The 144179-nt window shown below is 40.9% G+C and overlaps 4 protein-coding genes and 1 non-coding gene across 8 annotated transcripts; 4 read left to right on the top strand and 1 right to left on the bottom strand.

Moving 5' to 3' along the window:
• Positions 1-12420: 12420 nt before the first annotated feature.
• Positions 12421-66037, top strand: MRPL48 (mitochondrial ribosomal protein L48). The gene is made up of 9 exons (XM_057749407.1): positions 12421-12582; positions 12632-12781; positions 21778-21830; positions 22836-22873; positions 37818-37906; positions 53231-53400; positions 63513-63615; positions 65103-65192; positions 65737-66037. The coding sequence occupies exons 1-9, from the start codon at positions 12421-12423 to the stop codon at positions 65809-65811; spliced, it is 930 nt and encodes a 309-aa protein (XP_057605390.1). The 3' UTR covers positions 65812-66037.
• Positions 52376-52448, top strand: TRNAE-CUC (transfer RNA glutamic acid (anticodon CUC)). Its single transcript has one exon. It is a non-coding gene; the product is annotated as a tRNA-Glu (tRNA).
• Positions 66038-71860: 5823 nt separating the features above from the next.
• Positions 71861-75932, bottom strand: LOC130860393 (cytochrome c oxidase assembly factor 4 homolog, mitochondrial). Of its 2 annotated transcripts, XM_057748539.1 has the most exons (3): positions 75790-75921; positions 75088-75144; positions 71861-73550 (listed from the first exon to the last, which is right to left on the bottom strand). In XM_057748539.1, exons 2-3 carry the CDS (start codon positions 75109-75111, stop codon positions 73284-73286), a joined length of 291 nt encoding a protein of 96 aa, XP_057604522.1. In that variant the 5' UTR covers positions 75112-75144; positions 75790-75921; the 3' UTR covers positions 71861-73283. The 2 variants fall into 2 exon arrangements, with proteins under 2 accessions (XP_057604522.1, XP_057604523.1); XM_057748540.1 differs by lacking the exon at positions 75088-75144 and having other exon boundaries at positions 71911-73550; positions 75790-75932.
• A 67-nt stretch (positions 75933-75999) lies between these two features.
• PAAF1 (proteasomal ATPase associated factor 1) lies at positions 76000-118807 on the top strand. Of its 3 annotated transcripts, XM_057748536.1 has the most exons (12): positions 76000-76107; positions 77511-77551; positions 80619-80722; positions 84320-84409; positions 90561-90659; positions 91284-91434; positions 97643-97837; positions 104385-104476; positions 106144-106259; positions 107803-107885; positions 116874-116956; positions 118350-118807. In XM_057748536.1, exons 1-12 carry the CDS (start codon positions 76061-76063, stop codon positions 118425-118427), a joined length of 1179 nt encoding a protein of 392 aa, XP_057604519.1. In that variant the 5' UTR covers positions 76000-76060; the 3' UTR covers positions 118428-118807. The 3 variants fall into 3 exon arrangements, with proteins under 3 accessions (XP_057604519.1, XP_057604520.1, XP_057604521.1); XM_057748538.1 differs by lacking the exons at positions 76000-76107; positions 77511-77551 and adding an exon at positions 87499-87573 and having other exon boundaries at positions 80694-80722; XM_057748537.1 differs by lacking the exons at positions 107803-107885; positions 116874-116956; positions 118350-118807 and adding an exon at positions 106391-106542.
• Positions 118808-129021: 10214 nt separating this feature from the next.
• Positions 129022-142199, top strand: DNAJB13 (DnaJ heat shock protein family (Hsp40) member B13). The gene is made up of 8 exons (XM_057749581.1): positions 129022-129122; positions 133830-133933; positions 134987-135148; positions 137930-138087; positions 139076-139189; positions 140271-140384; positions 141355-141431; positions 142046-142199. Exons 1-8 carry the CDS (start codon positions 129055-129057, stop codon positions 142197-142199), a joined length of 951 nt encoding a protein of 316 aa, XP_057605564.1. The 5' UTR covers positions 129022-129054.
• Positions 142200-144179: the final 1980 nt, after the last annotated feature.

Raw genomic sequence — 144179 nt, forward strand, 5'->3', positions numbered from 1 at the left:
TTTCAGAACAGTCCACATTATGACTGTTGTGCCAATGGTAATTATTAATAGTATCCCTTTAGGCTTTCAAAGCTGTCCCAGTTTTAACAATAAATTATATGGTCACCCTATCTCTAAAGATCTGATTTTAAGTGGTTCTGAGATCCTAACCGTGTGTGTAGCATTAGGACCTTGGAAAGGTTTTGTGATGACATCACCTCTGGAAAACTAAAACCCACCGGCCTCCAGGGAACCGGAGGCATTGCAGGAGACATCTGCACTTCACACGAACGCCCCGCTACCAACTGGCAAACCGCCCTTTCCTTTGGGTCCTGATAACTCGAGACTAAACAAAAACACTGAGAGGATAAAAGCGGAGGCCAAAGACCTAACATCCCCCGCCAAACCCGTATGCGTCCCGCCACACTCAGTATGGCTGCTCCTGTCTGCAGTGGGGGAGGGACGCACCATCTCCCGCACGCCCTAGGGGCGGGCCCTAGGTGCCAAATGAGCTTCAGCGGACCAATGGGGAGAGGCAAGGGGCGGGAACTCGCCAGGGGCTTGGGCCAGAAGGCCGCGGGGGCCGCTTGGGCGAGGCGGGCCTTGCTGGCGTGTTGCCGCTGCGGCTTTCTTTCCAGTTTTTGCGGCTGGATTTTGCCCTGTAGGGTGCCACCGTCAGCACTTCCGGTTTGAACTCAAACTGAGCTGATCAGTCCACACCCTATCCAGTGCTTGTCCCTCCCCTTCAAAGCCAGCTCTTGTCAATGCTCAGCTGGCCCCTCCCTCGCTTTTAAGATGACTCATCGCTATATCCCAACAATAGATTGGCAGCGCCAGGTGTGGCCTAACACGTTTGTACTTAAAACATTTTTTTCCTGATAGTAAACATATATGCATAGTTTAGGAAATTGGGAAAAACAATGAAAAGAAAAATGACGTTGTCCCACCCAGCAGAAATAATCATGACTGACTTTTGTCATTTTTTTTTTTTCTGTGTATCCATTTTAACACAATTTGGGTAATGCTGTATAAAGTCATGTATTGTTTGCTACAAAGTAAGTATTTTACTTCGTCATTTTAATTGAATACATAGAATAAAGTATCCCATGGATGAATGTGTCATAATTTTTGTGTTTCCGCAATGGGCAATTAAACACTTGGAACTTTAAGTGAATAGCAGATTGGAGGTGGGGCAGGTAGAGAAGGAGAGACAGCTAAGAACTGGCTAGTCCACAACTTGATCTTCCCTTTGTAAAGTTGTTCCACAAAAATTGAAAGATTTTAACTTTGGTGTACCGCAAAAGCTGGTACAAGAGTGTAAAGCAATTATGTTCCAATAAAGAGCTAAAAAAAAAAAGAAAAAGAATTACAAGATTTTAGAGCCTTTAGAGTCTTTACAGTCTTAGTATTCTAGAGTGTTACAATCTTGAGAAGCTCAGAATGATATCTCAGGGTGGTAAGGATCTCTGAAGAAACAAATCCAAGTTTTCGCCAAATGTAGGAGTATCTTATTATCAGAGACGTCTCAAAAGTTGGATCCTTTACATTAAGGTGTCACCTCTTACTACATGTACTCAGTCTTTCTCTGTGTTAAAATGGCTCTAACGACTTCACAGCCTGGTCAAGAAATATGTTAGGGCTTCCAGCTCCAACTTCTTCCTACCTAGGAGCTTACCTAGGTATCTAAATGTCTTGCACTACAGTTTCTAATTAGGCAGATAAGGAGGATAGAGAAAGGGGAGTTTTCCATGATTTTATTCACTTATTTATTTACTTGACAGGAGAGAAATAAGTTCTGATCTCGTTTGTTCCCTTCCATGGGACTTTCCATGGGAGTGGAGGGACTGACTGCTCAGGGGCCCTGTAATAATGATAAATTGGCCTGAATGTGGGTCTCCAAGTAAAAATTGTCAAATGAGATAATGTTGAGAGGTAGACGTTCGATGAAAAGAGCACTGGGCTAGGAGACTTTCTAGCTGTCTATTGCTGAGCAAGTCACTTCGATCCTCCAAGTCTTAATTTCCTCATCTTGTGATAAGGATTTAAGTCCTTGCTTTATAAGATTGTAGTGAAGAATGATTGAGAAAATGTCTGTGAAGGTGTTTTAGAAAAAAGAAGGCACTGTGTTGCTGTTATTATAAGATGGCATAAACATTTTTTAAAGAAAGTTTTGAAACTTTTGAAGAATCTTAATCCGAAAAAATTGGGGGAGAAGATACGGCAAAGGTCAAGTGGCATAGTAACTCTCCTAAGGCCTATATGGCTTTGAATGAGAGGGAGTCCTTCATGAGGTCAGTAACCACTTCTTATTTCATAACAGCATTATCAACAAAAGGTGACTTCTGTTTTACTTGGAGGACTTTGCCTCTTTGATTTGGAAGGAACAGAGTTACCTCAAGTGATTTAGAGTGGAGATTTGTTGAGCATTTCATGGTAAGGATATACTTGCTGGAGGACCCTGAAATGCTAAGCAGCCCAGTTTCAGGGAGAGTTGGAGTTCAGGAAGAGAGAGTGGTTCTAGATTCAAGAAGGGACTGGGGACCACAATAGAGTTGGAAGGTCTGGCTTCCTCTTAGCCAGACTTGAAGAATAATCTGTTCACTTGGATTGAGCTTTAGTTTCCTTACGTATAAAATGGAAAGAACAACAAACTGCCTATGTATGGCAGAATAGTGGAATCCAAGACCATTAGAGATGGAAGGCCCTCAGGAATTGTATATACATATAATGGATTAAAAGGGAGCTGTTCTAATTAAAGAAGGCAGGAATTTTGGAGGGTAGCCCTATCTCCTTGGCCTTTCCCTTGATCATAGAGCTCCCAGTGTATCCTTATTGCACAGTTTTGGATATTGAGGTTTAGAGAGAAGTGACTTGCTCCAGGTCACATAATGTTAGCTCTGGGACTTGAAAACAAGTTTCTTGAGCCCCAGTGTGATTTTCTTTCCCTGAGTATAAGCTGCTTCCTAAAACATGATAAGAGTATATATGAAACGCTGACATTGACAGGAATAAAAATATGAAGACTCCAAAGGATAAATGGATAACCAGCAATTCACAAAGGAAATAAAATTGTATAACAAAGCACGGGGAAAGATTCAGTCATACTAACAACAAAAAATGAAAATGAAAACTATGCAATTTATACTGTATCAAATTTGAAACGATTTTTGATATGAAATTTTTTACCTAACAAAATTTGGAAAGTTTTCAAATATATTAATATTCAATGCTTCTAGAGGTGTGGTAAAACAGGAAATACACAGGAAAAAAGTGATAGCAATTTGACAAAATATATCAAAAGCCTCAAAATGAATCTATCTAGAAGTAATTCTGTTTCTTATGATAGCTATAATAAGGAAGTAATTTTAACATGAAAATTTAGTATAATCTATAATATTAAAAGCAGACAATTTAGGATCCAATGATACATCTTCGTAATAGAATATTATGCAGTTACAATATGATATTTGCAATGAGTTTTTTAATAAACTAGGATATAGTTTATGTCATAATATACTGGAAACAAAAGTACCTCTAAAATTGAATGCCGACTATATTAAAATTATTTTTAAAACACATGGATAAAAGAGAAACGTAATGAAATATTAACATACTGTCTGTCTTTGGGTAGTGTTAATTTTGTTTATTTGTTCTTAATTTTCTAGCTTCTCCAAATGTTTTGCAGTAAGTATGCCCTCCCCTGCCTTTTTTAAGAAAAGGTTCTCAGAGACTCAAAGAGGAGTAGCATATCATGAGAACCATTTTGATTAAAAAACTTGGGGCCAAAGATATTAGTATTCTTAAGCAGGCCCAGTGTTTGTCCACAAATATTTTCTGGTGCCTCCGATATGTACAGGCAATAAAGATGCTGAGAGAAACACAATGCTGAATCAGACAGGGATTCTAAAATCAAAGAGCATGATCTGGTGGTCAGATAAACCCATCTGTAAATAACTATAATACAAATGGTAAATTCAAAAAGGAAAACAGGAAAATAGGTTGAACAGAGTTATCAGTGTAGTAGAAGCAACAGGTACGTAAATAGGAGTGGATGGAATGGTAAATTGGAGATAGATTGTGAGAGCTATGAGTTCCAAGGAAAGGAGTGTGCCGTTAATTTGGAGGGCTGTAAGTAGCTATTGGAGGTTTTGGTTTGCTTTTTAATGTTTTTTAAATCATGGTCTCCGTGATATGTACTTCAGGAAGGTAGCTGTTGGAAATAAACTGGAATGGGGATGAGACTGAAAGCTGTAAATCAATTAGAAGCCAGCACAGTAGTTCAGGTGAGAGACAGTGAAAGTGGATCTTGAGAGGAGGATGTGGAGGTAAAGAGAAGGAGGCATTCAAATAAAGTCAGAGACAGGATAATTGGAGATGAAGGTTAGAAGTCCCTATCTCAGTAGGTCAAGGAAGTATTCCTATCTTCTGAGGAATTTGTTTCAAAATCAGCCTCTACATCATGATTTTGTAAAATCTGCATTCGTGTCTCCTATCCCAAGCTGCCAGGGAGAAGAATTACACTAAAAGCTACGAGTAGGTTGCTAGAGTGAAATTACAGTTTTTCTGTTTCTGTTTCTATTTTTCAGTACACATGTGATATCTGGGGCTTGGGCAGCAGCAATGCAAAGGATTCTTCCTAGTCCATAAGAAGAGTTTTTCTTATGTTAAGTAATGGTGTAAATTAAAAAGGTGGCTGAGTGCAGGCCAACCTTAAAGGGATGGGAAGGAGGGGGAGAGGATGCCTCTCAGGTATCCAAGTACCTCAGTATACCCGCGCTGCAGAAGCTTTGTGCTGCAGGTACTCTCCCAGCATTCCTGTGCTGGAGTCTGGGCTTCTAGAAAGATTCTCAACTGAGTTGCACATCTAGCTGCTTGGTGAGAGGTTGTTGGCACCCTCTGCCTCTCTTCTTATGGGCTTCTAAGATCTCACTAACCACTTGAGCTTCCCTCTTGCAGCCTCTTTCATCATTCTTTCTCTCTCTCTGTGGTTAGGTAATCCCCACTCATGGGCCCAGCCCTGAGCAAGCAGAAAACTCCTGGTAAAGTACAGGCTGGGGAGCCAGCACCATTTATTTCTGGCTTTTTTTAGGTAGCAAGCTCTCTTCTTCCTCTGGCCTTTTATCTTTTTTTTTTTCCTTTTAAGTATGATTTTCTTTGTACCAAAACCATACCAAAAAATAGAAGCAGAAGAGTCCTACTTGAAGCTAAAATAGTTTTCAATTGGAGGTAGCTTAATGCATATATTTTCACTTAAGCCAAAAATTAGAGCTATTTGACACCCTTGGGAAACTTTTTATAATAGGTACCACAGAATTATTACTTTAAAGGAAGTTTAACCTGAGATCAAACATATTCTTCTAAAGGGCCTCCCTTTGTTCTCTCTTGTTCCCTAAAGCTTTCTCTGATGTGGTTGTGCTGGGGACTGGAACAGATATTTTAAAAACCCTTTAAAGACAACTGGCTTGTAAAAATAAAGCCAGAAAGGCGAAAGTGTCTCCATACATGGGGGGAGGGGGTGGGTGCAAGATCTGGAAAAAAAAATCTAAAATCCATAATTACATCCAGGAACCTTTAAATATTCACTCATTCATTATTTCATTCAACACTTTAGGAGCCTCATTGTGTTCTACGAACTGTGGCAAATGCTGGGGATACAAAGAAAAATGAAAAATATTCCTTTAAGAATGTGCTACACAGGACTAAGTATAAGATTAAGTGGACAAATATTGGGAGACATCTGTCTTGAAGGGAAGGAGAAATTTACATTCTTATCAGGGAAAAGACTGACTTAGTTGTTAGTTCCTTAGTTAAGCTGCTTGTGGCCCAAATTCATGTGTGTTGTATAAATGCCAATTCACCAAGTGTTGGTGAGAGATTTAGGGTTAGCAATGGAAGGATCTCAGAGCTTCTAGCTTGCTTTTGCTGTTGTAGACCATAAGAAGGGACTTCCAGAGCTAAAAATCTATTGTCATTACCCTGTTTTTGTCATATACAACGTGTTTAAGCCTAGGCAAGCCACTTATCTTCTTCCCTTAGTTTTGTCATCTACAAAGTGAGAAAACATACCTATCACCCTATCTTTGATAAAATTGCATAATGTGCATGTAGATAGTTTGAAAAGTATAAAACAATAAACTCAGTAACATCTGTGTTAGTCTTTGAGGTGGAAAAAAAAGAATACGCCTTTAAAAACGCTAACAATTGGGACTTCCCTGGTGGTTCATTGGCTAAAACTCTGTGCTCCCAGTGCAGGGGGCCCGGGTTCGATCCCAGGTCAGGGAACTAGATCCCACATGCCACAACTAAGAGTTTGCATGCTGAAACTGAAGATCCTGCACTCATCAATGAAGATCTTGCGTGTGGCAACTAAGACTCAGTGTAGCCAAATAAATGAATTTTTTTTTTAAATGCCCACAAAATGCCCACAATCTAGTGGGAAAGATATACAAGTGAACAAATAGTTACAATAAGCTGTGCTGAAGACATGAAAAATAGGCCAGAGAAGTATAGTGGAGGGACTATTCTCCTCCTGTGAAATGCCTGCAAGAGGCTAAACAGGAAATGTAACTTTCTATTTGCACATTAAAAGAGGAGCAGGAGTTTTCCAGGTGGACCAGTAAAGAAAGGTCATTTCAGCAGAGGAAACTGCAGGTATAAAGGGAGGTGTGAGAGAGTATATCATGACTGAAGAATTATAGGACTTTATTTGACTAGGGGGTAATATTTGTGTTGAAAAGGGTGGCAAATGAGGCTAGATAGGTAGTCAAGTTCTAGAGAGAGAAGGACTTGGCATGTTGTATTCAGGAGTTTGGACTTAATCCTATAGGCTACTCTAGGGAGCTACTAGCCATATGTTGCTATGTATATTTTAATTTAAATTAATTAAAATTAAATTAAAAGACAATTCCTAGGTTGCACGAGTCACATTTTAAGTGCTCAATTGCCACAGGTGGTTGGTAGCTATCATATTGGACAGAGCAGATAATAGAACATTTACATATCTGCAGAAAGTTCTGTTGGACAACACTGCTATAGGCAGTGTGTGGGGAGCATTAAACATTCTTGGGCAGGAAAGAGACATGGTCATATTTGTGTTTAGAAATACCACTCTAATGGCAGCATTATGAATGGCTTGGAGGAGAGGGAAAGAGAGATTTGTCAAATTATTTTAAATTAAAAAAATTTTATTTTATTTTATTTTTATTTATTCTTTTGGCTGTGTTGGGTCTTTATTGCTGCACACGGGCTTTCTCTAGTTCCAGCAAGTAGGGGCTACTCTTTGTTTTTGTGTGAGGGCTTCTCACTGCGGTGGCTTCTCTTGTTGTGGAGCACTGGCTCTAGGCATGCAGGCTTCCGTAGTTGCAGCACACGGGCTCAGTAGTTACGGCACATGGGCTTAGTTGCTCCATGGCATGTGGGCTTTTCCCAGACCAGTGATCAAACCTGTGTCCCTTGCATTGGCAGGTGGATTCTTAACTACTGCGCCACCAGAGAAGTCCCTCAAATCATTTTAAAAGTGATGTGATCATAAATTACTATTTGGTTACCCCTTCTTTAGCCCTATTGTCTTAGCTGCCTCCCCCACAGTATTCCCTCATCATGAAGGCAAAACTATACAGAATTTAGGCTTAAAGAATTTACTTCAGGGCTTCCCCAGTTCGAGCCCTGGTCCGGGAAGATCCCACATGCCACGGAGCAGCTAAGCCTGTGTGCCATAACTACTGAGCTTGCGCTCTAGAGCCCATGAGCCACAACCACTGAGCCCATGTACCACAACTACTGAAGCCCAGGTGCCTAGAGCCCATGCTCTGCAATAAGAGAAGCCACCACAATGAGAAGCCTGTGCACCACAACTAAGAGTAGCCCCCGCTCATCACAACTAGAGAAAGCGCGTGCGCAGCAACAAAGACCCAATGCAACCAAATAAATAAATAAATAAAATAAAAAGAATTTACTTCAGGCAGTCTTTCCAGGTGGCATTCAAATGTTCCACCCCTTTTCTTCTATTTCTCCCACTGGGGAGATCACAACAGATTTGTTGAGCCTCAGTCTATTTCCTACTCTAGGCTGATGGCCCAAGGGGCTTCTAGAAAATAAAGGAAGGGGCAGAAGCAGATCATATGCCTGGGAGAATGCGAAACTGGCTTATTTGCCACCTATTTGTGGACGGATACTCAGTACCTAGCCTAGGTTATAACTCAAAACGTCCCTTACTGCCCACATCTAATTAGTCACCGTTCCTGCCCATTATACCTCCTTAACATCTCTTATATTGATTCCTCTCCATCTCTATCAAGGCCTTAATTTCGACCTTCCTTCTTCTCTCTTATATTACTCTCTTAGGGAGCTTCCAGGTTGATGAACACCTGAAGATTTGGGAATAGTATGCTCAGAGAAAGTATGGAAGCTCCTCGTCATTTCCCCATACTTTGCCCCATGCATCTCGTCCATCTGGATGTTCATCTAAGGCCTTTATCATATCCTTTTATAATAAACTGGGAATCCAGTTTAAAAAATTCCTCTCTTCATATTCTGGCTGGACTCCCTGGCTCCATTCTCTCCTCCACTATTCCACTCCTCACCGGCTCCTGACTGGTCAAATCCTCCCCAAACCTTTGGCCTAGAATTTAATGATGTGACTCTATTCTGTCCCTGTAGTCTTTTTTCTCACCATTTCCCCCTATATCTACATTTCAGCCAAACTTGAAGTTCCCCAGACATTCACCACTCCCTCTTTTTCAAAACCACATAGTGAGCAAACGTCTAGGCAGGATTGGATTCTCCCATCCTTATGTCTCTACTATGCCGCTTGTGAAAGTGTAGACAAGAAATGCCATTGTATGGAGGACATTATGTTTTAGATTAAGTTTTAAGGTACTTTCTTTAGCTTTTAAATTCTTTCCAAGTGTTCTAAAATAAATTATAGTCTGAACCCCCCCCCAAAAAAATATGCCATTGTAGAGATGGGTTAGAGCAGGTGTCCCCAACCCCGGGCTGTGGACAGGAGGTGAGCACTGTTGAGCAAGGGAAGCGTCATCTGCCACTCCCCATCGCTTCCCATCTCTCACATTACCACCTGAACCACTCCCCCCATCATTGCTCACATTACTGCCTGAACCATCCCCTCCATTGCTCACATTACCGCCTGAACCCCCACCGCCACTGTCCGTGGAAAAATTGTCTTCCACAAAACCAGTCCCTGGTGCTGGTTGGGGACCACCGAGTTAGAGGTAGGAGAAAAAAAGAGAAGAAGAGGAAGCTTTCAATCAGCTCACCAGATGCATATTACCATGGGTCAAGCCCTGGACTAGATACTGGAGATTCAAAGACAAGTCTATAGAAGGATGAAGCAAGAAGGTAGGAGCCTTAGTACCTGGAAAGTGGCCTGTGTTGAGGCGTGTCTTGGTATCCCCGAGGGAGTTTTAGTTTTTAGAGGCTGGAGGCAAAATAAGTCAGAGAAGCTACAGAATAATGGATATGTAAGGATATCTGATCATATCTGTATGAAAGTGTCCTTCTGGAAAGTTCAGTACGCTCATATTCCTTTATAACTCATGACATCATCAACAAAGCTTGGTAACAATAATATAGATTCCAATACATTAATGGATCTTGCTAAGGTGTCTTTACATCCATATATGCTAATTTCACCACTAGACAAGGAAACAACTCTCTGGCTTAGCCAACCTGCCCTTTTGGAAACCTGTAGTTGCAGTCCTATGGAGCAGAAGGAGCACAGGTGCTGAAATCAGCCATCTCATCATTTACAGTATACCTTATGTTAGCTAGGTAACTTCTTTGTGCCTCTGTTCCTCATCTATGAAATGAATGTATGAATTCCAGCTTCACATGGTTCTGGGGAGAATAACCTGAAAAGATCTGATCTGGCACACTAAGAACTTGAAGGAGCTTTCTTTTTTCCTATTTAAAATTTTAATATATTCCACTTCTAAAATCCCAACAGCTTTTAAATACTCATGCAGGCAATAACCAGTCACTGTGGTGGAGGTATGACTTGTCTGCTATTTCTGTGCCATTGCTATTTTGTGCTGTTGCCATCTCTGTGTTGCTCCAATACTTTACACACAATTTTTCTATATCATCTGCCATACTATGTATTAATTATTTGTTACTTTCTCTTTCCCATGTTTGATTGTGAGTTCCTCAAGGACCAAAATTCCATCTGAATAATTCATTCCAGCGTCTGGCGCAAGATGTGTAGATATGACTTCTAACCTCGATTTAAAAGCTGATTGACCCTAAGTGAATTTTCTGACATTCAACTGCCTCCTAATAATTGATAATAACTATTTTTTATTTGAGTGGCTGCTATGTGCGATGCATTATGCTCAGTGCATTCTTTAACTGTGAATTTGTCTCTTTAGATGGTCTCTTAGCAACTGTTCTCCACAGGGGTTAAGGGCTACCTTTGGAGGACGTAGATTTACCTACATGGCCCTTAGCAGCTTCTTGGAATTTCATCAGAGAAAGGATTGATAAAGCAATAGGATAAGGTATCTTGGCAGGGTTTCTGACAACAAAGCAAACTCCTGGTTACTGAAGACCTATTCATATTTACCAGTTTTTACAACTTTTCTTTGCTAAAAACAAAAATAATAACAAAAACAGTAGCAGCAGCAATAATAACAGCAACAATAAAAATAACTGCATATTTGTTATTTCACTTGATGTTGACTTTGTAACCCTGCACTCCCTTCATACAGAATTCATGTATGTCTCTATGAAATTGGAATTCCTCATTGCTTTATAATTGTCTGTTTACAACTTGGCCTCCTTACGAAACTCTATGAGCCACTTAAAAATTTATATATATTTAAGGTGTAAAATATGGTTTAATATACATATACCTTGTGAAATGATTACAACGGTCAAGCTAGTTATATAACATTTCCTCACATAATTAGCTTTTTTTGTGATGAGAGCACCTGAAATCTACTCGCTCATATTTCCAGTATTCAAAATGCTGTTATTAACTATAGTCATCATGCAATACATTAGATTTTTAGATTTATTCATCTTACATAACTGGAACTTTGTACCCTTTTACTAATGTCTCCTCATCTCTCCCCTTCATCCCTACTGCCCCAACCCCTGGTAACCACGATTCCGTACTCTGCTTCTATGAGTTGACTATTTTACATTCCACGTAGGTGAGATCATGGAATATTTGTCTTTCTGTGCCTGGCTTGTTTCATTTAGCATAATGTCCTCCATGTTGTCACAAATGATAGGATTTCCTTGTTTTTAAATGCTGTTGTAATATTCCATTACACATATACTGTTTATACTGTTTTTGGTAATGGCTGTACCAATTTACTTTCCCACCAGCAGTGTGCAAGTGTTCCCTTTTCTCCACATCCTCGCCAACACCTGTTATCTTTTGTCTTTTTGATAATGGCCATTCTAACAGGTATGAGATGATACCTCAGGGTGGTTATGATTTGCATTTCCCTGATGATTAGTGATGTTGAGCATCTTTTCATATACTTATTGACCATTTGTATATCTTCTTCTGAAGAAATGTCTCTTCAGATGTTTTGCCAAATTTTAAATCAGGTAATGTTTTTTTGGTATCAAGTTGAGTTCCTTATATATTTTAGATTTTAACTCCTTATCAGATGCATGATTTGCAAACGTTTTCTCCCATTCCATAGGTTGTCTCTTCACTTTGTCGATTGTTTCCTTTGCTGCACAGAAAAACTTTCAGTTTGATGCAGTCCTCTATGAGCCACTTAAGGGCAGGGACCATGTACATATTCATCTCTGTTTTCCCAAGGTTCAAAGGATTGGCACAAAGGCATGCTAAGTAAATGGTTGATGTGCGTAAAATAAGTAAATGAGTGTGTGCTGTGACATTACTATCTCATGTGGGAAGGGGTATGTCAGAGGGAAAACACTTTCTATAAATTAGTTTGAAACTCAGCTCTGTCGCAGTTGGTTGGCCCTAGACAAGTCTATTAACCTCCTGCAATATCCTTACATGTAAAATCCAGTGATAATATCTCGCTAACAGGCTTGTTATGAGGAGTAAATCGATGCTCTAAGCATAATGCACTGTACATAGTGGTCACTCAATAAAAAATAGTTATTATCAATTATTATGAGGCAACTGAATGTCAGAAAGTCTCACTTAAGATCATTCAGCTTTGGGAGGGTGGGGGGGACTCGAGGGGGGGGCGTCAAGGAAGGGAGGGAATATGGGGATATGTGTATAAAAACAGTTGATTGAACCTGGTGTACCCCCAAAAAAATAAAAAAAATAAAAATAAAAGATCATTCAGCTTTTAAACCGAGGTTAGAAGTCACATCTCCACGTCCTGTGCTAGACGCTGGAATGAATCAATCAGGCAGGATTTCAGTCCTTGAGGAACTCGCAATCAAACAAGGGAAAGAGAAAGTAACAAATAATTAATACATAGTATGGTAGATGAAACAGCAGAATTGAGTGTAAAGTATTGGGGCAACACAGAGATGGCAGTTAAATCTGCCCGGAGAAATCGCAGTGAAGGTGACATGAGCTGTAGCGAGGACGGAGTCAGGGGGATTTCTACACACTCAGTCTCAGAAGCTGCCGGAACCAAGGTGCTGAGGGAGTTGAGTGAGTCTCGGCCGGATATTGTTAACGGACCAGATCGAGGCCGTTCCGTCAGTGTTTTCAGACGCGGCAAAGGTAGAGCGAAGGGGGGCGTGGCGCCCAGGTTTCGCGGGTGCTTGGAACGATCTTCAGCTGGCACAATTACAGGCCTCAAAACAGCAAAGGATGAACCGAGTTCTTGGAAAGGTAACGTAGGTTCCACGCACGCTGGGCGCGGGGCAGATGGTTAAGAGAGCAGAGCTGAAGGTAGCGGCAGGCCTATCACGCTGCTGTAGACATCCGGGTGAGAGACTAGGGCGAGAACGAGGCTCTTCCCGGCAGCACGTGCGGCGCCGTGTGAAAGGGTTGCTCTCCCTGCTTTGCTCCCCAGGCGTTAACCCGCGCGCCACGCCCCTCCTGCGTTCTACCTTTGCCGGGCATTGGCCGGGAAACAGGAGCCATGCAATGGGAATCACACCAGAATAGTTCCCGATAATGTATGACCTTGAGCAGGTCATTTTATTTTTGCTTTATGTCATCAACTTCCAGATTTTTTTTCTAAGAATACCGTTTTGAGTCGCCGAACACATTGGGATGTGCGGCTACTTGGCGACAAGGGAAGGGTAATAATAAAAAAACGTTTTTACCTACAAAATCTTAGTTACCTGACTGCAGTAAAAACGTGTGAGCCACCAGAAAACATTCCTTGACTTTTCGTTGTCCTCCTAAGAGATTTAACAGATTTCAGTTGTGCTTTGTAAGTTGTATCATGCTGCTTAGAATGACATTTTGGGTTTTTTTTTAGCAATCTATATTATTTTATTTGAGGCATTAATTTGGAGGCTATACCTCCATGATAACATAGATCAGCATGGTCATTGCTGCTCATGGATCCACTAGTCGTTACTTTGGGGCAGCCGAAGTATGTCTCTAGGTTTGTTTCCTTAAGCTTCCAAACCTCACTTCATCCTTAATGAAGTAACCCTCTGTTGTTCATTGTAGCCAAATTGTGAGAATTTGACTCAATCTGGTGAAAGGATAATAGAAAAAAAACCAAAGTTTCAAAATTTACTTGTTGAAGATGGTCAGATTGGTGGCTCCATGCTCCTGCTCTAAGAGCCTTGATTCTGAGGAATGCTGAAAGGGAGGGATCACTGTTCAAGAAATACTATTTTTGGCCATTCTGTATTCCTGAGGGAGCCCATGGAAATCTGTCGTAGGCTATTGCCTAGAGATACAAAGGCATATAGGGCCCCTCTGGGTCTGATGCCACTGTTCCCTTCTAGACTCCTTTGTTACTGACTTCACTTCTATTCTGCCCTATTGCTTTGGCCAGGTAGTCTCTTTATTTGCCAAATGCTGAATTCCTAATCTTTAATCTTGTGGAGCTTTCTCAATTGGAGTGCTCTCACCTTTTTCATCACCTGTCCAAATGCTCCATTGTTTAAGGCTCAGCTCAAGTCTCATCTTTTCCTTAAAACCTTTCAGACCATTCCAGCCAAAGTGCTTGTTTATTTTTTGAGCTCTTTGCTGGTATTATCTTTTGGCACCTAATCATATGCAGTCTTGTGATCATCCTTGTCTCAGCTTGTCTGGAAGTGTTAGGTAATACTTTACATTTATAAGGAAAACACATGGGACTTGCATCAGACCTGTGTTCTATCTCGTGCTAGCTGTGTGACCTTAGGCAGGTTATTTAATCTTTCTGTGCTTCAGGTTCTTATCTGTAAAATGCAGATGATGGTGCCCATCATATGGAATTGTTGTAAAAATTATAGAAGATATTTTAAGTATGAGTATTTTCTAAGTATGAAGGACTATACAAATAGGAATATTATTCTGCAGTTAATAAACTGCTTTCATTTCCATAATTTGGTTTGATTTTCACGATATGAGATAATCCTGGCAGACACAACAGATAAGGAGATGGAAGCTACTGGTACAGGGTCTGATACGTAATAAGTTCTCAAATACTTTACTGAGTGCTGCAATGAATAAATGCCTTGCTTATAGGTCAACAGTCTCTTTTGCGGTAGTACTGAGACTGGAGCCTAGATTTTCTACCGCTCCTAAAACTTCACTGCCTTTCCTCTTCTGAGTATTTTACATCTCCCTAATTTGATAATAATCTTGGTTTCTCTCATCTGTGAAATGAGGAATGAAAACCTTCCTTGACTTTCCTAGTTGTCAGTCCTTCCCTTCTTTGTGACTTACGCAGCCCATTACATTGATCTCTCATTTCAGTGTAATAAATAATTTGCACATCAACTTTCCTCATTAGAAAGATTGAGGGTAGGCAACTGTATTTTCTTCATGTCTGTATATACCCAGCCTACAGTGTACCTGACCTGATAAATATTGAATGAATAAGTGAATGAACAAATGTTGACAGTATGTGGTCAGTACATAGTAGAGCTGGGGCTAGAACTTCAAACTCTTAGCTCAGTGCTTGGGACTGAGCTAAGAAATCATCTCACATTTTAGATGAGTGAGCTGAGCTTTACTGGAATAAAACTGGGTGGGATCACATACCTCTTTAGGTCAACAGAAGTAGTAGAGCAGGGCTGATCCAATTAAAATACTAATGCTGATAGCTGTCAGACTTCAGAAAACATTGTTTGATCATGATGGCAGGATGGTGCCTGTGGAAGTCAACATGCACAGAGAATGTGTAGTGATTTACCTGCTGAGTTACTTTGCACAGAAAATAGATGGTTCTGGAGTGTCAAGCTCAGGTCTGGATGTCACTCCTCCTGAGAGTACCATTCTTTTCAGGGATTACCATACCCTTGAACCACAAAGATATGATTAGGGGAGGGGTGGTGATCACAAAAAATATGCCAGCCTTACCAGCCCAGAACGGGCAGCCTTGGGGACTGATCTCATAGTAAGATGTTTTCAAATGAAAACACTGAAGGCTAACATGGAGCAGAATTCATATGAACAAATAGCAGTGAGGGTTGAAAAAAATGACAAATCAACAGACATGAATTAAGAGGACATAAGAAGATATGAAACAGAAGGACAGAAATTTCAGAGGGCCTGAAAGGCCAGGGAGTCCAAAAGCCCAGCAAAATGGTCAAGAAGTTGGCTATTTCCTGCTCAGTACTAGATTGTAAATTCTGGAGGACAGGGACAGTTCTCTATTTTGTTAATGATTTTATCTTCAGCACTTGTCACTCACATAGTAAAGTACATATTGTTTAATAAATGAGGAACTGAACAATCACCACCTGTTATCATCACTGCTCCCAGTTTGGCCATTAACAATGTGCCTTGAACTTGCGAAATCCTTTTCATATAATATCTAATTTAATCATATTGACAACTCTATGAGTTGTTTTATAACCTCTTTAGAGATAAGGAAGTGAAGTTTGGAGAGATTTACTAATTCAATCAGCAAGTACTTATTGAGCACTTGTTATGTGCCAGAGAGTATGCTAGATGCTGGAATGTAGTAGTTTCCTGTCTTCATGGAGCTTATATTTCCAGCAAAATAGACTAATTAAACATATAACTACCTTTTGCTGTATACCTGAAACTAACATAATATTGTAAGTCAACTAAACTTCAATTAAAAAAAAGGTATAATTATTTAACTAATTGTGACAGATGCCTCAAAAAAAGATTCTTTGTGCTATGTGTGTGTATAACAGCAGAATTCAAGTAAGTCTGAAAATTTCTTGGCGGTGTTACATGACTAAGACTTAAAGAATGATAGAGTTTGGACTAGGAGAGCATGTGCGCAGGCCCTGAAATGAGGAAACGTTTGGAGTTCTAGAGGGCCCCGAGGAAATTGGAAGGGAGAGAAGCAAGGGGACTTGTATCAAGGGAGAGTGTGAAGAGAAGTGTGGGGATGAAAGTTGCAGAGATGGTAGGGGATTGGGTTTACATTTCAGTGACCACAGGTGTTTTGAAATGTTTTAGTCCTGGAGGAAGGTAGGGGTTGGGCTTAACAGAGCTCAACTGAGGCCTAGAAGTGCCTGCCAGCAGTTATGGTGTGAGGCCAGATATTCCTTTCTTCCTCCTTCCCTCCCTCCTTTCCTTCCTTCCTCTCAATCTCTCCCTCCCTCCCTTCCTCCCTCCTTCCCTCTCTCTCTTTCTTTCTTTTAAAAATTGAGATATAATTCACATACCATGATATTCACCCTTTTAAACTGGATAATTTAGCAGGTTTTAGTATATTCACAAAGTTGTTCAGCCATCACCACTAATTCCAGAACATTTTCATCACTCTAAAAAGAAACATTGTACTCATAAGCATTTACTCCTCAATTCCCACCTCTGCACACCCCCGGTAACCACTAATCTACTTTATGTCTCTATGCATTTGTGTGTTCTGGTTATTTCATATAAATGGAATGATACAGCATGTGAGGCCAAGTATTTCTTAAGTGACTTGCCAGAGGTCATACAGCTAGTAACATGGAGGAACTGATATTCAAACGCAGGTCTGTGTGAATCTATAACCTGTGAACCTGTGCTCCTAACTGCTATAAAGACTCAGTACAAAGACAGGCTTTGATAGTCACCATATTAAACATATTCAGAAGAGAATGGCCAAAGGAAAAACTACAAACAAAAGCAATTTCGAAAGAACTTAGGAAAAAGTGAGTTCAGACATCACTTATTAGCTATGTGCATCAGACATATTAATCCACCTTTCTGAGCTTTGGTTTTCTCACAGTAAAATGGGGGTAGAAATATCTACCTCACAGAATGGTTGTGAGGGTTAATGGAAATGATGTTTGGCATATAGCAGGTGCTCAACAAATGGTAGGATTATTTAGGCTATTATTATTATATGAATTTCACTGCTGTAAATTGGGTTTTTTTTGTTTTTGTTTTTGTTTTGTCTTGTTCTTTTGAGAGGTAGTATGGCAGAATGGAGAACATGGGCTTTGGAGTCAGACTTGGTGTGAATTCTTGGCACCTCTTACTAAATCTATAACTTTAGGCAATTTACCTAAGCCTCTGTTTTTTCCTCTATAAAAACAGGCAGTTATTTCAATGACTCTGTTAGAGGATTGGTGTAAAGACTGAGCAAAGTGCTTAGCACAAAGGATGTATTCAATTAGTGATAGTAACAATGCTATTTTATTTTTTAAAAATAAGTTTATATTTATTATTTATTTATTTATTTATGACTGCAGTGGGTCTTTGTTGCTGTGTGTGGACTTTCTCTGGTTGCAGCGAGCAAGGGCTACTCTTTGTTGCGATGCGCGGGCTTCTCATTGCGGTGGCTTCTCTTGTTGTAGAGCATGGGATCTAGGCACGCAGGCTTCAATAGTTGTGGCACGTGGGCTCAGTAGTTGTGGCTTGCGGGCTTAGTTGCTTCGAGGCATGTGGGAATCTCCCTTGGCCAGGTCTCGAACCTGTGTCCCCTGCTTTGGCAGGTGGATTCTTAACCATTGCACCACCAGGAAAGTTCCTGCTATTTTAAATAATATTTGTTAATATACAAATATATTCTGTTAATATTCATAAGACAGTTGCTTGCCTTATAGACCCCTTACCCACTTCTGTCACCACCTACCTTAGGGCTCTGGTGTCTGAAGCTACTCACACACTATAGATTTTGCCCCATGACTTCAGTTTTTAAGTAGCTGTGTAGTCCTTTCCTGGTTCCTGACTTCCGAGCTCATGGGACAAGTATTTTTGTAACCCACTGCGGCAGCTATGTCCTCATTCATTCATTCACTAGAGTCACTGGCCTCCTCTTCCATTTGCTCTGGAGCTGGAGCTGCTTTTCATTTGCTGACTGGGGGGAGAGAGTATTTGTGGATACAGTCCCAAAATAGATTACTTTTGTCCTGATAAATAATGCCAAGCATTGTAGGGGAGAGGAAGCACATTTCCCAGCGCTGAAAGGGAGAGTTCACGCCGCAATTTGAATGTCTTCCAGAAAGTTGTCAATCCTTAAAAAGAGTTGGCTTTTAGATAATTAAATCCACAGCTATTGTGGAGTCTCAGAAATCTGAACAATTAAAGTGAAGAAAAATCAGGCTCATCTAGATCTTTCTTCCTATCCAGCACCTCTTCTGAAGTGACCTATTTACAAATACGTTCTGGGGACTTCCCTGGCAGTCCGGTGGTTTAGACTTCGCCTTCCAATGCAGGGGGTGCAGGTTTAATCCCTGGTCAGGGAGCTAAGACCCCACATGCCTCACAGCTGAAAAACAAAAAAACATAAAACTGAAGCAATATTGTAACAAATTCAATAAAGACTTTAAAAATAGTCCACATCAAAAAAAAATTATTAAAAAAGAAAACAGAATACATTCTGTTCACTCTGACTTCTGTTCTGTTTGTTGTGGTTGATAGATCTTGCACCTGGAGGGACTTTAGAATCATCTAGGGACTTTAGAGTCATCTGTTCTCCAGATGAGGGGAAAATTACTAGCCAAAGTATGGTGACCAGCCGGCCAGAGCTCCTGTGTCCTGGGGTTCCCAGTTGCCTGCTCTGTCTTTTATTCTGGCCAAATATTAGGTTAAGCATGTTGTACACAAGTTTACAAAGTCTTTTAGTATCTGATTTAATTGTCATTTTTAGGATTGTCTATGTACTTTATCCTTCCTTCTGACTATTTATAGCCTTCCCAATCTTTGTGACCTCACATTCTCTGGGAGACTTTTCCTAAATTTGATTATCTTCCCCCCTGATTTGTTTATGGGGGAGAGAGTGTAGTAGAATAGTGGGAAAATTACAGACTTTGGAGTCAGAGGAACCTAAGATCCTATGCTAGTTCTGATAGTAGCTGTTTGGGTAAATTACTTAATCTCAGTTTCCCCATCTGTAAAATCAAATGATAATACTTATCCTGTAATGGAATTATGATTTAAACACATGGTAGTTCTCAACAAAATAGATGTGGGTAGTAATAAATGGTAGCAATGATTATCACTCATTCACTTCTTCCTAATCATTCATTTATTTTCTAAAACAGCAGTGTGCCTGAGAGGAAGATGATAGAGCCTTGCCCTTGAGGATCTCTTGGTTTAGCATCGTAGCCTATGGGTGATGTTAAGAGTTTCAGTGAATCTCTTAAAGTAGCATGTAAACTTTTTTCCCCCTTACTTACTTTACTTATTTGGTTCTACATGCTACATTCAGTTTTTTTTTTTTTTTGGCTGTGCCATGTGGCATGCCAGATCTTAGTTCTCCAACCAGGGATTGAACCCCTGCCCACTGCACTGGGAGCCTGGAGTCCTAACCCCTGGCCCCCAGGGAAGTCCCCTACATGCTACATTTTAAAAAATTGACATATGGTTGATATACAGTGTTTCAGGTGTACCGCAAAGTGATTCAGTTATATATACATATATGTACACACACATATATATACATACTTATATATTCTTTTCCATTATAGATTATTATAAGATACTGAATATAGTTCCCTGTGCTAAGTATACAAACTTTTGTATATTCATGTCTATATGTGTGTGTTTGGGCAGATTCTCAGCAGTATCTGTAACACCCCAAAAGCTAAGAACTTCTCCTGGCCATCAACACCTGGATTCCTTGCCAAAGGCGCTTGTTGTTTGTGCTACCTATTTCGGCTTAATCATATAATGCTGTGGTATTGCTTAGCTGTTTAATACAAATGTGTGTTCATATCTCCAGCCATTTAAATTCCTATAAGACAGGGGTTGTGCTTACACGTTTTAAACAGCTTTATTGAGATGTAAGTCATGTACCATGCAATTTGCCCATTTAAAGTATACGATTCAGTGGCTTTTAATTGTGCAACCATCTCTACAATCAATTTTAGAACATTTTCACCACCCCAGAAAGAAACCCCATATCCCTTAGTTGTCACCCCCAGCTCCTCAACCCCCCAGCCCTAGGCAACCTGTAGTGTTTCTTTCTCTATAGATTTTCCTATTCTAGGTATTTCATAGAAATGGAGTCATACCATATTGGCCCTTTGTGACTGGCTTCTTTTATTTCGCATAATGTTTCCAAGTTCATTCATGTTGTTACACTTTATTTTTACAGTCCATTTCATATTCAGCACAGTAGTTGACGCATAATAGACTTTTAAAAAATAAAATTTAGAATAGTTTTTAAATTACAGAAAAATTGCAAAGATAGTACAAAGAATTCCCATATACTCCATATCCAGTTTTCCCTTTTATTATCTTATGTTAGTATGGTACATTTTTCATAATTAATGAACTGATATTGATATATTATTATTAATTAAGTCTATACTTTATTCATATTTCTTTCATTTTTTAAAATCCAGTGTCCTTTTTCTTTTCTAGGATCCCATCCAGTATATTATATTACATTTAATCATCATGACTACTTAGGCTCCTCTTGTCTTGTCTATAACAGTTTCTCAGACTTTCCTTTGTTTCTGAAGGCTTTTACACATAATAGGCTTTTAACACATAAATGTTGAAGGAATTGAAATTGTTACTCATGGTGGACAGGATTTTCTCTTTATGTTATGGGACCTTAAGCGCATTTACTGTTTATAATCTAGTTACTTTATAAAAAAAACCTCCTCTATGTTAAGCACTCCCTTAGTAAACCTATATCAGTGATCTTTTGAGTGGGTAGCAGCAGGGCAGAGTGAGATTGAAATAACTGTGTTGTTGGGGGTAAGACTGGGAGGGGAGGGGAGCTGCCACTGCAACTGCCTCCTCTCATTATTGTTTTGTTCACGTTGGTGTAGTAGTAGTAGTAGTAGTAGTGTTAAGAGAGACAGTGTGCTATAATAGAGGCACAGTCTTTGAAGTAAAACAGTCCTCTTAGCCACTTGTTAGCTATAATTTCTTGGAATATAATTTCTGTGGGCCTCAGTTGCCTCACCTGTAAAGTTGTGTTGCAGTGTTTTGAGAATTAGGGAAGAGTTCAGAAAGTCCCTCGCATGATGCCTGGGCTTGACATGCATAATTGATATTAGAAAATATAAATCAAATTAGAAAGGGGGAAGAGGGTGAAAAAAAGCAGCCTAAAAAAGCGGGGGGCTTCTATTTTTTGAGCATTTTCTATAGTGGGTGGAATAAGAAAGAAGATGGCCTTGGTTTGCTTGCATGTTTGGTATTAACTGTAGGGCAGCTTCTTTGCTAGACAAGAGACTTTGGTTCCGTTTTGGTTTGTGTACTGTGGGTTTCTAGCCTTTTTGTGAAGAGCTCCTTGGAGATCTGTGAATACTTATGATTTTTCTAACGTGGCTGTTTTGCTGTAGGTGCTGTGTTTGCGGAATGACACCATTTTTAAGCAAGCCTTTTCCCTCTTGAGGTAAGGATATTAATAATAGTAACTAAATATAGCTAATATTTGCATTCTGCTAGGTAGTTCTCACAGCATTCTTCTTTCATCTCCAGTTCATATGTTTACTGAGCATCTCAAGCATTAACTCTGCTGCCATTTTACTCCTTCCCCATTCTTGATAAATGACAACTTCATTCATCTAGTTGCTCAGGACAAAATCCTTGGAGTCATCCTTGACGCTGTTGTTTCTCTCACTCTACATCTAATTCTTAAATAAATCCTGTCAGCCTTGTTTTTGAAGTATGTTCTAATAATGCAAGGCTATTGCAAGAATCACTTCACTGGTTCTCTTGCCTCAGTTTCACTTCTTCCTATTCATTGCTCACCTACTGCTAGGGTTAACTTTCCAAAACTTAAACTTGATCATATTGCTTTTGTGATTAAACTCTGACAGGAGCTTCCCATTGCCTACACAGAGTAAAGACCAAACTCCTTAGCACCGTGTTTGAGGTCTTCATAACCTGGCCCCTGATTACCTCTTTTACCCTGCCCTCTTCCCTGCTGCTTAAGGCTACTCACATACACCTGCTTGCTGTTCCCCAGAACATACTACTTTCATACCTCTGCCTAGAATGCTTTTCTTGTGAGGCTAAATAATTGAGAATAGTTCTTCATTTTTAAAAACTCAGCTCATATAGTTTCACCCCACTGGTGAAATGACCATGCTTTCCTTTGTATTCCACCAAATATTGTACATGTTTTTGTTCTGGATCAGCACTATATTGTGGCTTGCATCTGTTTACCATCTCTCTCCCAACTAGACCATGGATAGAGACATTTTAGTAACTTTTGCATCCTCAGGACCTAGCACATTGCCTGACCCATAGTAAGTACTTAATAATGTTTATGGAAAGAAGAGGAGGAAATATGTAGCATTGACATATCCTTAATGAGGAGCATACAAGTCTTGGTAGCTGTGCAAATAAATGTGGGTATCTAATTGTATTCAACATACTTTCTCCCTCTTTTTAGGTTCAGAACTTCAGGAGAGAATCCCATCTGTTCTGCAGGTAAGCAGTTATTACTTGATGTAGTCTTCTTAAGTGACCCTCTAACACTGTTTTAATTTTATCTAAAAAGATGCCTAATGTATTTTTGAGAAGAGTGGCTGGGACTAAATCCTACCCCTCACATGGAATAGGACAATGGGCGAGAACATAAAGTAGTGGGTTAAGAGCAAGAGTTCTGTAGTAAGTTTGGATTCCAACTCTACCACATACTATTCTGTGACTTTTAAGTACCTCTCCATGGCTTGGTTTCTTCACTTTTAAAAATGAGGAGAATTATAGTACAAACTACAGTGAATTATTTGGAGATTCAGTGAGATAAAACATATAAAGTGCTCAAAAAAAGTTAGCTATTATTATTTTCTTGCTACTGTTTCAGACCTGTCTTTCATGTCCATTATCTACCAGGCTAAGGCTTTTCTTACAGTATTTTATCCAAAATGAATGTCCATTCAACCTGGTTAACTCAATGAATTTCAGTCTGTTTCAACCCTATTATTTGCCATTTTTGCTTTGTCTGTTGTGTGACAAATTTCAAAGTAGCCATTGGATAGTAATGACATCTGTTATTTGACTCAAGAGTATCAGAAACAGGGAATTCGCTGGTAGTCCAGTGGTTAGGACATTGCACTTCCACTGTAGGGGGCACGGGTTCGATCCCTGGTCGGGAAACTAAGATCCTGAAAGCTGTGCAGTGCGGCCAAAAAAAAAAAAGTATCAGAAATAAAGGAATAGGAGTAAGGAAGGAAACTAAAATTTACTAAGTACCTAGTATGTGCCATGGAGCACATAAGAAGTTTTACATTAATTTTTTCAGAAGATGGTGGCAATGTGTAGAGAATCACCACTTCTACGAGGCAGAAAGCCCAGCTTCTCAAAATATGTGGTTCTTTTCATTTATTCATTCTCTCAACAAAAATTTATTGGACCAGCCTGTGTTTTAGGTGCTGGGGGTAAAAAATTAAGATGATATAGTCCTTGCCATTTGGAAGCTTACAGTGTTGTAAAAAATAATTTTTTTCCCCAAGAATAGTGTACTGAACACTTCTATACCCATCTCTTAGATTCAACTGTTGGTAACATTTTGTCATGTTAGCTTTCTTGATCAGATATTATGACACTTCACCCCTGAATACTTAAGCATGCATTTGTAGAAACAAAGGTATTCTCTACTTTCTGTTAAAGAACCACAATAGCATTATTTCCCTAAAGAAGAGTAATAATAATGCTCCAGTGTCATCTAACACTCTGTCCATTTCCTCAGTTGTCTTTTATGGGGTTGTTTATAACGAAGAGCCAATGAAGTTTCATGCTTTGCATTTTGCTATAATGTCACCTTTAATATAGAACAGTTCTTTCAGTATTTTATTTCTATAACAGTTGCTTTTTGATTAGGCTAGAACATTTGACTTACAGAATTTCCTCCCTTTTAAATTTGTCTGATTATTTCCTTGTGGTGGTTTATAACATGTTCTTCTGTCCCCTTCCTACAAACCAGAAGTTAGATCTAAAAGCTTTGCTAGTTTTAACTTAAACAGTTTTAGCAAGAAAGCTTAATAATTGATTCTCTGAACTTCATATTACATCCTATCAGGAGAGAAAAAAAAACACCTAAGAAAATCTGATCATAAAAGTAAAAAGCATCAATTTTAGAGAATATGAAAAATAAACACACACACACACACACACAATACACACACAAAGAAGCTGATGGAGATGAAGAAAATAAAAATCACTTGTAATCCTACCATCCAGAGATTATTGCTTAACATTTTGGTGTATATCCTACCAGGTTTTTTTCTAGGCATTTCTCTCTCTCTCTGTATTTTTTTGTCTTGCAGTAATGAGAACAAATTATACATAATGCTTCATAAACTGCTTTTTTTTCCCACTTAATCTATGGTGAACATGTTTCTACTATAATAAATAAATATCTACATAATTATTTTGGATATACTGCCTTAAATGGAACAACTTGTAGGCTAAGAATCTGAGTCTGGTTTTGAACATGTTGAAATGGAGTGCTTGTGAAGAAGATATACTAAGTAGTCCATTGGAGACATGGATCTTAAGCTCAAAATATAGGTCTGAGTTGAAACTGAATTTGGAAGTCATCATATTGTTGATTTTGTCTTGGGAATGAATGAGACCACCTGAGGAGAACAAGTAGAGAAGAGGCCCAAGGATCAGGCTCTGAGGAACTCCCAAATTGGGTAGAGGGTGAAAGATATGGCTAATGAGCTTGAAAAGGGAGGCCAGCGTGGTAGGAGAAAACCAGGATGGTATAGTTTCATGGCAGCCCAAAAGAGAGTGTTTCAAGAAGAAAAGAGTGAAAAAAAACAAAACAAAAAACCAAAAAAAAAAAAAAAAAAAATCAATAAAAGTAGGCTTTGATTTAAAAAAAAAGAAGAAAAGAGTGGTTAACCACGTTATAGTTTCATCTGTGTGCTGCTGAGAGGGGATCACAAAAGATATGAAGATATGAACTAACTATATTCCTTGGTTTTGACAACATAAAGGTGACCTTAGGGAGAGTAGTATCTGCGTAGGTGTGGTGAGGTTGGTTGTGGAAATAAACTGCGTTGACAAATAATTGGGAGTTTAGGAGTTAGAGAAAGCTGTTACAGACAATATTAAGAAGTTTGTCTTTGAATGGGAGGAGAGAGAATTGGCAGGAGCTAGAGAGGGATGGGTTAAGGAAAGATTTTTTTAAATGGTTATTTTTCTCTTAATTACACTTTTAATTTTGAAAGATATAAAAAATTATTAAAAAGTGAAAAAAGGTGATACTTCTAATAAATCCAGATTTAGCAATTATTAACATTTTGTTAGACTTCCATTGTTTTTTTTTCTCGTATATTAAAAAATAAGGATTATGTTCAAGACCTGTTTATTCCCTAATCTTGGTCTCATCCCTTCTCCCATAACCAGAGAAAAAGTTCATTTTGAAATGGTGTGCATTCCGAGGAAGGTTTTAAAAATATGTTAAAATCATCAACTGTTAAAAATTATAAAAGCATGCAAATGGTAAAAAATATAAATTGTACAAAAGGATGTATGATGAAAGATTGAGTTTTCTTCTATTTCCCACCCAGTCTTACTCCTCAGTGGTATACATTGATAGCAGTTTCTTGACTATTTGGCAGGAAAGTTTTATGCGTATGTGAACATGTATATTATAATACTGAACATTTAGGTTGTTTTTAGTTTTTGTTATTTCAAAAAATGCTGCAGCAACCATTTTTATACATCTTTGTAAACTTGTTCCTGTATATTTGTGAGATAAATTCCTGGAACTGAAATTGCTGAGGCAATGGGTTGTGAATTGAAAATTTTGGTAAGTATTGTCAGATTGCCCTTCAGAGAAGTTGTATTAATTTACATTTCCATTTTCTGGCCAAAACTGGGTTTTGCAAAACATCTTGCTTTTTTGCTGGTGAAAAATTATGTCTTTTTTTAATTTGCATTTCTTGAGAAAGTTTGTCATTTTTTCATATTTTTTTGGCCATTTGTATTTCTTATGAACTGCCTGCTTATATTTTTTGCCCATTTTTCTTTTGAATTGTTTGCTTTCTCATTTTTTGATTTGTAAGGACTTTTTATATAGTAAGGAGACGAGCATTTTTCTCTCATATGCTTTGTGTTATTTGCAGTCATCTATCCCTTGACTTTTGCTTTTGTGCTTTTTTTCTGAATAGAAGTTTAGAATTTTTATATAGCTAAGTTTATTAATCTTTGATTTCTAGGTTTTGCTTCATGCTTAGAAAGATCTCTGTTCCAAGATTATTTTTAAAAATCCTTCGTGTTATCTTCTAGTATTTTTTTTTTAATATGTGGTCTATCTGGAATTAGAAGTGGGTAGGGATGCAGTTTTTTTTTCCCCAAATGGGTAGCCAATTGTTTTGACATTTATTGAAACATCCATCTTTTCCCCATAGATTTGAAAATGTCACCTTATCATATACTGTTTCCATATAGATCTAGAACTACTGTATTTTAACTTAGTGTTGTTTCATAGATCTGTTTGTATATTTGATACCAGTACCAAGCTGTTTTAATACTATTGGTTACTATAGTTTTGTAGTATATTTTAGTATCTGATAGCTACCTAATTCTGAGGTAGTTTTGTTTTTTGTTTTGTTTTTAAAGCTGGATCAAATGGGGCATGTTAAATGCTGTTGAAAAAAATCCAATTGAAAAAAGATCCTTTTGAAAAGAGAGGTAGGGGACAATAACAATTTACTCAAACAGCCTCCTATTTAGAGAAATTTAAGTTGTCTTCAAAATTTTGCAGTGTAAACAACACTGTGATAAACATCCTTTTACATTAGTATTTGTGCCCTTGTGTGATTATTTACCTAGGATATATTTCTAAAGGTCTAATTGTAGGCTCAAAGGAAATGCACATTTTTAAAGCTATCTATGTGTATTGCCAAATTGCTCTTCAGAAAGATTGCACCATTTTATAGATTTTTTTTAATATTTGAGAATCTCTGTACACTCATCAACATTGTGTTATTTTTTAATATTTGCTAATATTTATAAGTTAAAAAAATACCATCCCTTGTATTTGTAACTTGCATGTCTTTGATTACTAGTTGGTTGAACATATTTTCATACATTTACTGAGCATTTATCCTTTCCTTTGCTCATTTCAATTGTGGAATCTCAGTGCCTAGAAGGCTCCAAAGTCCAGGGTAACTCACCAATATCCGCATGCCAAGGTAATTCTCTTTGAAAGGACACTGCTTTGTTGGCATTTTTCATGGGCCTTTGAGATTTCTTTAAAGTCAGAAATTTCAAAATTGAATAATAATGGTGTGCAGAAAAGAAGAGTAGGAAGCAGTGTCCTCTTTCTACCTTTACCCATCATACTCTGTGCGCCCTGGGTACTATCCCAGCTGCTCTCTCTATGGGATGGGCCTGATTGTAGTAACCATCTTTTTCTTACTGATTTAAACGTACTTGGAGAGGTAGAAGTAAATATATAAAGAGGTCTAAAGAGGTTAAATGAAGGGAACTCAGACTCCTTATTATAGTATGAGCAAAAAGGTGGAGTCAGCAAAACATGGTACATTCAAGTCCAAGTAGTTCAGGGCAATTAGAAAAACTAAAAGAAGTTTGAAAAGAGATTTTGAAAAAAGTGGGTAGCTACCAGGGCCAAATCATTGCAGATTGTCTTGGTAAAATATCTAGAATTTCGAAACAAAACAAGCAAACAAAAACACTGCAACACTTACTGAGCACATACTATTTGCCAGGTGCTGAGGTGTATCTGCCCTTCAGGGACTTGTGGTCTATTGAATGGAGAAAATATCCTGTAATTAGATTCTTGGCTGGGGTTATCCCAGTTTTTTCCTCTTTCCCTCCTGCATAGCCCTGCTCAAAATGCCTGTTCCAGTTTTGAAGGAGGAATAATTAAAATGAAGTTGTTTATCCCCATCCTGGATTGATGGGTTTAGTTCCCAGTTTGGTAAACAAGGACATTGAAGGACACATTGGCTCTGGCATATATAAAGGGAAGGGACGTGCTGTGGAAGAAGCCAATACATGACTACATTCTATAATTGAAAGATTTTCAAAGCCTCTTCTTGAAATCCTGGGGTTTTGTGTCTTCTTCAATGAAAAGAGTTGCCTTTTCTCTCAGGAGGCTGCAGTGTTAATATGACAGCAGGAAGCCAGCTTAATGACACAAGCAGGGGAAAAAAATTCAGTTGAACTTAATGGAAATCAGAGGCTTTCAAACTTGTAAATTTTATAATTAAAACAACTGGCTAATTAAGCAGTTTAACCATTGGTAATATGACCAAAACCTTTCATTTAAGAGGGAAAATGGTTAATTTAACAGTAGTTTGGACCAGCTTCTTAATTAACCAGCTGCTCTAATTATAAGAATTGTCCCAAACTGAATTCGAAAATGCCTCCTTGCCAAGGAATTCCAGTAGATGAAAGGCTGAGGCAAGCATTTGCAGCATTTTCACCTAAGATGTGTCATCATCTCAAAGATCACTTTTGGTTCTGCTATTTGAAACCACTGGTGGATGATTGAGTTTCTCTGTACTTAAGGATGGTGACTAGCACCTGTGGTTGTTATTTTTTAATTGACACAAAATATTTTGCTATATAATGAAGGCATGGAGAGCTATAACCATAAAGCAAACTCTTGATGATGTTTATATGTTTAGGGCAGCACAGAGACGTTGACATTTAAGCTGGCCTTGGAGGCTGTGAAGAATCTCACCAGTCAGAGAGGTGCAGTCCCAGCATGGGGGACAGCCCAGCACCGCCCAGGGGCATGAGAACTGCATGGTTTTATACAGAATGGCAAGGGTAGCTCTGTGGCTGAGAAGCAAGGTTTTAAAGGCATGGAGGCTGGAGAGTGAGGACATGAAGTGGTTGGAACTAGATTATAAAATTAAGATTCTTAAATGCTTACCTAAGGAGTATGAACTTCAGGCAGTGGAAAATTATCAAACATTTTGAAATATAGCAAAGACCTTCCTTGTCTCATTTATTGGTGTTACTGTAGTGCCTGATACAGTGCCCAGCACAGATACAGTCCTTTTTAAAAATTGTGTGTGTGCAGTGAATAAATGGTTGAATTAGTGAAAGAGAATAACATGAGTAGGCTTGTGTTTTAGAAAGGTTCATTTGTCAGCTTTAGAGGGTTGGAATGGGGGGTTGGGGGGTGGATACAGGGAGACTAGCCACAACAACTCAGCCAAGGCCACCACTTGAATCTTTGCGTGAACTTCCAACCACACTCCCCCTCCCCACCCCCTTCTACCCACAACAACCAACAGGCCTTTTATTTATTTATTTTAAATATTCATTTATTTATTTTAGGTTGCTCCAGGTTTTCATTGCGGCATGCGAGATCTTTAGTTGCGGCATGCAGATTTCTTAGTTGTCTCATGGCTGTGGGATCTAGTTCCCTGACCAGGGATCAAACCCGGGCCCCCTGCATTGGGAGCATGGAGTCTTACCCACTGGACTGCCAGGGAAGTCCCCAAAAGGATCTTTTAAAAACACATTAGACATATAATTTCTCCACTGTTCAGCGTGAAATCCAAACCTTTGACATGGCCCAAGGTGGGTTCCAAACCACTGCCCTAATCTCTGGTGCACTCAGCCCCTCTCACTGTGTCACTGCTTCAGCCATGTAGACAGTCTTTTCGTTCCTTGAATGTGCCAATCTGTGTCCCCCACTGGGGCCTTTGCACATGCTATTACTTCTGCCTGGAATGTTCATTTTCTATCTTTTTACCTAATAAACTCCTGTCTCCTTTTCAGTTGTCAATTTATTTTACTTATTTTTTTGAGTAGACAGTGCATGTACATGGAACAAGTTTTAAAAGATACAAGAGTATAAAGTCAACAGTAAGTCTCTCTCTCTTGCCGTCTAGCCACTTCTCCCTGGGGGTAACCGCTATTGCTATTTTCCTCTGAAATCTGGTTTCAGTTCACATGTTATTTTTTTTTTAGAGAGGCCTTTCCTGATATTCCAATCTAAAGTAGATCCATCGATTGTATTGCCGTAGCCCTTTTTATCACTCATCATAATTTGTAATTTTATGTTTATTTCGTGCATATTCCCCCCTCCATTAATGACTCCCTCCTCCTACTAGACTATAAGCTCCATAAGCAGAGTTTTGTTGCCCTTGTCCCCTGTTATATCTCCACCTCTTTGCACAGTGTCCGGCACATCATAAGTACTGAATAATTAAGCCCTTCCTAAGCTTTTTGCCTGTTGAGGTAAGCTCATCTCTTGCCACCCCACTGCTCCTACTCTGCTGTGAAATTACCTTTCTGGCTTTTCCTCTCCCCACATTGTTTTCTCTCCTCACTAACTCCTAGTCATCTGTCAGCTTTTACTTAAAAGCTACCTGCTCTAAGAATTCTTTCCTGGCACGACAAGTCTAGCTTTAGTGCCTCTCTCATGTATATAGCTCTTATTGTAGATAGCCTTTATCACCCTGCATTGATATTGCTGTTTTGCCACTAGATCACAGGTTCTGTATTGCAGGGACTTTGTCTTTGTCCATTGTTATAGCTCCAGCATCTAGGGCAGTGCTTGGTACCACCCAGGCCTGCCATGGATATTGCGTTGGTTGTACACTGCACAACTCTAGTGTGTACCATTCACGTGGTTGTGAGAGTATAATTGTTGCTGGCTACCCTGGTGGGTGGTAATAAATATTTGTTGAATGAATAAACGTGCTTTGGAGAGTTTAGTGCTTTTTAAGAGGTCATGTTTTGAAGTCATAATAAAATCTTATTGGCTGGATTAATTTTCAAGGCTCTGGTCTGAGGATGATTGTGTACCCAATCAAGGGGATTGGGATATCAGCTCCTTGGGTGGGGCCCCGTGTTGCAGTCTGGAACCCAAAGACCCAAAGAGTCAGTTGGGACTGTGGCCAAGAAGATATACCTCAGAGACATTCAATGCTCTTTGGAAACCTCTGCCAAAAATACCTTCTTTCTTGCATCGTAAACTCTTACTCCTCTTTCAAGAATGCAGCTGTTACCTCTCTGAACCTATTCCCCTGTACCCTCCTCCACTCCTCCCTTCTCACCCCCCAAGGTAGGGTTAGTTGTTCTTTCCTCTAGGTTCCTTGCTCTCATCTCCACTGAAGTATTTTGTATACCATAAGGTAATTATCTGCTTTCCCATCGTCCTTCCCCAGTACCCACTGAGTGTCTCCAGGGAATGTAGCATATTTTAGTCATCTTTGTAACTGTCCCAGTATCTATACAGTCATCGCCATGTAATAGTTAATGCAGACTAATGCCTATCATGGAAGGGATCCATGATATCCCAGGGTTGTCTTGATGAAATACTGTGGATTGTAAATGCAGGGACAGTCTCTGGGGCCACGATTCTTGATTGGCCTGGTACAGAAGAGACCTGCTTGGAAGCACATTTTATTTTATTTTATTTTTTTAATTTTTAAAAACTCAAGATCTGTAGTGGTTTTTATTCCACAAACACCTATTTTGTTTACATTTTTAAATGAGATCCTCCCTTATGTTTATCTGCAAATGTTAATTATACCAATTTTTAAAAAATAGCTCTGTTTTCTCTTGGATTTTTATTCTTCTGTTTGCATAGTTTCTTCCTTTCACTGTGTTTTCTTCAAATGTTTGATTATTGCTTGTGAGTTCATTTCACACTGGTATTTAAACTTCCTGTTTTCCCATTTGTGAATTAAGGTTCTGATTAGAGCAATTTTCCTTCAGTTACTGTGAAGAAAGTTTAGTTTGCGCCACTGGCGTGGGGGTGCAAGTGCTGTATCTTCAGTTTGTAGGTTTCTCTTACTCTCGGTAAATACTACAAACCTGGAGAACTCCTCTGCCTCTGCAACCCCCTTTTCCAGCATTCATTGCTTTAGTCCAGAAGTAAATGCTACTTTGAACTGTCTGCAGTCATTCGGCATCAGCAGAAATGGAAGGAGGTGCTGACTTGCCATGTTGCTGTTTGTCTTCCCCAGTTCCCCTTGAGGTCACTACTAAACCCCATCCATTCTTTGGATCTATTTACTCCTAGTTTGGAGCATCACTCAAACGGCACAGAATTCTCCTTTCCATATTTCAGGCTAAGGTTTCTCCTCCAGTCTTCATGGCTGGTTTCAGGGGCAGGTGACCTGTGTGGTCCCACAGAGCTCAGCCCTCTGAAGGGCCTTGCACTTGGCTTAAGGTTCTCCTGTTGCCATCTTGAAGTTCTTCATGATTTTTGAACAAGGGTGCTGGATTTTCATTTTGCGCTGAGCCCTTCAAATCATGTTAGCTGTGCCTGTGGGTCTGATACCTCTTCAATACAATCTTGATTCCTTAATAGCTTTCAGAATTTCTCAAACATTTTCTTCTGTTACAGTAATTCTTTCCTATATCCAATACATTTACATTTTTTATTTTGTAAGCTTTATAGAAGTATAAAACTTACTTGTTTTAAGTGTACAGTTCAGTGATTTTTAGTAAGTTCACAGAGTTATGCAACCATCCTCACAATGGAGTTCTAGAACATTTCTGTCACTCCAAAAAGATTTCATGTGACCATTGGAAGTCACTCCCTGTTCCCATCACCACCACCAGCACTTTTCATATTTTAATATATTAAAAAAATATGATTCTTAGGTATGTTTGTGCGTGGGCAAAGATTCTAAATTACTTTTAGAGGAAGTTGGAGAAGAATAGCCTTAAAGAGAATGACAGTCTTCAAAAGAGGAGTGTGTGAAAACATCTCTTTGAGCAGTCAAGGACTTTCCTCCTCCTCTTCTCTCCAGTAGGTAATTTGTGACAAGCCATCTTTGTGTGAATTCAAGTATGTTTCCTCTGAGTCTTCTCAGGATGAATTCCATTGTCTCTTTGTGGGGACTGGCTTGATTCTTTGACTATCCTTGGTGCAGGTAGGTTTGAACCACTCTCCTGCATGGCTTCCATCATTCACCCTTTGGGCTGCACAGATCCAATTCTCCACCTGTGTTTGGAGCCCAGCTTCTCCATAGTTCTTTGGACTCCTCTTTCATTTCACATCTGCTGCAGTTTAAAAGACTCAGTTGCCAAGAATTTTATGAAGCATCACTTAGTAATGATTCAGGAAATGATTAGTCAATGCCTCCTATGCTCAAAGTGGAGGGCACCCTCTGTTGTCCATCTTGGTATGATGTTTCCTTTGTGTTGCCTGCTGGTGTTGGAGGGTTGCCTGCAGAGGTGGGGGGCAGCTGTGGCTCACCGAGGAGACAGGGGCACTCTGGAAGCACATTTTAGAAAAGAGAAGCTTAAGCATTTCACTTGGTGTCATTAGACTTTTCCACACCATTTTATGTTTAGCCCCCCCACAAAGTGGTGGCCCTGGGGAGATGAGGGCAGGACCACAGGAGCTGGGAGGGAAGGGAGCAGAACCTAGGACTAGTACTTTTGCAGAAGGTGAGGAGCAAGCAAGAGAGACAGACATAACAGAGCTGTGTAGGGCTGGTTCCAGTGAAGAGTAGAGATAAGGAACTGATATCAGGTATGGGAACGATCAAATCTAGTTAGATTTTGTATTCCAGAAATTCATATGTTATAACACACCTAAGCACAGGCTGTTTAGTCAGACCTGGGTTTAAATTGCCGTTCTGCCTTTTACTTACTGGATGACCTTCGCCAATTCCTATTTTTTGAGCTGCAGTTTCTTTATTTGTAAATGAAGATAAAAATAATGGGTATTAAAGGAGAATATGTGTATATCAGCAAGCCCTTCTTTGAAGGGAATCTGGGTGGCCCATCTCTGGGTTTACCACAATGAATTTGTATATAGAGATCCTATTTTTTACATACACACACTTCTGTACCTTAGGGTTTTTTTTTTAAATTTTTTATTTTTTACAATAAACTGCATATATTTGGAGTGTACAATTTGGTATCCCAGTCTCCCAATTCATTCCCCCCTCAACCGTCCCCGCTTTCCCCACTTGGTGTCCGTATGTTTGTTCTCTACATTGATGTCTCTATTTCTGCCTTGCAAACCGGTTGATTTGTACCATTTTTCTATAGTCCACATATATGTGTTAATATACGATATTTGTTTTTCTCCTTCTGACTCACTTCACTCTGTATCACAGTCTCTAGATCCATCCATGTCTCTAAAAATGCCCCAGTTTCATTGCTTTTTACAGCTGAGTAATATTCCATTGTATATATGTACCACATCTTCTTTATCCATTCATCTGTTGATGGACATTTAGGTTGCTTCCATGTCCTATTGTAAATTGTGGTGCAAGAAACATTGGAATGCATGTGTCTTTTTGAATTATGGTTTTTTTTTTTGTTTTTTTGTTTTTCTTTAAGATCTTTATTGGAATATAATTGCTTTACACTTTTGTACCAGCTTTTGAGGTACACCAAAGTGAATCAGCTGTATTTATACACATATCCCCATATCCCCTCCCTCCTGTGACTCCCCCGCCCCCCTCCATCCTGGCTCTCCAAGGCATCACTCATCATTGAGTTGATTTCTCTTTGTTATACAGCAACTTCCCATTAGCTATCTCTTTTACGGTTGGTAGTATATATATGTCTATGCTACTCTCTCACTTGGTCCTAGCTTCCCCTTTGCCCCCACCCCTCCCCCAACCCTGTGTCCTCCAGTCCATTTTCTGCATCTGCATCCTTATTGTCCTGTCACTAGGTTCATCAGTACCTTTTTTTTTTTTTTTTCTTTTTAGATTCCGTATATATGAGTTAGCATACAATATTTGTTTTTCTCTTTCTGGCTTACTTCACTCTATGTGACAGACTCTGGGTCTATCCACCTCATTACATATAGCTCCATTTCATTCCTTTTTGTAGCTGAGTAATATTCCATTGTATATATGTGCCACATCTTCTTTATCCATTCACTTGTTGATGGGCATTTAGGTTGATTCCATGTCCTGGCTATTGTAAATAGTGCTGCAATAAACATTACGGTACATGTTTCTTTTTGAATTGTGGTTTTCTCTGGGTATATGCCCAGGAGTGGGATTACTGGATCATATGGTAGTTCTATTTGTAGTTTTTTAAGGAACCTCGAAACTGTTTTCCATAGTGGCTGTACCAGCTTACGTTCCCACCAACAGTGCAGGAGAGTTCCCATTTCACCACACCCTCTCCAACATTTGTTGTTTCTAGATTTTGTGATGATGGCCATTGTGACCGGCGTAAGATGATACCTCATTGTGGCTTTGACTTGCATTTCTCTGATGATTAGTGATGTTGAGCATCGTTTCATGTGTCTGTTGGCCATCTGTATGTCTTCTTTGGAGAAATGTCTATTTAGGTCTTCCACCCATTTGTGGATTGGGTTATTTGCTTTTTTGGTATTAAGCTGCATGAGCTGCTTGTATATTTTGGAGATTAATCCTTTGTCCGTTGCTTCGTTGGCAAGTATTTTCTCCCATTCTGAGGGTTGTCTTCTTGTCTTGTTTATGGTTTCTTTCACTGTGCAAAAGCTTTTAAGTTTCATTAGGTCCTATTTGTTTATTCTTGATTTTATTTCCATTATTCTAGGAGGTGGGTCAAAAAGGGTCTTGCTTTTATGTACATCATAGAGTTTTCTGCCTATGTTTTCCTCTAGGAGTTTTACAGTGTCTGGCCTTACATGTAGGTCTTTAATCCATTTTAATTTTTTGTGTGTGTATGGTGTTAGGAATTGTTCTAATTTCATTCTTTTACATGTAGCTGTCCAATTTTCCCAGCACCACTTATTGAAGAGGCTCTCTTTTTTCCATTGTATATTCTTGCCTCCTTTGTTAAAGATAAGCTGCCCATATGTGCTTGGGTTTACCTCTGAGTTCTCTATTCTGTTCCATTGATCTTCCTTTCTGTTTTTGTGCCAGTACCATGCTGTCTTGATCACTGTGGCCTTGTGGTATAGTTTGAAGTCAGGAAGCCTAATTCCACCAACTCCGTCTTTCCTTCTCAAGATTGCTTTGGCTATTTGGGGTCTTTTGCATTTCCATACAAATCGTAAGATTTCTTGTTCTAGTTCTGTGAAAAATGCCGTTGGTATTCGATAGGGATTGCGTTGAATCTGTAAATTGCTTTGGGTAGGATAGTCATTTTCACAGTGTTGATTCTTCCAATCCAAGAACATGGTATGTCTCTCCATCTGTTTGTGTCATCTTTGATTTCTTTCATCAGTGTCTTATAGTTTTCTGCATACAGATCTTTTGCCTCCTTAGGCAGGTTTATTCCTAGGTATTTCACTTTTTATTGCAATGGTAAATGGGAGAGTTTTCTTAATTTCTCTTTCTGCTTTTTTGTTGTTAGTGTATAAGGAATGCAAGAGATTTCTGCACATTAATTTTTTATCCTGCTACTTTACTAAATTCAGCAATTAGTGCTAGCAGTTTTCTGGTAGAGTTTTTAGGGTTTTCTATGTATGATATCATGTCATTTGCAAAGAGTGACAATTTTACTTCTTTTCCAATTTGGATTCCTTTTATTTCATTTTCTTCTCTGATTGCTGTGGCTAAAACTTCCAAAACTATGTTGAATAACAATGGTGAGAGTGGACACCCTTGTCTTGTTCCTGTTTTTAGAGGGAATTCTTTCAGTTTTTCCCCATTGAGAACAATGTTGGCTTTTGGTTTGTCATATATGTCTTTTACTATGTTGAGGTAATTTCCTCCTATGCCCATTTTCTGGAGAGCTTTTATCATAAATGGATGTTGAATTTTGTCAAAAGCTTTTTCCACATCTATTGAGATGATCATATGGTTTTTATCCTTCAATTTGTTAATATGGTGTATCACATTGATTTATTTGCATATATTGAAGAATCCTTGCATCCCAGGGATAAACCCCACTTGATCATGGTGTATGATTTTTTTAATGTGCTATTGGATTCTGTTTGCTAATATTTTGTTGAGGATTTTTGCATCTATATTCATCAGTGATATTGGCCTGTAATTATTGTACCTTAGGTTTTTATTGTTATTCAGTTAACAAGTCTGTTGGAGATCATTACATATCAACACAAATAAAGCAAATTAGATAGTTTTAAAAACTTTGTGGAAATCTGTGATTGTCCTTTTTCCTGGTTATATTTGCCAACTGTCTCTTTCTCTGAACAATCCTTATTGGAAAACTTCAAAAGGATTATTGCCTGTTGAGGAACAAGAGAAAATGAGAGCCCTGTGAGAATGTATTTTGTCCTCCTACTACCAAGTGGCTCTAGCAGGAGAGAATTTCTCAAAGAAAGAAAGGTGGGGATTAGATCTAGTCCAGGCGCCAAATGGAGAGAAAAAACGGGTAAACGGAGTGTCAGCTCAGGATCAAGAAATAGCTCTGGTTCTTTAAACCAGCAAGAGGATCACTATCCCCAAATATTCCATCTCGCAATGGAGAATTTGTCTCCTCACATATGATCTGTCTGTCCCTGGAGGAGCTTTGAAACAGATTTGTCTTATTTTCTCTCTTTTAGGTGGCATTCTGCTGAGTACCAGTCGGCACTACAGGTCACAGCCCACACATGGCATTGGAAGATACAAGCACCTAGTTAAAGCACAAGAGGTAAAGGGAGCAGGAGTCCTTTAGAAAAAGATAGTGTGAGGCTTTTACGAAGACCCCAGTAATCAGATGTGCATAGGTTGGATTATACTGGAGCTGGAAAGGATAGGGGTTTGTCCCTCAGTCCTCTCCAGTTATTTAGTTTGGATATGATCCAGGGAGGAGATGTTTTTGCCAGTTCCTAATCTTGTCCCTAGGCCAGGTTATCACAGTTAAAAGCAGGTGATTTGGTTTTATTATTTGTGACACTTAAAGAAAATATCTTCTTAGTACTTAGTTCAGTATGAACTTCACAATGGAAATGATACGTTCAGTTCAGTTGAATGAATGGTTTGTGGCATGTAGAGGTGGATTAACATTTTCAGCCAAATAGCCGATTTTTATAGTATTTGCAGATTTTTTAAAAATAAATTTATTTATTTATTTATTTATTTATTTATTTATTGGCTGTGCTGGGTCTTCATTGCTGCACACGGGCCTTCTCTAGTTGTGGTGAGTGGGGGGGGCCACCCTTCATTGTGGTGCGTGGGCTCCTCATTGTGGTGGCTTCTCTTGTTGCAGAGCACGGGATCTAGGTGTGTGGGCTTCAGTAGTTGCGGCACATGGGCTCAATAGTTGTGGCTCACAGGTTCTAGAGTACAGGCTCAACAGTTGTGGTGCACGGGCCTAGCCGCTCTGCGGCATGTGGGATCCCCCTGGTGCAGGAATCAAACACGCTTCCCCTGCATTGGCAGGCAGACTCCCACCTACTGCACCACCTAGGAAGCCCTGTATTTGCAGATTTAAAATATGTATGTGTTTCTTGAATCCATTATCACAGATAACTGAGAGTTATTTCTAAGCATTATACGATTATTTAGCCTATTTCTCTGGCCCCGGCTGCAGGATTGCTTCTGTGGTGGTTAGATTTTTTGTGCATTTACAGAGGATTTTGTGGTGGGATGGACATAACACTGGCTTGACAGTCAGACAGTCTGGCTTTGAGTCATGATTCTATCACTTCCTGTAAACAGTATAGTTAGGAAGATTTTGCTGTTTTACTTTGGGAGATTTCAACGTCACTGTTGGTTTTTTGGCTTAGTTTGATGCTCTCACGCAACCCTGCACATCTCCCATTGCCTCTCTCACCTTGGCAGAGGTCCAGTACCACTGCATTTGGGCCTCAGAAGCCGCTAAATTTGCCACATTCTCCTGAGATTCATCCTTGCGTCAAGGAATTTCATGAGAGGAATGTTGCCACACCTGAAGCTTGTACCAGGCACCTTCCCAACAGGAAACAGCCCTACTAAAATGTTTCTTTTGTGATGACAAGAGTACCGAATTGGGAACCAGGAAACTTGTATCCTAGGCCTGGTTCTGCCAGTTATTAGCTTCGTGATTTGGGGTGAGTTAACCTAACCTCTTTGGCATGGTAGGCCCTGAAATTATATGTAAAATGTTTTCTACGTGTGAATTTTTCTGGGAAGACCATTCATAGCTTTTGTCAGACTCTTCACAAAGTTTGAGAAACTCTGGATTAGAATATCTGCAAGAGTCTTTCAGCTCTGATATTTGTGTAACTCCATAATTCTACGATATATTTTTCAAACATCTCTTGTGTGCTGGGCATTGTTGGGGGTGCCTTGCCTTTTTAGACTGAGTCACAATAAAACTTTGGAGTATGAATGAACAAGACCTGGTTCATGCTCACATGGAGCTGATAAACCACTAGATATAAGACACAAATAATTATGCTCCCAAGCAGAAAGTGACAAGTGCTAAGAGGAAGATACAAAGTGCTAATAAAATTCAGAAGAAGGAGTGATTTACACCCTTTCTGAGTTGTGACACCTTAGAGTAAGTTCTTGGATTTGTTTTATTTTGGGATATCCCCCTTCTAAAAGTCTCACATAAATTAGCAGGAAATAAAATTAGTTTTGTTTGGGTGTGAGTTTTTTGTTTTTTTAAATTTCTTGGGATCCTCCCTCTTTGATAATTTTCTGTATATACCATGCTCTGACCCACTCCTTGGCTTGTTATAGAAGGAAACTTAAGGGCATGTCTAATGCCATCTGTCCCATCTTTCTCTCCAGCCTCCTCTCCCATCTCATGGATACCATAATCAAATTATCATACTGTTTCAAGACCTCTCACACGCTCTTCTGTCTACTTGGAAGACCTTCTTTCCTTCTTCACTTGGCTAATACATCCTGAACCTTTAAATCCCATTGAGGAAGCAGGATAAGAGGGGAAAAACAAATCTCCCCTTCTGAGAAATCTCTGATTCCCTGCACTGAGCAACCTCTCCTACCGCGAGCTGCTCGAGTTCCTTGTGTTTCCTCTGTCCTAGGACTTGCTGCTCTGTTTTAACCACCTGTTTTTTGTTTTTGTTTTGTTTTTTGTTTGTTTGTTTTTTATTTATTTTTGGCAGCGTTGGGTCTTTGTTGCTGTGCACACGCTTTCACTAGCTGTGGCGAACAGGGCCTATTCTTCATTGCAGTGCCTGGGCTTCTCATTGCTGTGGCTTCTCTTGTTGCTGAGCACAGGCTTGAGGCGCATGGGCTTCAGTAGTTGTGGCACACAGGCTTAGCTGCTCTGGAGCATGTGGGATCTTCCCAGACCAGGACTCGAACCCGTGTCCCCTGCATTAGCAGGCAGACTCTTTTTTTTTTTTTTTTTCCTTTTAGAAAGACTTTTATTGAGATATAATTGACATACAGTAAATTGCATATATTTAAAGTAAACAATTTGATTTTTTCTTTTTTTTCTTTTGTTTGACATACAATAAACTGCATGTATTTAAAGTGTACAATTTGATATTTTTTTCCTTATTAGTAATGTATATATGGCAATCCCAATCTCCCAGTTCATCCCCGCCAACACCCACCCCCCCACTTGGTGTCCATATGTTTGTTCTCTGCATCTGTGTCTCTGTTTCTGGGCAGGTGGACTCTTAACCACTGCCCCACAAGGAAAATCCCTAACCACCTGTCTTGATGACTGTTTCTCCTCCTAGATGATGAGCATCCTCAGGGTAGAGGCCGTGTCTCATATTTTTTTTCTGTATCCTCAGTGTCCAGCACAAAGCCTGGCATCAAGTAGAGGACAGTAAATATTGATTGAGCTGAACCTAAATGTGGTTATTGGAGCTGCCCCGAGGTTTTGTAAATGAGAGCTGGCAAACACAACCCATTGTCTGCAAACAGCTGCCTCCAGATGACCTTGGTTGCTTGAAGGGAGTGATGCTCCCTTTTGTTAGGGCTATAGGCTTTTCTCTGATGTCATTCATTGTTCCAGGGTAGCCAGCACAATAGTGTTGGATAGTGATAGAAGCTACTATAGGGTTCTCACTTCCCACACAAGACAGCACAATGAAAACTTTCATCTGCCAGCTTATAGAGGCTCTGTCCTAAGTCCCTGTCCCTTTTGTACCCCTGGGGAACTGGACTGGAAAAGCTAGAAGGCATCTTTTGGCTTCCTTTCTCTCCCTAAACTCAGAACCTAGAAAAAACAATAAACAGCCAGATTCCCATTTTTTCTTCTCTCTCAGGCTGGCTCCTCTACTCTCTTGAGCCCTACATCCCTGAGACAAGAATTAATTCTCATGCACAAAGTGACCAGCCCTTGTCCCTTTTCTGCTGGTGTAATCTCTTCACTCCTCCTTCCAAAGGTCCCACACTCAGCATTATGATTCCTGAACCTTGGGAAAGAAAAGGCGCATCTACTTCACCTCAGCTTTCCTTGTCAGTACTGGTTTTATCTCTGTCTTGCATGGCCTGGTTTATAACTGTAGGTTGGTTCCCAGCCTTCCATGCTGTGCCCTTGTCCTTGATGCTTCTATGAGGAGTTCATGAGAGGAGAGAGGAAAATGAAGCTTCCTCTTAGGTGGCAGCATGGGGGATGAGAGCAAACCATGGGATTCTGGGTCTCTCAACACAGACCCAACCTCCTTCTCAGTGATTTCCCATTTTGCACCCTGTGCTTCAGGCACATTTTCTCATACACACATGCTTTCTCATGTCTCTGTGTCTCTGTACATGCTCTTTCGTCTTTAAGGCATGATATCTTCCTGTTTCTTCTCTCATCATGTAAGACCCACCTTGACTCATGGCAGTGAGGGATCACACTTCAGAGCATATTTCCAGACGTAGCACTGTGTCTCAGTGTGTAGATCTCATTATTCCTTCAAGGGCCTTGCATCATTCTGTTAAATTTAAAAGGCTTCAGATTGTTTGAAATAATTTTTATTTGATAAAAATAAAAGGAATATAGTCCTTCACATTTGTATAGTGCTAGGTCATATCTCCCAAGACCACTTACTTACTTGCCCTTAGCTGTTGTTCAGCCTCCAGTCTTAGGGTAGTGGCAGCCCAAGAATAAAAGCATTGCCAAGAGGAATATGTGGGAGGATGAAATGGAGGCAATGTAAATTGCTGTCAGTTTTAGCTGTTATATGTTCTGTTTTTCAGGCTCTGGGGCAAGAGAGTAAGGTTTTTGACCTCAGACAATTTATTTCCTCTTTGTATGGCCCTTAGGAATCGAGATACCTTTTCTCTTGAAAACTTCATGCTGTTTTGACTGTTGACATAGAGGAAGTGTTTGTCATTTGTGACACCTACTTATTTTGTTGTAGCACTCATAGATTGCTCAGCTCTAACAGCCACAAGTCTGTGAGGAGACTGGCATCATTCCCAGAAAAATCAGCAGATCAGAATCACTTTATGGTGATAGTCCTAGCTTCCTGGAAACAGAAAGATTGGTTTTGCTGGCCTAGTGACTGTAGGGCTAGACATGGATTATTGGACTGGCTTACAGAGAGTTGTTTTAAACTAGCATCCATGTTTTCCCTCAAGTTTGCCTCTTATAATTCATTGAAAAAGAACAACCATCATTGAGCATCTGCTGTATGCCAGGCACTGTGCTTTGCACAGATGATGCTGTGGTGAGTGGGACACAATCTCTGCCTACAAAAAGTCTCAAGTGGCCTGGGAAGGACAGTGCTCAAAATGCAACTAAAATACACATGGGAAGTGCTTTGCTAGGGAAATGAACTAAATATCAAGAGAGCAAAGTTAAAGAAGCAGTTCTCCCTGAAAGGGTCAGTGGGGGTATTATAGAGTGAACTCAACAGACATTTATTAAATACCACCTGTATTCTTGCACTGAGTATATAAAGTAAACTGACATTCATCTAGGAGTATCCAGTTGCTTGGGGTAGCTGGAAACATTGGGGCTGTAAAAACTATAAAAGAGTTTCCCAGAGCTTTTCCAGGCAGAGTGATTCCTGTGAAGACCTGACTTTTAGCCTGTGCCATTAGAGCACTCTGGTCTCCAGCCCACTGGGCTCTCACCCTGCCTTGCCTGTTCTGCTACATTACAACAGTGTCAGAGTTTTAGAGAATTTCATATTTGATGTGAATAAAAGTAATGATCTCTTTCCATTTTCAAAGTGCTTTCATATCCATTATCTCAGTGGCTCTCAAACCATAGGCACTTGGAACACTGGTGATCCTAGAATGGATCCTCTCCTCAAGTTTAATAATGGCAGGCTTCCACATTTTAGAAAGACAATTAAGTTAATGTATAGAATTGTCTAAATTTCAAGTTTTTCTCCCATCAGTTTTACTTGATGAAAATAAATGTTAACAGAGAAACTCATATGTTTTCATATTTTTTGAAATGCAGAGAATTCCATTTATATAATATATTTTCTGCTTGTTTTATATGATGAAAGTACATTGATGAGTTTTTCATGTGCTTGAAAACCATGCTTTTTGATTCACCAACTATCCTGTGAGGTAGACAGGGCAGAAAAGGAAACTGAGGAGCATAAGTGATTTCTCTATGACCATATGGCTAGTAAATAATAGAACTAGAACCATAATTTAATTCCGTTCAACTCAACATTTAATAATTCTGGACTCTAGGAATAGAGAAATGGATGAGATATAATACTTTCTTATTGAGATAGTGGTTTGGTTGCCACAATAGAGAGATCCACTTAATCTGGGGGCTTAAACAAGATAGAGTTTATTTTTCTGTCATGTAAAGTATAGGCAGATATCCCAGCTTTTTGTTTTGCAACACTTATCATACTGCTTCTGTCTCATAGTCTGAGATGTCTGCTCCCACTTCAGCCTTCATGTCCACATTCTGACCAACAGGAAGGGGAAAGGGAAAGCAGTATGCATGAGCTTGTATCCCACTGGCCAGAATTTGGTCACATAACCATACCCAGCCGCAAGATTGGTTGGGAAATGTAATTTTTATTATGAATGATCATATGCCCAGGTAAAATTCAGCAGTTCCGTGATTAAAGGGAAACTGGAGGCTCTGCACCCCGTCCTTAAAGGGAAAGATGGAGATTAAGAGAAATATTTTGGAATTAGGGAGACCCAAGTTAAAGGTTCAGTTCTTATGCTTACGAGTGTGTGTCCTTGGATAAGTTACTTAACTTTTCCAAGCCACAATTTTCTTGCCTTTGAATAACCATGTTATTTAAATGTTTTGTGAGGAGTAAGTTAAAAAAGAAAGTTTTAAGTACATAGCACAGTGTCTGAAACATGGAGCCCATAGGTAGTTACTGGTGGCGATGATGATGCTGATGATAGTATTAGTCCCTCTTTTTACAATCCCACAGCACTCTATTTCCTCCCTCAAGACATGCATCTTCTTACAGTTACTTGTTCTGTACATGCCTTTCTCAATAGATACAAGTTTCTGCAAGCAGAAATTATGGCTGTCTTATTTCCTATCATATCCCTATTGCTAACCCTGGTCTGGCTTATCACTAGTGATCGGAAAATGTTTGTTGAATAAGTGGATACACGTAATAAGTGATAGTGGTGCATAATGGGGAGGGGTTGCTCTGGAAACATGTAGGAGTACTACCTAACTCAGCTTGAGGAATGAGGGAAGGCTGCCTGGAAGAGCATAAACGGAGTCTTAGAAGATGACTAGGAGGGACTTCCCTAGCTGTCCAGTGGTTAAGATTCCATGCTTTCACTGCAGCGGGCACGGGTTCCATCCCTGGTCTGGGAACTAAGATCCCGCAGGCCTCGTGGGTGTGGGGAAAAAAAAACGAGGAGTTACTCACATTGAGGGTGTTGGGTGAAGAGTCAAACTCTTTACGGGGGACTTCCCTGGTGGCAAAGTGGTTAAGAATCCGCCTGCCAATGCAGGGGACATGGGTTCGATCCCTGGTCTGGGAAGATCCCACATGCTGCGGAGCAACTAAGCCTGTGGAGCAACTAAGCCTGTGCGCCACAGCTACTGAGCCTGCGCTCTAGAGCCCTCGAGCTACAACTTTTGAGCCCATGTGCCACAACTGCTGAAGCCTGTGCACCTAGAGCCTATGCTCTGCAACAAGAGAAGCCACCACAATGAGAAGCCTGCACACCACAACCAGGAGTAGCCCCTGCTCTCCACAACTAGAGAAAGCCCGCATGCACACCCAATAAATAAATAAATAAGTAAATAAATAATTTAAAAAAGAAAACTCTTTGCAAGGAGGGGAAACATTCTGGACAAAGGTGGGAAGTCATTGATCCTAGAGATGCAGTTGGGAAACTTTTAGCAGTTTGTTAATCCTGGAATCTCAGGTGGGCACTAGAGGATGATGGGACATGAGACCCAAGGAGTAGACAGGTCTAGGTCAACTTTTTTTAGAGTTACCATTTATTGAGTAACTACTATATACCCTTATATGTCATGCAGAAAAACTAGGAGTAATGACCTGCTCATTGCCTTTCAGCTGCAGCCACCTGAGGTCATTGCTCTTGGGTTTTAATTGGCATGGTGCAGCAAGGTAGCTTTCGTTGAATTTGCTGTGGGAGGTGGGCTGCTCATTATGATTAAATTGAGAGGGTTTGTTTTTTCATGTGTGTCTTCTCTCTCTCTCTTTCTCTGAACTGTAAGCTCCTTTAAAGCTGGGACTGTATTTTCTCTTTCTTTGGTATCTTTCCTTAGAGTGGTAGAGTCAGCACATTGCACACAGCAGGTGCTTAATAAGTGCCTCATTCTGTAAAGCATACCAATAGGATACTAGGAGCATGCTTACCTCCAATTTATAGTAATAATGATGTGCTGTCTATGTACATTACTTAGTCTTTCTTTAAAGATGCCATTTATTGAGCAAATACTGTATACCAGATCATGTAACCACTGTAAAAAGCATTATTTCATTTTATAGTATTAAAAATGGTATATTTTATTTAATCCTCAGACATGCTGTGGTTATTATCCATCTAATAATTATTATTATTATCTAAGACTCAGATTAAATGACTTGCCCAAGTGACTAGTAATTTCCAGAGCCATTGTTTGAACTGAGGGTGGTCAGAATCCATGTACTGTCCATGCTATTTCCATTTCACATAAATTCACTGTTTTGAGCTTCACAAGAACCTTAGGTGTTCCAGATGAAGACACTGACACTTAGATCACTCAATGTCATGTAGTGACTAAGCAGACAGTACTTGAACCCAGATTTTCTTTCTTTCTTTTTTTTTTTTTGCCGTAGTACGTGGCATGCAGGATCTTAGTTCCCCAACCAGGGATTGAACTCGCGCCGCCTGCAGTGGAAGCTCAGAATCTTAACCACTGGACTGCCAGGGAAGTTCCCCAGATTTTCTTTGGCTTCCATCTTAGTCTAGTGCTCTTTATGCAGCACAGGGTTGAGCCTTTCTGCCATTCCAGTCAGGGCCAGGCCTTCTGTCTGGTGTGTGTTTCTTGAACGTGCTACACTGAATTATAAACATAACCACTTGATTTCTGTGCACCTTACAGCTCATTATGGACTGTTCAGAGTACCATCACAAAATCATTTAGGTCCCCAGGTGTAAGTTTTAAAATTCCCATTTTACCAGAATTTCTGGAAGCTGTATATGCTGCAGGCCTGTCAGCTTTTCATTTGAAGATTAAGATGATACAATTTCTTCCCAACTTTCCCACCCTAGAGAAAATCACCTATAGTGATAGGCAGGTACTATCATCACTTTTGCAGAAGCTAGAGAAGAGAGACTGGGTTTGAGGCCACAGACTCAGCTTCTAGCCATGGCTGGTCTTAAAGCGATTGCCTTTTCCATTTCCTTACTATCATAACCATTAAAGTCATTTCCCCTTTCTGGACCTCGACTTCCCTCTTATATAAAATTAGGGGAGGAAGAAAGGAGAAACTAAGTTATCTCTAAGTTACCTTCCAGCTCTCACAGTCTGTGATTCTTTTTTTGTTTGTTTTTGAAATGTTAGAGCTATTTTAGTCAAATTTAGTTTTTTTATATAAATTTATTTATTATTGGCTGCATTGGGTCTTCATTGCTACGTGTGGGCTTTCTCTAGTTGTGGCGAGTGGGGGCTACTCTTTGTTGCAGTGTGTGGGCTTCTTATTGCAGTGACTTCTCTTGTTGCAGAGCACGGGTTCTAGGTGCACCGGCTTCAGTAGTTGCAGCACGTGGGCTCAGTAATTGTGGCTCGTGGGCCCCAGAGCACAGGTTCAGTGGTTATGGCACATGGGCTTAGTTGCTCTGCGGCATGTGGGATCTTCCCGGCCCAGGGATCGAACCTGTGTCCCCTGCATTGGCAGGCGGATTCTTAACCATTGTGCCACCAGGAAAGTCCCAAATTCAGTTTTGAGGGTATTAAATTTGAGGATTTCAAAAGTTCCTCATAATGGCTATTGATATTCTAGCTCACCTTTGGTTGGGTCAGTCAATTTAGTTAGAAATAGCTTTTGAATTTTGAACCAAATCAAAATATAAAAAATAATTCCAAAGGAGACAAAAGAAGTGAAACTTCAAACTCCAGGGTCAGTGAGAAAAGCAGTGAGTGACAATAGGCTCAAATGTGGATACCATTCCTGTTTTCTTACCGGCTCCAGAGTTGTTGGGAGTCTTCTGTGGTTCCCATATAGGCCAGCAAAATACTGACATGCGAGTATTGGAGGGTCTCCTATGGAGGCGAGGCGGGGGCGGTGGCTGTGGCTCACTGCAGGGACAAGGACAGTGGTGGCAGCAGTTCTGGCAAGTACTCATTGGTATGAGCACACATGGAGGCCTCCAGTCTGTGCTTCTAATCTGACTCCTTTCTCTATCTGTTCTTTGCCAGCAAAGTTTCTCAGTAACCTTGGCTAAATAACATCCCTTCAGAGGACCTCAGTTTTCTGTCTGTAAAATAAGAGTAATATGGATATTTATGTACAAAAATGGTTTAGTGATTTATCCCATGGCCTGTTTTGGGCATCATAGTGTACTCCTACAGGGATCTAAGGATGGCTGCCCTGGGCCATCTCACAGTGAATCCAGGTCAGTCACAGGAGTACCAAAATTTGATGGGGGATAGTATTCCATCTTTCCTGCCACTTTTCTCCTAACCTCCATTTCTTTCCTACCTAGCTCTCCTTCATGGGCATTCAGGGTGGCCTTCCCAAAACACAGCTCTAGTCATGCATATCCCTTGCACAGATATCTTTAATAGCTCCCCATGGCAGTCGTGAAGGTCTGAACTCAGGCACTAGGAATAAAAAGGAGGGGATGAGAAAGATTGTTCAGGTAAAATTATAGGAACTGGTATCTGCAATTTCATCAACTCAAGCTCTTGCTGGCTATGCTGTGCCCTGGCTCAGAACTGAAATAGAATATCACAGTGGGCTTCTGATCAAGTGGATTGGTCCAGACAGATCTAGGCCAACATGGAAAAGGAAGTGAGATGCCAAGAGGGATACTAGAATCAGCTTTCTTCTTTTTGTTCTCCTAAAGCGATACCTTTGAAGAGCCCTGGCATTTTCCCTGGTTAAGAAAAGCCTCCTGCAGGCTTCAAAGAAGCTCCTCCCTTCTCTGCTGGAAAATTTCAGCCACTCCCCACTGCATTCTGATTTTAGCATTCTTCACAGCTCTGACTGCAGTGCTGTCATGATGAGAAGTCTAGATCGCTGCATTTGGCCTCGGGTGTGGTGGGCTCTGCAGAAGAGCCAACAAACCCCTGCACCTTGATGGCTGGTTGATAGAAGCTGGCTTCTCACTCACAGTAAAGTCTAGGATGCTGGGGTGACTACCACTGTTAAGAACTTTAATAATGCAAAGGCTGCAGTGGAAAAATTTCTGTGCTGGGAGTCAAGTGGTCTGGGTTAGTTCCTAGGATCTGTCCTGTGTGGCTTTGTGACTCTGGGGGACATATTTAATCTCTCTGGGCTTCGTATTCTTCCCCTGCAAAGATGAAGAACTGGGGAAAAGTTATCTCTAAATGCCATCCTGTTTGAAAATTCTTAAATAGTGATTCAGGGGGACTTCCTTGGTGGTCCAGTGGTAAAGAATCTGCCTTCCAATGCAGGGGACGTGGGTTCGATCCCTGGTCAGGGAACTAAGATCCCATATGTCTCGGGGCAACTAAGCCCGTGACCCACAGCTAGAGAAGAGAAAACCTGCACTCCAAAACTGGAGAGAAGCCCGTGCCCCGCAATGAAAGATCCTGCATGCCGCAACAAAGATCCCATGTGCTGCAGCTAACACCCAATGCAGCCAAAAATTAAATAAATAAATAAATAAATAAATAAATAAATAAATAAATAAAACTGTGATTCATTGCATGTTTTCTCTCTGCTGGGCCCTGTGCTAGATATGAGGAATATGAAAATGAAAAAAATAAAAGTTACTGCTGTGGCAGTAACTAGGCTGTTGGCTATTAGATAGGGGTGACTTAAGACTTGTAAATAGACCCCCCTCCCACATTTTTTTTCTTTAAAAAAATTTCTACCAAATAGCAAGACTTATTCTAAATCTACAGTAATTAGGACAGTGTGATATTAGCTCAAGAATAGACAAATAGCCCAATGGAACGGGATAAGAATACAGAAACAGATCCAAGTATCTATGAACATTTATTACATGATATAAATGACACCACAGTATAATGGTGCTGGAGCACTTGGGTCAATTGGATTGGATAGTCATGTGAAAAAAAACTGACGACTCCTATTTCACACTGTACACCAAAAGCACTTAAAAATGATTGTAGATCTAAATGTAAGTATTAAAATAATCAAACTTCTAGAAGATAACATGCAAGAATATCCTCATGATCTTAAGGTAAGCAAAGATTTCTTAAACAGAACACAAAAGTCACTATAACTATAAAAGAAAAAATGAGTAAATTGGACTACATTAAAAATAAGAATTTTTGCTCATCAAAATGTACCATTAAAAGTGAAAAAGGAGGGGGCTTCCTAGGTGGCGCAGTGGTTAGGAATCCGCCTGCCAATGCAGGGGACACAGGTTCGATCCCTGCTCCAGGAAGATCCCACATGCCATGGAGCAACTAAGCCCGTGTGCCAAAAAAAAAAGTGAAAAAGGAGGACTTCCCTGGTGGCACAGTGGTTAAGGATCCACCTGCCAATGCAGGGGACACAGGTTTCAGCCCTGAGCCGGGAAGATCCTACATGCTGCGGAGCAACTAAGCCCATGTGCCACAACTACTGAGCTGGCTCTCTAGAGCCCGCCAGCCACAACTGTTGAGCCCACGTGCTGCAACTACTGAAGCCCGTGCACCTAGAGCCTGTGCTGCACAAGAGAAGCAACAGCAATGAGAAGCCTGCACACCACAACAAAGAGTAGCCCCTGCTCGCCACAACTAGAGAAAGAAAGCCCGTGCACAGCAATGAAGACGCAACACAGCCAATAAATAAATATGTAAATTAATTAATTAATTTTTTAAAAAGTGAAAAAGGGCACTTCCCTGGCGGTCCAGTGGTTAAGACTCCGTGCTTCCACTGCAGGGGATGTGGATTCGGTCCCTGGTCAGGGAACTAAGATCCCATATGCCATGGTGCTGCAAAAAAAAAGAAAAAAAAGTAAAAAAGTACGATACAGGGAGGAAGAAGATATTTGCCACATGTACATTTAACTAAAGATCATATCTAGAATATAGGAGGAACCTCTATAAATCAGTAAGGGAAAAAAGACAACCCGATCTAAAAAAATGGGCAAAATGCTTGAATAGGCAGATTACAAAAGAGAGTATCCAGATGGCCAGTGGACATATGAGATCGTGCTCAAGTTCAGTAGACTTAAAGGAAATGCACGTTAAAGTCTCAACGTGTTACCACTTCATACCAGCCAGGATGGCTAAAACAAACTAACCAGAAAACCTGACTATACTAAATTTTGTACGTATTGGCAAAAATGTAGAGCAGCTAGAACTCTCACGTACTGCCAGGTGGAAATCTAAATTGGAAGCCTTTGAAAAACTGTTTGAGAGAACTTATTAAAGATGAACCTCTGCATTGTCTATAACTCAGTAGTTCAGGTTCTGGGCATATCCCCAACAGAAATGCATACATATGTGCACATTTCTGAAAGATACATGCAGAAACATTGGTAGCAATACTGTTCATAATTGCTCCACACTGGAAATAACTCTAATTTCCACCTACAGTAAAAAGGTTAAATAAACTATAGCATATTCATATAATAGACTACTAGGGCAATGAGAAGGAAAGAATTGCTATTTCACCTAAAACATGATGAATCTTACAAACATAATGAGTTAAAGAAGCTGGACACAAAAGAGAACATAGTATATTATTCCATTTTCATGAATTTAAAAAACAGGCATAATAACCCTATGGTTTTAGAAGTCAGAATAGCCATTACCAATTTGGAGGGCAGGAGACTTTCGGGGTGCTAGTAGGGGTCTGTTTCTTGTTCAAGATATTGTTTATACAGGTATTTTCACTTTGTAAAAATTCATTGAGCTGTGTACTTATTTATGTACTTTTTAGTATGAATATTATATTGCAAAAACATTTTAACTAAAAAAATTTTTAAAGCAAGGTAGATTTTCAGATTCTAATCTTGAATTGATAAAAAATTCATATTATTAAAAATTCAAAAAATATAGAAGGAAAATAGTTAAAAAGTCTTATATGTATGGCGATATTCTGAACACATTATTCTACAGTCTAATTTATCTTAAAAACCTTTCTGTATCAATACATAAAGAAGTTTCTTATTTCTTCTTAAAGCTGCATAATGTACTATTGAATGCCTGTGCCATGATTTATTTAACAAGTTCTCCTCCTGATGGGCATTTAGGTTAAATTATTTCTGGTTGAGAAGCTTTCTTGATCCTGATCTATGTTGTGTTACATATCTCTTTTCCCAGGCTTCATTTTAACTTTTTACAGCAGTTTACACAGGTTGATATGTAGTGAAGCAATACTTTCTGTGAAAGAGAAGGGTAGAAATAAAATGATTTTTCTACCTCTAAGTTTTTAAAAGGAAAGCTGTCTAAATAATTGGACAGCAGAATTTCAAAGCTAAGAGGGCTGGAAGAGAACTAATTCTGTACCTTCTTTTGATTGATTTCTTTAAGATTCTGATGAAAGTTAAGGATTCTCTCCTTAGAAAAATGTGCACACGTAAAATTTTGCATATCAGTTTTGGGGTTGACAAACCCCTTGAAATTCCTCTATGGGTTCTAAATTAAGAATCTGTTGGGAATTCCCTGGTGATCCAGTGGTGAGGAATCTGTACTCTCACTGCTGAGGGCCCAGGTTCAATCCCTGGTCAGGGAACTAAGATCCCACAAGCTGTGCAGTGCAGCAAAAAAAAAAAAAAAAAAAAATCCTCAGGAATCTGTTATTTAGCATAACCCCATTGATAAAAAAAATTGGGAAATTGAGGGCCAGAGATGGAAGGTGAGTCTCAAAACTAGTTAATGGCAGAAGATAGTCACATGTATTTATGTTAAATAATGCCAGCAGTATTCCTTCTTCTTTCATTGACTGATGCTACAGCCCAGAGTGGCAAGGGAGGCTGCGTATTCCATCCCAGGAAGAGTTCAGTTTGTAGGTAGGGTAAACTGAGAGAAAAATGGTAAACAAATTTAATTGAAAGATTGATTTTTAAAAAATATATATTAAGATGGTATGGTTAGGGGGCTTCCTAGGTGGTGCAGTGGTTGAGAATCCACCTGCCAACACAGGGGACACGAGTTCGATCTCTGCTCCAGGAAGATCCCACATGCTGTGGGGCAACTAAGCCCGTATGCCACAACTACTGAGCCTGCGTTCTAGAGCCTGTGAGCCGCAACTAGGGAGCCCATGTGCTGCAACTACTGAGGCCCATGTGCCTAGAGCCCGTGCTCCGCAACAAGAGAAGCCACAGCAATGAGGAGCGCGCACACCACAACTAAGAGTAGCCCCCACTCACCACAACTAAAAAGAAAGCCCGCACACAGCAAAAAAGACCCAACACAGCCAATAAAATAAATAAATAAATAAAAAATAAAAAAGATAGTATGGTTAGAATTTCTTGTACAATATTTTGAATTATTTTCTTTCTCTTTTCTGTTCAGCCCAAGAAGAAGAGGGGAAAAGTGGAAATCACACCCATTAATTTGGGGACAGATTATGAATATGGAGTTTTAAACATTCACCTAACTGCATATGACATGGTCCTGGCAGAGAGTTATGCCCAATATGTTCACAACCTCTGCAACCATCTCTCCATTAAAGTCGAGGAAAGGTAGGAAAGATGCCTTTGCATGGGATATTCTTGGTATGGGTGGTATGCTCTGCTTTGTTATTGTTAAAAGAAGTTTTGAGATATAATTTACACATAGTAAAATTCACTCTTTTTAGGTATATAGTTTGCCATAATCAAAATATAGAACAGGTCCATTAAGTTCTTAAAACAAAAAGTTCCTTGTTGCCCCAAGTGTAGTCAGTTTCCTCTCTCTTGCCTCTTAAGTCCCTGGCAACCACTGATTGATTTTCTGTCCCAGTTGTTTTAAGTTCTCCAGAATGTCATATAAATGAAATTATTATAAGGTATGTAGCTGTTTGTTTCTGGCCTCTTTCACTTAGCATAATGTGTGTAAGATTCATCTGGGGTTTTGCAAGTATTCTGTGGCTGAATAGTATTCCATTAAATGCTGACCCTTAATTGGTTTATGTGTTCACCAGTTGGTAAACATTTGGATTGTTTCTAGTTCATTGGTAATTAAGAATAAAGCTGCCATAAGCTTTCTCATACTGGTTTTGTGGGGGCTCGTATCTTCCTTCCTCTTCAATAACTACCTATGTCTGGGATTGTTGGGTTGTATGGTGAATATATGTTTAACTTTATAGGAAACTGCCAAACTTTTTCCAGAGTGGCTGTACCATTTTATATTCCCACCTTCAGTATATGAGAGTTTAAGTAACTCCTTATCGTGGTCAGCACTTGATATTGTCAAATTTTTTAAAGCTATTCTAGAGGATATATGGTGGTATTTCATAGTGGTTTTATTTTCTTCTTCTTCCTCTTCTTCTTCTTTATTTTTTTTTTGGAGGGGGCTACACTGCTTGGATTGCAGAATCTTAGTTCGCTGACCAGGGATTGAACCTGGGGCCACGGCTGTGAAAGCGCAGAGTCCTAACCACTGGACAGCCAGGGAATTCCCCATACCACACTATCTTGATTACTGTAGCTTGATTACTGAAAGGGCAACTTTGTTCTTTTTTCAAAATTATTTTGGCTATTTTAGGTCCCTGGGTTTTTCATTAAAATTTTAGAATTAGCTTGTTGATTTCTACAGAAAGGTGCCTGATGGAATTTTGTTGGGGTGTGTTGAATCTGGGGATCAATTTGAGGAGAATTGACATCTATTTATAGAGTCCTCTTATCCGTTAACATGGTATATCTCCCCACTTATATAGATATTCTTTGCCTCCTCTGCTTTTTATGTACTCTTTGAGCTTGTTGGAAAACTGTAGGTGAGGAGAACTAAAATTTACTATCTACTCCAGGCAAGGCACTTTACATATCTTATCTCAGTGTTTGAGAAAGTGTGGGATGCCTTGTGGTTTGCCTAAAATAACATTAAATCACATGGTGAGAAATTTCTTCCCTTTTTAATTTTCATTAAACCTAATTATGTCAAGGAGAAATTCTTAGTGTGGTGCTGGTATGTCCTTAATACCACTGTAGCACTTCCTAATCTTTATAAGAAAGAGGGGACCTCAGGCTCAGAGTCCTTGGCAAGCACCACCATCTAGCTAGAATTTTATAACATTGTTTTGTTTTCACTGTATTTATTTTTAGCTTACCTTCTATTTATGTCAACTGATACTGGTTTTTCTATTTATTGTAGTGATATAAAGTCAGGCTTAATGAGGTGTAATTTACATTCAGTAAAGTTCACCCTTTTAGTGAACAGTTTCTGTGAGTTTTGACAAATGCATGCAGTAAAATAAATACCATCATAATCAGGATATAGAACATTTTCATCATCCCAAGAAGTCCCCTCCTACTTTTGTAGTCAGTCCCTTGTCCCACCCCCAGTCCCTGCAACTATTGATTTATTTTACATCCTTGTAGTTTTGCCTTTTCCAAAATGTCATATAAATGGAATCATACAGTATTTTTCATTTTGAGTCTGGCTTCTTTCACTTAGGATAATGTATTTGAGATTTATCCATGTTGTTGCCTGTATCAAGTAGTTTGTTCCTTTTTGTTGCTGAGTAGAATTTCATTGAGTGGATATACTAGTTTGTTTATTCATTTGAAGGACATTTGTGTTGTTTCCAGTTTGGGGCAGTTACGAATAAAGCTACTATAAACATGTACAGGTGTTTGTGAGAACAGAAGTTTTCATTTCTCTAGGAGTGTGATTGCTGGGTCAAATGGTAAGAGTGGTGTGTGTATATATATGTTTATTTATTTATTTATGTATTTATTTATTTATCTGCTGCATTGGGTCTTGGTTGCTGTGCTCAGGCTTCTAGTTGTGGAGAGTGGGGGCTACTCTTCCTTGTAGTGAGCGGCTTCTCATTGCGGTGGCTTCTCTTGTTGCGGAGCATGGGCTCTAGGCATGTGGGCTTCAGTAGTTGTGGCACATGGGCTCAGTAGTTGTGGCTCACAGGCTCTAGAGCACAGGCTCAGTAGTTGTAGCACACAGGCTTAGTTGCTTTGCAGCATGTGGGATCTTCCTGGACCAGGGATGGAACCGGTGTCCCCTGCATTGGCAGGCAGATTCTTAGCCATTGTGCCACCAGGGAAGTCTGCCAAACTGTTTTCCAAAATAGCTGTACCACTTTCCACTCTCACCACAACATGAGTTCTAGTTGTTCCACATCTCAAGTTTCTTTTTTAAATTAATTTTTTAAAATTTATTTATTTATTTATTTATTTTTGGCTACATTGGGTCTTTGATGCTGCATGTGGGCTTTCTCTAGTTGTGGCAAGTGGGGGCTATTCTTTGTTGCGGTGCACAGGCTTCTCATTGCAGTGGCTTCTCTTGTTGTGGAGCTCGGTCTCTAGGTGTGCAGGCTTCAAGGCTTCAGTAGCTGTGGCTCGCAGACTGTAGAGGGCAGGCCTTTTGGCACACTGGCTTAGTTGCTCCGTGACATGTGGGATTTTCCCAGACTGGGGCTTGAACCCATGTCCCCTGCATTAGCAGGATTCTTTTTTTTTTTAAGAACTTTTATTGAGATACAATTGACATACAATAAACTGCGTATATTTAAAGCATACAGTTTGATTTTTTTTTCTTATTAGTAATGTATGTACGGCAGTCCCAATCTTCCAATTCATCCCACCCTGGCAGGAGGATTCTTAACGACTGCACCACCAGAGAAGTCCTAAAATTAATTTTTTAAGTGTGGTGATTTAAAGAAAAATATTTAATAAGTAATAGTTTGGGTGGTTTGTCATTGTAGCAAGGTAATACACAGCATCATATGTGGATATGGCAAAAATTATACTTTCTTGCTCACTAGATATTAGTAAATTCCCATTTTATAGATGAGTAAACCAAGGCTCAGAAAGGCCCAAAATGACAAAACCAGTAAGCTGCCTGGGTTTAACCCAGTTCTCCCTGGCTCCAGTATTTTTAATTACATAGGATTTTATTTTAAGTCCTTAAGCCAAGTTTGAACTTTTAAACCTTTATTACTTAGAGTGTAACTGTGCTGAATGTGCTCATTAGAAGACTGGATAATCAGCTGTGACTTTCACTCTCATAGCTGATAGTACTTCAGTTTTTTTAGGCCTAACGATGTGCTTTATCTTTTTCTGATGCCCCAGAGAGTTGGTTGCTCTTTCAGAACTTGACACATACCTCTGTCATGTCACTTAGTGCTCTGGGCTATAATGATCTATTCAGGTGTCAGCTCCCTTCCCCCTGACTACATGGGGACTGTGTTCTTTATTTCTTCAGTACCTAGCATAAAGCCTGCCACCTGCAGGACATAAGCCAGTTTTTTTTTTTTTTGGCTGAGTTGGGTCTTCATTGCTGCGTGTGGGCTTTCTCTAGTGTTGGCGAGCAGGGGCTGCTCTTCATTGCAGTGCGTGGGCTTCTCATTGTCATGGCTTCTCTGGTTGCAGAGCATGGGCTCTAGGTGCTCGGGCTTCAATAGTTGCAGTGCGTGGGCTCAGTAGTTGTAGTATGAGCTCTAGGGCACACAGGCTTCAGTAGTTGTGGTTCGCAGGCTCTAGAGCTCAGGCTCAGTAGTTGTGGCACATGGGCTTAGTTGCTCTGTGGCATGTGGAATCTTCCCGGCCCAGGGATCGAACCCATGTCCGTTGCATTGGCAGGTGGATTCTTAACCATTGCGCCACCAGTGAAGTCCAAGCCATTGTTGAAAGAATGACAGGTTCTTGAATATGACTACACAATCCAGTTGTGCAGTATACATTTCTTAAAGTTTAATGAAAGTGCTTTTTAGTACTTAAAAAACTACTGGTTGAGCCTCTTCTTGCTCTGTGGGTAGTCATTGGACTAGACATTCTGCCTGGAGGATATAAAGAATGCCCCTGATTTCAAGGAGAGTGTGTGTGCATGTGTGTATGCACAGATACACACACAGAAAAAAATAATATAATGTGGAAGGTGATAAGGGAAAGGGAAAGTTTAATGTCAGTTCAAGGAGGCAGAGTAGCTTAATAATTTAGAGCAATACTCCTCAAAGTACCACTCTGCGAAGATATTAGGAGCTTATGCCAAAATGTACATTAACACTTTGCTTTCTTCATCAAGAAAATCTTGCTATTGAAAACAAAATGTTGATTGAATTAAAGTGTGTTTAGTGACTGTTTCATGCTTCTTATCTTGTCTTGAACTGATAATAAGCAGTTTGCTTACCAGCAGCTTGTCTTTGGATCATACTTTGAGTAACAGGTGGTTAAGAGTAAAAGTTCTGGAATCCAACTGCCTACATTTAAATCCTAGTTCTACCAGTTATTAGCAATATGACCTTGAGGAATTCTGAACCTCGATTTCTTCGTCTTCATAATAGGGATGATAATTTCCTGTCTCTTTGAGTTCTGAAAATTATGTAAGAAAATATGTAGTAGCACTTAACAGAGAGACCAGAACGTTGTAAACACTCTGTAAATAATATTACTGTTATTAATAGTTAATGAGATTTTTTTCAGCTGGCAAGGATTAGGGGTAGCATCTCAGATGCTGTGGTGGCAAAGAGGCATTGAACGCCATTTACAGAATGTTATCATTACCTACAGTGGATCGGCTCCTTGGAGTAGTGTTTTAAATTTTCAGAAGGACTTTTTAAAATATTTTGTTTTTAAAACCCTACTGTGAAAAGTTCTGGCTGCATTTGAGTAAAGGCAGGAAAACAGTAACATTTGTTGAGCACCTACTATCAGCCAGCCACTCTGCTAAATATTTTTTTTGTATATTATTTTACTTAATTCATATAAGCACCTTGCCATAGTGGATCAAAGCATTAATTCTAGAGCAAGACTGCTTAGGTTTTGCTCTTGCTCTGCTGCATTCTTACTGTGTGACATTGGGCAGTTTCCTTAACCTCTTTGTTGTATCGGTTTCCTCATCTGTAAAATGAGGTTAATAAAAGTACCTATCTAATAAGGCTATAGTGAAAATTAAGGGAGTGAATATATTTTAAATGCTTACAACTAAGTCCAGAAACTATTGGCTGCTAATAATAATAATAATTATTATTATTATTATAGAAGCTTGCCTATAGTCATAAGTGGCAAGGTCTGGATCTGAACCCACTTCTTTCCTCCAAATTCTTAATTCCCTCTAACTGGTTCTCCACAGTGCTTTATTTTATTTATTTATTTATTTATTTATTTATTTATTTATTTATTTAGACTGCGTTGGGTCTTTGTTGCTCTGTGCGGGGTTTTCTCTAGTTGCAGTGAGCAGGGGCTACTCTGTTGTGGTGTGCAGGCTTCTCATTGCGGCGGCTTCTCTTGTTGCTGAGCCACGGCATCTAGGCATGTGGGCTTCAGTAGTTGCAGCATGTGGGCTCAGTAGTTGTGGCTCACGGGCTTAGTTGCTCTGTGGCATGTGGGATCTTCCCAGCCCAGGGATGAAGCCTGTGTCCCCTGCATTGGCAGGCAGATTCTTAACTACTGCACCATCAGGGAAGTCCCCACACTGTTTTTAATGTGATCTTTCTAGAATGGAAATATGATTATGTTATTCCCATGCTTAAATTCCTTTCATGGCCTCCCATTCCTTTAGGATCAAAATAAAAGTTCCTCACATGCCTTGCTAGGTGCTCCATGGCCTAGTCTTACTTCTCTCACTTTAACTCAGACTTCTCTCTCTCTCTCCTTCTATCTCCAGTTACACTGACTTTGTTTTTTGTCTTTTCCCACCTCAGGACCTTTGCATATGCTCTCTAAAGCCTAGAATACTGTTTCCCCTTCAGCTAATTAACCCCTGTTTTTACCCTAGGCTTTATTTTGAATGTCACTTCTTCAGAGAACCTTACTAAGTTAGGTCTTTTTGTTATATATTTAGGAGAATTAGAGGGCATATAACTTCCCTTTCATAATGCTCATTCCCTACCCTCATAATTACTTGACTGTTATTAGACTCTAAGATCTGTAAGGCTTGTTCTACTCTAAGATCTGTAAGGCAGGGACTGTTTCTGTCTTCAACAGCAGTCACACTAAGACGTTGCCCAGTACCTGATACATAGTAGGCACTGAATGAATATTTAATGACTTGGATTGAGTTCCAATAGGCATGAACATGAATTTCTAGGATAACAGAATGAATGATGTGCTGCTTTTTGCTTCTTTCCTGGTTTTTTGCTCCAAATAGTACAGAGCATAAAGAGGTGTTCATTTTTAGCAATTCACTTCTCTGCATTGATTGAGGTTTTCAGACCATCATATCAGGCATTCTCACTGCCCAGCTTTTCAGAGATAAAATGATTTTCTTTTCTTCTGATTTTCATTTTATCTTGATCCATTTTTCTTTAGGAGTTGGGAGTAGGGCTCTGACCTTGAGATGGAATTGAGCAGGGGAGCTGTGTGCTAGCTTTTGTTCTATAAATGGTCTGCATTGCCGCAGCTGCAGATCACCCAGAAGAGGAGAGGAAGAGGCCTCTCCTGTGGGTCCTTTAATTTGCCTGCATCCTTTGCTGAGCAGCTGTAGAGAGATGGAAATCTTACTCATCTAGGAGCAGCTTCCAAGACTGAAGCTGACCCAGCTCCTATTCTCTACGGAGAGTAAAAGCATCATTCAGCATCATTCTCTGTAAGGCTGCCCTCTACTATATATGGAGGTATAACATATATAGTAGAGTCCACAGATTCTAAGTTCTCTAGCATCCCAGCAGGGTCCCTTGTGTCGTATCCCAGCAGTACTCCTAAAAGGTAGCACTTTGTCATGTTAGGTTGACTTCTGAAATTCAGCTATTTCATTTATTCCCTTTTTTATAAAAAAAAAGTTTATTTAATTAATTAATTTATTTATTTTGTCTGCACCTGGTCTTAGTTGTGGCACGAAGGATCTTTGTTGAGGCGTGCACGATCTTCAGTTGCGGCATGCAGGATCTTTTTTTAGTTGCAGCATGCAGACTTTTTTTTTTTAAGATTTATTTTATTTTATTACTTATTTATTTTATTTTTGGCTGCATTGGTTATTCATTGCTGTGCATGGGCTTTCTCTAATTGTGGCAAGTGGGGGCACTCCTCATTGTGGTGTGCTGGCTTGTTACCTCTCTTGTTGTGGAGCATGGGCTCCAGGCATGCGGACTTCAGTAGTTGTGGCACGTTGGCTTAGTAGGTGTGGCCTGTGGTCTCCAGAGTGCAGGCTCAGCAGTTGTGGCGCACAGGCCCAGTTGCTCTGCGGTATGTGGGATCTTCCCCACCCAGGGATTGAACCCGTGTCCCCTGCACTGGCAGGCAGATTCTTAACCACTGCGCTACCAGGGAAGCCCCCAGACTTCTTAGTTGCAGCATGTATGCAGGATCTAGTTTCCTGACCAGGGATCGAACCCGGGCCCCCTGCATTGGGAGCGTGGAGTCTTAACCAGTGGACGACAAAGGAAATCCCTTTCCTTCCATTTTCACTATGTGATCATCCAAGTAATGTTTATTACAGGAAATTTGGGAAGTACAGAAAAGAGCAGATACTAAAGAAAAATAACCTATACTCATACTACTCAAAAGCCGATTCTACTTTGAAATGACTGGAGTTCCCAGTATTTTTTTTTTTAATCAAATTCTCTCTGGTTTTTCTGTTGGTTTTCTTCAAGGGCCTTATGCCTCCTTGCCTTTGTAGAATGCTCTTTTTTGGAATGTCCTCCAAGCAAACATCTATGGTCATTCTTACATCTTGATAAAATACTACCTCACCTTTGAAGTCTTCCCCAAACTCTCCCACTTCTCTCCCTCTTGTCCCTGTAATATTTTGGTACATACCTATATTGTCTTTGTCTTCCTGTAGTGCAGATGTTTGTGTACATACCTGTCTCTCCAAAACACTCTTATTGAGTCCCTGAAACTGTAGCCTGCATAGTGCCCACCAGCCTGCCTGGGACAGAACAGGATCTCAGTAAATGTTTGTTGAATGAGTGAATGAAAGAATAAACAAATCAGTGGAATCTCACTGAAGTAAATGTTGAAGAATAAAATGCATTCTCAGTGGCAGGAATGAACAGTTCCCACTTTATTCAGTCTTAATCTGTGGAATGTCACAAAGGAAAAAGAGCATTTTAGAGTGTTGTTTACTGAAAACTTTTACATAATTGCTTTATTTGATTTGATTTTCCATAACAAATGTGTAGCAATTTTTTTTTTTTCCATACCATGCAGGGATCAAACCTTTGTTCCCTGTGGTGGAAGCATGGAGTCTTAACCACTGGACTGGCAGGGAAGCCCACAGTTTTTTTATATAAGGAAGTTATTACCAAATGTAAATTTGAAGAGATCAGAGATTGTGCTATAAAATGGAAGGGGATGTTATTTAGGAAGGTACCTGGAAATATGCAATACCTAGCATTTATTCATTGTTTATAAGGGCAAGGGAATTGGCACTTGGCATGCCTGGCAGATTACTTATGTAATCTTATTTAACTGCTACAACCCTATGAGCTAGGTATTATTATCTTCATTTAATAGCTGAATAAACTAAGACTCAGAGAGCTGAATTAGTTTGTCCAAGGTCAAATAGGTAATAAGTGGCAGAGCCAACATTTAAATCCAGTACTGACTCTCATATTTCTAATCCATTTTCCATTACTCTAAACTTCTTTTTGTGGCTGCCCATCTGTAGAGGGCCATGCTCCTTACTCTTAATTGATGAAGCTTTATGTGGCATGAAAACTCAGCAATCTTGCTGCTGTTATTATTATTCCGTTTATCTTCAGTTTGAGGAATTTTTTGATAAGATGAACACAATATTAATAGCCTATTTCTATGTAGCCATCCGTCCTATTTCATCACCGTACCTGATTCTCACAATAGTCTATTGATATAAGCCTAGATTGTAATCCCTTTTATACATAGAGAAACTGAGGCCCAGAGGGTGAAGGGATTTGCCTAAGTAAATATTGCTAATAAGTTATGGGGCCAAGACTTGACCCAAAGTCCAGCACTCTTTTCGTTGTGGCATATAGATCTGCTGAAGCTGATTGTAGTAAGCATAAACTCTACAACAATGGTTCTCAACCTGGGGACATTTAACATCTGGAGATAATTTTGATTGTTGTCACTTCAGGGGTACTACTGGCACTTTCTGAGTATAGGGGTTAGGGATGCATGGGCTAGCCCCCACAGTAAGAATTATCTGTTCTAAAGGGTCGGTAGTGCTGACGTTGAGAACTCCTGCTCTAGAACTGGAGCCGGGGACTTCCCTGGTGGTCCAGTGGTTAAGACTGTGCTTCCATTGCAGGGGGCATGGGTTCAGTCCCTGGTTGGGGAACCCACATGCTGCATGGTGCAGCCAAAAAATTAAAAAATAAAATGAAATAAAAATAGAACTGGAGCAGGATTGGGTTTCATGCCTCATTTCTTCAGAAGAGGTGAAATACCCAAGGATAGCCTCCAAGTGTACCTAGCGATGAGCTTGATTCTTTTAGAACTGGCTGTTCTTTAGTAGCAGCAAATACTTATTAATCACCAGGTTTTCTTCAGTGTCATGTTAGCCATGATTGGGGATGCGGAAAAGTACTAAACATGGTCTGTCCCCTCACGGAGTTTAGACTCCTGGAGGAGGCATAAGAGGATCTGGTTACTTTGCAGATAAACAGCCCTAGATTGCAGGAGCTATTGCATGCAGTAGTGGCTGTACTCAGGGACTACCCTGTCTGAAGTGGTGCTGCTGGCTTAAGGGAACACTCCCAATAGCTGACTCTTCCTTCCCACAGTTATGCGATGCCTACCAAAACCATGGAGGTGTTGCAGCTGCAGGACCAAGGCAGCAAAATGTTCCTGGACTCAGTTCTTACCACCCATGAGCGAGTGGTTCAGGTAGGTACTCTGAGAGAAACTTGAAATGTATTTGTCTCTTCTGGTTCTTTTCTCCGTCCTGATCTCATGGTTGAGCTTCAAACCCGATATCCGGTTGTCTACTGGGTTTCTCCTGTAAGATGTTTCACAGGTGCCCTCACTCAATGTATACAAAACTAATTGTAGAGGGACTGATTTTTTTCCTGTAATCCTCCTCATCTTTGAGCTTAATACTTGACCCTTCTTTGCCTTTGGGTATCCATTCATTCTTCAAATGCTATAGTTTCTTACCCCTAAAAACCTTTCAGATCCATCCACTTTGCTTTATGCGCATATCAATGTGATTATGTCATTTTCCCATCTAGAACCCCTCAGTAGCTTTCCTTTAGCTCTGTACCCATTAGCAGTCACTCCTCTTTCCACATCCCCCCAGCTCCTGGCAACAACTAATCTACTTTCCACTTCTATGGTTTTACCTCTTCTAGACATTTCTTCAAATGGAGTTATATAAAATATGACCTTTTACATCTAGCTTCCTTTACTTAGCATAATGTTTTCAGAGTTCTTCCATGTTGTAGCATGTATCAGTACTTCGTTCCTTTTTACTGCCAAGTAATATTCCAATATATGGACATCACCCTTTTTGATACACTTAAGAAACATATCACGAAGGTAACCAGAGGGATGTTAAGGTAGTAACACCCTAAATCTATGTTAAATTTTTAAATAATTAAGGTACTTACAATCTTGGTTCTTTAAATATTATCAGAAATAAATTATTTGAGCTACATTTTATGATAACTCTAACTTGCCACTAAAGCCCATAGGATAAAGTTTGAACTCTTTTTATTAGCACCTAAGTGCCTTTATGATTCTCCTGCTTTTCCTCTTCACACTCCCATTCATTCCAGCCACACATGGAAGTAGTTTTAATTCCCTAGTACTGTACTATTCCATACATTTTACTGGATATTGTTTCCTCTGCTTTAAGAAAAACTCCACACTACTGTTGAATTCTCCCAACTTACTTCTGTTTTTCAAGACTCCAACCAGATGTTACCTCTTTTGGAAGCTTTTTTTGACTGTCCTGATTAAGTTAGGTAGGTGTTTCTCTTGTGGGTTCCCACAGCCCCCTGCATGTCTTTCTGCCAAACATCTGATTTAACTCTGGATTCTCAGCACAGGGTCTGACAATAGTCAGGTCCTGGTCTATGTGGGTAAACCTGAGTTGATTCAGAAAGTCATCCTGGACTTAACCTCTTGATCCAGTTATGACATTCATTGCCTACAAGAGCAGATATTGGCCATGACCATCTTAGTAACCAAACAACTTGGCAGATCAGCAGGAGAAATCCTGTAAAGCCTGGGCACCAAAACCAGCTCTGGATGTTAACCCTTCACCCAAAGGCCCTCTAGCTCTGCTGGAGCTGACATTTGAGCCCTTGCCATGTCTGCCCAATCACCTAGCTTTCAGTGCGTCTCTTAGAGCATCTTCTTTCCTTTCGCAGATCAGCGGTTTGAGTACTACGTTTGCACAAATTTTCTTGGAAATAATCCAAAGCAATCTTCCTGAAGGAGTCAACTTGTCAGTGAGGGAGGTAGGTGCTAATTTGAGAAGAGGCCTGCTGGTGGGCTGAAAATGTGGATAAGAAAGTCTGGACTAGCTGGCTTTAGAAACAACAAAGACATGTGAATAATTTAGCCTACATAATAATCAGGAAAGGTGTGCAGACTGCTCTACCGTGATCATTATTCAGGCTTTTCCAGTGCATCAGGGATAATGCTTTATAGACCATGGAAGCTGAACTCCATCACAGCATCCTGATGTTAGGGGTGAGTCCATTGCACTCCCAAATTCCCTCCCTTGAGGCAGTTGTATAGCAGAAAGAAAATGATTTAAGATCACATACTGTGTAATCAATCAGAACACAAATAGGGAAGTGTACTTAAGGAGAGAGAAAGTGCAATTCAATTTTGAATCTTTGATACCTAATATAAGTCTGGTACATAGCAGCTACTCAGTAAAAGTTAGTTGAATCTATATCATTTTCTACAGAGTGGTTGATGGATCCTTTTCTGATGCTGGGCATATTTGAGTGACTGTGTAGTAATTTGCTTTTATTTTCTTTTTCTGCTCCTCAGCACACTGAAGAAGATTTCAAGGGAAGGTTCAAAGCTCGGCCAGAACTGGAAGAACTGGTAGCCAAGTTGAACTAGCTCATTGCAGACCCTTTCATGCCAGCACTGGTGATATTGAGTGGCAAGGGGAAGAGCTTCCTGGGTGGCCAAAGTTAAGCAAGAGACCCTGAGCCTTGACATCATCAGTACCCATCTCCACAGCCAGGAGTGCCTCCTCTCCTCTGTGGAGGAGTGCTTGCCAATTGTCACCACTTTCCTTTGAACCAGCCCTAGGTATCCTTCACCTAATAAAAATCTGCTGGTGATGGATGTGTGTGTATGTGAGAAGTCAGTCCATCCTGTGGAGTATCTGTAACTAAGGGATTCCATTTCTCTTTGCCTGGTGCTTTAGCACACAAGCAATGTTCCCTTTCAGTATTTCTCCAATTAGAGTGAACTCATCCTTTAAATCAACCTGGCATGGAGTCCCTTTAGTGAAGCAGACAATCATAACATAAGTAAACTCTCTGTGGATAGGAGGCATAGGGAGGGAGATTTTGTATATGAAAAAACCCTCCAGATAGGATCAGGGTCTGTCCATAAGTGAAAAAAAATTACCTTGTGGGGTAGTAAGTGACCTGTCATAAGTATGCAGATAGATGTTACATAACTGCAAATTAGGGTTGCCTAGAATGAGTTTAAGCGAAGAATTAAAGGCTGATCTTGGGCACGTGTCAGAAAACTACTACTTCTGAGCCAAATTCCATCAACTGCCTTTATTTGCTTTTTTAAAAATAATTTATTGAGGTGAAATTCACATGTCACAAAACTAACCATTTTAAAGTCAATAATTCAGTGGTATTTAATAGATTTGCAGCATTGTGCAACCTCTATACAGTTCTAAAACCCCATTGCCTGTTTTTGTAAATAAAGGTTTATTGAAACAGAGCCCCGCTCATTTATTTACATATTGTCTGTGGCTGCTTTTATGCTACAGTGGCAGAGTTGAGTAGTTGTGACAGAGACTGTTAAGTTAAAACATTTTTTCTGTGGCCCTTTATAAAAATAGTTTGTCAAACCCTGATGTAAGTCATTGGTTCTCAAACTTAAACATGCATCAAGATCACCTGCAGGGCTTTTGAAAACACAAATTGCTTGACTCCAACCCCAGATTTTCTGATTTAGTAAATCTTGAGCAAGGGTGATGCTGCCACTGCTGGTCCAGAGTTACCTCTTTGAGAACCTTTGGTTTAAATTGACCTCTAATGTTTTTCCTATTCTGAGCATTAGCATTCATACTTTTGTACAGAATAGCTATAATTTATTGTGCTAGACCCTATGCTAGGTACTACATTAGCTCTAATCCTCACACCAGTTTTTTGGGGTTATATATATGAGTGTGCATGTGGATGGTAACTGTGTGTGTGAAAATGTGTGTGTGAGTGCATATGAGTATCTGAGTGTATCTCACATTTATTGAGCCCTAATTATGCTATATACTTTATACAGATTATCCTTGAGGTTGACGGTATTATCCCAGTTTTACAGGTAGAGAAACTGAGGTTTGGAGAGATGAAGTGACATCCTAGGGTCGCACAGCTAATAAGTGGCAGACCTCTCTCTCCTGTCCACCTCTGCTTCTCTGGGATACTCCTACATAGAGGTCCGTGGGATCTTAGAGTATTCTTAGCATTGTGTGTACTTTCCTAAAATTCATCAGCCTCAGTCCTGAAGTTATTTTGGTTTCTTTGACTTGGTTTCCAAAGGCAACAAGAGGAAACTCAGATTTCCTCTCAAGGTATAACACTAAGGGAGGGCTGTCAAGATAGCAGGTGCCCTCAATTAAAATGCTTTTCTGAATTCAAATTGAAGGCTCAGCAGGCCAGGACTTACAAGTGAACCCCGCTGGGAGTGTGGGCAGAATTTGCCGGGTGAGGGCTGATATTTTGGTTGCAGAATTTCTCACTGCTGTCTCCTTTAGGAAAGATGAAAGAGCAGCAGCTAATAGATGAATGTAAAGTTGGAGGATGTGTAGCGACTTGAACATAAAAAGGTGAATAAATACATGTATACACACAGACACACGCTCGCCTCCATATCATGTGGGCAACAGGCAATGTCATGTGGACCCCATTTAGGAACCTGGAATACAGCAGTATTTTCTAGTTGCCCACCTTTCCTTGTTATTAATTTGTGAAAGCAAGATGCAAGGTTTCATAAACTGACAAGATATTAGAACTAAAGGACCCTGGGACCCAGCCAGCCTAAAGCAAGTGCAGGTTAGGGGCCCAGAAAGGGCAATGCTTTACTCAAGGTGACAGGGCACCTCGTTGGCAGAGCTGGAAGCAGGATTCAGATCTCTTGATTCCCAGTCCTTCCCTTTCCATTACATCACTGAGGGATGAGTCAGGTTTCTCTCTTAAACAGGAGGCTGCTGGGTTCTGTCACCTTGGAGCTCTTGTGTCACTGACCTAGTTGATGATTTATCCTCTCACCAGAGCCAAAGGGCTTTTGTTGCTCATAATTAGTCTGCCCTGAAACAAATGAAAATTGCTCATAATGCCTTATCCTGGTAAGAGGGACAGATATTCTGATTGCTAGAACCTCAGAGTTACAAAACAATTATGAGCTTCATTTGACTTTCCAGAGGGAAATGAACTTCCTTAGGATCACATGGCAGTGAAATCAAATGGAATGCAAGTATCTGGGCTCTAGGTTGAAAATACTGTCCCCTCCCTTCCTGAGACAACCTGCAATATTATAAAGAAAAGAGGCAGACAAACCTGAGCTATTCCTAATTTCTACATTTATTAGTTTTGAGGCCTCCAGTGAGTTATTTTAACCTCAATAAACCTCAGTTTTCTGATCTGTAAAATGGGGATAATCCCTTTTAGGAGCTTGAGATGGAGATGATGTATAAAATGGGCAAGCATGTGCTCGGTAAATGTTTGATTACCTTCCCATCTAAACTTCACTGTACTTTTTAAAAAGATTATTTTTAATTGAGATATAATTTACATATAATGAAACATGTTAAGTGTTTATTTGATCAGTTTTGAAAATGCAGTCATCTATGAAACCTACACTTATATCAAGTTAAAGAACATTTCCATCTCCCCAGAAAGTTCCCCCACATTCTTTCCTAGTCATTCTTCCCAGAAACAACCACTAATCTCATTCCTATTGCCATAGGTTAGTTTTGCCTATCTAGAACAATATATAAATATCATAGAGTATATACCCTTTTGTGCCTGACTTCATTCACTTACCCTGATGTTTTACCCACATTGTTGCATGTAACCGTAGTTGATTCCTTCAGCATGTTTTTAGTTTTGAACCCAGTTAGGGTTAAATTATGCCTAGTACTTCTGCAAAAACATGAGGGCTAGGCTGGAGAGAAGAAAGGGAAGGTCAATTGATTAGGAATCAGAGTAGCTGGGTTCTAGTTTTGGCTCTATCAATACATAACTTTTGAGATAATCTGTTTTGATCTTCATTTTACAGATGACTTAACTGGCCCAGGAGGGAAAGAGACTTGTCCAAGGTCACTCACAGGGATAGCTCCAGGTCACTCGATTCCTGGTTCAGTACACATTACTGAGATTTTTAGAAATGGATTTTTATGTGGGTCAGTAACTTTCAAGAAGTACCAAATGCCCAGGTTGAATGGGCAGTTTTCCTAGTGAAGGCCAGTGGATTCCTCAGCTTCATGTGTTAGTCCCTTTTCTCTAGCTGAGGATGTCTTGTTTCTCCACCATTGAGCCTAAAAATTGCCAGCTGTTGATTCTGAAAGGGTATTTTTTAGTTGCAGAGATAGAAATGGAATCTGGATATTTTGGCCATTCAGACACCGTAGCAATGCTGAGACTCCAGTCTCCACTGACTAGGATGTAAAGTATATTTAGGGAAGGAAAGCTCTCTGTCCATGATTGGGCATGTCTGGAACTAGACCTGCTCTGACAAGGCACTACAGACAGTAGCAGCCAATGTGTTTTGTGCTTGTTTAATCTGCACTTTAATCTCTTTGTGCCATTTTTGTCTTCAAATGTCTGATCTCTCTGGAGAATTTGAAATGATTCATTTAGTTCTTATACTTCCCCTGGAATAACTTTCATTTTTAGACGTTTCGGGTTTAGAGAATCAGTTCCACGTTTAGACCGAATAGCCAGGCTCTGAAAGATGTCCAGGCTCTGAGGAATGAAAACTCTTCAGAAGACAACTGCTAGAGAAGGAAAGAATCCCTCCCGCTTCCTCTACCTGCTTTAAGTCCCTACCGGAGCAGAGCAGGGAGCCCTAGCATTCCAAACAGTGGGAAAGTATATAAAGTTTCAACCTGGACTCTCCAGTTCTCCTTGGATTTCTAAAGTCAGCAACCCAGGACTTGGTCTGGCAACTTTACCTGAGGGAGGAAGAGTGGGAGGAGTATCTTATTACTCATCTAGTAAAACACTTTACAGTGCGCCTTTGTACTGAGCACTGGCCACATCCCCAGCCAAGGACCTTGCAGGGAAGAGCCAAATCATGAGTCTGCCCTAGGCCTAGCCAATGGTGACACCCAGCCAACACACCTCTCCACTCATCCTTGGCACCAAGCCTCTCTGCAGAGGTAGATGTAGAGTGTATAGGGACAGGCACGGACCACCCTAAACTCCAGCTCCATGGCTGTGGGCTACAGAGCTGAGAGACTAAAAAAACACTTACTGTGTGTTAAGCACCGTACTAGGCACCAGATGCTTTTGAGAGAGCACAGAGCAGAGAATAGCATAGGCTTTAGAACAAGATACACTTGGAGTCTGATTCCTAATCTGTCCTCTGTAAAGGGGAGTTAGTAGTGTTTATGAGGATTAAACGAGATCATGTAACTCAGAACAGTGACTAGTACACAATAATAATGATGATAACATATATAGCTAACATTTAGTGAATGCTTACTATGTGCCAGATGCTATTTCTAAGCTCTTTGCCAGTATTAACTCATTCTTTCAACAACCCTGTGAGGAAGATCTGTATTTATTAGCTTTGATGCCTTTGAGGAAGGTATCATAACTGCATTTTTACAGAAAGAAAAAAAACCAGATCCTGAGATGTTAAGTAGTTTGCCCAAAACCACACAGCTAGTAAGTAGCATAGTGGGATTTGAAAGCAGCATATCATAGGGGGTTGAGAGCACAGACTCTGGAACCAGATAGCCTGGGTTAAATGCTCCATACATATTGGTTATAATAGCCCAATAAATGCTAACAACTTTTATTACCAGGTATTTATATATTATCTCTCATTTAATTCTTTTAGTGTGCCTATTAAATAGGAATTATTCCCATTTGTTGATACTTAAGGAAACAGGCTTGGGTGGCAAGAGTCCTCTTTGCCCAAACACATTGTGACCATCCCAGTGTTAGGCTGACTGGAGACCTTCCAGACTGGCTCCCTCCACTTAGCTGGTTTGAAAGCCCTTTCTCCTGCTGAGAAGGTCCTTCCATCCTTTCCCTCTGCTGGAATACCCTGCCCCCCATGACCTACTATTTCTATTTTAATTATACAAATTAATACATAGGTACCTTTCTGTTTTAACATTTGAATATATAAGCAAATACAGTCCTTACTGATGGAACTTCAGTGACCATTTACTCACTATTATAATCAATGCTGCAATGAACGTAATAGATGTTTAAGAGGATTCCTAAAAGAGGAATTCCTGTTTAAATATTTAAAATATTTGTAGATCTCACCAAATTGCCCTGAAAAGCTTTACTAATTTACGATCCCTTCAATAGTATGAATGCGTCTGTTTCTCTTCATTCCCACCAACACTGGTCGTTATAAATACTTTTAATTTTTGTCAATAGGATCACCTAATAGTGCTTTTGTTTTTAAAATCTTGTATTTCTCTGATTAAAAGTGATGTAGAATGTATATACATTTTTCTATGTTCTGAGGGCATATTTAACTTTGTTCCCTTTTCAGTTGGGCTATTTGCTTTTTCTTACTGATTTCTAGGTACTTTTTTCTGGTTGTACCATGTGGCATGCAGGATCCTAGTTCCCTGACCAGGGATCAAACCTGTGCCCCTGCAATGGAAGCACACTGTCTTAACCTCTGGACCACCAGGGAGGTCCCTCTAGGTGCTTATTTGTTGCAGATGGTAATCCTTTCTGCTATATATATTACAAATATGTAATGTCTACTTCAGCTTTAAAGGTATCAACTCAACTAACTCCCTTCTCTTTGAGATTCTTGCTGACAGCTGCAATCCACACTGCTACCTCTGATGACCCACAGCACTGGGCACACATGGCCTAACCGAGATTCATTCATTCATCTACACACACACACACAGAGTCATCCTCTTCTGCCTAAAGGCTGAAACTGGATTTTATTGTCCTGTTCCTCATATCTTCTCCCCTTTTCTCTTTCTCTCCTTCCCGAATACCAACACAAAGGCTCAAAGTAGTTTTAGGGCCTACTATATTTCGGATTTGTGCTTCTAATATGCTCAAGAAATGTTACTGATGATGACAAGCACATACGCCCCTTTGCATTCCAGTTCTACAGCAGGGATCACCCCCCCAAATCCTTCCCATTCCCAAATGTCAGACAGAAAGTAATAGAATGGGTAATGCAGTTCCATGGAAGAAAAATGAAAAGCAGTGGCAACTGTTGTAAACTGGAGAACACATCCACCTAAAAGAGAAATCGTTAATTCAGCCGCAGCAAATTGTTGTCAAGTATGAATATAAGTTTCATGTTGACAGCTTCTCCACTTTTCAAAAGCTGAAAATGTGTATGTTATGTTAAATGTACTTCTGAAACGTCAAGCCAACACTGTGTGTTTTTTTGTTTGGGAGCATGTTGAGGTCAGACTGTATCTGTTAATGCAACAGAGTCTGGCATATGAGGCACTTAGTATTTGTTTTCCCATTTGCCTTCTTCCTTCCATTAGACTGACTGAAACATCCAGCACAACTGATGAAAGAGAAAGTCATTTATATCATTGTCAGGAATTAATTAGTTGTTTTAGTGTTGTTTTGTTTCTCTCTCAAACCAGACTAAAGAAATGTGAAGGCAGAGATCATATTTTCATCATATCAGTTTCCTACACAGTGACTGGCACATGAGGAGGTCTCAGAAAAACTTGATGTTTTTGAACCAATGACTGAGTAAATGAAGAATTGATTAGGTAACCAATTTACCTTTAGATTGTGAATTTACCTTAAAATTAAATGTTCATGTATTCAGTGCAGTACTTGGTATACAGACCCAAGATGTAGGGTAGGGGAGCATCCCTTAATCCATCTCTTTCTTTTTCATGGCAAATACTGGTCAGTATTTAATATCGGTGACACAAGATGGGTGAGGATGGGCGGGATCTCAACATGACAATGTGACAGTTCTTTACAGCAGTTATGTCCAAACCCATGGCTTCTTGGCTCTCAACCCCAGACCTAAATACTATCCCCAAGTCTTACACTTCTTGGCCCACACTTCCACTGTGGAAGGATTTCTTTCTCCCATGATTTCTCTGGGTGCTAGTTTCTGCAGGGCCATCCTCTGGGGATAGGTGGTTTGAAGTCTCAGCGGTGGGCACTGCTTTGCTCTTTCCTCCTCTGCAGCTGCTCCCGTCGCCTTGCCTGCTGTTCACTCATGCAGTCCCTGAAGGCCTGCACCTGTGGCTGGCACTGTCTCCAGTCCTGGTGCTGGGCCATGCACTCCTGCACTGCATAGTGGGAAGCAGCACAGCCAGAGCGGGAGATCAGCTGGTCCAGTGGGTCCTCTTCTTCATCTTCTTTCTTCACCTGTCGGGACCAGGCATGGCCTTGAGCTGACATCTTTGGGAATCTCTAGAACATCAACAGAGGCAAGGTTAGAGTAGGGACATGATTATATATGACACTGTTCCTCTGTTATAAATTAACCCTTACCACTACATTGGTATAGCCTACTTATGCATATGTCTCCCCTTGGAGATTGTAAGCTAGATGAGGACAGATACTGGGCCTGATTCACCTTGGTACCCCCAGCACTAGGCCTGGCAGAGAGCAGCCTGCAAAATGGTCTGAATTGAACAGAATGAGATAAAGTAGATGAGAATGCTTAGTACAGCACTAATAAGCTCGAATGGATTCTACTAATGGAATCTGAATTACATGAAATGTCACCTTTCTGGGGAAGCTATCTTCTTTCTCCAGTTAGCCTTATTCTATGGCTGGAAAAAGAACAAAATTTAGCACTTGGGAGTAACCAAATATGGGTAGGATTTGACATGTGAGAGAACGGAGAGAGTTGTGTGGCTGTAACATAGAGCAGACAAGGTCCAGGGCAAGAAATGAGTCTGTGAGGTGTGAGAGTATTTAATGTGAGGTGTATCTGCCCAGACTGTCTTCCTCACAATCATCTGCTTCAGAACACCCAGCACAAAGTAGCATACAGAAGGAACTTAAGAAAGGTTTGAAGATAAATGATCTCAGCCTTTGTACAAATTTCACCATGACAGGCTGTAAATGAGCTAAGACTACTTAATGCTTTTCCTGAGTCTGATTCACTCAACAAATGATCACTGAGTACCTATTATGTACCAAGCACTATGTTAGAGTTGAGGATACAAGTGACCTAGATAGACACAGTTCCTGCCTTCATAGAGTTTACAATCTAGATAAGTAAATAGGCTGTTTACTTGTGTACAGTGTGTACAGACAGCTAAGATTGGGAACACATTGGAGGAATACCTAATCCAAACAAGGGCACGAACAGGCAGGAAAGGCTTCTTGGAGAAAGTGATTTCTAAACTGAGGCTTGAAGGATGAAAAGGAGTAAGCCAGAGATGTAAAGAATATTCCTGGTCAATGGAAGAGCAAGGTAGAGGTCTGAGACAGAATTTGACATCAGAGGAACTGAAAGTTCTACATGACTGGAGAACAGAGTATGAGAATAGGAAAAGTAATGAAGCTGGTGAGTTGAGAAAGTATCTTATCATAGGAAGGCTCATGTTAAGGCGTCCAGAGGGCAATGGGGAAGTCACAGGAAGGATTTAAGAACTCTATAGCCCTACACCAAATGCATTTGCTTTGGAGGCAGTATAACCTAAGGGAGGAGGGGGAAATGGGCTTTGAAAACAGACTTGGATTGGAAACTTAGTTTTGTCACTGACTTACTGGGTGACTTTGAGCAAATCACTTCGTAATCTCTCTTGAAAAATAGATTTTCAAATCTACCTCACAGGATTGTTGAAGACAAAATGAGATAATGCGTGTAAGGAGCCTGGCACGTCCAACACGTGATAGCTCCTGTTACTATATATGTTTTCCTCTTCCTAAATACGCTCTTTAAAGACAAGAGCAGGGACTTCTCTGCCAGTCTAGTAATTAAGACTTTGCCTACCAATGCAGGGGGTGTGGGTTCCATCCCTGGTCGGGCAGCTGAGATCCCACAAGCCTCCTGGCCAAAACACCAAAACATGAAACAGAAGCAATACTGTAACAAATTCAATGAAGACTTTAAAAATGGTCCACATCCAATAAATAAATAAATAAATAAATAAATAAACAATAAAGACAGACAGACAAGGGCAAACCTCTAACAGTACAGTGGAAAGACCAGTGCTTTGGATCCTAAGCCAAGAAATCTGGGTTCAAATACCAGCACCTCACTTTACTATGCACACGCCTTAGCATGCAATCTTTTTAGCTTCCTTCTTAAGGCAATATTTAATTCGCAGAGTTACTGTAAGAATTAATATGCTAATCAGCAGCAAGTGCATGGACTACAAACAGGATTCAAGTAAATGCTGCCATATTCTTTTCCCACCATAACCTGGCTTCAGTCTCCCTCAGAGTAAAAAGAGGAAGACCCTCGCTCAGAGATCAGGACAGGCTTAGACCGTCGGTCGCTGGTTCGCGGAGACCGGCCTGGACTAGGAAGGGATGGAAAGGATGGGAAAGCAGAGAAATCCTGGTGGCCAAGTCGCCTAAGGCGCCTATCCCACTTTCAGAAGAGGACGCATGCGCGCAAGCGGCCGCTGGGCACTCCCGCCGTTGTGCCCGCTAGGCTTCACGGCGTATGATCGCGGCACACAGTGCTCACCGAACAGGACAAGAGGACTCGAACGCGCGCTCCTGCACGGCGGCGTCTGTTTTGCAGCCACTTACAACTCTTCCGACCCTGCAGTCAGAAACCAGCGTCCTGCGGGGAGCGCAGGCGCACAAAGGGGCGGGGAGGGGAAGAAGATCCACCGCGCATTTTCATTGGTGGCCTCTCGATGTAGCTCCCGCCCTTCGTTCTCGACGCAGCCCCTAAGCGGGGACCCACTTCCGTGAAAGAGCGGAAGAGGCGGGCTGGTGGAGGCGGGGTCAAGATGGTGGCGCCTTTGAGGATTCAGAGCGACTGGGCCCAGGCTCTCAGGTGAATCCAGGTCCAGAACCGGGACGGAGGAGGCGGGTAGCGGATGTTGCCTTTACGTTAAGGAGAGCCATGCCCGATCCACGATATCCATAGGGGTTACCTCATCAATTGCTGAGAGAAATCTGGGACTAGGAAAAGAAGTCTCAAACCCACATGGTCATTGGTTTTCATTCTCGGAAGAGCTAGGCTGAAGCCAAGGAAACACATACGCGCTGTGTGATTCTAGAGACAGAATAGGTTCAATGAGTTGGAGAAAGGAATACTGGGAGGCAGGAAGAGTCTTGGGCAAGTAGTCATGGTCATTTAGCAAATATTTATTGGTCCTCAGCTATTTGCAAAAGTCCCAGTACTCTCCACCACCACATTGTCTTGGAGTATGTGATGGAATCTTTGTATGCTCCTCGACCCCTAGTGGTATATCAGTCATATTGTACAATTCTTTTCAGGAAACAGTTTAACGACTACCATGTCCAGACTCTGACCTAGATAGCTGTCGGCGGAGTTCAGATGTGTATTCTAAAGTTAAGGGGTGGTTCCTTACACTTTAAGTATATGCAGTTTATTGTATGTCAATTGTATCTCAATAAAAGTTCTTAAAAAAAAGATATATCTAGAAGTAAAAAAAAAAGTTGGAGAAATACTAATTCCTATTCTCTACTTCTTTTCTCTTTTGAAAGAATTCTAAAGTAGACTGCTACCATTAAGCTTATTATGTATAAAATATGATTTAAATAAAGAGAAAAAATATCATACTGAAAGAAAATAATAAATTTAAGGGGTGGTTCCTGCCCTCAAGAAGTTAACCGCTTAACTGGAATGTACAGCAAACCATTCATTATTTAACATATATTTATTAATCATATACTATGCAAGTTATTATGCTAGGCACCAGAATGAGTACAGCAGTGTCATGAATGTAACTATTATACTGAAAAGTTTTTCAAATTGAAACAATGGTGAAGGTGAATAAAACACAGTCTCCTACGTTGAAGAAACTTACACTTCACTAGATGAGCTAAAATAAAATACACATTACTTACTACAACACAGAATGTGTACAAGGAAGAACACTGACATTTATTGAGGGCCACCAAGTGCCTTTGATAGAACACATGACCAGAACCAAGAAGTAACTTGCCCAAGATTGTGCAACTAATAAGTACTTCAAGAAATGTTTGATGAACTACGTGAGCTTCATTTAACCAACAGATCTATGCATTGAACACTTAATCCACAAATATTTCTTCAACAAATAAAATTTGTCTGCCTGGATGAGATGTTAGACTAGATCATGTCTAAGTGCTGTGGCCAAACTGGAAATCATATAATCTTTCTCCCCTGCATCAGTAGCATACTTTTTTAACATTGAGTGAGCCTAATTAGGTTTTTGTCTCTCTTCATAGGAAGGATGAAGGGGAGGCCTGGCTGAGCTGTCACCCCCCAGGTAATGTCCTTAAATCTATATCCCTTCCCTTTAGAGAAAGAGGATTTACTACCCCTAGGAGAGAGCCTCCTACTTTCTCCTGGCCCAAACTCATTACACAGTGCTCAGAATCTTCAAATGTTCTTAACCATTCTGTGCCGTAATGATGTCACTGCAACTCCTCCATTCTAGGGGAAGGCCTGAAATTGATTTTCCACTTGGAAGTCACATACTTATTCATGGAGACATTGCTGATGTGTCTTAATCAGTCTCTTAGCCATGTATTATTGTATTTTAAGCAGTTCTATAGCTTCAGTTGTGACCTTCCTGATTATGATTCCTAGATCTATAGCTCTAGTTCTGACTGCTCTTCAATTTCAAGCAGAGGTTGAGTGGTTGTCTGCTAAACATTTATGCTTAAAGCTCTCACTGTCATCTTGAGTTTATCAAATCCAAAACCTGAAGCTGAGCACTTCTGTGTTGTCAAACAGGTTCTCCTTGATTTTCTCAGTTCTTAAGTTACTGCCATTCTAGGCATCAGAGTAAAAAACCTGGTCACCTCACCCTGCCATTTATAGTTACGAAGTCTTACACATTTTTCCTTTGAATGACACTCCTGTGTTACTCCCATCTATTCATTTGCAGTTAGTGTGGTAATATTAAAAAAATGTTTTTTCTTTTTAAATTTGTGGGGAAGTTTTGTTTTACTGATTATTTTTCATTTCAGAGACCTTTGATGTCTTTTTATAATAAGATATTCTATTTCTATGAGAACTAGAGTTTTAAACAGAATTTTCTTTTGAGGAAATTGATGCTGCATAGAAGAAGACAGGGTGGTAGCTAGAAGGTCTCAAAATTAAGAGTTTTAGTTTTATTTTTAAAGATGGGAACTAATTGGAGAGCAATTAAAATATAGGTTATAGGTAGAGAAGAGAAGGACTAACTGAAAAATCAGTGTCTTAGAGGAGAGAGGAGGTTGAATTAAGTCTAAAAGCGTAAGATGAAGGAAGGTGAGGGTAAGTGTAGATGTAGGTAAATGTGTAGACATAGATATGGAAATGTGAGAGTATCTTATAGCCTCACTTTTCTTTGTGATGTTGGAGGTAGGGTCAGCTCTTAAGGAAGAGGGTTTTGGTTTTGGTTTTTCCCCTAAAATAACAGCTTTGTTGAAATAAAATGTGTGCTATCTATGTGCTAGATGCTTTATATATCTTATTTCCCTTTCTCACAACCATATCAGGTAGGTACTATTAGGATTCTAATTTTTTTTTTAGATAATAGCTCTGTTGAGATATAAGTCACATATAATATTTATCTTTTTAAAGTGTACGAGTCTGTGGATTTTAGTATATTCATAGAGTTGTATGTCTATCACCACTAATTCCACACATTTTCATCACCCCTGAAAGAAACCCTATGCTCTTTAGCAGTCACTCCCCATTCTGCCCTTCTCCTAGCTCCTAGCAACCACTAATTGACTTTCTGTCTCTATGGATTTGCCCGTTCTGGACATTTCATATAAATAGAATCATAATATGTGGCCTTTTATGCCTTTCATTTAACATAACATTTTCAAGGTGCATCTATTTTGTAACATTCATTTGTTTTTGTGGCCAAGTAATATTCTGTTGTAAGGATGTATCACGTTTGTCCATTCATCAGTTGATGGACTTTTGAATTGTTTCCATTTTTGGCAGTTATGAGGGAAGAAGGTTTTCATGTCAGGCTAGGTGTCATGAGAATTGGCTGCTCTGGGGAATAAAAGGGGCAAAAGGACTGCAAAACTGTACAGAGTTTGCAAACTCTGTGGTAAATTGTAGTAGTGCCAGTCTGCACAGTTGTGTCCTTCTCTGTCTCTGCACTCAGCAGCCTGTGTGTAGAAATGTAGATGGTAAGTGGTTGGATTAGTCTCACTGTTGTTATATAGACAAAATACTGAGACTGAGATCATTTCAGTGACTTTGCAAATGTGTAGAGGTCATTGAGGGTGATGACAGGAGACTGGTTGAAATAATGTACCAAAAAGGCCAGACTTTATAGGATGGTTGGTGAAGGCAGGAGGGAATCATGAAATGTGACAAAAAGCGAGTTCACTCAGTCCTATTTTGTGGCATCTTTCTGAATTAGCATTTCATGCCACTTCCCTGCCAAACCTTCTTCACTCGATCTTCTCTAAACTTCCACCCTAGATTGTGAGTTAATCCATTAATATCTTTCAGCTACCAAACTAGTATATTAATTGATGCCTCCTTTGCCCTTGTTCTTTGTGACTTCTTTTATTCTTGACATGCTGCTCCCTGACTTGGGGTATCCTTTCCCCTGTCTTTTGCGTAGTTCTCTCTTTCTTTCAAGATCCTACTTAAGTCCCACCCTTGCTAGGAAGCTTTCCCACTCTGCATGAAACCATGATGATTTTTGCTTCCCTCTTACTCCTGGAATTTTCAGTTTGGTGCAGCAGTTATTTACTGAATAGTTTGTAGCACCTTGCTAGTTTCTGAACTCAAGGACTCCACCAGTCTGGGTTGGCGAAGCCAGAAATGTAAACAGCATGTTATGAGCTGTTACAGAAGTATATATATATAAAGTGCAGAAGAGGAATAGGACATTTTTAACTCCATTCTGCCATCGACATGTTTGTGTGTAGGATAATATCTTATTTAGCCCATATCACTGCAAAAGCAGTGTCCTACTTAAGCAAATTTTCCAGTTATTGAAGCTTAACTCCTTACTCTGTATTATGTATATATACTGTGGATAAATGCATGTGTTCATGTTGATCTTCACCTTTCATCCTGAGAATTCCATTTCACAGCCAGGAAAACTGAGGTTGAGATGACTTTAGTAGCTTTCTCTACAAATACTGTATCTCAAAATCTTTGTTCCTGGCTTTTAGCCCTTGGGTGTATTTCTTCTAAATTAGGTTTGCCTAGGCTAGTGCGCTTTCTGTCTCACCTCGTTTTTAATACAAGTACCTGCTTTTCTTTCATAAGCCAGTTTCCTCCCATTTTTACAGATGCTTGAATGGGTCTTCAAGGAGAAAAATGTTTAATCTTATTTTTTTGAGACATGCTTCTTTTGTGCTATATAGGGAAACCAACTTTGTATGGCAGCCTGACTTGTCAAGGAATTGGCGTTGATGGCATCCCAGAGGTTACAGCTTCAGAAGGATTTATTGTGAATGAAATAAACAAGGTAGGTTTTATGTCTTCTAGATGGCACCATGCCCAAAACTATGGTAGTACCTACTTAAAATATTTATACTGTTATCTGCCTTTCACTGTCATCTCCATTTCATTTGTATAATAATCATAGTTTTTACTGCCTTTGAATGTCAGGAGTTTTCTTTTTCTTTTATAGTTACATATGCTTTTAGGTGCAAACTTCTTCTTACGTCCCGTATACCAGTGCTGTCCAATAGATGAATATTTTGGCCACGTATGTAGTTTTTTTAAAAATATTCATTTATTTATTTTATTTGGTTGCACTGGGTCTTAGTTGCAGCAGATGGGCTCCTTAGTTGTGGCATGTGAACTCTTAGTTGCGGTATGCATGTAGGATCTAGTTCTCTGACCAGGGATTGAACCCAGGCCCCCTGCATTGGGAGCACAGAGTCTTAACCACTGCACCACCAGGGGAGTCCCCCCCATATGTAATTTTTTTTATTGAAGTATAGTTGATTTACAGTGTTTCAGGTGTACAGCAAAGTGATTCAGTTATGTATATACATATATATTTTCTTTTTCAGATTCTTTTCCATTATAAATTATTACAAGGTATTGAATATAGTTCCCTGTGCTGTACAGTAGGTCCTTATTTCTCTATTTTATATATAGTAATGTGTATTCAAATGTGTAATTTAAATTTTCTAGTAGCCACATAAAAAAGGTAAAAAGAAACAGATGAAATTAATTTTAATAATGTATTTTATTTAACCTAGTATATCTAAAATATTATTTCAACCTGAAATTCATATAAAAATTATTAGAGATAGTTTACATTTTTTTTAATTCAGTCTTTGAGATCCTCTGTGTATTTTACACTTAGAGCACATCTCAATTCAGACTCTAATTTTTATTGGAGATACTTGATGTGTATTTAGGTTTTAAAAAATTTACAGTTGAAAACAGATTCACATACCTAACTCATTCCAAACATACTTAAAAAGTTTTCCAGTAACTGAATCAAGTATCAGTTTTTAAATTATACTTTAAAAAAATTAAAAATTCAGTTACTCATTTTCATTAGCCACATTTCAAGTGCTCGGTAGCTTTATGTGGCTAGTACCCAACATATTGTACAGTATAGCATTATAATGTATCTGGCCACGCCTTGGTGAAGACCTGAATTAGTAATACTTAATAGTTTTTCTCATTGGTTTTTGAGGTGAGTAGATGGCCATCTAAGTGTTGCAGAACTCATGATCTGACTTTCCTTTCCACCTTGCAAGACTACTTTTTTTCCAGGTGTTTGCCAGTATCCATCCACAGCCTGGATGCTAACTTCCTTTCTTCCCTTTGTACTCAGGCTGTGATACAATCCTTTCCTCTTCCAATATCGTTGCTAGTTTCTTCTGTGTACCTGCTGGTCAGACAGTAGTAAATGCTTATGGTTGAACATTCATTTGTTTCCTGACTGCCATGAGTCACTTTGCTGTTTGATGTTGCTACATTGTTCTGTTATACAGATCTATCATTATGCTTAAAAACCTAACCCCAAAAGGTAAAAAGTTTGACTTTTAATTTTATCTTAATGTGGAATATTCACACTTCCCCCTCACACTGAATTTTGTCGGTTTTGATACCCCGTGCAGCTTTTCTTTAAAATCTTTTCATTAACAGCATGATTCTCTACTGCTGGAAGGTAATTTAACATTTATCTTCCTTCGTAATCTGTTTATGAACGAAAGGTTGATTTGCAGGATTGATAAGCAGGAGAAAATCACCGATTTTTGAAATCTTTTACATAATTAGCCCCAAAGAAATAAAGTCTTCTGAGAGCAAACGCAGTTCTTACAGAGGCCCGAACACTAAGCTTTCAGAGCTTCTCATGTCCTAGCTTGGTATAAATATTTAGCCAGGAAAGTTTAGCTGACACTTTAGTTTCAAGTACAGGAGACAATTCCAAACCCAGGTTGAGCTCTCTTGCAACAGTATTGGTTTTGTCATGTGGTTAGAAACAAAAACTCTTATAATAAAAGGCCTGCAGGCAGCCAGGCATAGATATGCTGGTTAAGAAAGTACTGTTTGTACTAATCATTCTTAATCTAATCATTTTAAAGGAGAAGAACTGTAATAAGAGTATATTCATTTTCATTGATGAGAATATTATGACTTTGAAACTTCTTTCTAATGAACTATGAGGACTGTACTTGTTTTACATAGATTAGTCTTATAAAGAAGTTCAGAAAATCTTGGTTATTGAAGACGTTTTCATTGTCCAGCAGAATTTCCAGAAACGTTCAAATACTACTGCAGAAGACATAATAGGTTAGGGGCCATTTGGTGAGAGCAGCTCCTCAGATCTATGTAGGAGATATACATTTAGGGGATGGTGTTAGTATTCTGCGGATTAGAGTAAGGGATTGTCGTATTGCAAGAATCCTTGAGGCGGTGTTTACCAAGCCTTTTATACCTCTGCCTTGAAACACCAACACACTTACCTTAAATGGTTACAGTCTGCCTTTAGCAAGTCATGTTGCTTGAATCTAACATCTGGTTCTAGGTATAATTTACTACTATGTCACTAGTGTTATCTTGCTGTAGTAGCTGAAATATATGTGATAATGTGATAATGACTAGACAAAACATGTAGGAAAGACAGATATTTGGTGATGACCAGACTGTGAACGTGTATAATCAGTTTACATCCTAGGTGGGAATGGGCACCACAGGCCTGACCAGGGCCTACGCATCATATGAGTGTACCATAATTTACTTTAGCTACTTTCTTACTTCTTATACATATCAGTAGTCTCACATTTTTTCTGAAAGTTTTTATAGGCAGCAGGTTTACTTTTAGACTAGTCTTTTGGGCCCTAGACCTGGGGGCTGGTATGTTTTTCTCACAACTATTGATACTATTCCTTGCCACATTGCTAATTGAGAGTACTGGTATTAGATTTTCTTATGAAAATTAATGTTTTCATGTTTGTCATTTGTATCTTATTGTTGGTTTATCTTCTGTGGAACAGTTTTCTTCAACATAAAAAAATAATGGCCGGCTTCCTAGGTGGCGCAGTGGTTAAGAATCCGCCTGTCAATGCAGGGGACATGCGTTTGATCCCTGCTCCAGGAAGATCCTACATGGCGCAGAGCAACTAAGCCCGTGTGCCACAACTGTTGAGCCTGCGCTTTAGAGCCCGTGAGCCACAACTATTGAGCCCATGTGCTGCAACTACTGAAGCCCACGTGCCTAGAGCCTGTGCTCCGCAACAAGAGAAGCCACGGCAGCGAGGGGCCCTCACACCACAACGAAGAGTAGCCCCCACTCACTGCAACTGAAGAAAGCCTGTGCACAGCAAAAAAGACCCAACACAGCCAATAAAATAAAATTAATTAATTACAATAAAAATAAAAATAATGGCTCAGCAGTACCAAATTACACTGCAGCCCTCTGCAGTGAAAGGACTGCTGATCCGTAGGGGAATGATAGTTATGTGGGTTGGGGAAGGAACATTAGGGTACACTTAAAAGGTAAAAGTTTTCTTTCATTCCTAATGTTTTCTTTAAGAAGCTTTAATTCTATTGGAGTAGCTTTATTGATGGATTTCATTTTCCCTTCTCTGTGTAGAAAAGCATTCATATTTCATGTCCAAAGGAAAATGCATCTTCGAAGTTTTTGGCACCATATACTACTTTTTCCAGAATTCATGCAAAGAGTGTAAGTATGTTGATAAAATGAGGAGAAAATGTAATAACATGTTAGTTTTTCACTTTATCTGCTTGTCTAATGCTATAAACATATTCATAATTAATGTGTTTTTCATTTACTTTGCATTATAAGATAACACAGCTGATAAAGTGTGATATGTTTGGCAAAACTGGTATGTGGGTCCACTTAGAATAAATATACAAATCCACTCACTGGTAATATTAAAGAAAGGAATTGTATGAAATTTCCTTATTTATATGTTTTACCAGAGCTACTTACCAGCTTTTGGATGGTGATGATAGTACTTCATGTTTGTGTAATTTGCCACTGCTCATGTTTTTGTCCCTTGGCCTCCAGGAAGGGACGTTTTCTCAAAATTCCAAGTACAGCATATTGAGGGATAATTTTCAAAGGTCTTCATGTTAAAGCCCTTTCTACTACCATAGGCTTTTTGGAAGCAGATATGAGAAATAGGTGGATAAACTGATTATATTAAAGCCTACTGCTTCTTATTGTGTGGTACATTTTCAAAAATAGCTGTTTTTATCCTTATTGCAAAACAAATATATATTTAGTGATGAAAATTTAGGAAATATAAAAGTGAAAATCACATAGTTCTATAATTTAAAGATAACTATTGTGAACTTTTGTTATATAGCACTTATTAACAATAGTCATATTAATTTTGCCATTTGCAACAACATGGATGGACTTGGAGGGTATTATGCTAAGTGAAATAAGTCAGACAAAGACAAATACTGTATAATGTCACTTATATGTGGAATCTGAAAAATAAAGCAAACTAGTAAATTTAACAAAAAGGAAACAGACTCACAGATACAGAGAATAAACTGGTGGTTACCAATGAGGGGAGGGAAGTGAGGAGGGGCAAAATAGGGGTAGACGATTAAGAGGTACAAACTATTATGTATAAAATAAATAAGCTACAAGGATATGTTGTACACCACAGGGAATATAGCCAATATTTTATAACTATAAATGGAATATAACCTTTAAAAATTATGAATCACTGTTTTGTACACCTAGAATGTATAATATTGTATATTATTAATATATCTCAATTTTAAAAAGTTAAAAAAAATAATAATCATAGTAGCAGTAGCTAACATTTATTGATTGCCTGCTATGTGCCAGCACCATGCTAAGCTTTGCATACCGTTATTTTACTTGATCCAATCTTTTTTCTTTAGATATTTTACCATAATAGGTTTTTACAGTATATGCTGTTTTATGTTACTTTTTATTTCTTAATAATATGTACATCATTCTATGTTTACTTTATGTGTATTATTTTAAGAGTTGCATAGTATTCCACTGTATGACTTTACTATAATTTCTTTTTCTAATTTTACATTACTAGACAGTTATTTCCGATTCTGTGACTTCATATTTTGATGATATACTTATAGCTAACCCTTTTCTCACAAAGATAAGAAAAAATTAGAGTACATTTATAAAAGTAGAGTTGCTGAGTCACAGGGAATGTACATTACAAGGCTTTTGGTATGTTCTGACTTCCACTTAACTGACTTATTGAGTCAACTGTTGCTCTGCGTTACCTCTGTAAACCACTGGGACTCATGCCCACAGCACATGTGCAGTTTGTGCAGTCTCTGAGGTCTGGATACTGACACTGCCAGTTAAGTTGAATGCTTACCAAAGGTCGATTACAATGCCAGTTGTATTGTTTTTGAAATTATGTTAATTAAATATGTTAAACCAATGAAATATGAGTGTGAAAGGCAGAGTGACTGTCTTTGAAGACTAAGTTGATTACTTCATAGAGATTTGATAAAGAAGAGGGTTTTTGTTTGTTTGTGTTTTGGGGGCCGGGCCATGCAGCATGCAGGATCTTTGTTCGCCAGCAAGGGACTGAACCTGTGGAGCCCTAACTACTGGACTGCCAGGGAATGCCCAAGAAGAGTTTTTTAAAAACCTGCTATTTTATTATGTGTGGACAAGATAAATGTAGTAGAATACTAGAGGAAAGATTTTTTTAAAAAACCTTGGATAAATTTTTGCTCTTCGTAAGTGTGACTGAAGGTTTGCCTGGCTTTAAAGAAACTGGAAGTTGTGTGCCTTTTGCTTATAGTTTATTACAAGAAAGTCAAGTTAAAGCTTCTTTATAGTAATTAGTGGACTGATGAAAAGATTACTGCATATTAATGTACATTTAAAGTTTTAACATTTTGAGGGATGGTGTTTCATTGCAATTTTAATTTACATTCCTTTGATTAATTATTAACTGACCACTTTTCATATACTTTTTGGCCACTCTTCATGTCATTTGCCCATTTTTCTAAGTGTGAATTTTTTTTTATTGATAAGAGCTCTTCTTATATTAAGGGTATTGATCCTTTGCCATATATTTTGCAGATAGTTTTTTCTAGCTTATTGTTTATTGTTATTTGTTTACGGTGTCTTGACATACAAGATATTTAATTTTCTAGATAATAAAACCTATTATGGTGACTGCCTTTGGGATCCTGCTTAGGGTAGTCCATGATTTTATATATATATGATATGTATATATTTAATTACACAGCATAATAATGGGTAAGAACAGGGACTCTAGAAACAGGCTTATTGGATTTGACTGCCTAGATTTGAATTTTGGTTCTGCCACCTACTAACTGTGTGACCTTAGGCCAGGTACTTAACCTTCCTGTGCTATAGGTTCCTTATCTTTAATACGGGAGTAAAAATGTTATCTCTTAGGGTTGTTATGAGGATTGAAGCGTTAGAATTGGGCCTGGAACATGGCAAGCATAATATAAATGGTGTTTGTTAAATAAAATTATAAATATAGTAATCTTTGAATTTTTATGTTTTTTTTTTTACATTTCAAACTTTATTTTTGTTTTTTTTATTTTTGTATTTTCTCAAACTTTATTTTTGTTACTTGATTTGAAGTAGCAGTCTAGCTTAATTTTTTTTAAATTTCTTTTATTGAAGTATAGTTGATTTATAATGTTGTATGACTTAATTCTTTTTGAAATGATTAACATGTTACAGCACTACAAAGTAATCATCTTTTATCTCAAGGACTTGAATTGTCATCTTTATCCAATATTTAGGAATGCTCCATTGATCTGTCTGTTCATTTGCTGTGACTAAGGAATAGAGCTTTAGCTTTACACACTCTGACCTAGGTTTGTATCCTGGCTCTGCTCTTTCACCTTGGGGAAATTACTTAACCACCTCTTAAACCTCAGATTTCTTGCAAGTACTTAAAAAGATTTTTGAGTGAATTATGTGAGAGTAGTGTCTGTTACACGTCTGGCACATAATAGCTCTTCGATAAATGTTAGTTCTTTCTTCTTTTTCTTTGATAAAAATCTGGGAGAATGAGACAGCTGGTATGATCTATAATCTACTTTTCAGTGTTCTATCACTTTGGAAGAAATGGATAATTCAGACAATTACTTTTTAGGTCAGGAACTAGGACCCCAAAGATATGTAACTGAGATAAATAACATAATATCCCTATCCCCTCCAGGGAGAGTATGTTAACTGAGAGGGTACCAAACAATATATCATAATTTTCTCAACCTTGGCACTATTGACATTTTAAGCTAGATAATTCTTTTTTGTAGGGGGCTGTTCTATCCACTGTAGGATGTTTAGCTGCATCCCTGGCTTCTACCTACAAGCTGTCAGTTGGACACTGCCCCTAGTTGTGACAACTAAAAATGTTTACAGACATCACCAAATGTCCTCCCAGAAACACATTGCCCCTGGTTGACAACGACTACAATATATTGGGTTGGCCAAAAAGTTCGTTCGGTTTTTGCCATAAGATGTTACGGAAAAACCCGAACAAACTTTTTGGCTGACCCAGTATAAACATAGAGCTGAAGACCACTGAGGGAGGAAATGGTGAACTCCTTGGGGAGAGAACCACTACCTTTTGAGGAGTAGGTCATTTTTTAAAAACATCATTGTTCCTTTTTACTATTTGTTATTCTCCCTTTCTCTCTTTTTTTTAATTTACTATTTATTTATTTATTTTGGGGGGCTGCATTGGGTCTTTGTTGCTGCACACAGGCTTTCTCTAATTGTGGTGGGGGGCTACTCTTCATTAAGGTGCATGGGCTTCTCACTGCAGTGGCTTCTCTTGTTGTAGAGCACGGGCTCTAGGCACATGCACTTCAGTAGTTGCAGCACACAGGGTCTAGAGCACAGGCTCAGTAGTTGTGGCACACAGGCTTAGTTGCTCCGAGGTATGTGGGATCTTCCTGGACCAGGGAGCAAACCTGTGTCCCCTGCGTTGGCATGTGGATTCTTAACCACTGTGCCACCAGGGAAATCCCTCCCTTTCTCTTATTTGAGCTCATTATTAGGTGATTCACCCATTTATTAATCACCTACTATATTCCAGATACTCTTCTGGGCACTGGGGCTAAAGCAATGGATAGAACTGTGGTGTAGGGCCTATATTCTAGGATGTGGGACCAGACAGGATTTGCCAATGACTTGGAAATGAGATGTGAGAGGAAATGAGGAGTTTGGATAATTCCAAAAATTTTGGCCTAAGAATTGGGTAAATTCTGGTGTCATTTACTTGGGGGACAAGTAGTTGTACTGGTAGGGAACAGGGGGACATAAGAGTTCTGTTTTGGACATGTTAAGTTTCAGCTGTCCACTATAAAGCCAAAGATAGATGCCTAGCAGGCAGTTGGATAGATGCCACCTGAGTGAGGAAGGAGGTTGGTCTGTGTTACTCTAAGGATTAAATTGATTTGAGAGTAAGTAGGAAAGTGTTTAAGTATGTTTTGTTTCTGGGACCCTGTGAATGGGGACAGTAGCTGGTCTCGTTGATATAGGTCAGATGGCTTTACTTTCTTATCTAGTGTTGATGAAGTGCTTCATCCTTCTTCTCAAATTGTAATTAGGTATTTGTTGAGTAGTTACTATGTACATAGCCTGTGAATTGTGTAAGAAAGTGCTGGACATGGTTCTGACACTTATGAAGCTCATCATGTAGCTGGGAGCCAGAATAGAGTTGAATTTGACAGTACCGGTAATATGATTTAAGACCCAGAATTAGGGTGGTAGCAGTGGTCTTGGAGAAGATCTGAGAAATGTCTCCTACACTAGAATGTGAAAGCAGTATCCACCAATGAGAAGCTAGGAGCAGAATGGGATTATTATGAGGATCAAATGATTTAGTGTATTTGAAAATGTTTTATAAATGATAAAACATGATGTAAATGTTAATTGTTGTCATAATCCTTAAAATGAAAAGAACTGTAATTAAGTTAATAGTCCTTTTATTGAGGAATCAAAATAAAGAAGAAAAAGTTTTAGAAAGTGTTAGAGTTTACCCATATATCCCTTTAGTTTTTGCCAAACTTATTCATTATGGCTCAGTTGGCATAGAAATGTAAAGTGGGAGGTTGAATAATTAAAGCCAAAGTTCCTACTTTTTAAAAAATAATTTAGGTCATATGGGAGTCATAGTTGCTGGGAATGTGACTGAGATTATATATCTCAGTCTTACATTTCTGGAGTATTTACAACTGGGTGTTTTTTAATAAAAAGGGGATATTATGTATGCATGTATTGATATAGGAAAGAGACTTGGCATTCTTATCATGGCTTATTCATGAAGTGATTCCTAATATTGAAATTGCATAAGTGAATTTGAGAATTTTTCTCTTACTTATTCTGAAACACACACACACGCCCCATTAAGATTTTACAGAAGGAATGGGAAGTAGTAAATTGGAAGCATCTTTGCTTTTCCTTGAATCCTTCTGGTGCATCTTGGAAGTCTCTTTCGTGTAAGTGGGTTCCTGAGAATTAGGAGAGGTATCTTAATTTTAAAATAAAATAGCAAAAGATGGAAACTATGGAAATGATATGGGAATAAGTAACTTTATAGCCAAAGCAGGAGATTATAGGTGACTATAAGAATATCTTTTTGTTTCGAGAAATAAAGGGTTTTGGCTCCAGCCTTGTTGGGAGATCGGTGATGATAAGTCAGCCTTCATATGAAACACATGTCCTTTGTGTTGGGAAGCATAGACTTGAAGAAGTCTTAGAGGAGTGTGAAATGAGAGAGGTTTATAACATATTTCAGGGGAAGAAGCACATTTCATTATTTGTAACACTGGTTGTTTTGTCTTTTGAACAGATAACATGCCTGGATATTTCCAGTGGAGGAGGCCTCGGTGTATCTTCTAGTACTGATGGGAGCATGAAGATCTGGCAGGCTTCCAACGGAGAGCTCAGAGTAAAGGCTTTGGATACACTTTTAGGGTGGTCTGAGAAACCTTAGACTGGGCCATGGAAAGAAGAATGGCCCATTCTGAAAATGTAGGAACACTGCACTTCAATTGATCTTTGTTCTTGCATTTGTTAATCCGAGAACCATGCTCAGGTTTGGTGATTTGCCAGAACAAATTGGGGCTGGAACAGAGAAGGAGCCAGGCTAGTGAATGCCTGAGTGGATGGTATGAACTGCCTTCAGTGATCCATTACTAAGACAGAGTAGCTAGGCTGTTCCACTGACTATATGGCTGAGCCCCCCCAACCTGTACAGAGGGTTTTAAGAAAAGATGAGTAAAAGAGCCATCAAGCCTCTTCAGCTCCTTACATGTAGAACTAGATTTAGGGATGGCTGTGAGAGCTACGGAATTCAAATTCACAACATCTGCAGCCAAAGCCCTGGAAAGGGAGCCAACAGCTCTTAGAATATTACCTGGTAGACAAATGAACTAAAGAGATTCTTTGGACCTCTTTCATTCTAAAACCCAGCATATAGATATATCATTTAAGGGACCAAGGATATGGGAGGTAAGAGAACATCAAGGAATGGACAAGAGAACTAGCATGGAATTTTCTTTTGTTTTTCCAGAGAGTATTGGAAGGACATGTGTTTGATGTGAATTGTTGCAGGTTTTTCCCATCAGGCCTTGTGGTTCTGAGTGGGGGAATGGATGCCCAGCTGAAGATCTGGTCAGCTGAAGATGCTAGCTGTGTGGTGACCTTCAAAGGTCACAAAGGAGGTATGAAGAATGATTTCTCCTAAAGGCTTCTCTAATGATCCCCAGAAATGAATCACCAAAAAGATAGAATCTAGTTATCCACAAAAACATATAATTCATCCAACTGGCCTTTTAAATGAACTGGTATTTCCCCAAGGATTAGAAATTCCTTTCTACTTAGTGTTGTTATTGGTATCTAGAGCTAACTGCCTTACGTAGATAGTTGTTTTCCACAATTGATAAGGGAAAAAAAGCCCCCACAGGAGGTCATCTACTTGTGTGCTGGGAAAAAAGAGAGAGAGGCGTGCCCACTATTTCTCATTAGTCCTTTGGCTGAGGTGATAGTAGAAGCTGGGTTGCAAATGGCTGCATCACCAGACATAAGATATACCTTGGTACTGACAGTCAATTCCCATGGATTTAAATCGCTGTTCAGTTTTTTAAAATGGATTAACCATATAACCTGTTTATCAGATTGTAGAGACAGTGAGAACATCTTCCCTCTGTACCTGATTGGTTGGTTTGTTGGGAAAAAAAGTTAATTTAGAGATGTTTTAGCCTTGATTTGGAATGTTTAAAAAAATAACTACATCATTCTTATTTTTACAAGTTTGGATATTTTTGAAGATGTCATAACATCCCCAAATAATTTCTTACCTTGATCCCTCCTTTGGGCCCATAATACACGTCATCTACACTACTCATTTGGGAATTAATTATGTATTGCCCTATACTTATGGTATTTAACCCAGTGTTTTTGGCTTGTGTACCTGACTATATTATAAATAGCTTGTGTGTAGAGGTTGATTTTTTAGGTTTTAATATTTCTTTATAATGGTTTGTCAGATTACATGCAGATCATCTAGCAAACACACGTGTTAACCTTAGCAAACAAATGGGTTTTCTTCTGAGACTTAAGTACATGGGTGCATTGAGAGGGAATAGAAGGGATATTTAGAGCCTTCTTCACATTCAGTTTGAAGACCTGATAGGTCTAAGGAGTCAAAGCAGCCTGCACGGTTGGGGAATCCAGGAGCCAAAGGAGTCTAGAGGAACACTGAGGGATTCACATCAGATCTGGCCACCTTGAAGATGCGAGTAACGGGGGAACATTCCAGTGGAGCAAGTCATGGCTCTGCATGTTGAACTTAACAAGATGCATATTCAACATCAGTGCACACCCAGCTTCAGAATATCTTTGGATTACTGCAGTTATTGACTGTGTCCCCCCCCCCACCAAGTCTCCTAACGTTCTTCAGCTCTCCTTAAGAATCCATGCGTGTCTCTTAGCTTGGAGTGAACTGTAGAGTGTTTGTTGATCTGATTTAAGCTTTTATTCATATTGTTTTTCCATTCTTTTGACCTTGTGAGAAAGTTTTGGGGTGGAGGCTTCTCCAGAGTATAACAGCCCTAACTCTTTTTACCTTGAGAGGGTTTTTGTTTGTTTTGTTTTGTTTTTTAAATTAGATTGAACAGAAATGATAAGCTTTAGGGGAAATTGCATGAGGTCAGATCCAGGTTAATATCTGTCAGGTCTTGAATGTTTCTCTCCAGTTAGTCCTATAAAGGAGCCCCGGGTTTGAGGTTGCCCATTCTTCAAAAGTACGGAGCCAAAATCAAGATTAATCTCCAATAATTTAGCAGCACATATGGGTCACTGTCTTTACCTAGTTGACTTCCAGGTTGCTTTGTATGGCTCCTTTTTTACAATCTCTTTAGTTCGGAGATTTTGAAGGCATTTAGCAAAAGTCATGAACCATGTGAAAAACAGTAAAGAATTCTTACCTGCATTTGTGATCTTTAGTGGTTTCACAAATGGTGACTAAGTAAGAGAAGCAGAAGATAGTGTTGAAGTGAACATGGTCTTTTATTGCCTGGGTAAGTCTTGGGAAGCAAGTTATAAAAGGAAGACTGGACTGAACATAACCTGATGCTTATTGCAAAGGATCATTAGGACACTAATAGAGCAGCTCTGTATAAAGATGTCATAAAGGATAACCTTTTGTTAGCTTAATTAAGTCTGGCTTGCTCACTGCTTCGTATATGGAAACATGATAGTAAGGGAGGCAGTATAGTAGAGTGGTTAAGCATAGATTTAGAGACATACAAATCTTGGTTTAAATCTTAATTCTTCCACTTACAGTCTGTGAAGCCTTGGAAAGTTGCTTAACTTTTCTGAACCTTAATTTCCTCGTGTAAAATGGGGATAGTAGTATTAAATGAGATGGTGCATATGACAGATTTAGCATAATCCCTGGTATATAATAAGTGCACAATGAATGTTATTGTTCATAAAAAATATAACGCTATACTTTAAACCCTGCCAGGAAAGTGGAACCTTGTGATGTTTTAACATACTTGTCAAATGTGAAAAGTGGAAATTGTTATTTCTAATAGAAGAGAAACTTTTGATCTTAATTGATATATAATTGGTCTTTTCTAATAATTTTAGATACATATTTTATATTTAAAGGGTTATTGTGTTCTTCACTTAACAAGCAGAGGTAAGATTTTTGTGTGTTTCTAAATCTGTCTAATGAAAAGATAAACTAAAAGTAGTATTCTGTTTGTGATAATTTACTAAGTAGCTCTAAAGTGTACTTTTAATCAGTTTGAAATTTTTTAATTGCCCAGGCCATTTAATTAAGGTTGGTAAATTTGGAGATATATATTCATAATCTTAATGCTTTGTAATAAGCACCAGGTATTTCATAATCTGAAAACATTGAGACCAGATGAAACACCGTTTCAGTTGATTGACTAAGGTTTTTTGCTCACCAGGGTAGGAAAGCTGCTTACATTTGAGAAATGTTGCACTTTCAGCACTTGGGCCATTCTTTTCAAACTCTTATATACTTTCTTTGAAATAGGATATGCTACCTGCAAGTTATAGGTCCTTCAAGGCTCATTATTTTCTGAGATCTGAATAAACTTGTTAAAAACCAGCCCAGAAATATGAAATTTGCTCTGTTTCTTACTAATACTTATTTCAGTCATAGTTTCATCTAACATTATTCTTATCTCCCAGACTTTGGCTAGGATGTTTCTATGTGAATCAGTTGACCATTTTCTTGAATGCAAATTTTTTTTCATCTTGGTTTGTATGTTGAGGACTTTTGTCTGTTTGGTTTGATATCTAAAGCCTTTGCAGCTCTACTAGGTCTGAGCTATGGCTACTTCTCTTACAAAGGCATTCCTGCTGCTTTCATAGCTTCTTCTTAAAGTAATTCCTCACAGATTCCTGCTCCTGTCAGGCTCCTCTTTCTTTTATTCTTGTCACCTAAGAGTAGAGAGACCCACACTAGATGCCACTGTGTTGTAAGTGACATTTTACTAGAGGGGGTGTGATAATTTATAAAAAAGGAAAACTTTCTAGATGGCAGCTCTTTACTGAGTATTAGTTGAAATTTGTACACAGTTAATACCATTCACAGCTCCCTAGCCACAGCTGTAGCATCCTCCCTTGGATGCATATTTTTCAGAACATATTTTAAATAGTGGTTGGAACTTTCCAATAAAGACATAAACAGGGACTTCCTAGGTGACACAGTGGTTAAGAATCCTCCTGCCAATGCAGGGGACACAGGTTCGATCCCTGCTCCAGGAAGATTCCACATGTCACAGAGCAACTAAGCCCATGTGCCACAACTATTGAGCCTGTGCTCTAGAGCCAGTGAGCCACAACTGTTGAGCTCAAGTGCCACAGCTACTGAAGCCCATGTGCCTAGAGCCCGTGCTTTGCAACAAGAGAAGCCACACCACAGTGAGGAGCCCGCACACCACAATGAAGAGTAGCCCCTGCTCGATGCAACTAGAGAAAGCCCATATGCAGCAGTGAAGACCCAACGCAGACAACAAATAAATAAATAAATTTTTTTTAAAAAGACATAAACAGATCTTTGCTGGCTTAGTAAGAGCTGAAGTCCCTTCCTATTGTTCCTGTTGGTGATTCCTTAAGGTTCTTAAAAGATCTAAGATCCTTTTCTAGCTAGAATGCTGTGTGTGTTATGGAGATAGAGTGGAAAGGTGGATTTCCTAAACTCAAGGTACTTTATAATTACAAAATATGTTGTAAATAAGAAATGTAAAATATCAGCAAGATATGTTGCCTCCTTAGATCTGCATCTGAGGGAAAGGCTACTTTTAAAAGCTTATCTATATGGCCTTTATCCACTAGATATATAATTATGAGGATTACATTTTATTTTTCCAACAACCATAACCAGCTACATAGATTGTATTTCGTTTTTATTTTAAATTGGATATGTTTGGAAACTTACCCTGTGAATTAGGTCCCACCTTAGAAAATCATACTTTCTCAAACAGCCCCTAAATTGGCTACTTTTTGCATTTGTGGCATTTTTATAAATTCATCTTTTTCTGAAAAAGGCTTTCAAAGTGAAATTTCCACTAAGAGTTGGGGCATGTGGTTAACTGCATGGGTCATCCATCACTTGTACCTGATGTTGAGTTTTTGTAGAGTTTTTGTTAAGGTTTGTATGTCTGAAGTCATCTCATCTTGAGAGGAATGGGAGCAAGCCAAAGAGCACTAGTTTACTAAGTAACCTTTGATCATGTACTCTTACTCAGCCTGCAAGTGTTTATTGGGCACCTGTAACAGGATAATTAAATGGGTTTTATTAAAGCAAGTACTAGCCTGCCTGTATCACCATAAGGTCGGACTCCCTTTCTACTCTATAGTCCTGTGTTGTCACATATATGCCCCTGTAGCTCTTCATGTCCATGACTGTCTCTACCTTTTTATGCTGTGTGCTCCTGAGGCCAGGAATCATAGCAAATAGTCAGATAACGGATAACAAAGGGCTTCAAAAGTTATAAAATCTGTGGAAATTTTGGATATTGTAACACTCTGGATCTTATGTGATCTTTTTTAGCAGGCGGTCCCCTGTCAAGGTATGGTGCAGGGACCCAGGAGATGTGTATACTCAGCTTCCTGCGGGGCTCCTCTAACACTACTCTGGCAAAAGTGGGGCACTGGCTCACACTACCTCATTGCAAACAGGTGAGGTAGAAGCTCAGCTTCCCTTTGACCCAGCCGATGCCTTTCTGGTGAAAGTGGGGCACCAACTTGCATCACCTCCGCTTGTACCACTTCCCTGCCTGCAAGTGGGCTTGTAAGCTCTGTTCCCTGCTGACTGACACCAGGGGAGGGGATGGGGAAAGTGGAGTGCTACTTCCCATTCCCTCATGTTTTACCTCTTTCCCCTGTTGCTGCTGGGTGAGAGTAGAGGCTCAGCTCCCTGCTGACAGTACCCTGCTGGGCCTGGTCAGCGTTGCTGGGTTGGGGGAATTGGAGTGCTGTCTCCTGCTTCCTTGACGGTGTGGGGTAGAAGACCACTCCCTGTTCAGCCCCACTGAAACTTTGGAGAGGGGAGGTAGCAGTTTTTCTGTTGCCGTTTGAGTAAGATGGATATTGCCAAAAAGGTTTTCTGTTCTGTTAGGCTGCTCTTTTCTCAGTCTTCTGCCTAGAGGCAACAGACTTTTCTTGGAGTTCTTTAGTTGTTTTTTGTTTTTGTTTTTAATTTGTGCCTGTTTTTTTTAATCAGTTCTATGTTAGAGGCTTCTGCAGTGTCCTGTCTAGGATATATGGGAGGCAGTAAGGAAATCCAGGGAACTCATTGCCCTGTTCTTCAAGTCCTGAGGTCCCTAGGTGGACTGCCTTCTTCTTTACATCTTTGAGCCTTCTTGTGCTTGTTTGTTGTCTTATGGCCAGGATTTTTTAATTGTAAGGGGAAGACCTGGGAGGAATGGGGCTGCTCCATCTTGGCCAGACGAGAAGTCACATCCTTTTTTACGATGAGGAGACTAACCCTTTCAGTTAATTCTCAATGGAAGCAGCAGGATCTTTTAAGACAGTGATTTTCATATTGAACTGTCTAAGGTGTCTACTTAATTTTTGTTTAAAAACTGGTTTTAAAGCCAGAATAAAAACTTGAAAACCACTGCTCTAGAACATGCCACTAAAAATTAAATCCAAAGCTGCTTTTTCCATGTCTGTCTCTCACAGCTAGTCTTTGAACCATTGGGAAACAGGGTCTCTGTTCTATTTATTTGTTTTTCTGGCACTTGAATGTACGCAGCATGGAGTACATATCCAGTACTTGTTTGTGAAGGAATAGAGTCATTTATACAGATCCATCTTCTCTGCCCTTGTAGTTCCTTTTGTAGTTCCTACTCTATCTTAGGGTCCTTTTTTTTCTCTTGCCAGGTATCCTGGATACAGCCATTATTGATCGGGGGAAGAATGTGGTATCTTCTTCTCGAGATGGGACAGCACGACTTTGGGATTGTGGGCGCTCGGCCTGCCTGGGAGTCATTGCAGACTGTGGGTCTTCCATCAATGGAGTGGCTGTGGGTGCTGCTGACAACTCTGTAAACCTTGGCTCCCCTGAGCAGATGCCCAGTGAGTTGATAACATATATGAATTTATTTTGTTTCCTTAGATTCCTTCAGTGTTTGTTTTAGTTTCTCCTTGTCTTCCTCGTTCTCTCCTGCTCTGTAGCTGGTATTTCTTTTTTTTTTTTTTTTTTTTTAACAGACAATAAACAGCATATATTTAGAGTGTACCATTTGGTATCCCAGTCTCCCAATTCATTCCCCCCCAACCCTCCCCGCTTTCCCCACTTGGTGTCCATGTGTTTGTTCTCTACACCTGTGTCTCTATTTCTGCCTTGCATTTCCTCTTGCATAGTTGTTAGCATTTGCCTTATGTATTGAGGTGCTCCTATATTGAGTGCATATATATATTTATCATTGTTATCTCCTCTTCTTGGATTGATCCCTTGATCTTTATGTAATCCTTTCTTGTCTCTTGTAACATTTTTTATTTTAAAGTTTATTTTATCTGATATGAGTATTGCTACTCCAGCTTTCTTTTGATTTTCATTTGCATAGAATATCTTTTTCCATCCCCTCACTTTCAGTCTGTATGTGTCCCTAGGTCTTAAGTGGGTCTCTTGTAGACAGCATATATATGGGTCTTGTTTTTGTATCCATTCCGTCAGTCTGTGTCTTCTGGTTGGTGCATTTAGTCCATTTACATTCAAGGTAATTATCGATATGTATGTTCCTAGTACCATTTTCTTAATTGTTTTGTTTTTGTTTTTGTAGGTCCTTCTCTTCTCTTCTGTTTCCCGCTTAGAGAAGTTCCTTTAGAGTTTGTTGTAGGACTGGTTTGGTGGTGCTGAATTCTCTTAGCTGTTGCTTGTCTGTAAAGCTTTTGATTTCTCCATCGAATCTGAATGAGATCCTTGCTGGGTAGAGTATTCTTGGTTGTAGGTTCTTCCCTTTCATCACTTGAAATATATCATGCCACTGCCTTCTGGCTTGTAGAGTTTCTGCTAAGAAATCAGCTGTTACCCTGATGGGAGTTCCCTTGTATGTTATTTGTCATTTTTCCCTTGCTGCTTTTAATAACATTTCTCTGTCTTTAATTTTTGTCAGCTTGACTACTATATGTCTTGGCGTGTTTCTCCTTGGGTTTATCCTGCCTGGGACTCTCTGAGCTTCCTGGACTTGGGTAGCTATTTCCTTTCCCATGTTAGGGAAGTTTTCAACTATAATCTCTTCCAATATTTTATTGAGTCCTTTCTCTCTCTCTTCTCCTTCTGGGACCCCTATAATGTGAATGTTGGCACATTTAACATTGTCCCAAAGGTCTCTTAGGCTGTCTTCAGTTCTTTTCATTCTTTTTTCTTTATTCTTTTCCACATCAGTGATGATCACCATTCTGTCTTCCAGGTCACTTATTCGCCCTTCTGCCTCCGTTAATCTGCTATTGGTTCCTTCTAGTGTATTTTTCATTTCAGTTATTGTGTTGCATATCTCTGTTTGTTTGCTCTTTAATTCTTCTAGGTCTTTGGTAAACTTTTCGATCTTTGCATCCAATCTTTTTTCAAAGTCCTAGATCATCTTCACTATGATTATTCTGAATTCTTTTTCTGGAAGGGTGCCTATCTCCTCTTCATTTAGTTGTTTTTCTGGGGTCCCTTCATCTGGTACAAAGTCCTCTGCTTTTTCATTTTCTCTATCTTTCTGTGGCTGTGGTTTTCAGTTCTGCAAGACGAAATACTGCTGATACTGCTTGATACTGCTGTCTGCCCTCTTGTGGAGGAAGCTATCTGGGAGCCTCCTGTGTGCTTCCTGATGGGAGGGACTGATGGTGGGTAGGGCTGGGTGGGCGGAGCTCAGTAAAGCTTTAATCTGATTTGGTGGGCGGAGTTCAGTAAAACTGTAATCTGCTTGTCTACTAATGGGTAGGGCTGTGTTCACACCTTGTTGGTTGTTTGGCCTGAGGCCACCTAGTGCTGGAGCCCATAGGCTCTTTGGTGGGGCTAAGGGTGAACTCTGGGAGGGCTCACACCAATAAGCACTTCCCAAAACCCCCCGCTGCCAGCGCCCCTGCCTCCTCCGTGAGCCACAGCCACCCCCCACCTCTGCAGGCAACCCTCCAACAGCAGCAGGTGGGTCTGGTTCAGTCTTCTATGGGGTCACTGCTCCTTTCCCCTGGGTCCTGGTGAGCACATATTTTTGTGTGCCCTCCAAGAGTGGAGTCTCTGTTTCCCCCAGTCCTGTGGAGGTCCTGCAATCAAATCCCACTGGCTTTCAGGGTCTGATTCTCTGGGGATTCCTCTTCCCGTTGCTGGACTCCCAGGTTGGGAAGCCTGACGTGGGGCTCAGAACCCTCACTTTAGTGGGTGGACTTCTGCGATATAACTGTTCTCCAGCTTATGAGTCACCCACCCAGCATTTATGGGATTTGATTTTAACACGATTGTGCCCCTCCTACCGTCTCATTGAGGCTTCTCCTTTGCCTCTGGATGTGGGGTGTCTTTTTTTGGTGAATTCCAGTGTCTTTCTCTCGATGATTGTTCAGCAGTTAGTTGTAATTCCGGTGCTCTTGCAAGAGGGAGTGTAGCTGGTATTTCTATTTTCAGTATAAGAATACTATTTATTGCATATCTGTTGTGTTTCTGTTGCTTTGAAATTTGCAAAGGAAGTATATATGTCATAGTTACTGCATTTGAGTAAGTACAGTTTAATTTAGCAGATAAGACTAATGCCTATAAAACAGAGAACAATAAAATTTTGGCTGAAATAACTTAATGATGCACTTAATGCAGATATAATTGTTTTTTGGAAGAAGAGAATGCTTTAGATTAGTATAGATGAGAAAGGTGTCACAAAAGAGTTGACTTTGAACCTTGATGGATGGATTCAAGTTGAACAGACAAGGATGGGAAGGATAGGAGAATGGGAACTAGGGCAGGGGTAGAGGTAGGGGCAGTTCACATTAAACAGTATGGAGGTAAAATTGGCTATTGGATAAAGATATACTTGGTTGGGCTAGAAGTTGACGTAAGCGTAGCAGGGGGAAATAGGTGAATAGAATGATAGCTGTGGTGAATCAGAATGATAAAGGTCCTAATAAGGCAACTTGCATTGTTTTCTTATTTTCCTGTGATTATAACATACTTGCGTCTCTGTTTCCATAGGACTGTTTTTCTTCCATCATCTCTGCTTCTCATGTTTTAAAAAAAAAAAAAAAACTTTATTTTTTTAATTTATTTATTTTTTGGCACACGGGCTTAGTTGCTCCGCGGCATGTGGGATCGTCCTGGAGCAGGATCGAACCCGTGTCCTCTGCATTGGCAGGCGGATTTTTAACCACTGTGCCACCTAGGAAGCCCCCAAAACTTTATTTTTTAACAGCAGTTAGGTCCACATAAAATTGAGCAGAAAGTACAGAGTTCTCATAGACCCTCTGCCCCGACACCCACACACCCTCCCCCTTATCAGCATCCCCACCAGAGTGGTACATTTGTTACAATTGATAGACCTGAATTGATACATCATTATCACTCAAAGTTCAAGGTTTACATTAGGATTCACTCTTGATGTTATATATTCTATGGGTTTGGACAAATGTAGAATGACGTATCTATCATTTAAGTATGCAGAAGTTTCAATGCCTGAAAAATCCTCTTTGCTCCACCTATCTGTCCCTTCCTCTCCTATAAGCCTTGGTAATCACTGATATTTTTTTGTCTTCATGGTTTTGCCTTTTCCAGAATGTTGGAGTTGAAATCATAAACTATGTAGCCTTTTCAGATTGGCTTATTTCATTTGATAATATGCATTTAAGGTTCCTCCATGTTTTTTCATGCCTTGTTTCATACCTCATTTCTTTTAAGCAGTGAACAATATTCCGCTGTCTGAATGTACCTCAGTTTATTTATTCATTCATCTACTGAAGGACACCTTGATTGCTTCCAAGTTTGGACAGTTATGAATAAAGCTGCTGTAAATACTCCTGTGTAGGTTTTTGTGTGGACGTATGTTTTCTTTCTTTTTTTTTTTTTAAGATTTTTTTGATGTGGACCATTTTTCAAGTCTTTATTGGGTTTGTTACAGTATTGCTTCTGTTTCGTGTTTTGGTTTTTTGGCTGCAAGGCCTGTGGGACCTTAGTTCCCAGACCAGGGATTGAACCCGCCCCCTCTACATTGGAAAGCAGTTTCTTAACCACTGGATCACCGGGGACGTCCTGTGTGGACATCTGTTTTCAACTCATTTGGGTTAATTTTGCTCCTCACTATGGACACACTGCAGTTACTCTCCTCACTGTCTTAAACTTCCCGTACAAATGCACTGTGGTCCAAGAACTAAAACTGTTGTGATTACCACATGTTGCCTGGCCCCTGTTTGGGAATTAATGGATTATTAGGAAGAGTCTATTTCCCAAAGTGTGATACATGTGCAGTTAATGGTAAACAAGATCATTTCAGGCAGTACGCATTTTTAATAGTTATATATTAATACACCCACATCTCACTTCAAACCTCTTTCACAGATATTACTTAAAATAGGTTGAGTTTTTAAAAATTAGTTGGTTTAAATTTAAATGAAAATATTCTTGTTTTCTCTATTTCCTCACTTCACACTTACTCTTCTACCTGTCCTAGAATGATTTGTGCCCATTGTACTTATCCGGCAGTGGCTCTTGTCAAGGTCACCAGTGACTCCATGTTTCATAATTCAATGTTACTTCTCTGTGCTTATCTTTCCAAAGTCTCAACAGAATACAACATAGTAAACCCTTCTCTTCAGGATGCTTTTCTTTCTTGGCTTCTGTAATACCACACTACACTGCTTTTCTTCCTATCTCATTGGCTGCTGCTTCTTGGTCTCCTTTTATAAGTCTCCTTTATACTACCTTTAAGTATTGGAGAGCCCTCAGCTCTACAGTTTCTCTCTAGGTGATCTCATCATTTCCATGACTTTAAATATTGTATTTAAGCTGGTGATTTCCAAAAGTATATCTAAAGCATAGATCTTTTACTTGCGTTTTAGATGTCTAATAGACAGCTCAAACTTATAACATGGAGTGTTTGATTTCCCCCAACCCCAAATCTGTTTTTCCCCATCTCAGTATATGGCACTACCATCTCCTTGCTCAAGCCCAAAGCCTGAGATTCATTCAAGATCCATCTCCACCTTTCCTCATGTCACACAACAGCAAAGTCTGTTATCTCTACCTTCAGAATGTTTCTCGTTTTTCCATCTCACCCTCTCCCTCCAGCTCTCCCTTCTTCCTGCCACCATCCTGATCCAGTCTACCATTATCTGTTGCCTGCACTATTCTATAGTCCATTCTCCTCAGAGGAATCATCGTGGTCATTTAAAAAACATAAATCAAATCATATCACTCTCCTTTGTCCCTACTCTCCTCCAGTTGCCTCCTTTTATACATATGTTTGGTCCTCTGTATCCATGAGTTCCTCATTCAGAACACAATCCACAGTAGGTTGAATCTATGGATGTGGAACCTTTGGAAATGAAGGGCCAACTCTGGGGACTTAAGCATCTGCAAATTTTGGTGTCTGTGGTGGGTCCTGGGAGCAATGTCCCATAAATACTGAGGGACAACTGTGTATTAAAATCTAACCCCTTATTATGGCATATTACAAACGCTTACACTTTCTAACCCCTGCAGTCCTCTCCAGCCTCAAGTCATACCACTCTCTGCCAGGTCCACCGTGTTCCAGTCACAGGTCTCTGTTCTTTCAGCACAACAGACTCTGCCAGCCTCTTGGCTTTTGCCTTGTTCTTCCCTTATTCTGAAATGTACCTCCTGAAACTCTTCACATGGCTGGCTTCTGTTTACCATTCAAGTCTCAGTTGAAAAGTGACCTCCATGAAACCTTTTTAAAATTGAAGTTTGAAGTTACCTGCCCTGGGACTTTCCTAGCAGTTCAGTGGTTGAAACTCTGCGCTTCTAATGCAGGGGGCATGAGTTCAATTCCTGGTTGGGGAACTATTTTTTTTGGCACAGTCTGGCCAAAAAGAAAAAAACTTACCTTCCCCCATTCATTTTCCCACCATCTACTCCCTTTTGGTCATATTTTCCTACTCTGTTTCCTTTGTGGAATGCATCACGGTCTGAAAATATCCTACTTGTTTATTTGCTTATTGTACTATCTCCTGTTTCTACTGTAACCTAGAATCTGGAATCTACTACTCCTTGATAGTAAGTACCTTGTGCCTCAATAAATATTTGTTTAGTGAATGAATAAATCTCATTGCCTGCAGACCGCAAGAGCCTTGAGGGTAGAGACTGTCTACTTGTTCAGCATTGTACTCCTGCTCTGAGTATGGTATCGTTCCATATTATAAAGGACTTAATATTTTACAGTTGGGTTTATTGAGGTATATTTTACATGTAGTGAAAGTCACCCTAATTTTTAGTTGCATAGTTCTGTGAGTTTTGACAAGTATGTACAGTCATATAACCAATACCACAGTCAAGATATAAAACATAATGTGTTTTTTAAAATTAATAAGTCAGTCACTAACAGAGTAATTCAGCAAACAGCCATCAGTAGCTGTGCTTTCTGGGTGCTGCCAGCCGATCAGCCTAGCCCATTACTGACATAGCTCATCTGTCATGCAGGTGAACGGGAGGTTGGAACGGAGTCGAAAATGCTGCTGTTGGCCCGAGAAGACAAGAAACTTCAGTGCTTCGGACTGCAGAGCAGGCAGCCAGCAAGTGGTTCCTCTAAGACCTTTGAACTCTGGGGCAACCTGGGTCACTCTGATTCTTGGAAAGCTGTTTTGAAAACATTTCTGATTTCTCCATGTGTTCACCTTTTGAGGAAGCTGCATGAGTGAGAGGCGACTTAGTACAGTATAGTGATTAAGAGCATGGGATGTGGAATCAGGGCAACATTTAAATCCTAGCCCTTCCTAATGGCTATGACATTGAACAGGTTACTTAACCTCTGGAGCCTCAGTTTCCTCATCACTAAACTTGCCATAGTAGGACTTACCATGTAGGGTTATGTGACGAGATTAAATGTCCTACTGCTTTGTGACCTTTATCGAGTCACTTTCCTTCTGGGCCTTACTGTGCTGTATGTAAAATGATGAGGTTCTGTAGATTCCCTTCTTCCTCTAAGCTAATGTGAAGATTTTCTTTGTAAAGGACTCATGCATTCAGGGCTCTAGATTAATTAATGACAGGATGTCTTTTATAGAAGAATTGAATTTTCTTCTTTCATTTGCTGAGATTTTGCCAAGCAGACTATGCTCTTAATTAAACTCTGAGTTCCTTGAGATTAGATTTTCTAAATTTCTTTCCAGCTCCTGTCATCATCACCCAGACAACTTTAATGATTTGGTTTGGCCACAGGCTTTGTATTTTCATTTCATCTCATTGCTTCATTGTGCTGGTGATGTTTCCATTTACAAAATTTGTTCTGGGAACATCACTATTTTTTATCATATTGCCTTTGCACTTTGAATTTCCATGCTGGCTTTTACTTCCAAAGGGAAATCAGGTTTTTGTTTGTTTTCTTTTTTTAGAACTTTCTTCTTTTTTTTTTTAATTTTTATTTTATATTGGAGTATAATTGATTAACAGTGTTCTGTTAGTTTCAGGTGTACAGCAAGAGTGATTCAATTATACATATACATGTATCTATTCTTTTTCAAATTCTTTTCCCATATAGGTTATTACAGAGTATTGAGCAGAGTTCATAACATGATGTTTTAAACCAAACACAAATAGTCCTTGGGGCTCTCCTTTCAGAGACCAAGCTTCTCGAGTCTCAGGTGCCACTTGGACTCTCCCCGTGGCCGCGCTGGCTCTGTACTTCCCTTCCAGCCACTGACAGAGATCCGGGCTGGGCCTAGAACTTTCAGACTTTACTGTTTGAACTAACAATAAGGAATAAATTAATATCTGATAGATGTTTTTTTTTTTTCAGGTACATGGGGTGAATTGTGATTCTTTAAATTGCCACTTTGTTTCTTTCCCTTCAAAAGATTGTCACAAGTGTCTTGAAACAAAACTTAGATGTGTGAATTGCAAGTGTTTATCAAATGGAGGGTTGTACTGAAAAGAAGGAAAAGGAGGATTTTAGGTGTTGAGGATCCCATGAGTCAATGTGTTGAGGGGAAGTAGTGTGAAAACTGCTACCTCAGACTATGATATTATGTAAGCTGCTTAAGTCCTCAGCCAGCCTCAGGTTCCTGAAATCCTGGGAGTGCTTCCTCCTCAGTTGTTGTTGAATGCTTAGTTTAGATTGGGAGTGCTTCAAGGGGGAAGAAAGAAATTCTGTACTAAAAATAGTAAAATTCTTTTCTTGTTGCCTGTTTATTCCTGGAAACAAATTAATCTTTAAACAGCATCTTTGTCTGGTTGTTCCCAGCTGTTCCTCTTTATTGGCTCAGATGCCTTCAACTGCTGTACTTTTCTCTCTGGCTTCTTGCTATTGGCTGGGACACAGGATGGAAACATTTATCAGCTGGACGTGAGAAGTCCAAGGTGAGTCACCATTCATTTGCATGATGCAGGTCTTCTGCAGAGTGGAAATTTTTATTGGCTTTCACCGTGATTTAGTCTGGCATATATATAGATGGCTATTGAATCAAGGGTATATTTTTCCATTTATAAAGGTTTTCCAGTGTGAATTGTCTGATTGTTCTTATTATTCCTGGAATCACATTAAAAGGTAATTCAATTCATACCGTCATGATTGCTTTGGAAATTAAGCTTAAATAATGAACTAACATTTCACTTACAATGATTGTGTAAAACTTAATTTTAAGGAGCTTAGTAATTATCTTCATGGTATTAGATCTGGGCTGGCCTAATGTTGATCATTTTTAGTTTGAGTAAGCCAGCTCTGATTCTTTATTTGGTTATGATCATAACCTGTCTAAAATAGGCTTTATCCTGGTCTTAAAGATATCCAAAGAGAATCCACAACCTATTTGTCCCAGGATTTAACAGTTTCTACAATTCTGTCCCTTCCTCCTTCTGTTTCCTTCCCTTTTTTATTCAACTGATATTTATTGAATGGCTTCTGTAAGCATTGGGCTTTGTGTAGGGCACCAAAAAATAGAAATAAAAGATAAAGACTCTGTCTTTGAGGCGTACGGAGTCTAATAGTAAAGATGAACACGTAAAAGACTGTTATGACGCAGTGTGATTAGTGGTCTGACAGGACTACACAGAAGAATTTGAGGAAGCACCGAGAAGGAGAGGGAAGAAGGTGAGACGGCTTCTCCAAGGATATGAGGCTTTAATCGGATCTGGCCTAGTAGAAAGTTACCAAGTAAAGAAGAAAAGGACCTGCCTTAGGTAGAATAACATGTAGAGAAGCATGAAGGCATGTGAAAGTATGGCACTTTAAGGGACCTCTGAGTAGTTTAATATGAATAATACGTACCCTGCAAATGGAGCTGTGATGAGAATTGATGCCAGACAAGAAAATAGGAATTTACTTAGAAAGGACTTATATACCATCCCAAGGAGTTTGGACTTTATTCCAAGAACACTGAAAAATTTTCAGCTAGAAAGTGACTAGCTTATACCTTTTCTTCCATAATTTAAGTTACTTTATTTTTGTACTTGTTTTTGCCTCCATGGAGATAGGGAATCTGATCCTTGTTATAAAATCATGTACCTGTAATTGATTCTCACCCTTCTCTTTCATTTTACAGAGTCCTGACAATTTTAATATTTCACTGTTGTCTTAATTCTGTCCATAAGTAAAACGATTAACATCTTGTTAACATTGTTATCTTAAACCCTTGTCAGCCCTCCCCTAAAAACCGGCAATAATGCTGGTGACTTCATTCATTCAGTTCAGTGACATGTTTAGATTCATTCCAAAGTGGTTTTGAACAGACTACCTTGATCTACCATATAGGGATCTTGCCAGGAAGGAAACCATATGAATGCTTAATCTCTGTCCACATTTGTCCTTTGTGCTGTTCTGCAGTTAGTGCTGTATGTTGAATATAGTCAAGCATTGCTTTTGAAGGAAAGAATGTAAAATTGCCCCATTTATTCTGAATCCTAGGACTCCGGTACAGGTCATCCACAGATCAGGAGCACCAGTTACGTCCCTGCTGAGTTTCAGAGACGGATTCATTGCTAGTCAAGGTGGGTCCAGGGGCCGATTGAGGGAGGTGGTTTTATATAGTTCAATTAAACATAGGTTTGAGTTCCTGGTCTGTGGCAGGTCTAGGTTCATAGTCCTCCACGATTCTTTGGCATATTGCGCTTTTTACATAGTGTTTAACACCCTACTTGTAATTGTCTATTCCCCCTCCAGTTTGAGCTCTTTGAGAGCGGTGGCTGTGCCTTATTCATCATGTTATCCTCAGCATTTAGTTCAGTGTCCACTACGTACTGGTGCTCAGTAAACATTGTCAGAGTAAATATACTGGCCCTTATTGGAAATCATTGAGAATTCAATAACGAATCAGTTACAGTCTCAGCTCTAAAGTAGCTCAGTAAGGCAGACAGACAATGTGGACCTGTGGTTGAATACTGTTTGATAAGTACTGCGGCAGAAGACTGTATGGGAACGTGGGGAGCAGCTAACTCAAGTGGTAGGAGTACTACAGGGATGTCTTCTTGGACTAGGTGACGTGTAATCCAGTGAATATTTTACCAACTGGAGATGTAAAAATGCAAAGCTGTAGTGTGTGCAAAGTCATAGATGAGTGAAGGGGGTCAGAAAGAAGGGATCTATCATTTATTAGGTGCCTGCCATGCAATAGGTACTGTGTTTGATGCTTTACATACATAGTCTGGGTAAAGTGAGTACCTTGGTGTAGCCAGTACAAACTATTTGGAATGGAGTTTGGGAGTGGGGTTGGGGGAAGTGCATGGAAGAAGGTGTCCATTAAGGGATACTGAATCCTCATAGGAATGATGTAGGTGAGGAGGACTGGTCTGTGGGCCTGGAGGGACCACCTTATGTGGGTATTTCAGTGTATCAGTTAGGATATTTTTGGCTGTTAGTAACAGAACACTCAACTGAAAATAGCTTCAATAATTAGGAAAATGTACTACTTAACAAGACATTCAGGTTTATGGTGGCTCCAGATTAGATTAATTTAGTGATTTGAAAAGAAAGTCAACAGAGAGACTAAGAAAAGTTGACAGCTACATCAGTATGGTATCCAGGATTGCATCCTGGGCGTTAAAGGCTGGAGAAATCCAAAAAAGTATAAACTAAAACTGGCCAAGAGGCATATGAGAACTTTTTGAACTATCTTTGTAACTTTTCTGTAAATCTAAAATTATTCTAAAAATATTTTTTTAATTTTTTAAATTTAAAAAATGAATAAAAGCTTTAACAACGAAAAAAGAAATAAAAAATCAAGAACCCACCTTTTCTCCGTCTTTTGGCACTCTCCTCCCTAGCATGCTGGCTTTTGTCCTCAGGCTTGTTCCCTCAAGGTTACAGTGCAGGATAGCAGCAGCACGTCTCATCTTCACATAACATAGATATTGTTATCTTTTTTTAAGAATGAGAAACATTTCCTCAGGAGCAGCCCAGAAGACTTAGTCTCCTACATCATTGGCCAAGAATTATGTAATAAATGCCATGCCCAGAAGACCTAAATAGACATTTCTTTAAAGAAGATACAGATGGCCAGCAGGCACGTGAAAAGATGCTCAACATCACTAATTATTAGAGAAATGCAAATCAGACCCACAATGAGGTATCACCTCACACCAGTCAGAATGGCTGTCATCAAAAAGTCTATAAATAATAAATGTTGGAAAGGATGTGAAGAAAAAGGAACCCTACTACACTGTTGGTGGGGATGTAAATTGGTACAGCCACTATGGAAAACAGTATGAGGGTTCCTTAAAAAACTGAAAATAGAGTTGTCATATGATCCAGCAATACATCTAGAAAAGAGAAAAACTCTAGTTCAAAAAGATACATGCACCCCAGTGTTCATAGCAGTACTATTTAAAATAGCCAAGATGTAGAAACAACGCAAGTGCCCATCAACAGATGATTGGCTTAAGAAGATGTGTGTGTGTATGTATGTGTGTGTGTATACACACACACACACACACACAATGGAATATTATTCAGCCATTAAAAAGAATGAAATATTGCCATTTGCAGCAATGTGGATGGACCTAGAGAATATTATACTAAGTGAAGTAAGTCAGAGAAAGACAAATATTATATGACATCACTTATATGTGAAATCTAAAAAATAATACAAATGAATTTATATACAAAACAGAAACAGACTCACAGACCTAGAAAACAACAATAGGCAACCAACAGTATTCAGATTTCCATGGTCATCTCTGATATAGGTACCCTTCATCCCTGTCAAAACTGGTGCCTTGGGCTTCCTAGGTGGCGCAGTGGTTAAGAATCCGCCTGCCAATGAAGAGGACACGGGTTCAGTCCCTACTCCAGGAAGATCCCACATGCCACGGAGCAACTAAGCCTGTGCGCCAAAAAATAAATAAATAAATAAAAATTAAAAAGACATTAAAGACAAAAACAAACAAACAAAACAAAACCTGGTGCCTTATTTCCCTAGCCCTTCTCCTTTAGGATTTCCAGACCATAGCAAAGAGTAATCAGGAATCTGTAGACGTAATTTTTCTAGTTCTCTGCACTCTCAATATCTTTCTCCCACATGTCTGGGCATCAGTTAATGATGCAGTGGTACTCTTTGTAAAACCTTAAAAAGAGTACAGCTGGCATAAGCTTGTGACAGCTTACCTTGATACTGCTGCCAGCACTCATGATCCTATTTTTTTTATTCCTTTTGCTGCCATGCCACACTCTTCCCTTGAAATCTCTGCAGTGTGCCCTCCATCCCTATCCCTCTGTTCAAACTGCCCTCTTGAAGGCTGCCAATCATAAGCCTCTTTGCTAGATCCAGTGGCCTTTTATGTGTACAGGCCTGTCTTGTCCACTAGTCCCTAAGTTTCCTTGAGGGCAGATGGCATGTCTTCTTTGTCTCTGTATCCCCAGCTCTTGCACAGGACTGAAGAATCTCAGCAAATGTTTTTTGATTGAGTGAGCACATATTTTTCATGTTTCATGATTCTTAGTGGTAATGGATTCTGTTATATTATTTCTGTCTTAAAACTATGAGCTCGATCAGAAATAAATGAAAAAGAAATGAAGGAAACAGTAGCAAAGATCAATAAAACTAAAAGCTGGTTCTTTGAGAAGATAAACAAAACTGATAAACCATTAGCCACACTTGTCAGGAAAAAAAGGGAGAATATGCAAATCAACAGAATTAGAAATGAAAAAGAAGTAACAACTGACACCGCAGAAATACAAAAGATCATGAGAGACTGCTACAAGCATCTATATGCCAATAAATTGGATAACCTGGAAGAAATGGATAAATTCTTAGAAAAGTACAATCTTCCGAGACTGAACCAGGAAGAAATAGAACATATGAACAGACCAGTCACGAGTACGGAAATTGAGACTGTGATTAAAAATCTCCCAACAAACAAAAGCTCAGGTCCAGATGGCTTCACAGGCGAATTCTATCAAACATTTAGAGAAGAGCTGACACCTATCCTGTGGAGGTAACCTCCACACAAACGAACCTGAATGTGAGTGGCACAGCGGAATTAAGAAAATTCACACAAGAGTATAGGAAAACATGGGGTCAGGGGACTCAAGACCAAGTCAGTCAAGAGCCCTGAGCTCTGATTCCCATGGCATATTAGAACAATCAAAAGTGTTCTAGCAGAGACCAAATTATAATGAAAAACACAAGGCATGAGACTTCAGAAGAGCCAAAACAGAACGCCTTGTGTATATTATCACTACTAGGGAGTATAGCTAAGCTTCAACCCGGAGCTGGCACCATCGGGCTTCGTGACTGACTTATCGCACTCGGTTTTCCTTTGAGATTGGTTCTGTTTTCAGAACATGTTTACAGTCACTCAGCCGTCATGTGCCCTCCACAGGTGTTTCCAAGTTACTGTCCTCTGCGTCCTCCCTGGTTTCCCACACTATCCTTCTCACACTCTTCCAAATATAGCAGAAGGAGGAACACTCCCAAACTCATCCACGAGGCCACCATCACCCTGATACCAAAATGAGGCAGAGATGTCACAAAAAAAGAAAATTACAGGCCAGTATCACTGATGAATATAGATGCAACAATCCTCAACCAAATACTAGCTAACAGAATCCAACAGCACATTAAAAAGATCATATACCATGATCAAGTGGGGTTTATTCCTGGGATGCAAGGATTCTTCATTATACACAAATCAATCAATGTGATACACCATATTAACAAACTGAAGGATAAAAACCATATGATCATCTCAATAGATGTGAGAAAAGCTTTTGACAAAATTCAACATCCATTTATGATAAAAACTCTCCAGAAAATGGGCATAAAAGGAAATTACCTCAACATAATAAAAGACATATATGACAAACCAAAAGCCAACATTGTTCTCAATGGGGAAAAACTGAAAGAATTCCCTCTAAGAACAGGAACAAGACAAGGGTGTCCACTCTCACCACTATTTTTCAACATAGTTTTGGAAGTTTTAGCCACAGCAATCAGAGAAGAAAATGAAATAAAAGGAATCCAAATTGTAAAAGAAGTGAAATTGTTACTCTTTGCAGATGACATGATATTATACATAGAAAACCCTAAAGATGCTACCAAAAAACTGCTAGCACTAATCGATGAATTTAGTAAAGTAGCAGGATATAAAATTAATGCACGGAAATCTCTTGCATTCCTATACACTAACAACAAAAAAGCAGAAGGAGTAATTAAGAAAACTCTCCCATTTACCATTGCAACAAAAAATAAAATACCTAGGAATAAACCTGCCTAAGGAGGCAAAAGACCTGTATGCAGAAAACTATAAGACACTGATGAAAGAAATCAAAGATGATACAAACAGATGGAGAGACATACCATGTTCTTGGATTGGAAGAATCAACACTGTGAAAATGACTATCCTACCCAAAGCAATTTACAGATTCAACGCAATCCCTATCGAATTACCAACGGCGTTTTTCACAGAACTAGAACAAGAAATCTTACTACTTGTATGGAAACGCCAAAGACCCAAAATAGCCAAAGCAATCTTGAGAAGGAAAGACAGAGTTGGTGGAATTAGGCTTCCTGACTTAAACTATACTACTACAAGGCCACAGTGATCAAGACAGCATGGTACTGGCACAAAAACAGAAAGGAAGATCAATGGAACAGAATAGAGAACTCAGAGGTAAACCCAAGCACATATGGGCAGCTTATCTTTAACAAAGGAGGCAAGAATATACAATGGAAAAAAGAGAGCCTCTTCAATAAGTGGTGCTGGGAAAATTGGACAGCTACATGTAAAAGAATGAAATTAGAACACTTCCTAACACTATACACAGAAATAAACTCCAAATGGATAAAAGACCTACATGTAAGGCCAGACACTATAAAACTCCTAGAGGAAAACTTAGGCAGAACACTCTATGACATACATCAAAGCAAGATCCTTTTTGACCCACCTCCTAGAATAAAGGAAATAAAATCAGGAATAAACAAATGGAACCTATTGAAACTTCAAAGCTTCTGCACAGCAAAGGAAACTATAAGCAAAACGAAAAGACAACCCTCAGAATGGGAGAAAATACTTGCCAACGAAGCAACGGACAAAGGATTAATCTCCAAAATATACAAGCAGCTCATGCAGCTTAATACCAAAAAAGCAAATAACCCAATCCACAAATGGGCGGAAGACCTAAATAGACATTTCTCCAAAGAAGACATACAGATGGCCAACAGACACATGAAACGATGCTCAACATCACTAATCATTAGAGAAATGCAAGTCAAAGCCACAGTGAGGTATCACCTCACACCAGTCAGAATGGCCATCATCACAAAATCTAGAAACAACAAATGTTGGAGAGGGTGTGGAGAAAAGGGAACTCTCCTGCACTGTTGGTGGGAATGTAAGCTGGTACAGCCACTATGGAAAACACTTTGGAGGTTCCTTAAAAGACTAAAAATGGAACCACCATATGACCCAGTAATCCCAGTACTGGGCATATACCCAGAGAAAACCATAATCCCACAGGAAACATGTACCATAATGTTCGTTGCAGCACTATTTACAATAGCCAGGACATGGAATCAACCTAAATGCCCATCAACAGATGAATGGATCAAGAAGATGTGGCACGTATATACAATGGAATATTACTCAGCCATAAAAAGGAATGAAATTGAACCATATGTAATGAGGTAGATAGACCTAGAGACTGTCATACAGAGTAAAGTGAGTCAGAAAGAGAAAAACAGATATTGTATATTAACACATATATGTGGACTATAGAAAAATGGTACAAATCAACCGGTTTACAAGGCAGAAATAGCGACACAGATGTAGAGAACAAACATATGGATACCAAAGGGGAAAGTGGGGAGGGTTGAGAGGGGGTGAATTGGGAGACTGGGATACCATATTGTACACTCTAAATATATGCAGTTTATTGTAAAAAATAAACAAATAAAAAGTTTAAAAAAATAAAACCAAAAAAAAAAAAAAGGAATGAAATTGAACTATATGTAATGAGGTAGATAGACCTCGAGACTGTCATACAGAGTGAAGTAAGCGAGAAAGAGAAAAACAAATACCGTATGGTAACTCATATATATGGAATCTGAAGAAATGGTACTGATGAACCCAGTGACAGGGCAAGAGTGGAGATGCCAATGTAGAGAATGGACTTGAGGACACGGGGCTGGGGTGGGGGCTGGGGGGCGAAGGCGAAGCTGGGATGAAGTGAGATAGTAGCATAGACATAGATACACTACCAAATGTAAAATAAATAGCTAGTGGGAAGTTGCTGTATAACAAAGGGAGATCAACTTGATGGTGGGTGATGCTTTAGATGGCCGGGACAGGGAGGGTGGGAGGGAGTCGCAGGAGGGAGGGGATATGGGGATATATGTATAAATACAGCTGATTCCCTTTGGTGTACCTCAAAAACTGGTGCAAGAGTATAAAGCAGTTATATTCCAATAAAGAGCTTAAAAAAAACCCCGAAAAACTGTGAGCTCTTTTCACTTTGGTGATACTAATTAATCTCCTGATTATCCTCTTTCTCCAGTTACTGCTCCTTTCCCTGATTTCCCTGGAATTGTGCCTAGCATGATTCATGATTTACTGTAGGTTCTCTTATTGTTTGTTGAAGTTGAATGCTTTTTCTCTTCCTGGTAGTGTTACCATCCCTAAACCAGAGATATTTCCTGAGTTCAGCCTTTGTCCTTCTACCTTTTCTTCTCCATGCTTCCTTAAGGACCAGCTGTTCTCATGGTGTTAGCTGTTAATGATTGGAATCCATAGCTGTAGCCCTTATCGCCTACTTAGCCCTTATTTTATTGGGCAGTTGCATGATACAGAAAAAGCATAGATTTTGGACCTAAACTGACAACCTAATCAATGAGTTTAAATCCCACTCCATCACTTACTATTAGATTCAACTCTGTGAAATTCCTAATATACGGCCATTTTTTATTTATAAAAATGGCAGTTATGTATGGTTTAATCTAATAGTCCTGTGACCTTTGGTAAACCACTTCACTTTCCTAAGTCTCAGTTTACTTAGAGAAAAGTAGGTACTCAACATAAAGTAGACATTTTATAAGTGATAGTTTCTTCTTACTCCTGTAACTACCACTTGCCCTATAAGCCCTCCTAAAAAGTGTTTATCATCGTGATCCAGTCACAAAGCACACACAAAAAGTAGAATTATAATATGTGGAAGTATCAAAGGAATAATAAGTGTCACAAGAGGTTGTTGGGAGAAAGGGTTTACTATATGGGATGGTTAGAAATGGCTTCCTAGAGAGAATGGGAATAGAGCTGGGGCTTGTCAAGTAGATTTGTATATAGAAACTTGAGTGCAAAAGAGTAGCTATGGTAATCATACTTTCTTAACTCCCTTGTCAATATTTCTATATGTATCTCTAAAATGTAAGAATTCTTTTTTGGAGAAGATTATTTTTAATAATAATGCAAGAAAGGATTAGGTCCTCCTGTATGCTGCTGGTTGCAATGTAGATTGCTTAACAGATAAAATTGATTAACATATAATTTTGGAAAGCAGTTTTTCAGATTTCCAAAAAGTTTGAAATGGTTAATTAATATCTTTTGATTCTTTTCCAGGGTTCTATGCAAAGTCATAATCTTAATATAGAAAAAACCTTATGCATAAAGATATTCTTTTATGCAATATGCTCTCAATCATGTAAAATAAAAATATACACAGAAAAGGTTGGAAAAATACATTAAAATGTGAACAATAATTATCTTTGAGTGGTAAATATGGGTGATTTTTTACTTCTGTTTCTTTAATTTTTTTTCCTTTTTGGCCTCACTGTTTGGCATTTGGGATCTTAGTTCCCTGACCAGGGATCGAACCTATGCCCCTTGCATTGAGCGCGGAGTCTTAACCACTGGACCTCCAGGGATGTCCCTGTTTCTTTATTTTTAACGTTTTCTTCAGTGAGCACATGCTACTTTTATATTAAATAAAACAGGAACAAAAAAGTCACCCATTCAGCACTTTATAGATCATTCCAAATTTCATTTGTCCATGCTCATCTGAGAAAATTAAGTTTAAAAATTAGATATACTTTTATTCTCTTCGTATAGCTTTCCTTCTTTGCCTAATGTATGTGGTCAAGTTTATAGACTGAAGAATAATTTGGGAGCATAGTTTTCTTAAAGAAAACATTTATATAGGCAAATTCCCTGTTAAAAATCATTGTCTAGGATAAGTTTGCAAATACATGTATAAGCTTACAGTTGCTTGCTCTGTGCCCTTGGCAGTTATTGCTCTTCAAACACAACTCTTCTTCCCACTGAGCTTGCACTTGGCCTTCAAATCCTCTTGAGCCCAGCATTTTAGGCAGTCACTTATAGGTCCTCATATTTGGCGCACATAATGAGTCCTGTCTGCCATTCTGTGTCTTAGGACAACCTTCTTTAGGCTAGTGATGTACAGGAAGAAACTAAAATATTAAGGGTTTTGGTTTTTGTAACTTTGCATGCAGCTTTGTCTTCAGTTATCTGAATTTTCTTTCTGCCTTTTAGGTGACGGAAGCTGTTTCATTGTCCAGCAAGACTTAGACTATGTCATTGAGCTCACTGGGGCTGACTGTGACCCTGTGTACAAGGTACAGACCTAAGAGGAGACCAGGCCTGGGTGATTCTCACCTGGGACCTAGGGCTTTTGAGGGGACTGAATCCAGCTACTTTGTGGTTATCCGGATAATACAATACTTAGGGGTGGGATAGAAAGAAATACTTTTGAGTCGGAGGTAACTTCATCACTTACTGGCTCTAGAAACTTAAAAAATGACTTTACCTCCTCAGTCTGTCAATTTATCTGTGAAATGAGGATAACAGTGAGATAATGCATATGAAAGCTCTTTGTATATTTTAAATATTCTGTAAATATTAGCTACCTTTGTTATTGTTATTATTATTTAAGTTCGAGACTGATTTGGTAAGAGTGAAAAGAGAAAGATGAAAGGGGAAGTAATATTTGTTGACCAGACATTGTTCTGGATGTGTTACATATATTATCTTATTTAATATTAGCTGTTATTCCTTGAGGTATTGATATTATTATTCCTTTTTTTCTTATAATTTTGAAAAACTTTATAATTAATGCACACATATAAAGATTCAAACAGTACAGAATTGTACAGACTTAAAAGTCTGCATTAAGACTTTTTGGTTCCACTCTTCTTTCCTGAAGTAACTGGCATTAATAGTTTGGCATGTATCTTTTAAGACATTTCTTGGAGGATTTGCACTGCACCTTTGTTTATGTATTTAAGTAAATAATATAGTTTTGTTTTTAGTTTGTACATAGTTGGGATCATTCTATATGTATTGCTGTATGACTTGGGTTATTTTACATAACATTTTGGAGCTGTTTCCAGACAAATGCATATATAATAGATACGCTTCATTTAAAAAGATTCCTGCATATTGTTCTGTATTGTGAATTAACATATAATTTTCATTTTACAAATGAAGAAGCAGGCCCAGAGGGGTTGAGAAAGTTGCCCTAGGTCATGCAGCTACATATTAGCAAGTCTATGATTAAGCTAACTCAGAATTCATGCTATTTCCACTTAATTAGCGGTTCTTAACCTTCTTTGAGTCTCAGACTACTTTGAGAATTTGATGAAATCCTCCTCAGGATAAAAAGGCACATATTGAGAACTTCTTTGCATATAATTTTATAAGGTTCAAGGATACCCAGGCCTTTCTATGGACCATCTGCTCCCCTGGTACAGACCCTCTGCACTAAACCATGCACAATGGTAATGGGTTTGCTGTCTGCTTGGCCACTTAGTTTCTCTCTTCTGCAGTCATGAGCCCCCTTGATTCTGGCCAGCTGTTTTTTAACTATGTATCGTGGATATAATTCTTGTCTTTGGAGTCAGTAAAGCTTCTCAGACTTCCTTGTACTAGTGGGGGTCAATGACAAGGCTTTATCTTTTTGAAATGAAAGAATCCCAGGCTTCCTTTGAGCTGTGAACTCTTGTGTTCCAGGTAGCCACATGGGAGAAGCAGATCTATACATGTTGTCGAGATGGTCTTGTGCGACGCTATCAGCTCTCTGATCTCTGACCCCTTGGGAAGAGGAGTCCCGGGTAATGAAAAAGATTTACTCTGATCAGCAGTGAGCAGAAACATCATCAAGGACCATGGAAGGACCATGGGTGCCCTTTATTGTATTGGGTACCCTTTGGAAGCAACGGAAAGTCAGCTGCATTGGCCCGTGTGGAGCTATCATTCCATGATAAGACCCACTTTGAACTGAGTAAGAGGCTCACATGTGCTTGCTGCATTTGTCCCAACTTCTCCCTTAAACTCACCCCAGCAACACAGGACAAGGATTTGGATGCTTATAGTTTGATCCCACACAATTGTTAAATGTTTACAAGGACTGGAGGGCTAAAGCCTGTTCTCTGGAGGAAATAAAGAGAATATGTTTGGAGGAGTCTGAATTTGAGAATCTTTGTTGAATACTCTTGCTCTAGCCAGAAGTCAGTCACGGTGATGGGATTCCTTTCTCAGGCACTTCCTGTTAGCCTGGCTGTAGGGTAGGACTACTTGACAGTAGCCATAAATATTCCATACACAACCTGGGAAAGATTCTTATACAGGTAGGGTAACCAACCATCCCAGTTTTCCTTGGACTGAGGGGTTTTCTGCTACATGGGACTTTCTGTCCCAGGCAAACTGATGTGATTGGTCAGCCTTTACACGGGTGATGAAGTTGAATCATATAATTGTAAAGGCAGCAGCTGTCAAAGTGTGATCCCTGGAACAGCTGTAGCAGATCACCTGGGAACTTGTTGGAAATAGAGATTCTTGGAATCTGCCACCCCCCCCCCCACCCCCGCCCCAGACTTAAATCAGAAATTCTATGGATAGGGCCCACAATCAGTATTTTAACAAGACTTCTAGGTGATTCTGATTCCTGCTAAAATTTGAGACCTAGAGAAAGAGATGGTGAAGGGCAATTTCGTCATAGATGGAACTCAGGGCTCAAGGGGTGGCAAGGCTGGTCTGTAGGAGATGGGGCTGGAGGGGTTGGCAGGGTCCAAATAGGGAAGGGGTTTGAATGCCAGGTAAGGAACTTGAACTTTGCTTGATTGGCTATGGGGAACCACAGAAGGATTTTTAAGCAAGGGTACAACATGGTCACCTCTTTTTTTCCCTAAACATAAAAATGGAATCACAATGTAAGTATTCCATGGTTTATTTTCACTTAGTGTCTCTGAGTTCTTTCCATCTCAGTACATTTAGACCTTCATCATTCCTTTTAATAATTTCCAAAGTATGGACTTCCCTGGTAGTCCAGTGGTTAAGACTCCATGCTTCCACTTCAGGGGGCACAGGTTCGACCCCTGGTCGGGGAATTAAGATCCTGCATGCCACCAAGTGCTGCGAAAATAAATAAGTAAATAATAACTTCCAGAGTATGAATACCTTATCAATTACATTTTAGAGATTGTTAGAGAAAAGTAACCCTTGCACTGGGCCATGTAGGCTAAGATCAGGATTTATTTAAAAGAAGAAGGTAATTCATGGCTGGGGTAATAGTATGGTTTACAGAGTTCTTAAAGGCTGGTAGGGAGTTCTCTGGTGGCCTAGTGGTTAGGATTCTGGGCTTTCAGTGCCATGGCCCGGGTTGAATCCCTGGTCAGGGAAATGAGATCCTATAAGCTGTGGAGCGGCTGGTGGTGAGACTCAAAGAGATCTAGTGATTTGCCAACGGTCATAGAGAGCAGGAACTTGAACACAGTTTATCTTAACTTTAAATCCCATATTTTCCTTCCTGTTGCTTTTGCCTAAACCAAACTGAAAATAAAATACTGTAATTCATTGAGTATCTACTGGGAATTTACTCTATTCTAGGTACTGTATTTAAATATTTAATCCTCACAGCACTCTTAAAAACAAAATGGTATTATTTCTGTTTAAAGGATAAACTGAGGCTCAAGAAATTAAGTACCAGAGCCTTGATTTGGACCTTGCTCAGTTTGTCTCCAAGGCCCATGCTCCTTCCACTATATCATGTGGATCACAAGACCTCTGGGACTAGAGCAATTTCATTCAAGGAGTGATTTGTGATAGGGTCAGGTAGACCCAAAAGGACATATTCCAGAGCTCAGAAACAGTGAATCCTAGGAGGTCCAGGGGGCACCTCTAAGATGTCAGACTAACAAAACAGGATGAGGAAGAATATGGCTGAGTTCACACAGCAAGTGTGTCTCTGAATTCCCATTCCAGGACTCATTCTTCTCCATTGCCATCACATTCATGAACCCCTTCTCACAGGTCTCCAGAGTTGATATCCTGATTGTGATGGATGCAGTGACCCTTGACAGCTGTCCTGAAATCCAGGCCCAAACAGAAGGAGCAGAGGCTAGCTCTCAGGTCCCCTGCAGCGTTGTCTACTGTGAACGGAATAATCCCCAGTTTGCAGCATACAAAGCTTATTTTTCCTTTTAGGTTGAGGAGTGCATTCTGGGTAAAGAAGGGTTGACAACCCCCATCTGCAGCACTGCAGGCCCAGGGAAGCGCTGCGCTAGACCTTGTTTCTTGGCTTTCAGATGCCCCCTTGTGACTTCTTGTGAGAATTGCCTCTAACTCTCAGACCTGAAAAGCTGGCAGTGGCAGCAGCTATTGAGCATATCCTGTGTGCCAGGTACAGTCCTCACAATAGCCTTGCAAAGTAAAGGTTTATTTTTCTTGAACAAGTCTCGTCTTGGATAAATTTTATATATTTTTCTAATTCACTTTTTATCTTGAATTTATTTCAAATTTGCAGAAAAGCTAGAAGAATAGTTCAAAGGATTCCAGTATATCCCCACCCAGATATCCCAGTTGTTAACTTTTTGTTATGTTTGCTTTATCATCCTCTCTCCCCTTCTCTCTCTATATATAAATATATTTTTTTACACAGGTTATATATGCTATATATTTTTTTCTGAATCACCTGTGAGTAATACACAAATGTTATGTCTTCTTACTTTAAATACTTCAGTATGCATTTGCTGAAATCAGAACACTCCTGTATAAGCACAGTACATCTATCAGAACAAGGAAACCCACATTAATCCTATACTGTCATCCAGTTTGCCAACCCCACTCAAATTTTGCTGGTTGTCCCAACAATGTCCTTTATAATCACTGTTTCCTTTGTGGTCCAGAGTCGAATTCAGGATCACACGTTGCATTTATTTGCCTTCTGTCTGGAGAACATTCTCAGTATTTCCTTTTATAACCCTGATATTTTTGGAATATAGGCCACTTTGGGTTTGTCTGATGTTTCCTCATGATTAGATTCAGGTTATGTATTTGGAAAAGTGTGGGAAGACATTCTGGAACCTTTTTGAAACATTGAAAATGTTGAAGTATGTGGGCCGAGCGATGGGATTCAGAATGTCCTGCTTGAGCAGTGGAGGAGCTGAGGGTGCGGGGCGTGGAGACTAATATCACCCTGTTTGGTCCTGAAGGATGGCTGGTTAGCCAAAGACGGGTAAGATTCCTCAGAGGAGGAACAACCTAAGACAGGCACAGCCGCAGAGGGGCCAACAGGGGTGGTGCATAGAGCCTTCCTTATATCACCGTGTTTGGCCCTGGAGGATGACTGGTTAGCCAGAGACGGGTAAGATTCCTCAAGGGAGGAACAACCTAAGACAGGCACAGTCGCAGAGGGGCCAACACGGGTGGGGCACAGACCCCCAATATCTGAGAGAGGTCTCCTGCCCCCAGGGCTGTTTTGCTCTCCACACCCAGCTCAAATCCACACCTGCTCACCTCGGACCCAGGAGGCAAACAAGGATCATTGCCCCAGTCATGTGAGGCCTTTGATTGTTTATGGGAGTAACCTGAGAATGTTAGCTGAGAAAGCAATAAAAGCAACGTGGGATGAGTCAGCAGGGCTCTTGATCCTAGAGGTCTTGAGTCCCCCGGTCCCATCTTTCTCTTCAGTCTGTGTCTGTGTCTTCTTTAAGCTTGCGGCACCCGTCACTCACCTCGAGTCGCCGAGCTGGTCTCGGCAGAAAAGAATACTCCCAAAGTAATTCTCCATCCTGAGAGCATGGTATTGGGAGTCACACAATGTTGATTTTTCTCATCACTAGTGATGTTAATGTTTTTTTTTTTTTTTTTTGGAGATATAATTCACAAACCATAAAATTCACCCTTTTAAAATATACAGTTTGTTGGTTTTTAGTATATTTACAAGGCAGTGCAGCCATCACCACCAACTCCAGAGCATTTCATCACCCCAGAAAGAAACACCATATACTTCAACAGTCACTCCCCATGCCCTAGCAACCACTAATCAGCTGACTCTCTGTCTCTGTGGATTTGCCTATTCTGGATGTTTTATATAAATGGAATCAAACTATATGTGGCCTTTTGTGTCTGGCTTCTTTCACTTAGTGGAAAGTTTTCAAGGTTCATCCGTGTTGTAGCATGCATCAGTACTCCATTCTTTTTTGTTGCCAAGTAATAGCCCACTTGTGATGGTTAGTTTTTATGTGTCAACTTGGCTAAGCCATGTTGCCCAGATATTTGGTCAAACATTCTGGATGTTTCTGTGTTTTTTGGATGATATTAACATTTAAATAAGTGGACTTTGAGTAAAGCAGATTACCTTCCATAATGTAAGGCCTCATGCAATCAGTTGAAGGCCTTGATAGAGAAAGACTGACCTCCCCCCAAGCAAGAACGAATTCTGCCAGAGGATTGCCTTTAGACTCAAACTGCAGCTGTTCCCTGGGCCTCCTGCTGTACCACAGGCCAAGCCTGCAGATTTTAGACTCTTCAAGTCTCCGTAACTGCATGAGTCAATTCCTTAAAATAAATCTCTCTATACACACACATACATCTTATTGGCTCTGTTTCCCTAGAGAACCCTAATACACCATTATATGGATATACAACAGTTCTTTAATCCATTCATCAAATGATAGACATTTGGGTTGTTTCCACTTTTTAGCTATTATGGATAATGCTGCTGTGAACATTCGTGTACAAGTTTTTGTGTAAACATGTTTTTAGTTCTGTTGGGTATGTACTTAACAGTGGAACGGCTTGGTCACATGGTAACTCTATGTTTAATGTTTTGAGAGACTGCTGACTTTTTTCCCAAGTGGCTGCACCATTTTACATTCCCACCAGCAATGTATAAGGGTTCTGATTTCTCCGTGTTCTTGCCAACACTTGTCTTTGTCCATCCTTTTTATTTTAGTCAGGCAATGTTAACTCGGTTAAAATGGTATCTACCAGGTTTCTCCACAGCAAAGTTAATAAGTATTTTGAGGGAAGCTACTCTGAGACTATATAAATATCCTATTCCTCATCAACCTTGTATCAACTAGTTATAGCATTCTTTAATGATTTCTGTCTGAATCAGTTATTCCTATGATAATTGCCAAATGTTGATTTTCTTTTTTTTTTAATTAACTAATTAATTTGGCCATGTCAGTTCTGTGTCAAGTCTTAGTTGTGGCACGCAGGCTTCCTCTAGTTGTGGTGCATGGGCTTAGCTGCCCTGCAGCATGTGGGATCTTAGTTCCCCAGCTGGGATTGAACCCATATCCTCTGCATTGGAAGGCGGATTCTTAACCACTGGACCACCAGGGAAGTCCCCAAATGGTGATTTTTTAATTCCATTATTCTTTTTATATTTATAGTCAGCATTCTACTGTAAGGAAGAACTTTCCCTTCTCCCTCATTTATTTAATCATTCACTCATTCGTTTGTCATAGATATTATAGGTTACTCATGGATTCATCTTTTATTCTATGGATTATAATCCATGATTGCTATTATTTATTTTCACATTTAAATTGTCCCATTTAGGCCAGTGGGGGCTCCTTCGAGCTGGATCCTGTGTCCTTTTGACTTGTTTCCATCATTCTTCGAGCACTTCCGTATTCTCTGGTACCACAAGATATTCAAGCCTCAACTTATACTTTCCCACCCTAGCCCTGGAATCAGTCATTTGTCTAAATAACCCTGGTTCCTTTTAGTGGAGAATAGTATTCAGAAATCAAGATCTGGGCAATAATATGCTCTTTAGTACTGGGGTATTATTGCTTCTAGGCCCTATCAGTACCTAACGCATCTCTCTTTCTACATCCATCATTTTATATATGTTAAAAATCATGCATTCACACTGATGTTGCCAATTCCAACCCAGCTCCATCTTCTATATATATACCTCCTTTCCCCAACAGTGAGAAGCTTGGCTCTCATAATTCTCAGTATATTCACTTATTTGCTCAATACTGCTGTGAGTAACCAATCTTCCAGCCACACAGGCCATCTCCTCCCCTTTTACCATGGCCCTTGCACACCTGGTGTCCCTCAGAGTCTCCTCTTTCCTCTCCATTTACCTCAGCCAGTCCCAGACTAAGCAAGGCCTTCCCCCAAATCTGAGTTTAATTTTTAATAACATTTTTTTCTGGTAATAAGAATAAAACAGGTAATTCCCTGGTGGTCCATTGGTTAGGATTCAGTGCTTTCAGTGCGGGGGCCCAGGTTCAATCCCTGGTTGGGGAACTAAGGCCCTGTCAGCCGCATGGCCAAAAAAAAAAAAAAGAGTAAAACAAACGGCTGACACACAAGAAAAAATGTTCAACATCAGTAGTTAAATAAAAATGCAAATTAAATACATAAGAAAGCTCAGAAAAACAAAAAAATATATAAAGAGTGATTCCCTATTTTCATTTTACAGCTAGGCAATTGTAGCTAAGAAATAATTGTTTTAAGGTCATAAAACTAGCAGCTAACAGATAGGATTGGCTCTGACTCTACTGCCTCAATGCCGAGGGAGCATCTTCTGTGTGATATGTGCTTTTGTATAGTTTTTTTTTTTCATATTTTCACACCAACCCTGTGGTGGAGTTCATGTTAATAATCCCATTTATTCAAGGAAACTTAGATTTGGGGGCCATTAAGTAAACCATTTACTTAATGGGGGCCATTTGTGCTTCAGGTCACACAAATGGTATGTGAGCACAGCAACACCAAGATATGGTCTCTCTGACCACTCAAATCACCCAAAACCTACACTTTACTTCTTAGCTTTTTAACTGATTTCTCTGTCCTTTGGCCCAACTCCAAAAGTGTTTTACCACTTCCAAATATACCTAAATATACCTAAAATAAATCTTTTGCCTCAGATAATATGAAAGATCTACTTTAAGGCAGCCCCTCTTCTGTAATAGTGTGGCTTCAGAGGACCCAGGAAAGTTCATAAATATCTCAGTCATTAGTATCTGAAATGCCATCAGGGAACCAGCAAGATTTTCCATCCACAATTAGAGATGAGGTTTAAAATGTAGCACCCCTCCTTCCCTTTATGACTGATATTTGATCCTTTCTTAAGAATATGTTTCCATTTGAGAGGATTAGGGGCTAAGTACTTAGAGAAGATATTCCTGAGGAAGAATAAGGAGAAGGGCTGTAATGTGGCACTGGCCCAGGGATGGACCAGATGCAAACCCATGCACATATATAATATTCGTATATAACAGCAGTCACACAGATTTTTGGGAAAACAATGGACAGTTGAATAAATGGTTCCGGGACAGTGAGATATCTAAAAGAAAAAAATGATACCTACCTGGCACCATATACAAAAAAATAAGTTCTAGGTGGATTAAAGATTTAAAAGTAAAATGGACTTTTGGAAGAATATATAGGTGAAGATCTTTATGACCTTGCATAGGGAATATTTCTTAAACTAGACACAAAAACTATAACCCAAAAGGAACAGATTGATAAATTTGACCCCACTTAAAAAAACGTAAAAAGGCAACTCCAAGGTGGAAGGGGTTTGTATTTTATATTATCAACAAAGAAACATAAAAGAAAACATAAAGAGTCACAAATCAATTTGTAAAAAAAAAAAAACAAAAAATAGCCCAATAGAAAAATGAACAAAAGATGTAAATAGGCATTTCACAAAGAGGAAAAAAAATTGCCAGTAAAAATGAAAAGACCTCCACCAAGAAATGTAAATTAAAATCCATAATGAGATGCTATTTGACACCTATATTGGCAAACATTTAAAAATTTGACACCAAGAATTGGTAAGAATGTGGAGCAGAAAGGAACTCTCACACACTGCTATTTTGCCATTGTAAATTAGAATCACCACATCAGAAAACTGTCTGATATTACCTTGCAGAGTTGAGGCACATGCCCAGATATTCAGGATCAGCAGAGAATGAGATCCAACCTCTGTGAAGATAAGTCACACACACACGCACAAACACATACCATTTGCATAAATGATACCATTTATATAAATTTAAAAAATATGAAAAGGTAAATATGTTGTTTGGGATACATGCAGTGGTATGTGGAGCTGGCTTGTGCCAACTTGGGAGAAATTGGCAAGTGCTACAAATCAGGACTACTTTTTTTTTCCTTCTGGTGAGCCTGTTAAACATTTACACCACCAGATACATGCATAGTAGTAAAATGATAAAGAAACGCAAGAGGGACTTCCCTCGTGGCACAGTGGTTGAGAACCTGCCTGCCAATGCAGGGGATACAGTTTGATCTCTGGTCCAGATAGATCCCACACGCTGTGGAGCAACTAAGCCCATGAGCCACAACTACTGAGCCCGCGTGCTGCAACTACTGAAGCCCACATGCCTAGAGCCCGTGCTCTGCAACAAGAGAAGCCACCGCAATGAGAAGCCTGTGCACTGCAACGAGGAGTAGCCCCTGCTTGCCACAACTAGAGAAAGCCTGCGCACAGCAACAAAGACCCAATGCAGTCGAAAATAAACAAACAAAATAAATGCAAGAGGTAGGGAGGGGCACACAGGGGCAACAGTCCTTCAATAACAAATCTTCTAATGCTGCTCTTTTGTGCATGTAAACTATTTCATAGGAAGGAAATAAGTAGGAGTTAGCTGGGTCGAAGCAAGGGTCAGTGGTGGATGTGGTGGGAGGGTCTGAGCAGAGGTGGCAGCACAGGGGAATGTGAGAGATGGTTTGTGGGGCATCTGCAAGTGCTGTAGTGAATTCTGACTAGCGGGTGGGGTGTGAGAAGTAAGAGCAGATAGGAGGGAGCAGATGGCTGGGCACCTGTGTGCCAGGATAAACAGCCTGGATGAACTCTGGGCAGTGAGTGTGTTATGGAGCTCAAGCTCACTCTGCTCACCACACGACAGGCCAATAAATCAGGAGACAAGTTTTTGGGACAAGGAATAACAACTTTAATTGGAAAGCTAGCAGACAGAGAAGATGGCAGACTAATGTCTCAAAAACCCATCTTCCCTCAGGACAAATTCAGGCCCCTTTTATATAGAGGAAGGGGAGAGGGAGGGGCCCCCTGCGATGCTGACCAATGGCTGAGTGGGACCGCTGTTGATGGCACCTGCTCCGCCCCTATTACAAGTGGAGTGGGTCTTGGCAGGGTAACACAAGGCAGCAGGACAATGAGGAAGTCGTGGTGGCCTTGCTGAAAGATGAAAGCCAAAGCAAAGCCATGGCTAGGAGGAGGAAGTGCAGAGGGGGAGCTTGAGAGACGTCTAGGAGGAAAAATGGTCTGAGCTTGGTGACTGGGTGTGGGATGTGTGTGGGAAATACTGCTGCCCTGAAGGAGGTGGAGCAGAACTCCCCACTCTTTAAGAGTGTGCTGTGAAATGACCTCCTTGAAAGAGTACAGTCCAGAAATGGGGAAACGAAACTTTATAGAGGAGAAACCTGACAGGCACTACCTCAGCAGGTGATCAAGGTCAACATCCACAGTGATAATTCGTGGTGATGGTACCTTTGACCTGATGGCATGAGGATGGCACTTTACCTCCGTGGTCTTCCTTCCAAAGCACCCGAACCCTGATCTAAATCTTAAGAAAAACGTCAAACAAATCCCAATGGAGAGAGATTCTACAGAATACCTGACCAGTACTCCTTAAACTGTCAAAGTCATCAAAACCATGGAAAGTTTGAGAAACAGCTATAGCCAAGAGGAGCCTAAGGAGACTTGATTACTAAGTTTATTTTTATTTAATTTATTTTTTTGGCCACACCATGAGGCATGTGGGATCTTAGTTCCCTGACCAGCGATTGGACCTGTACCCCCTGCATTGGGAATGCAGAGTTTTAACCACTGGACCACCAGGGAAATCCCCACAACTAAGTTTAATGTGATATCCTGGATCGGATCCTAGAACAGGAAAAAACAAAAACCAAAAGCCAAAAAACAAAACGTCATTAGGGTAAAAACTAAGAAATCTGAATAAAGTATGGAGTTATGTTATAAATGATGTATCGATATTGGTTAATATTTGTGACAAATGTACCATACTCATGTAATGTGTTAATGATAGGGGAAACCGGGTATGGGGTATATGAGAACTCTACTATCTTCACATCTTTTCTGAAAATCTAAAAGCATTCTAAAATATTCATTTTTTAAAAATAGCCTAATCTATTTGTTCTGAAAACTTTTAATTAAAACCAATTGCTACTCTCCTTAAAAACTCTCTGGTTTCTGAGTTGAGTGACCCTTATCAGGCTCACAGAATCAGTCCCAGTTTTCTCCATCCCTCTTCTACAGGCACAGCTGAGAAGGCGGTTTGCTTAGGCAGGAAGGACTACAACTCCCAGAGTGCCCCTGTGCGGTTGTCAGGGGCAACCAAGGAACGCAGACTAACAGACTCGCTGGAGTCAGGACTATCCACCGACTGACAACCAGCCAGCCATGGGCCAGGATTATTACTCTGTGCTCCAGATCACTCGCAATTCAGAAGATGCCCAGATCAAGAACGCGTGAGTTGGGGCAGGAGGGAGGCTTTTGGATTGTGCTGGGACAGGCCCCACCCTCTTCTCTCCCAAACTGAGCTTTCCTGCACAGCTTAGGGCAGGCAAAGTTGACCTTGTTCCTTCTCATGCTTCTCTCTCACCTATGTCCTGGCTTTGCACTGGATCAGGGTTCCCAATCCATCATCCTTTACCCTCGATGCCTTGTCTGCTCTCCCGGATACCCTAGTTTTCCTAGCAATAAAATGGGAACAAAGGAGACTTTTCCCGTAATATTATGGAGACCCAAAGGATTGTGAATAGGGGAGTGACCTGGCCAGATGTATATATTACAAATTTTATTCTGGCTGTCCTCATGGGGTTTTGGCATTGAATATATTACATCTCTGAAGGATTCCATCAAGTCTTGGAGACTTTGTGGTATCTCTAAGAAAGTCTAAGACAGGAATCAGCACATTTTTTGAAAAAATATTTTTTGATGAGTATTTACTGAGCACCTATGGGTTTGGTGCAGTCTCAGCGGCTGGAGATATAATTGTGAATCAGACAGATGTGTAGCTTAAGTTTGTTGATGAATACAGATGTTGACTGCCACAGCAAGCTTGATGAACATTACAGAGGGAGACAAACAGGGCATGTGGAAGCGATCTTGGAAGGAGAGAGACCCCTTCAGAAGCTGTCATGATAATCAAAGCAAAAGATGAGGCTTGAAGCAGGGCAGTGGGCTGGAGAGAGAAGAGAGAATGGATTTAGCTATTAACTGGATCATTGTAGGGTAAAGAAAAAAGGAGCCCTCTAGGACAATTTAATTAACTAAGGTTGTAGTGATAATAGCTGCACTCATTGAATTGTGCAGATGCTGCTCTGAGAACCTGCCATTATCATTTCATTTAATCCTCACAACAGCCCTGAGAGATAGGTACCATTATCATCCGAAGGCCACGTGCCTAGTAACCGACAGAGCCAGTATTCAGACACCTTGCCTGCTATAATTGTCTACCGTGGGTCAAGTCCCGCAGGGGATCTGAGTGGGGTGAGTGGAGAGAGTCTACAGTGTGGTTGGAGAAACAAGACACAAACTCACGAATCAATTAGAGGACAATTCAGGACAGTGTGTGGATGTCACCCACTGTTCACAGCATTCCATTGGCCAGTGAGACCTGTCTAGGGAAAGGTCACAAGGAGGGAGGGCCGAAAGAGCCAGGTCTGAACCTAGGTTCTCCTATCTGTTAGCTGTGTGACCTGGGCAAATTGCTTAACCTTTCTGAGCCTCAGTTTTCCCATCTCTTAAAAAAAATAAAAATAAAAAATAGGACTTGTTGTGGTATTGAAATAGGACTGTATAAGGTAATGAGCATGAAAACGCTCAGCAATCATTTGCATCTAAAACCACGTCTTACAAAGAGTGATTGAAAGAACCATATATGCTCCAAACAATAGTCCTTAACCTTTCTCCCCTGAAACAACTCTTAAGGCATGAGTCACATGTTTGACACACTCTCCCATGGGAGTACCTAGATTTTTGACCCCCACCCCCAAAAAAGGCTAAACTCATATAATGAAGAAAAGTACCACGATGATTCATAATCGCCCAGCTATTAACTGCTCACGCATTCATTCTAGGCTGCCACATCTGGGCTGTGACTTCACCCCTTTCTCTCCCACTCAGGAAAGCAGGTGCATGACAGTGATGTTACTACAGAGATAATCTTAAAACAACTCAAGTTTATATGAAAAACTGAACTATTCTCAAACCTCATTACTTTTACTTACTGTTTTCTTGCAATTCTCATCCCTGACTGCAACCTTTGTAATTGAGAAGGGCTGGTTTAGAAGTCTCAGGGAGTCTTGAGATAATTGCCTTCAAGTCTGTCAAGGTAGACAGAGCAGATTCTGTCTGTAAGGCCCCCAAGGGCAGAGCCAGGACCCTCGTGGATAGAGGCAGAGTCGCAGAACAGCAGACCCAGCTCAGTAAGAGAAAGCTTTGCCTAAAAGACCGAGTGGTCCCATAGCGAAATGGACTGCCTTGTTGCGACTGTGAGTTCACGTCATTTACTCACTGTGCTTGGTGCTGGGCGCTGAGGACACAGACTACCGGACACAGCAACTGGAGGGACTCACTCACAGGCTGGTGGGAGAGACAGACCCATCAAACAACTGGAGCACTTCGTGCTAAATATCGAGATCAAAGGCTCAGCAGGTGTGGGAAAGGGAATCTAATCTAGAATGGAAGCTGCAGTCAGGGAAGGCATCCTGGAGGAGGTGACCCCTGAGTTGAATGTGGAAAGATGAATAAATATTTGCCAGGAGGAGATGAAAGGTGCTGAAGAGAGGTGAGCATTCCAGGTAAAAGGAGGAGAATGTCAAAGGCATGAGCAGTGCAGTGTACAGAGTTTGGAGCCTGGAGAGAAGGACAGGACAGGTCGTGGGAGCAGGGAGGGAGAGCTGTGAGTGAGAAAGGCAGAGAGAGAAGCAGAAGTTGAATCTTAGAGACATTTGGATTTTATGCTGAAGACAAAGGGGGAAACAGTAAAGGGTTTAGGTAGGAAAGTGACTCGGTCAGGGAGCATTTTAGAAGCATCAAAAGAGAGATCAAACTGGTGGCAGCACACCGAATAGACTGGAGAGGGACTTCCTAGGTGGCGCAGTGGTTAAGAATCTGCCTGCCATTGCAGGGGACATGGGTTGGATCCCTGGTCCAGAAAGATTCCACATGCCACGGAGCAACTAAGCCCATGCACCACAACTATTGAACCTGTGCTCTAGAACCCGTGAGCCACAACTACTGAGTCCATGTGTCTCAACTACTGAAGCCCACTCACCTAGAGCCCTTGCTCTGCAACAAGAGAGAAGCCACCGCAATGAGGAGCCTGCACACTGCAATGGGTAACCCCTGCTCTCCCCAGTTAGAGAAGCCCGTGTGCAGCGACGAAGACCCAATGCAGCCAATAAATAAATAAATTTTAAAAAAAAGAATAGACTGGAGGGGGGGAACTGGAAACGCAAAGACATAGTTCTGCAATAGTTGTGGGGATGAAGAATCAGGAAGAAAACATTTTTTAGAAGAAAAAAGCCAACGTGCCTTGGCGACTGATGGGATGGGTGTGGAGGGGGCGAAGGAGAACCTGGAGTCAAAGATACTCAGCTTTTCCACTACAGGGTCTGGACAAATGGGAAAAAAATTAGAGAATGAAGATGTGTGCGTGTTTGGGCTCACTGAAGTTGCGGAGCCCGTGAGACACTGGAGAGGAGATACTGAGTAGGCAGCTGGGTACAGTGGTCTGGAGTCAGGGGAGTGAACTGGTTTGAGATAGAGATTTGGGAATCATCAACACGTAGCTGGTGCTCGAAGCTGTGGGCCAGCTGAGCTTGTCTATGGAGTGTGTGTGCAGTGAGAAGAACGGCAAAGCTCTGGGGTCACCAGCATAGAGGGTGTGAGCAGGGCTGAGGAGATGCACTCTGACGCAGTGGAGGGTATATGGGATCACATTTGTACCAAGTGACTGAGGAGGCTGTGCGGGTCCCCTCCTTTTGCTCCTGCAGACCCCCTCCCCACCTTTCTGCACCCTGCTCTCTGCTCTGGGAGACTGGCGCCATGACCTGCATCAGTAGACTTCCTGGCCTTCAGGCTTCCTGATGCATCCTGCGAAAGGGAGCGCAAAGCAGGAGATTGGGAGGGAGCAAGGTGGGGCTGGGGTATTTATTCCCAGCTCCCTTCTTATGGGGTTTGTTCAGGTTGGCTATATCCCTGAATCGAAGATCACAGCTTTTGCCAAAGCCCTGTCCACATACTCTCTCCTGCGGGATTTCAGTAACCTCCCCCTCCCCTCTCTGCTATAGGCTCATGGGCAGTCAAGGCACCTTAGGACTCCCAGCCTCAAGGGATTGTGCTGTCCCTTGTGGTTTCCCTCCCCATCTCTCACACCTTGGTATATGGTCCCGTATTAAACTCGCCACAAATCACCAGCTCGTGCTATCTCTTCCTTCCTGGGACGTGATGAAACAGACCCCCAGATGCTGCAGGTGTTGCATCACTGCCTGGTGGGATTGGACAGACACAGAAATGGGGGAAAGAAGGCGTACAGAGGAGGGAGACAGCGAGGTGATCTGACCGGTGCCAAGTGCCTCTCTATACCAGGCCCTCTAACATCTTATTTTATCTAATCTTCCCAAGAAGCCTGTGTGTCAGTTCAGGCACCAAGACAGGATTAGATGTACAAGAAGTGTTTTTTGAGGGAAATACCTGTGAGGATGAAGGGGGAGTAGGAATGTGTCAGGGAACCTTCAGACCACAGTGCAGGTCTGATACTTGTGAAAGGAGAGAGGGAAGGAAGGGCTGGGTAGGGAGGGCTACTGTGTGGTCCAAAGAAAATGGAGGAGGCCTCAAGCAGAAGTTGGGCATTGGAGAAGGCCTGGGTCCTGCAGAGCTGGCCCAGGACTGTTACCCCACCAGGCTTAGGCATAGGCTGGGAGCAGCTTGGGGCCAGTGCAGCCTCAGCACAAATGGCCAGCAGGGCAGCTGCTGGGGCTGTCAGTCAGCCATGCTCCCAACACTGGGTTCTCTTGCAGGGGATCCGAGTGATGCGTCTGCCTGGCCACCACAGCCCTGATTTATAGCTGGAACATCAAAGCTCCAGGACACCACCAGGCAGCAGACAGCAGAGCCAGCTCTGAACCTTGGTCTGTGCCTCAGCGTATTAACCCTTCTTGCTGTAGGTACCGGAAACTTGCCCTTAAGAACCACCCTTTGAGGTCCACTGAGCCATCCGCAGCGGAGACATTCAGGCAGATAGCAGAGGCCTATGATGTGCTGAGCGACCGTGAGTGACTGGGGCTGAGCATGGCGGGCGGCTCCTCTGTCCTGCGTCTCTGTTAGCATCGTTCCTCACATCTCTGAGCACTGGGCTTTCCGAAGGGGCCCAACAGAGAGTAAGCATTCCTCTTCCCTGCCCAGAATCTAAACAGAGAAAGAAAACAGAATAACTGCCTTTCTCAGTAGACACAAGCTAAGGTGGAAGACATGGTGTGGGGAACCCCCAGATTAGGCTGACGTGCTCCCTGAGTCTCAGCAGCGCAGAACCTGGGGCAGGGCTCCTCCACTACCCCATGCCCCACCCGTCCCCTGCAGGGATGCAGAGTGAGATGCTTGCCACCCGGGGTTCTTGACTAAGGCTGAGGCAGACACATCTGGTTATTCCCAGATTACCAAGAAGCTAAATCTCTGTCTCCCTGAGGACCGCATATGTACCAAGGGACAGAGATAGGTCTGTGATTAGGAACGCTCTCCTATGGAAACCTGAAGCCTGGGGAGAGAGATCCCCTGCCCCTGCCTGAGGCAGCACCCACATGGGTTCCCTAGGAGCTTTTCCTGGAGACTGTAATCATGGATACTGTGCAGAAGAATGGCCAGAAGGTCACTAAGGTTTCTCCAGCCCCAAGTTTTCAGGATGTTGGACTCGCTAAGATTTCAAACCCTAGAATTTGGAAGGCCTAGAGTTCTTACCTCCTACAGTCTCAGGGTTCTAGAATTCTCTTTACCCACAGTAGACAGTAGCTATGATGACTGAGTTAAGCCAGACCCCAGGATGATAGCCCAACCCTCAGTCCCTTGGTTTCTTCTCCAATCCCCACCCCTCCCCCAGCAAGTTTCAGTCTTTCTCATCTCTTCTCTGGGCTGTTGGGCCATACCTAGGCCCACCCACGATGAAATTAAACCCCTAACTTCTAGAGTCTCCCTCCAAAGACTGCCAGGCAGCAGGCACCTTAGAAATAAGGCTGTTTTGGCCCCACCCCTTCCTCTCTGCTCCATACCTCCTGCTTCCCAGCCCTCCAGCTCTAGCTGAATCCCTCCTCAAGGTGACACACATCCACAGCTGTGAAAAGAGGCATCTACGACAAGTTCGGCGAGGAGGGCCTGAAAGGTGGAATTCCTCTGGAGTTTGGATCCCAGACCCCATGGACAACTGGTTACGTCTTCCACGGCAACCCAGAAAAGGTTTTCTATGAGTTCTTCGGGGGAGATAACCCCTTTAATGGTAAGAGGTCCTGCCTGCCCCTTTGCCTTAATGGGGAAGGGCATAGCTGTAGAAAATGCTTTTCTTTGAGTAGTTTTGTTTACTTTAAATGTACATATATGCATATATATATATAGTACATGGTGAAAAATAAAAACAAAACAAAAAAAACAATTTATTGAAACAGAAATAAATTCCAGTCCTCCATTCTTTCTCCAGAAGCAGCCACTCATTGTTAATAGTTTATGCATCTTTCTCGAAATATTCTATCATTTATGAGCTTATTTTTATTTTTATATAGCCTTTTATTTTGTTAAGGAAATGGGACCACATTGTATACACTGATTTTTTTCCACTTATATCTTGGAGATTATCTTATTATATATTATATTATATACAGATCTACTTTATTCATTCTAATGGCTGCATAAGATATAATTATACAAGTGTGTGTTGGATAAGTACAGGGACAGATGGGTGAATGATTCCAAGTCTGAGGAAAACGGACAAAGAGCTGATTTCCAAGGCTCAGAATCACCTTTCAAGGACAGTTCACTTTCAGACCTGTCTTCCTCGCTCCAGTTAAGCAACTCACGGAGTCTAGATATTCATTGCCTGGCTCCGCCAGCCCCTTCTCCCAGGCTGCACTACAGGCTGTCTGAATTTCAAAGGTTTCCTCTTCCTCTTCTTCATGTTGATGTGTTAGGTGGGCTGCAGCCTGCTCAGAGGTCCATCTCAGAGGCCCTTCCTGCTGTGCATTGCCTTCACCTGTCTGCCAGAGGAAGCTGAGTTGATAAACTCCATGTGAAACTGGAAAAGCAAGGGACTTAGAGTCAGAGGGCCTGTTTCAAATCCACGCACCACCACGTATAAGCCGTATGATTCTGGACAAATCTCTTCACCTCTCTGAAACCTCAGCTTCCTCATTTGTTAAACAGCCAGTTGCTCATAGGCCATTATCAAATGAGATGATCTTTATGAAAACGGGCTTTGCAGTCAGAAAAATGCCACACAATGGGCAAGAACAGGTGCATGGAGAAGAAGCTGTTCAGAAGCCAAACCAGAGCTAACAGGGACATCGCTCATTATGGAAGGTCAAATTCATGGTATGGGGGTCCCTCAGGCAGTGCTCAGGAGCTATCCTGCTACAGTGCTTCACCCAAGGGGGTTCTGGTGTCCCATCTCCCTGCAGAATTGAGGGGCTGGGCTTCCTGTGACCTGGCTTTTGGGGCACACCGTAGGTGCTGGGCAAACAAATGAATTCAACCATGTAAGAGGGGACCCAGTAATTCACAGGACCCTCGACGACCCAGCACATCTTAAGGGGACAGAGTGTGGCACCGCCTTGCCCTCCCTAGCCTAAGGTCATTCTGGCCTGTGAAGTTCTTTTTGTGGCACTAACCACGAGAGGCAGAGTACAGAAATCTTAATTATGATAGTGACCCCTGACTGCAGTTTACAAAGGGATTCATTAAGCGTCATGTTTAAGGGCATGGGTTCTGTCGTCAGATCTTCCTGGGTTCAGGTCCCACCTCTGCGACTTACTAGCTGTGGGACTGTGAGTGTTCTGTTTGACCTCTCTGGGCCAACAAGATACTAACGCGAAGAGCTGGAAATGGCACCTGACACACAGTTCGTGGTCATCTTGTTATCTGATCCTAGTGGTGAAACGCAGGTCAGGCATGTCACTCCACCCCACAGACTGAGAACCTGAAGCCCGGACGAGTGCAGCACACATTAAGGGCAGGGGCTCTCTGCTCTAGGATGGAAGGTGGGGCAGCAAGAGCGGTTGTGGCTGTAGCGCTGGGCTGTTCGTGGACATGCTGGTGACCTCTCTAATTTGTCAGGGATTAACCCAGCCTCTCTCCCATCTCAGCTGCTGGCTTTGTGGAAACTTGAGTTTGGGGTCTCTGGAGGTCTTGGGCTGGCCCGAACAGTGAGGAGGAATGGAGCCTGGGGAAGGGTAGGGAGGGCCGGCATGCTGTGACCCTCCTCCACAAAAGCTAGCAGCACATCATTCCTGGCACTACCAGCCACTGCCACCAGAGGACGCTCCTCTCTCTCCTGAGGCGGCCAGAGTGGAAGAGCGCGTCCTTGGGGTTGGGGGAGGGGAAAAGGGAAGTGTGGGTGAAGGGAGTCCAAAGTGGGGGATGAAGCAGTGCAGCGCGTCAAGAGATGGTAGTCCTTGGATCTGTGATTGAGGATGTTACTGAGCAAGCTTGTACTGCTTGCTACAGGACAGGCCAATAAACTGAGAGATGAGTTGTTGGGGCAAGGAATGGCAATTTTATTTGAAAATCCAGCAGACCGAGAAGATGGTGGACTTGCGTCCCAAAGAACCATCTTGCCTGAGTTAGAATTCAGGCTTCCTTTATACTAGAAGAGGAGGGAGTAAAGTCAAATATTTCCTGGTTCTGGTCAGCCTCAGGAGGGGATGTGTTCATTTCTTCTTTCCTGCAGTCATTCACAGGTGAGTGTGGTCAGGACGTTTCCTGTGAGCTAAACAAAGGTATTTTAGCTTAATGCTCATTACCTAGGAGGCAGGGTTCCCAGAGATGGGCTACTATGTATAATTTAAGCTTATAGGCAACATCCCTTTAGTGATTAACTTGTAACAGAATGCAAAGGTTCTTCCCTATTACAAGGACAGCTCCCTGGACTGACCAAACAGGCCAAGTCTGCAAGGTGGGAATGGGAGGCTGTGTATTATACTTGGGGACTGAAGAGGTGGGGGGATTATCTGTGAATCTGAGTTTCTGGACACAATTTCTCTTACTCCTTGCCTCTCCTCACCTCCTGCAGAGTTTTTTGATGCAGAAGGAAATGAAGTGGACTCGAACTTTGGTGGGCTCCGGGGCCGAGGGGTCAAGAAACAGGACCCCCCAATTGAACGAGACCTCTACCTGTCCCTGGAGGACTTATTCTTTGGCTGCACCAAGAAAATTAAGATCTCCCGAAGGGTGAGTACTAGGGAGCCACCTTCTATGCCCTCCAACCTACTGGTCACCTCCTCCCGGACCCTAACTGGAGACCTCAAATACGGCCTCTCACAGAATCATGGCATCTTAGATTTGGAGACCTAAGATGGTAGAATTCTAAAATCTGAAGTTTGGAAGGGACAGTGGAGGGTATTAGCCCAGTTCTTTCCTCATGCAGGAATCCCCTCCGCATGCTCCTACCTGGGATGGGCTCTTTCCTTTCTTCTGATTTTGGCTCCATCCCTGGGGGAAGTGGGAGGGCTCTGGATAGGAGGGGTCTCCTTTGAATTCTGCCTTCTGGGCATTACCCGACCATACCCTCTGGGTGTGTGCCTCATGAGTAAGAAGGAGCTGTGTGGGCATAGGGAGTGGGCCGGGTTGAAGACCCTGGCTTGGCCCTGTCCCATGGTCCAGCCCTGTGCTAAGCACAGGAGCAAGGGCCCCTCATACTTTTGTCCAGCAGAGGAGATGCCAGCTATAGCCATGCTTTTCACCGACGGCACCCATCTGGGTATGTGCTTGGGGAATAGATGAGTGACATAACAGAGGAATGCTTTGGGGGAGGCTGAGCCATGTCGACCACCATGGTCTTTCTTCCTTCAGGATTAAGAGACCTGCCGGACACTCAGGGCCAGAGCCTCTGGGGTGGGAGAAGAAGCGAGTGCCTGTTCATCGTGTGTCTGTTAATAGCCAGGGCCACGTAATTTCTCAGCCTGGAGTTGTGGCCTTGACCACCTCATGGTGACCGCTTGGCACCTTCGGCCCCAACCCCGTGACACGCCCTGCCACCCTGGCGCCAGAAGTTCTTGGTTCCAGTGGAATAGGGTGGGAGTGGTGATGGCTCCGGGCAGGTTCCCCCCAGGGCTGGAGGACTGGGCTGAGCACAGGCCCCATGGAGCATCTTTCCCGTGTGGAAAGGCCACCTGGGAAATCCTGAACAAACCTCCCTCCCCTGTCACCTCACCCACAGGTGCTGAACGAAGATGGGTACTCCTCTACCATCAAGGACAAGATCCTCACAATTGACGTGAAGCCTGGTTGGAGGCAGGGCACACGTATCACTTTCGAGAAGGAAGGGGACCAGGTGAGAGGAAGGGAAGCTGCCTCAGGTCAGTCACCTGGGTTCATGTGGTGGGAAGACTGAGAGGGGGAAGGAGGCAGTGCTTTTCTTGCCCCCTGAACCTGGTCTGGAAGGGAGACCAGCCTGCAGGGTGGGTGAGCTGATCCCCCCTTCAGGGGGACAGAGCCTCACACAATGCCTTGGTGAGTGAGTAGCCCAGGGCTTCTCCTCATTATGCCAAATGAGAAACTGAGGCCCAGAGAAGGAAGGGACTTGCCCTGGGCAAGAGCACCAGAGCTGAAAGGAGAATCCAGTCCGAATATCAGTGTTCTTCCTGATTTTCTTTAGTGTTCTATGAGTAAAGCCCAACTGTAGGAGCTACTCAGAAACCACTGGTTTATAATAATTTTAAATTAAATACTTATTTAAATAAAAATATAAAATTATTGTCCAAGGCATGCCGAATCGTCAGGTCCTGAGAAGAGGCAGAATGATGGTGTTTTGGGAACAAGAGAGATGAATTCCTCTGCTCGTATTTCTTGCTCCCTTTCTCACTTCTGAAACACCTACTTCCAAAAAACTCACTTCAAGACCCAGCTCCAATGCTCCCTGCTCTGGGCGTCCTTCCCTGACCTCCCCCCTGGGTCAGTGCCTCTCTGAGCTCCCACCTCTGGGTTCTTGAGCCTGCTGAGGTTTCACTCTGTGCCTGTTTCCCCAACTAGACTGGAAACCCTTGGGGATGGTGGCCAGTCTGATCCCTCTGTCCCCAGTGCCCAGAAGAGACCCAGCAGAGTTCTGGGACTTAATGAAGCTTGGCAGGACAGACTTGCAGACAGTTCTCTGACCCCCGTGCCGTGTTCTGCCTTCCGGCTGCGTGCGTCTACTTGGGCTGCTCAGTAAAGGAGGGCGATGGAGGTGGAGCGGGATTCTTTGGGGTAGGCTTCTCAGAGGAGGGGCTATGAGGCCAAACTGGAAAGGCCCTTCCAGAAACCCTGGTCGAATCCCCTCATTGTTCAGATGAAGACATGGAGACAATAGGGGCAGGAACTTGACCAAAGTCACACAGCCAGTTAGTCCTCGTCATTGCTTGGCCTTCCCTGCCCAGGGTCCCAACATCATCCCAGCTGACATCATCTTCATCGTAAAGGAAAAGCTACACCCCCGCTTCCGCAGGGAGAAGGACAACCTCTTTTTTGTGACCTCCGTCCCCTTGGGCAAGGTGAGGAGCAAGGGGCGGGCCGATCAGAGCGGGGCCCCCACCCCACGGGAGGCCCCGAGGCAAGCAGGCCTCACTCTCCTCTCCCCCGCTGCATGGCGCAGGCTTTCAGAACGTGGTAAGTGCGACACAAAACCTTTCTGTCTGTCTTCACTCCTGAGCGTGAGCGGCCCCTCTGTGCCCTCGCAACCCAAGCAAGACACTGGGCACCAGCCTAGACTTTGCCACGCCTCCCCCTCTTCCACCCCACCCCGTGAGGCACTAAGTCCTGTCAATTCTACCTCCAAACGTCTCTCACTTGGTCCTCTTTCGTTCATCCCCACTGTCGAGGTCTGTGCATCCGGATGTGTGCCCAGCCTCCTCGGTGGCCTTCCTGCCTCCCTTCTCATCTCATTCAGGCATGTCCCCAACTGGGGTCTTTCCACAAACTCATCGACCCTGCCACTCCAGTCTAAACATCTTCGCGTGGCATCCGAGGCCCTCTGCTATCTGGCCCCTGCTGATCTCATCCCCTGCACTCCAGCCACTGCCACTTAAGAGCTCCTGCCCATTGGGTGCATTTTTTCACATCCCCATTCTCTTGTTTATGCTGGGCCCTCTGCCTAGAGTGCCATCTGCCCCTTCTTGTCTAACTGGCAGGCTCCTCACCCTTTAAGGCTCTCATCACTGCTACCACCAATGTGGAGCCCTCTTGCCCCACCCCAGAATGGTGTGGGGGACCCACCACCTTGGCTCCCACTGACCCCTTTACTTCCCTCTATCATAACATGTATCAACATCACTCATCTCCCAGACTATGAACTCCTTGAGGGCAGGTGATTGCCCAGCTCACTCACCTGTTAGTCCTTGAACATCCTTTTGTCTTCTTGAGGCCCAGCTTAGGGCCTGGCACTGAATAGTCATAAAGTGCCTTCTAAACAGTATGGATATGGGGACCTTCCCCACTCCCACCTTTGGCCTTAACGTCCCCTAGGCTCTGACCTGCTGCACTGTGGAGGTGAAGACCCTAGATGACCGTCTGCTCAGCATCCCCATCAATGACATCGTTCAGTGAGTCCATCTGCTTGGGCCCCAATAGGCAGGAGAAGGGCTGCCTGCTCCTTAGAGAGTGTGTCAGACAGGCCGGCCTGGTACAGTTGTTCAGGCTGCACCCAGCACAAAGGGGTGAGAGAGATTGAAATCCAGCCCCCACTCTGGCCAAACTGTGGGCTGCATTCACTTGGCAAATGGAGTGTCTTTTTCTAACTTCCATAAAGCCATTGTGAGGCGAGAGTTTCCCAGTGTTGGGAAACCCTTGTTGCCTTTATCCTTTAGAACTTCTAGAGTTCTGAGTTGCATCCCCTAAGCCCTTTTCCAAGCAAGGCCCTCTGCATGGGAAGCAGCTGAACACTCCACACTCCAACCCAGGGACTGCTCAGTTTCTTTCCCTCCTTGTCCTGTTTCCCAACTAAAATGAGATTCCTGGGATCCTCCATCAGAGACTCAGTGTAAGTGGGTTTTCAGGGAGACACTGAATGGAACAAGCCAGGCTCCTCTCCGCTCCACCGGTTTTGGAAGCGGGTGACTGCCCCACGTTGAGGTTATGTGAGCAGGGAGGGGCCGATGTGTTGCTCTGGGGTGCCCGTGCCCTCTGAGCCCTCTTTTTTCATCCTCCCCTGTCTCAGTCCCAAATACTTCAAGAAGGTGCCAGGTGAAGGGATGCCGTTGCCAGAGGACCCCACCAAGAAGGGAGACCTCTTCATTTTCTTTGACATCCAGTTCCCCACCCGCCTTACACCCCAGAAGAAGCAGCTTCTGCGCCAGGCATTGCTGACGTAACTCTGGTGGGCTGGGGCCTGGAGCAGGGGAGGCGAAGGCTAGCTGGGCCTGACCCCACTCCTACTCCAGCCTCTGGGTGTGCAGGGGAGCCAGCCCACCACACAGACATGATGTGAGGACTGGATATGGGACTTTTAAACTGATACAATAAAGTTTTATTTCCTATCCTCCAGCTACACCCAGGAGAGTGTGTGTTGGAGGGAGAAGACCTTCATACAGCCCTTCTCATGGAGCAGAGGGAAGGGCAGGGCGCAGGAAGCTGAGCACCTGGAAGCCTGTCCTGGCTGTGTGTGCCTGGCCAGGTCCCCGAGGGTTTAGCGCCTCTGTGCTCCCACCTTGATAGCGTGGGGGCAGTGCTATATGTCTCTGAGGGTCCCCAGCTCTTTCTCATGACACACAGTCTTTGGAAGGGCAGTCTCTAGTGTGATACACATTGTACTCAGGAAAACTGAAGCACAAGGATAACAAAAGACTTGCCCCAGGTCACACAGGGCTCAGTGGCAAAGCTGCCATCAGAACCGTTGAAGGCCACTTCCCACAACCTCCTTCTGCTTAGATTAGAGGCAGCACAAACAACACAAGTGCTGGAAATGGCTTTGGCTTCTGCCCTGCCGGCCCCCATTGCCTTGTCTGTGCAGTGGATTCCGGGCTGCCTCTAGACAGTCTCAGAGCTGGGCTCTGCTCCCAACCCTGCCACGGACCCTTTTGATTACCCATCTTCTTGTAAAGCAGAGCCCATAACCCTCCTCAGGCTGCTCATTGGTGTGAAAGTGCTTGGGGAATTCACTGCTTAGATATCAGGGTTACAGCATTGCTACCGATGCGGCCTGCGGCCTGTGGGAGTGCCAGCCTCCAGGCCCAGCTGGGCCTACGCAGACCACACCTGCTTCCCCAGTCTGCCTTCCATCAGTCAACAACAGTGCGGCACGCACCTCTTCTGTGCCAGGGGAGGTGCCCCTCGCTTAAGAGTCTGGGTTAGGGCTAGGAGAGATCCAAGCTTACAACAGAGAGGGTGGCCACTTTTATGGAGTGACTTAAGAGGTGCCAGAGGGAATTTCCTGGCAGTCCAGTGGTTAGAACTTTAACTGCCAGGGCCTGGGTTCAAGCCCTAGCTGGGCAACTAAGATCCCAAAAGCCACACAACCAGGCCAAAAAACAAACAAACAAACAAAAAAAGAGGTATAGAAAAGAGCCCCACAGTATCCAAACTGCTTGGATTCCACCATTCAAAGCATCATATTAGCTTAAGGGTTTTTTTTTTTTTTTCCTTAAATGGGGACTCCGTAGCACCAGCCAGCCATTTTTACATCAGGGAGAAAGCAGAACTTGAGATGTACAATCTGACCCAGGGCTCATTTAAAGAATGTGGGCTTTGGAGTTAAGAGCACGCAGCTGTTAAGTCAGGTGTTCTACTTGGCAGCTGTGTACCCTTGGGCAAATCACTTCACCTCCGAGGCTGTTTACAATCCCTATCTTTCAGGCTCAGGATTCCTCACCTTACTTCTGACCTGAGGTCTTAGTTCTCAAGGACAGGGTTGGGCGCCATAAGCGGACACCAGAAGGGTAAAGCAGACTCTGCCCTGAGGCAGGACGCAGGTGGAGGTGGTGGTAGGTGCCCTGTTCTGAGAGAAAGCAAGTAGATGAGGGCCTGCCTTGTGAAACTCTGGCACTCCAGCTCTCCTCTAGGCCAGCTCCTAACCTCTTCCTCACAGTGAGACTCAGGGAAGCCTGGTTTCAGGCCTGGTGAGAGCCATTTAAGAGATTGTTATTAGCTCAATGTGATCTTAAGTGCTACCTTGTGAGTCAGGTATTTTATAGGCATTCAGGGTTCAGGAGTCACGGAGGCCTGCTGGTATGCTGTCCAGTGGTTCCCGCTACCTTCCCCAGCTCCTCATTGTCTCAGGATTATGCCTAGAACTATGATCAATTCTGGTGGCCTCGTGTCCATGCCAGTGTCTGAAACATAAAGCTGGTGAATGA

Source organism: Hippopotamus amphibius, chromosome 9 (assembly GCF_030028045.1).
Source record: "Hippopotamus amphibius kiboko isolate mHipAmp2 chromosome 9, mHipAmp2.hap2, whole genome shotgun sequence".
In the NCBI taxonomy this organism is placed as follows: Eukaryota; Metazoa; Chordata; class Mammalia; order Artiodactyla; family Hippopotamidae; genus Hippopotamus; species Hippopotamus amphibius.

What these genes read in the sequence shown, in the direction of transcription:
- MRPL48 (XM_057749407.1), top strand. Translation starts at nt 12,421, where the DNA reads ATGGTAGATGAAACAGCAGAATTGAGTGTAAAGTATTGGGGCAACACA. An exon ending in ACCTAGTTAAAGCACAAGAG is followed by an intron (nt 37,907 to 53,230) that starts GTAAAGGGAGCA and finishes TTTTCTGTTCAG; the next exon opens with CCCAAGAAGAAGAGGGGAAA. An exon ending in TCCATTAAAGTCGAGGAAAG is followed by an intron (nt 53,401 to 63,512) that starts GTAGGAAAGATG and finishes TCCTTCCCACAG; the next exon opens with TTATGCGATGCCTACCAAAA.
- PAAF1 (XM_057748536.1), top strand. Translation starts at nt 76,061, where the DNA reads ATGGTGGCGCCTTTGAGGATTCAGAGCGACTGGGCCCAGGCTCTCAG. An exon ending in GACTGCAGAGCAGGCAGCCA is followed by an intron (nt 104,477 to 106,143) that starts GCAAGTGGTTCC and finishes GGTTGTTCCCAG; the next exon opens with CTGTTCCTCTTTATTGGCTC. An exon ending in ACTGTGACCCTGTGTACAAG is followed by an intron (nt 116,957 to 118,349) that starts GTACAGACCTAA and finishes CTTGTGTTCCAG; the next exon opens with GTAGCCACATGGGAGAAGCA.
- DNAJB13 (XM_057749581.1), top strand. Translation starts at nt 129,055, where the DNA reads ATGGGCCAGGATTATTACTCTGTGCTCCAGATCACTCGCAATTCAGAA. An exon ending in GATGCCCAGATCAAGAACGC is followed by an intron (nt 129,123 to 133,829) that starts GTGAGTTGGGGC and finishes TTCTTGCTGTAG; the next exon opens with GTACCGGAAACTTGCCCTTA. An exon ending in TCGAGAAGGAAGGGGACCAG is followed by an intron (nt 139,190 to 140,270) that starts GTGAGAGGAAGG and finishes TTCCCTGCCCAG; the next exon opens with GGTCCCAACATCATCCCAGC.
- LOC130860393 (XM_057748539.1), bottom strand. Translation starts at nt 75,111, where the DNA reads ATGGAACCCACACCCCCTGCATTG. An exon ending in AACCCACACCCCCTGCATTG is followed by an intron (nt 73,551 to 75,087) that starts GTAGGCAAAGTC and finishes TTGATGTTCTAG; the next exon opens with AGATTCCCAAAGATGTCAGC.